General features: G+C 36.3%; 5 protein-coding genes, 2 long non-coding RNA genes, 7 other non-coding genes and 2 pseudogenes across 20 annotated transcripts; 6 read left to right on the forward strand and 10 right to left on the reverse strand.

Annotated features, from left to right (window-relative positions):
- The first annotated feature begins 8,042 nt into the window (after nt 1–8,042).
- LOC147514571 (uncharacterized) lies at nt 8,043–9,785 on the forward strand. Its single transcript, XR_015213238.1, has 3 exons — nt 8,043–8,181; nt 8,629–8,674; nt 9,126–9,785. It is a non-coding gene; the product is annotated as an uncharacterized LOC147514571 (long non-coding RNA).
- Nucleotides 9,786–14,697: 4,912 nt separating this feature from the next.
- LOC147514572 (anthocyanidin 3-O-glucosyltransferase 5-like) lies at nt 14,698–16,352 on the forward strand. The gene is made up of 2 exons (XM_086594384.1): nt 14,698–15,663; nt 15,733–16,352. The coding sequence occupies exons 1-2, from the start codon at nt 14,703–14,705 to the stop codon at nt 16,164–16,166; spliced, it is 1,395 nt and encodes a 464-aa protein (XP_086450510.1). The 5' UTR covers nt 14,698–14,702; the 3' UTR covers nt 16,167–16,352.
- Nucleotides 16,353–25,175: 8,823 nt separating this feature from the next.
- LOC147514573 (hydroquinone glucosyltransferase pseudogene) lies at nt 25,176–26,877 on the forward strand (annotated as a pseudogene).
- An 807-nt stretch (nt 26,878–27,684) lies between these two features.
- On the reverse strand, nt 27,685–27,879 carry LOC147514574 (U2 spliceosomal RNA). Its single transcript, XR_015214491.1, has one exon. It is a non-coding gene; the product is annotated as a U2 spliceosomal RNA (small nuclear RNA).
- A 3,719-nt stretch (nt 27,880–31,598) lies between these two features.
- On the reverse strand, nt 31,599–31,798 carry LOC147514575 (U2 spliceosomal RNA). Its single transcript, XR_015214501.1, has one exon. It is a non-coding gene; the product is annotated as a U2 spliceosomal RNA (small nuclear RNA).
- A 3,708-nt stretch (nt 31,799–35,506) lies between these two features.
- LOC147514576 (U2 spliceosomal RNA) lies at nt 35,507–35,700 on the reverse strand. Its single transcript, XR_015214509.1, has one exon. It is a non-coding gene; the product is annotated as a U2 spliceosomal RNA (small nuclear RNA).
- Nucleotides 35,701–39,435: 3,735 nt separating this feature from the next.
- On the reverse strand, nt 39,436–39,635 carry LOC147514577 (U2 spliceosomal RNA). Its single transcript, XR_015214502.1, has one exon. It is a non-coding gene; the product is annotated as a U2 spliceosomal RNA (small nuclear RNA).
- A 3,692-nt stretch (nt 39,636–43,327) lies between these two features.
- On the reverse strand, nt 43,328–43,522 carry LOC147514578 (U2 spliceosomal RNA). The gene has a single exon (XR_015214492.1). It is a non-coding gene; the product is annotated as a U2 spliceosomal RNA (small nuclear RNA).
- Nucleotides 43,523–47,224: 3,702 nt separating this feature from the next.
- LOC147514579 (U2 spliceosomal RNA) lies at nt 47,225–47,417 on the reverse strand. The gene has a single exon (XR_015214524.1). It is a non-coding gene; the product is annotated as a U2 spliceosomal RNA (small nuclear RNA).
- A 3,698-nt stretch (nt 47,418–51,115) lies between these two features.
- On the reverse strand, nt 51,116–51,310 carry LOC147514580 (U2 spliceosomal RNA). Its single transcript, XR_015214493.1, has one exon. It is a non-coding gene; the product is annotated as a U2 spliceosomal RNA (small nuclear RNA).
- Nucleotides 51,311–51,362: 52 nt separating this feature from the next.
- On the forward strand, nt 51,363–53,578 carry LOC147514581 (putative pentatricopeptide repeat-containing protein At3g49142 pseudogene; annotated as a pseudogene). Its single transcript, XR_015208738.1, has one exon. The product of XR_015208738.1 is annotated as a putative pentatricopeptide repeat-containing protein At3g49142 pseudogene (transcript).
- A 4,863-nt stretch (nt 53,579–58,441) lies between these two features.
- On the reverse strand, nt 58,442–60,588 carry LOC147514582 (Tmem18). 2 transcript variants are annotated; one of them, XM_086584096.1, is made up of 6 exons: nt 60,393–60,588; nt 60,236–60,263; nt 59,837–59,992; nt 59,667–59,772; nt 58,935–59,083; nt 58,442–58,839 (listed from the first exon to the last, which is right to left on the reverse strand). In XM_086584096.1, exons 3-6 carry the CDS (start codon nt 59,975–59,977, stop codon nt 58,744–58,746), a joined length of 492 nt encoding a protein of 163 aa, XP_086440222.1. In that variant the 5' UTR covers nt 59,978–59,992; nt 60,236–60,263; nt 60,393–60,588; the 3' UTR covers nt 58,442–58,743. The 2 variants fall into 2 exon arrangements, with proteins under 2 accessions (XP_086440222.1, XP_086440215.1); XM_086584089.1 differs by lacking the exon at nt 60,236–60,263 and having other exon boundaries at nt 60,316–60,588.
- Nucleotides 60,589–61,168: 580 nt separating this feature from the next.
- LOC147514583 (aminopeptidase P1-like) lies at nt 61,169–79,219 on the reverse strand. Its single transcript, XM_086584076.1, has 16 exons — nt 78,830–79,219; nt 78,657–78,720; nt 76,696–76,835; nt 75,615–75,899; nt 75,374–75,496; nt 73,639–73,929; nt 73,210–73,296; nt 70,962–71,029; nt 69,842–69,908; nt 69,564–69,698; nt 69,383–69,463; nt 68,560–68,614; nt 67,781–67,885; nt 66,846–66,917; nt 62,838–62,962; nt 61,169–61,817 (listed from the first exon to the last, which is right to left on the reverse strand). The coding sequence occupies exons 1-16, from the start codon at nt 78,920–78,922 to the stop codon at nt 61,653–61,655; spliced, it is 1,956 nt and encodes a 651-aa protein (XP_086440202.1). The 5' UTR covers nt 78,923–79,219; the 3' UTR covers nt 61,169–61,652.
- Nucleotides 79,220–81,737: 2,518 nt separating this feature from the next.
- PEX11A (peroxin 11A) lies at nt 81,738–87,643 on the forward strand. Of its 3 annotated transcripts, XR_015208755.1 has the most exons (3): nt 81,738–82,901; nt 85,981–86,170; nt 87,124–87,643. XR_015208755.1 is itself a non-coding variant. In XM_086584143.1 (2 exons), the coding sequence occupies exon 1, from the start codon at nt 82,137–82,139 to the stop codon at nt 82,869–82,871; it is 735 nt and encodes a 244-aa protein (XP_086440269.1). In that variant the 5' UTR covers nt 81,738–82,136; the 3' UTR covers nt 82,872–82,901; nt 87,124–87,643. The 3 variants fall into 3 exon arrangements, 2 of the variants coding, with proteins under 2 accessions (XP_086440269.1, XP_086440277.1); XM_086584143.1 differs by lacking the exon at nt 85,981–86,170; XM_086584151.1 differs by lacking the exon at nt 85,981–86,170 and having other exon boundaries at nt 87,157–87,643.
- LOC147514585 (protein LEAD-SENSITIVE 1-like) lies at nt 87,157–92,227 on the forward strand. Of its 3 annotated transcripts, none has more exons than XM_086584123.1 (4): nt 87,157–87,285; nt 87,978–88,086; nt 88,190–88,263; nt 91,227–92,227. In XM_086584123.1, the coding sequence occupies exons 2-4, from the start codon at nt 88,067–88,069 to the stop codon at nt 91,910–91,912; spliced, it is 780 nt and encodes a 259-aa protein (XP_086440249.1). In that variant the 5' UTR covers nt 87,157–87,285; nt 87,978–88,066; the 3' UTR covers nt 91,913–92,227. The 3 variants fall into 3 exon arrangements, with proteins under 3 accessions (XP_086440249.1, XP_086440238.1, XP_086440259.1); XM_086584112.1 differs by lacking the exon at nt 87,157–87,285 and adding an exon at nt 89,526–89,641 and having other exon boundaries at nt 87,821–88,086; XM_086584133.1 differs by lacking the exon at nt 87,157–87,285 and having other exon boundaries at nt 87,829–88,086.
- Nucleotides 91,384–92,840, reverse strand: LOC147514586 (uncharacterized). The gene is made up of 2 exons (XR_015208776.1): nt 92,643–92,840; nt 91,384–92,485 (listed from the first exon to the last, which is right to left on the reverse strand). It is a non-coding gene; the product is annotated as an uncharacterized LOC147514586 (long non-coding RNA).
- Nucleotides 92,841–120,214: the final 27,374 nt, after the last annotated feature.

A 120,214-nucleotide genomic window follows, 5' to 3' on the forward strand; every position in this document is an offset into this window, starting at 1 on the left:
ATTGCAACATTATGACATGTATGACTCGTCACGAAAATATTATGATTTTATGACGGCCACCATAATAAACCGTCAACACCTTTCACGCTCTTGGACCATATTCAACCGTCAATAACTAGACAAAAGAAAAAGAAGAAAACCGAACATCATTAGAAAAGGTGAACCTTCACGATTAAACAAACCTAGCACTGCCCCGAAAACTAAAGCGTCAAAAAGAGCCAATTCGTTTTTTTCTGATTCAAAATGTCGTGAAACAAAAGAAAAGGTTGAAATTTCAAACACCCAACCTCTCCCCTTATCAGTTTATACTCTTCTAACCTAATTCACCTCCTTCCTGTCCTGATAAGCTTTACAGTTTCGTCTCTTCCTTTTGCTCCTCTCTCAAAACTAAAGACTGACCACGTACTCTGAAATAAGTTAGCAAATTGACCAAGGAATCGAGAGATTCAGTCCACCAAACACAGCCGCTCTATTGCTCAAACCCAATTCCATTTTTTTTCCCGATTAGTACCCACCCATTTTCATTTTCCTCACGAGTTTAGAAAATTTCATTATTCATACTAAGTGCATCCATCCGGTCGTTCATTTCCTTCATTTGCTCATTTACTTCTGGGAATTTTGAACTTGAATTGAAGACATCATAATATACCACTTGGGAACGAGGTGAAGGAGCGCAGAGAATGATCAAAGAGTGGGCACTTGAAAATGTTAAGGCCATCTTTGCCCTTCACACAGCTTATAGATGGCCTACAGGTGTTGTTGCATCGAGACCGGTGAATTCTTAGCGGGATGTGGAGCCTTCAAAGCAAAAATTAGTGGTAAAGGAGGTCATGCAGCAATTCCTCATGACACTATTGATCCTGTCTTGGCGGTGGCGGTATCGATGAATTAGTTTCTGAGAACATTGTTTCAAGGGAGACCCTTTGGATTCTCAGGTAATGTTAGTACTACATTCAAAGTATTTACTGGTTTACTGTTATGAAGCTAGACATCTATCTTGAAAGGATTTTATATAAGTCAAGAAAAACATAACAGTTCTATTATTGTCTCATACTAATCTGTTGTGGGACGGTCCAGAGTGATTCCAGAATCATTGCAATGAACTTATTTGGTTATATTCCAACATTATAAATTCATGAATTATGATGTGCTATTAGAGTACAGCTGATTTCCTTAAAACATGCATCTACTTGGTAATAAAAATTAGGCCAAAACGTACAGGCCAAAAATTAGTTGGACTGCACAAAAAATGTGCACAGTAAATCCACTATCTGGTGAGAGAAAGTATTATTAAACTTGGTCTCATTGCTCGTGTATTCGTGTCTTGTACTCTTATGTCTCTTGTAAATTGAGAATGCGCACATTGGTGCTGCATGGTTTAAGAACTTGGGGTGCATTTCACACTTCAGGTTTCTAAAACAATTACAGAACCTGCCACAGAGTCAATGTTGTTACCTTGGTGTGGGGAGGGGTTGGACTTGTGCATGACTAAGATTATAAAATAGGAAATGGGGAGAAACCTCTTTATATTGAGGAGATTTCTGGCATACCATATATTGCCTACATAGGAAGAGTTGTAATTTGATTTGTAGTTTCAATAGGTAGTAAAACTGGCGAAAGTATAATGTTTATTCCCTCAAGTTAACAGATTCTCTCCTTGATGTATAACCAATTAATGTTTACATACTTAGAGCCTACGTAGTAATGCATTAACGCCTGTGTTATTTTTAGAGCTCCTTCCAAAATGGTTTTGAATGCAATCAACTACAAATTTCGTTGTTAACAATATTCCTCAACTATTTTTGACTTGCTTGTTCTTCATAATTTTCCCGTCTTCGGATGATGAAGGAATAACTTTAGGTACCTCTTGCAGGATCCAAAATTTCTTGAGAACTCGCAGACAAAGAAATTTGTTCTTGTTCATGGAGAAGGGTTTGGAGCATGGTGTTGGTATAAGATGTTGCTTTCTGCTTGAGGAGCAGGAGTCGATTCCCACTGCCATAGATCTCTTGGGATCCGAGATCGATCGAACAGATCTGGACATTATATCAACCTTGGCTGATTACGCTAAACCCTTAATTGATTATTTGAGAACTTACGAAGAAGAAAAAGGTGCGAGTGTGCTAGTGATGGTGTGATCCAGATTATTCTTTCATATATTTTGTCCGTAATCTTTTTGGACAAGATTGTGATATCTGCAGTTCTTCCTCGGGTTATTTTAGTTGGTCACAGTTGTGGAGGTGCAATCATCTCATATGCTTTGGAGTGTTGCCCAAAAAAAGATTTCGAAGCAGTTTTTGTGCGTGCTACAATGGTTTCGGATGGGCGAGAAGCCTTTTGATGTGTTTTTGAAGAGGTATGTTACCTTTAATTTCTTATGTCATCATAATTAAAACCAAAATATGTCGTGAAGATGATACACACATCTTTCTCTTAGCTCATGCGTTTCTGTGGCGACTCTACTTGTGCTTTAAGTTAGTAACTTAGTACAGTCAAATGTTAATCATATATCTTTAAACTAAGAAATAAAATTTGCAAACCCCTACCGGCTTTTGATCAATCAAGTAGGACGGGCACTGTGGGACTCATACAATGATACAAATGGCGGGTGGCCCAGCCTAACGATGTATCGGCTAGTATGTCTGTATGTGTAGTATCTATTGTCTTCCAAAACTTTCAATCAACTTGGATGACGATTAACCGGTAATAACATATTGCTCTAGGAGTTAAATGTAATTCCAAGCCATAACAAGTTTACTGCGGATGAGATCAAGGGATTGAAATACTTAAAACTCGTCATATTGTTGGGGGTCGGATCATACACATAAAACCAAACTCCTTAGTGCAGAAACAACTCACTCAAAAAGAAGGTATTGGATCGAAGGCAGTTTAAAGTTTTAAATATCATAACGATATTTAATATATACTTCTAAAAAATTTGCAGCTGGGATTATACTTTAAATTTTATCTTCTAGTGGGATTAAATTTACTTTGACACACATCCTCCCCAAATTGTCAAAAATTTTATCGATTGTCTGTGCATGCATGGTTTGTTCTAGTTACCAATGCTAATCAGTTCATTCATATTAGCCTGAAGTTTTTCCACTAGACATTTCAAATTATGGAGAACACAGATTCAACACCATCAATGCATCTCTCCATAGGTCTAATTTCTTATGTTTTTTTTTGGCTTGGTAATTTCTTACGTTCTTTCGTTTGCATATTAGGTAAAGGGTTATTTATGTATACAGATCAGATATCCTATAGTGGTGTACATTTGGGGCTTAACCAACATGATTCTCTGTCATAGTAGCGTTGATTGTATCTCTTTCATTTAGTAGTTATATGATTATATTTTTAGTTTACTTAATTAAACAAACTAACACATTCTTCTTCATATTGTTTTTTAGGTTACAAGTGAGATAGCATGGTAGCTTGATTAAGTTTGTTTGAGATGGATCGGTTGATTAGCAATTTGTTGGATGGGTTATATAAATTGCATTATTGTTGGATTATGACTTGATTTTGAATCAAGTGTTTGAGTTATTTAATTTTTTTCTTCGTGAATAAATTATGTAATATGAACAAGTTCTTGGAATGATTTATGTTGGTAATAAAAGTATGATTCTTGTTTTCGTAATGGACTTGAGTTGTCAAGGTGTATGAAGGCATTGGGTTTATAGGAATTTCCAGATTTATAGGAAAAAAAAAACGAAGAAGTTATGACGGCTTCCAAAGAATTGTCGTGTTACATACCAATTCTTGACAGTTTTTAATGTTAATTTATTGACGCTTTTGTTTCTCATGGTGACGCTTAAATAAAAACAATCATAAAGAAAGTTTATTTCTTGACGCTTTTTTTAGTAAAACTATAACGGTTAAGTAAAACATGTCACGCAAAATGATCTAATTATGACGTTTATAAATGAATTTTTGGCATATTAAGTTCGAGCATTAATGTCAACTTCTTCAGAACCGTCATCAAAATTATGACGCTTTTGGTTAACTTTTATGACGGGCTCTATAATGACGGTAGTTTTTTTAATGAAAAAATGTCATTAAACCTGTTTCATGACGGCTAAAAGCCGTCATCACAAGTCATTTTTTTAGTAGTGAAGGGGTATTTTTCTTGTCTAGTTTGCAGTGAAGAAACAGATTCCATTAGATTGAAACATTCGAATAAAAACATATATCAAGCACATCGAAAGTGGCTTCCAAAAAACCATCAGTTTAGGACGCAAAGAAAGGGGTTTAATGGCAGCAAGAATGTCGATCAAGTCTAGAGCTGTTAACTGGGAAGAAGATTTTGGGAAAGGTCAAGGGGATCCAAGTCAAATGGGGAATTTTTTTTTTGGTGATTCTGAAGCCAAAAGCATCAAAAAGGAAGTCGAAGGGATCCAATGAAAAGTCAGATACACGAAAGAGGAAGTGACTTGCCCCGACTAATGAAAGCGAAAGTAGAACTTGTTAGAAGAAGAAGTCCATATTTTTTGAGCTCGAATATTGGGAATTTCTGCTTGTACGGTACAACTTGGATGTTATGCATATTGAGAAGAATGTTTGTGATAGTATTATTGGCACACTCCTCAACATGAAATATAAAACTAAGGATGACCTTAAAAGTCGTCTTGATCATTAATTTCCAGAAGGGCTTTTCCGAACAACTTCAATAAAAGGCTAAAACTCTTGTCTGACACCCGCTTCTTGCTTTCAAATTGAACATTCGACAAGGAATGACAACTTTGTAAATGTTGTGCAACCTTTGTACAGAGGCTTCTCCGCATCTTCAAGCAACTTACAAAGCTTTTCAGGATCCCCAGTGAAATGCTCATATGCATCCTTAACCATTCTAGTTGTGTCTGCAAAATCATAAGGGGTCTCAAAATCTTGAGAAAGAGGTTGACATGTACTACCACTTCGCGGCTGATCACTAGGAGAATCTTCCCCATGCAATATCCATGTTGTATAGGTTTCTTCAAAACCGTTTTCATATAAATGATTTTTTATCTCCGCCAAAGTTTGGTGCTGATTATTCCCACAAACAGAGCATGGGCATATTATCCAATGAAGCATCTTCAGGCCTACACTCTTTTCAGCACATTTAAGAAAGTACAAGACCCCTACTTCGAATTCGTTCGTTACTCTATCCATAGTCATCCAGGACCTATCCATTCTTATTCCTATTGCAAGTAAACAAAAACCTAAAACCCCATAAAGATAAGTCGTTTTAAACACCGTAACCACAAAATGAAAACAAGCATGTAACATACTACATGGAGCTACAGAAAAGTACAAAGAAAAGTTTAGAGAACTGAATGCAGAAAACAATACCTAGCAAGAATATTGGTTTCCACTCAAGTCCTGACACGTATTCTTAAGAACTCCAAGAGCTTTCCCAAGAATCTGCAAGACAAAGGAAGAATGTTTACAATAACTCTCAAGTTACTTACTGTAATTACTACTTTGGCAATCTCAAATCAAGCTTATGACTTAAAGTGGTCTAACAGTAGAGTTCAAAAATTTTGTCTCATACAAATTAAATGTCTCTTTTTGGTATCAAATTAAATTCTACTATCAAATTAAAAAAAACAAAAGCCATTAGCATTACTTTGCAGATTCACCTAATTGAGACAGCAAAAGAAAAAAGGAAGAAAAAAAAAGTATCATAGAAGAGGACTTTTTTACCACCGAACAATACTTTGCAAATTCACAAATTAAATTGCAAGAAATTGAACAAGAAAGAATATAGAGAAAACCCATGTAAACCTCTTTCTCAAGATTTTGAAGAAAACGGTTTTGAAGAAAGAATATAGAACCGAGAAATCAAAATTTATATGAAAATGTTAGATTTTGATTAACTTTGATTATCATGTTGTATAGATTTTGAAGAATGAATATAGACAGACATTATAATCAAAATCAAAACAAACCAGACATGAATTTCGAACCAGAACGAGAAACCCTTACCAGATAATCAGATGAAGCGAATTAATACACAAACCGAGAAGCAAATTAAAACACAAACAAGCTAAAAAGAGTGCCCTAGGTTAGAGTGGTAGAGTGGTAGAAGTTGGAAAGGTTAAGAGTCGTAGAACTGTAGAAGTTGTGGGGAGAGAATAGCGGGAATCCAATTTGAGTGAGTTTCGTACGTGTATTTCTTTTTTCTTTTTTTTTCGTGTATTTGACTATTTGGCATAAACAACGGTAGAAAGTGGAAAATTTATATACCACTGTTTCTGTTTAAGGTAGTGGGGATGTGGAGTACTCTCATGCTGAAAAAAAAAACTAACCATGGTATATGGCCCAACTTACACTACTAAAAAAAAGGGTTTTTATCTCGGTTCTAAAATTAGCCTTATCTCGGTTCTGCTGATAAGAGAGATAATATGTCCTGTAAATAAGATAATATGTCCTGTAATTTAGGTACTAACTCTGAGTATAAATCTGTTATCTCGCCTCTTACTTAACCGAGATAAAATATATGGATTTTACCACTGGTGGATAGGAACTGGTATAATAGGAAATTTCATTTATCTCACCATTGTGGAACAGATATGATAGGAAATTTCATTTATCTCACCATTCTAAAACTGATATAATAGGAAATTTAATTTATCTCACATTGAAATGATATAATTGATATTAAACCAAATATCTCGGCACTCAAATGATATAATAGCTATTATACCAAATATCTCGGCACTAAAATGATATAATAGCTATTATACCAAATATCTCGGAATAAATTAAAGAAAACAGAAATCCCAAAAAAAAATAGAAGTCCAAAAAATATTGAACTCCCGCTCTACAGTACTCGATCTCTATCTCAGGAATATCATTCACGAACTCACGATAATGGCAACTGCCATTCTAATCCCAACTATCTCGCCTCCCACTATCTCTTCGTGTATATTGCCCTCTCTTCACCTCGCACCAACTCAGAAACGATTTCCACTACCCATTTCGTAAATTAATTTGTTCATTGTCTAATTACCATCGTTGTTTGTCTCGACTGATACTACAATTTAGGTTAGGTTGCGTACTGCAGTTCATATGGTTTGGCTCTCCGTTTTCAGGTGGTTTAATATTCCAGTTTTATGCTTACCTTTTCTGCAGTTCAGATGGTTTTGCTCTCTGTAAATTAATTGTTTGTTTTCTTTTGTTTTAAGATGAAGATGTGAATACCCTTATGTTGCTTACAAGGTTGTACTGTTAGGTTGAGGCAAGGCCCATTTACTAGGTTATATCATCCTATAGATGTAAATGATCGTCTTTTATCTTGGATGGTTGTTGCAATAGAGAATTTAATGGGTGAATGGATCAAGGAAGAGCCTGTCATTAATAATTTGTTGCATCAATTGATTGATACTTCTACTACTGTGTGTGGTTCAGTGTGCACTAATCGCAAGGCCTTGGAGTCCTTATGTTTAAGCTGGGATGATATATATGCATCATTTTCATTGATTCCGTGAGCATCAGTGTATACCTAGTTTCTGTATATCTTGAAAAACAGAAGTTTACATGAATCTAAAGTCGATTCTTATCTCTGACATCTTGCTGTTAAGCATTATTTCTTTAGATATTTGACGACTGTCTTATATTGAAATGCTTATTTTGTAGCTAGTTGGGGGTGTGGTTATAGTAATAATGCTACCCGTGGTGTTGTTGACTACACAATCTGCATCCTATGTGTTCACTCATTTTGAGACAGCTCCAGGGTCCATTGGGATCACAAGCAAAACACATGCAGTCATTCTATATGTTCTTGTTAGTCAGTACTCATTGTATGGATATGATGATGCAACACATTTAACGGAGGAAACAAAAGGAGCTGACAAGAATGGTACAATAGCAATTCTTTCTAGTATACGGATGATCTCGTTATTTGGATGGGCATATATCTTAGCCCTTACTTTTAGCATGCAGGTATTGTTTATAAACTGTTTTTACAGTTATAGTTACCTACTGAACTCATTTTGTTTAACATAGATTTGTAATTCTTAGAGCTACTTGTATGATGTTAACAGTGAGACAGCTGGAGCATTTGTACCCATTTCGATTCTCTATGATGCATTCCACAGAAGATATAATAATTCCACTGGAGCAATCAGTTTGCTCTTTGTTATTTGGGCTTCCTTCTTCTTTGGCGGGATTTCAATCACTACGAGTGCAGCTAGAGTGGTATGTAAATACTACTTTTCTCCACTAATAGTCGTGGAACCTTTTGAGTAATTTGTTGTTATTATTGTTTTTTTCTGGATTGAAGAAACCATGGCAGAGGGATGTTTTGAGTCTATCAGGTCATTAAGTACTAGGCAAAAGAAAATATTTGTAAAGTACGCTTCCTTTTCCTCTAGAATGTAACACATTGAGTTTCTTCATATCAACTGTTTTCTGTTGCCATGGTCAAGCCTGATTTAGTCTCTTAGAAATCACTAATAACCCACAGGTGAGAGACCTTTGAGTTAAAGGTTCAGTTGTTCATAGTTGTCACCTTTTGAAGCATTATTTAGTCACAGAACTAGCACAGATGGTTTATAGTCTCTTAGACATAACTAGTAACCCAAAAGCTCATTCGAAGCACCACAAAGACATTTTCCTTACACAGCGATACCTTGTCATTTTCAGGTGTACGCTCTGTCAAGGGACAACGGAGTCCCCTTGTCATTTGAGGGTATGTTTGTTTTATTACTTTTTTAGATTTATATTATTTTGTGTCATATATGATTATTATAATTGTATGATTGAAGCAATTGTTATTCTAAATTTTGGGTCTATGATAATTGACTGCTAGTTATTCATTGGTGATTGGTATGATTATTGGAGAGTTGAACAAGGTTAACTATGTGTTGATATTTTACGCATTTTGACTAGTTAATAGGATAATGAAAGGATATGGTGAACAAGTAAATAATAAAACAATAGAATCATTTGTGTGTGTGTGTGTGTGTGTGTGTGTGTGGGGGGGGATTTTGCAAGAAAGTAGTCGCCAAAGTGTGCAAGGACGTGAAAGCGTTTGAAGAAGCTTGTGGTGTTGGTAAGCATTGGGTGTTTGTGATATGTGGGTTTTTCGTGTAGTGTCTACTTACTTGCGGTTTGAACATTTGGGGTTTGAATGCATGCAGGAGTGGAGGTTACAAGAGAGGAAATTGAATAGATGGTGGGTAAAGTTGTTGAAGAGAAAAAGAGCACTATCCTAGAATCGAGGTATCGTACGGAGGGTGAGCTGTTTGCTTAAGTGCGAAAATAATTCCTTGGGATAATACAAAGACGGTTAAGGTGACACACTAAGAACCTGTTATTGCATAGTATTTGTGACTATTATTGTTTGCATAGTATTTCAGCAACCGCCTTGTGCTAAGGGTATGTAATACAAAGGAAATGCTTGATAAGCAATAGGAGGCAGAGTTTTTTTCTCGTTTCCCCCTAGAACCGAATGGATACCTACATATAGGTCATGGTAAGGTAATATCTTCTTTCAGTGAGTTTCTTGAGATTTTTATTTTCTTTGGGAATAATTGATCAATTACTAGTAGTTTTACAGGCTATGTTTGTTAGCTTTGGCATGGCAAAAGAGATGGATGTTGCTACTTGCAGTAAGGTCCCTCTTAGATTTCCTTTTTTGCTTATGGAATAATGCTTATGACTTGACAAAAAAACATTTAATCTAGATCATTGTAATCCCCTACCTACCTACCCATTCATTGGAGGTAATGTAGGGAGTCGTTTCTGCAATTTCTATCTCTATTATATTTATTTTAAATGCACAAAAGCATCTATTTATTAACAACGTTTTCCACTCTTAGGTCGAGTGGTTTAAGAAAGTTGGAGATTCTGTAAGTAAAGGGACACCATTTGGCAAAGTTTCTGGTAAGGTCACTGCTGGAACATTTTTATACTTGTCTTAACCCTTCCTTTTTTTGCCCTTCTCCTTTTGTTTATATTCTCTCTTATTGTGTGGTTCTATTGCTTAGAAGTAACTTCTAAGCATTGTGAGGACCCTGCATCTATCCTACCAGAGCTTCATTGGGGTGAGATAGCTTCTAATGACACACATAGTAATGATGTCCTTGAGCAATCAAATAATTTTGTTCAGGTAGGGTCTCCACTAAAGATGCACTTCAAGTTGAGTCCTTGGTTGCCAAGCGTTCCGCTCCAGAGCGTGGAGATATTCTTATTAACATCAATGACCGATTCCCTCGGTATTTCCTGTCAGATATATTTTCAAAGGAAAGATTGACTGAAGACTCCTCTAGCATAAGTACATTGTACAGTGACGGAACTAGATTGAGCATGAACATGGAAAACCATGATCCTAAACATTGGTCATTCTTTCAGAAGTTAGCACAAGATGAGTTTGTTAGAAATGATGTTTCTCTTATGGATCAGGACCATCTTGGATATTCGTCTCCACTTACTAAAGTTGATGAAGGGAGTCCTGGAGCCTATAATTTTTCACAGCTGACGACCGATGTGAATAGGTCTTTGGATTCTCAAAAAAAATTTGAGTAGGAAATTCAGCAGGAACCATCTGTAAGGAGGAAATTCAGTAGGAACCATCTGTCTCAGTTCTTGAATATATAGAGAAATGTTAAAAAAATGTCTTATTATAGTTCGAAGAATAGTAGTTGATACAATATTTGAGTTTCTATAAATAAATGATTGATCACTAGTACTCTTAAGATCATGTTCGACATTGTTCTTTCTTATCTTAATGAAATAAGTTCTTTAAAGAATTTACTTATGTTAGGTTGCTTTTGTTAATTGGTGTTGATGTTTATGAATATGAAAAGAAATATATGTAGTGGTTTGGGACATGTTTTTATTTGCTGGTTAATTGTCATGAGCAATACCAACAAAAAATGACAAAGGGTGAGATAAAAGGTTGTCCAATAATCTCCATTTCCAAAAGAATTTATCACGGTTATTTTTTAATATTATCTCGGTTTCAATAAAAAAAATATCTCAGTTTTCTTCTTTACTAATTGGTTTCAATCAACAATTTATCTCGGTTTTATTCTATATAATATCGGTTTTATTTAGAAAACCGAGATAATATATTTAGATAAGATGTCAGACTTCTGAGATAATTTAGTAGTTTATTACCTCGGTTTTATAGAACTCTATTATCTCAGTGGATTTTACCTCGGTTGTTTTTTCTTAGAAGACCGAGGTAAATACTCTAACATCTCACCTTTTAGCTGAGCTTATAAACGCTTTTTTTAGTAGTGTTATCCCACGGTTTTCATGTAACTGTGGCATATACTAGTAAACCAATGACCAAAGAAGTTTCCGCCGTGGTATATAAGTATTTCCCACGGTTTTTTGAAGAACCGTGGTATAAACGTTCTTATTGACTGTGGTATACGTGTCATTCTGTAGTAGTATATAGTACGATTCGCCAACACCCATCTAGGAGCACAATAATTACCAACAACCAATAAAGGCCTACGCCCCCAATCCTTCTTACTCACACCCACAATAACAATAGATTTACCTTTCATCACCTGGAAACTAAAGTTCAAAACAGCCGACCTCTTCACCAAAAAATGCTCAAGCACATCCGATAGACAGATGTTATAACCCCTATCATTCAACAAATCTAACACATGTAATACCCTCCAACTATTCTCCACGAACTGACAAGGGGCTTTCCCACAGAAGTTCAGAACCTCCAAAGTAAGATGTGAGAACGGTAGCCTCAACCCAGCCTTCATTTGACCATAACAAACCACAACACCCCTATCTCGAGGAACGTAGTCTACACCAAATACATTCATCTCTCCACTCAGGTCATATATTGTTAGGTCGGACGTCTCCACACCAAACTCCCCCCCCCCCCCCCTCAAATCAACAATATTTTCAACCAACCCAGCAATTGCATCCCCAGTCATCATCTCCACCGACGAAGAAAAGGAAGCCCCCTCTTCACTACACACCCTAACGCCACCACTTTCATCACTCATTTCCCTTTCCTTTGATTCACTCAACCTCACCTCACCACTTGTACTATTAGAAGTAATAGACATCACAAAGATTTACAAAAGAAAAAGCACAGATAAGAAAGGAAAAATAAAGATTTCAACAAAGCACGCACCTGTTTTGGAGAATAAAGTTTCTAGTTTGTGTTCTTTCTTCAGAACTTCTAGCAAATGAACAGCCTTGGCAAATGAACCGCCTTATAAATGCATAACACCCAAAAAACCAAAATCATTACATATACTTTCCCCGCCCACAAAATGACGTGACTTGGGCCCACGAATTAGTATCCACAATCTTTTTTCCCGCATAATCTCCAAAATTTTGATTTTCGAAAACCCACCAACGCTGTGCGACACGTGTTAACCATTTTAACTTTATTCTTTTCAACCGTTCGTCCTTACCAGACAACAATCTGTAAAGAATAAGGGGGGTTGTGTAAGTACCCTCTGTTCTCAAGCATTCATTACGGCACATGTGTCCATCCGCCAGGACATACTACGCCACAAGGTCGTAGTTACGACCCAGAGCCAGGACGTCCAAATATCATATACATGCACATATGGAAACAAAGGATTTGTTAGAAAAATTGATTTGATTTGCACAAATGCATTGAGATATGAATGAGTAATTTGTCTCCCAAGTTACCCCACTTGAGATGAAATGGGTTTATCTTGAAACAGTACGTAAAGTGAGAAAAACCTTTTCAAAAGGATGCACTAGTTCGAAACAGTGCATTATGCTGAAAAGGTGTGACCTTTCAAAATGTGCACTGGTTCGAAACAGTGCATCATGCCGAAAAGGTGTGACTTTTCAAAATAGGCAATGGTTCGAAATAGTGCTTTATGCCGAAATGGTGTGTCTTTTCGAAATATGTGACTTTTCAAAGAGTTACTTACTTTTTTCCAAGAGTCACTGTGTTGTTTCGAAGATGCACTACTCACCTATAAATAGTGGATGAATTTGGAGAGAAAGACACACCATATCACACAGAGTTCTGATCTTTCTCTTCTCTCTCTATTCTTAGTCAAATACTATGTTGTGTTCGCTGATTCTATAGAATTGAAGTGCTAGCTTTCTATAGAAGAAAATCTGTTCTATCTTGGGAGACAATTTCCCATCAACCTTCAAGCACCGTGAAGGGGGAAATCTGTCTTAAGGCCGGACATAGTGTATCTACACTATGCTCGGATTTAACTAAGAAATACAAGACACTTACAAGACAAAAGGTTTGTATAGTTTGGTAATTGGTAAAAAGTAAGTACAATTAAGTTGTAAATTCCTAACAGGATCTGCAACGGTCCTGAAGATCAGTCAAAGCACCACATAAGGAAACATTTACTTTGTAACGATGGAAGTAATGGTGAATCATCAAGAGAGCGCACAATATGGATCTACAATTGACAACGGTCTGGAGCAAATAAGGAAAGTCAGCTCAACACCTATAAATAGAGATAAATGAACTACATAAGACTTGATTTAGGTTAAGTGAAGGAACCTGATACGTAGGCAACGCTTCTCCAAAGGAAGGGCACAGCTATTTCCATCTAATCTCAATCTCAGTTTGTAGGTAAAGATCCGTACCAAAACCAAAACAAGGACTAAACTTCAATTCTAAAAGTAACTTCCCTGGTTTCTCCTGGTACAATCTCTATTGTACAAGCACAAAAGAAAAAACCTGGCCAGTGAAAACAAAGAGAAGGTAGTGGCTTGTAATGTCTCCAGAGTTTGGTACTAATTATCGATTTCAATCGCACCTGGTGAATCTGTATAACATGGGAAAGCAATCCTAAGAATGTCGGTGAATACGATTCTCTCACGAGGCTCCTCTAGATCGTTTCAAATAAGAAATCATTTGTTTGACTGTTTTTCTGAGCTCTATCAATAACACCCCGCGCCCCACCCCCCCCCCCCCCCCGAGAAATGTTTAGAAGTCGTAGGAAAAATCTTTGTGAGAACTGAGAAACATATAACTACTGAAAGGATAATTTCATTCACAAGACTTCAAAATTATAGGAATAAAAATTGAACAATGAACACAAGATCTTGAACTATAGTCCAGTTAAAACAAGTTATTTGTTTGGGAACATGCAATAATAGTGAACTAAATGTACATTCTGGAAAGAGGTCCTAAGCAATCTGAGTGTACAGCATGAGGCGTGTTTGGGCATTGCATAGAAATTTGTATTAATGGTAAAAACTATGAGTTTCTGGGTCAAAATTTAGTCGAATCTCATAGAGGTGAGGTTGGGAAATTATCGCGCAAGGGAAATTACATTTCTGTTTGACAACAGAATACTGCTTGAAATATACCTGTTATAAACTTTATTTCAGAACCTGCTTGGCCCAAAATTTCAAGTGAATCAAGACCTTATTCATAACCACGTACCTAGTAACCTAGGACTTTGATGGCATCATGGCAGCATAATTTATTCCAACTGACCATTAACCGACTATGCTAGGAAAGGACTTGTAAATTCATATTTGCTGGTTTCTCTTTCTCAACAATAATCATCAGAATAAAGAAAATTCGCCTCTTTCAAGCCACGCAATGTGCGAAGAACATCTTTAGAATGGGAATTTTTTCCTAATGGTCCATGATACTTATTCTGTACCAAAGTAACTAATCAAAACTTGTGTATCAAGCCAATTCTCCCTCATCTCTCACTATAAATAACCAGTAATGACTCAAATAAGATTCAATTCATTTCACAACATATTATATGACAATGAATCCCACTCACGTAACAATGCTTTCTATCCCAACGTTAGGCCATCTCATTCCCTTTCTTGAACTGGCTAAGCGCATTGTCGCCTTTGATGGTTTCAAAGTTAGCCTCCTTGTCCTTCATACTGATACTTCCCCAGCTATATTCCAGCTCCTTAACAACATAAGACTTCCTAAAGGTCTAGAAATTGTCAAAATCCCCCCAGTCGACATATCAAGCTTCGTTGATGCTTGTACCGATATTGTAACTCGTATTTCTATCATTATGAGAGAATCACTACCACAAATTGAGTCTGTTATCATAAATTTAGCTCGTGCCACAATACTCGTGGTCGACCTTTTTGCCAAGGGCGCTTTAGACCTCGCCGCAGATAATTTATGCGTCCAGAAGTACATTTTCTTGACTTCCCCAGCTGGACTTCTTGCATTCATGATGTATCTTCCAACTCTTGACCAAGAAGTGGATGGTGAGTTTGTTGACCTTAAAGAACCGATTCATATCCCGGGTTGCAACCCGATTCAAGTTGATGACCTGGTTGACCGGGTGCTGAATCGTAAAGTAGAAGAATATACATGGTTTCTATACCACGCAAGTAGATTCCCTATTGCCCATGGAGTCTTGGTAAACACATGTGAAGATCTTGAGCCCACGTCGCTTAAAGCCTTAAAAGAAAACCCAGTCCTGGGTAAAATACCCACTCCACCTGTTTACCCAGTAGGCCCATTAATTAAAGCCCATAATTCACCGGCCCAATTGGAAAACAAATGTATCACTTGGCTTGATATGCAACCTAAGGATTCAGTTCTTTTTGTCTCGTTTGGAAGTGGTGGGACCCTATCAGCTGAACAAATGATTGAGTTGGCATACGGGTTGGAACTTAGTCAGCAACGATTTATCTGGGTTGTGAAAAAACCTGTTGAAGCCAACAATTCAGCAGGAACCCTTTTTACCACAGGTAATATGGAACATACTAATCCATGTGACTATTTGCCAAATGGATTTCTGACTAGCATCAATGGTGTAGGATTGGTGGTACAATCATGGGCTCCTCAAGTTGAAATATTGTCACATAAATCTACAGGTGGATTTTTATCACATTGTGGATGGAACTCAACGCTAGAGAGTATTGTAAATGGCGTGCCTGTTATAACATGGCCTCTATTTGCAGAACAAAAAATGAATGCAACATTTTTGGTTGAGGAACTGGGTGTGGCAATTAGGCCTTCAGTTGGTAAAGACAAAGAACTGGTTGGAAGAGTGGAGATAGGTAGGGTGGTGAGAAAGGTTATGGAAAATACTGAAGAAGGGAATGGTTTGAGAAATAAGGTTATGGAAATCCAAAATAGTGTATTGAAAGCATTGGATGAAGGGGGGTCTTCCTATAATTCTCTCTCTCAAGTGCTTCAAGAATGGAAGACTAATTGCATTGTGGACAAGATTGACCGAAAAAAAGTATGAAGGATGTGTTTGTGACAATTTGAATAAGTTTAGACGGGAAAACTAATGAAATGCTTTGTGTTCCATAATATATCGGTTTAAAGCGTCTTCTAGGCTTCTAGGTTGTCATTTAGGCCTCAAAATTAGCCTACGGTATGATTTGTTCATTACATTTATTTTATTTATTATTATTATTTATTATTCTTATTCTTATTCTTATTTATTTTATTTTATTTTTCAAACAAGTGGAAATTTTATTGATAACGAGTTTTATAAATAATTAAGACAAGTGTGCCCCAAACTGCGCCGCAAATCCTTTATGAATAACAAATCATATACTCCTAAATACAAACTCATTAGAACCAGTTACCATTATGTTATTTTTCATAACTTTCTTCAATCTCTTAAGAAGCTCAACAGACTTGTGCCAAGAAACCAAAATGTCGAAACTGAATAGAATAAAACAATGCTGGTTAACCCTGCAAACTAGCCTCCTCGTGTTTCTCAATCTTCCATGCTGCTACTTTATTAATTGTTTCTTCCACCTCAAATACTCCATTCCCAAGCCCTACCAACGGAGAGGGTCTAGTTCCATCACCATATGTATATTTTCCCTCAAACCAACTGTAGATTAAGACATCTGCAGGCCGAAGTGTCGATCTTCAATTCCCTCATTATGATCAGTGAGAAAATTGACAGTAGCCTCTTTCTTCACTTGTACCTCAGTCCTCCAAAATGCATCACATAAAATGTTTCTGATATGATCATATCAGTATTTGAAACCTGTAAAATGTCTATAATGTGTCGTATGGTCCCCAAAAACATCAAGTCCACTCTTTTTGCATACAAGGCATAAACCACTATACAAAGGAATCATATGACGGAACCGGAGAATATAACGATACTCCACCGGCGACATATGCTACATGTGTTCTGACTGCAAGCATCCAATTATTGTCTTTTGACGAGCAGATAACTCAAACTCTCTCTCAAGACCAGCAACGATCTTACTGTAAAAAAACTTCCGCCAAAACTTTTTGTGGTTTTGAGGGGACAATAGCATTCACAACCAGATAATTAAGGTCAAGAACTCAAGATTGGGTAGACAGAGACACAATGTATCACACCCCGAATTTCGACAAAATCAAAAAAACTATATTTGTTCCCGATTCTTTGATTTTCGAGGTGTGATGCACTCTCCACTTTCAAAAACCCATCATCTATTTAATTATTCTAATAATTTGAAACCAATAAAAATTTTAAATAAACAAAAGTCTTCTTCATTACAAAAATCTACAAATATGATTAAGTTACAAATTTCCTTTTAACAACTCTTTAATTATAATTACAATTGAAAATACAAAAACATTGTCTCAACTGAAAATCTATTGCACCTCAAGGGAAAACAAAACATATCATGTAATGAGACGCTAACGCAAACCACAAATAACAACCAACCGTCTTCAACACTAATCCTGTCAAGACTTATCAACTGGGTTCATTTTATGAACACACCCGATAAGCAAACATGCAAATCTGGTCAGCATTATAAACAATACTAGTATGAGTAGTCCTAAAATGCAAATCATACTTATACATATACATACACCATCAATAAGGCAGTTAGTTCATCCACCGAGACGCCTAAACTTACAACAACTAATACAACGTTCTTAGATACAATAATTAAGGCAGGTAGTTCCTCCACCGAGGTGCCTTAGATTCCAATTCAATAATAACAAGGCATTTAGTTCCTCCACCGAAACGTCTTAGCTTCAAACCATACTAGATCAACTACATCTAATAATAAAAGAACAAAACTAAAATTTACTCTATACTTACACGGGTGTAAACCTAATGACAGAGTGGATCACACCTGCATCAATAATCAATTCAACCCACCCTTCTGCAAACCATTATGAACGCAACATAAATTACAATAAATCATTTATTATAGATTTAACGTACAATTTGATATATCATCACCATTATTGTTTAGAGTTTCTTCAAGTGTTCCTAGAATCACGTCGTCTCTATGTTTTACCTAGTTTCCCTGGCTACCACAATCGCTCCCCAACGCTGAACATGTACATCCACATGTCTCCCCTCACGTAATGAACCACTCCGTGCGTAATTACCCTAAGCGGGATATCGCATATCAAATAACCCCCACACGAACGTCATTACGCGGGTACTGCCACTATTCGGCATAAAATATCGCGCGTCTCATTCTAATTTTGCGAACTAGAATAATCAAGCCACTATTTGGCTATGCCAGAAGGGCCATTCAGATTCACTGATCGAAACGCCAGAAGGGCCAATCAAATCACATACGCCCATCACAAGGGCCAAATCATATGAGTTGTGGTAGCTAGTTTCTAGGATGTTCGTTACGTAATTTATTCAGGTGTCATACATTTATATCTCATAACCATTTCATTATATCACGTGCATGTCAAATACATTATTGCACTAAGCCACAATATTTAGAAATATCTCAATACATCTCATAACACCTTTCATTCTTTCACGTGCCAAATAAATTATTGCACTAAGCCACAATCCCTTGGAAAATATCCACAAATATTATACTATCTCCTAGTAGCATCTCACAGATATAAGGATGGAGCATTTACATTTATATCTCAAAAATATTGCATTTAATAGATATCCTAACATATGATATCATTTAACATAACAGAATTTCAACATACCACATAAAGTCATAATTGCTCCAAACGTACCGCATAATATTTTTATAGCATTTTAGGAATATTATATATCCTAAAATTTCAATCTCGTCACGTGTCAAAAATTGCACAATATCAACGTCAAATCTTTCTTAGATAATAACAACCAAATGTATACAAGCTTCCACATCATTCTACTATTGGATTAGTCCATAAAATTTAATATATAAAAAGGTAACACAATATACAATCAATAGTCAACGATCAACAGGTCAAACCCAACAATCAACAATCCCAAACCGGTGTTCATCTAAATGGGTCCTGACGCAAACTCATATGTAAAACACTTCAACCCATGGTCCTAATCTAACTAAACGAAGCAAAGCCCCAAAACCAAAGCCCAAAAGTCTAAACAACCTATTTATACAACCTGATCCAATTGGGGACGTAAGGACCAGCCCACATAAAATTAGAAACCGGCCCAAAGAAAACTAAATGGTTCGGCCCAAAACAAAAGAATAGAAACTGGCCCAACACCACTTAAAATGAAACTGGCCCAAAAACTTAAACTGAACTGGCCCATAACCAAATAAATCTAAAGCCCAAGCCCCAAGCGAATTAGAATTAGAACAGATGAGATTGGGAGCACCGGATCCAAATCTCGGTCATCCCCTCCACCACACCAGCTCAAATTTCCGACCACCACCCCTTACTTCCTCAACACATCGGTTTTGATCCTTGACAAAAACCATACCTCTTAAATTAACACACAACACACTTTTATCTACTGTCGAGATCACTCCTTAAACTTAGATCTCGACCGCCATTAGCATCCGCTCCAAGCTTCACCAGCACTCATCCGGAGTCCAACTAGAACAACAGCATAACTCACCAAAACAAACAACAAAATTAAAGCAGTACAAATTCGAGCTCGCGCCTCCATTAACGAACACCTGTTCAAAGCTATCAACAACACTCAAACCCACCACTACCTCCAATCATCAATCATCCAACCCAACCACAGTTTAACAGTTCAAAAGCATATACCAACACAACAACATAATAGTTCAGAATAAATATACAGGACAGGACGATGTTTGGGGCTCACGCCGCCATTACCGACCTCTTCCGAGTTCCAACAGTTCAATTAAGAGTTTCAATGTTTCAATGATTAAGCAACTAAAAATATTAACATCTAACCAGTTCAACAATTCACAAAATGAGAGAAAAATAAAGACAGAGAAAAAAAAAACATATCAAAAACTAAGCGGAAGAAAAAATATGTACATATAGCTTTTTCTTCCTACCCGTAGATTCGGTGAAAACAGAAAAAACTATAACTACTCACCTTCGTATCGCTGAAACAAAATATATAGAATATGAAAGAAAATTGATTCCGAGCCAGCTAGAAGGCACACGATCCGTGTCTCTGTTCTTTCTTTTAGTTAACTTGTCTAGTTCTAAGCAAAAACTTATTTTTCTGAAAAATCCTAAATTATGATAAACCATTCCATTCTTAAGAATTTATATTATGTTTAACATTTTAGAAACTTCCTATTTTACCAAATATTTCTATTCCTAATATAGAATATTATTTTCTATTAAAAAATATTCTATTTATTACATACCTTATATTAACATCTCTTTTGAAAACTTTCCAACTATTAAAAATCTCTACACAAAATTCAAAATTCAAAATACTTGTTTTTCCTCTTTTCTATTTTCTATCAAAAAGTCAAGCCCACATTTACTAGCTCGTTGACCAAGAAATAAATTTCAAATTCCGAAATATTAAATATTGTTACGAAATAATGTAAAAATAATTTAGGGGTCTTACACAATGCATTATTAGCATCATCAAAAATCTCACACATAGGCACTGGACCACAACTCCTAAGAATATGGTTATGAAGCTGAAAAGTCTAAGAACGGGAGGCCACAAAAGCAAATGCGGAGACATTAGTCACACAATAGATACCTAACCTACCAAGCCATAAAGGAAATGTCGCTAAACACCACTACAAATCATATCACCAAATCCAGGACCATCCGAAACTATAATATGCTGATGAATAACCATGTGAAAATGTCAATCAAAAGTTTTAGCTACCTCCCTAAAAAGGGATGGTGAACAAATATGAATTGAAAAGACCGACTTAGAAAGCCCAACATTGTGGATCCTCCAATTTAGCTAAATGATCCATCAAATTCATAGCATTTTCAACATGCTTGAGAGCAAGGATCATGACAAAAGAAGAATCAGTACTGACGATCCCTCCAAGCAACTTGACCCTCCACTGAGGACATGATAAATCTAAAAGAAAGAGACCGGGAGTGCAGTGATGGCCAAAATATCTCAGTTTATTGGGTATGAACACATCACAATTAAGCATCCAACAACCTGGTCACAAATCCCCAATTTCATCACAAGAAGGTGACAAAATCCTACCCAAAAAAAACTAAAAAACTGTAATGTCTCCCTACAAACCACCCCATGAGCCATATATCACCAGAAAGATCTTTGAATCTATTTTTCCAATGGTCCAAACAACGTCAAAAACCAATCACTATAGAGAAATATACAACTGCTTTGGTGAAAGGTGTCAAATCTGCTCCAAAACCGATTTTCCTATCATTTCTTCTTTTTGAGTGATAATATATCATATATATTAGAATCACACAGCCCTGAATTTAGGGTATTTCAGCTTCCCATTATCTTCTCCATGATCACTAATTTATAATTACTTTAACATGGCTGGATTTCTGTTTGTAGATTCATTCGAAGGGAGCAAGAAGGCTTATACTTCTCAATATGTGATGAAGAAAGAGTAAGTTTTTCCTGTACTAAACTTGATTGTCAATCTGATCTTCCCTGACCGCCTCACTTTTTTTTTTTTTTTTGTATGAAAAGAACGAGAGGAGTTGAGGGGTTTCTGGTTTATGTTTGTTTCCAGTTTCAAGTCTATCGAGTTGTAACAGTCGGTTCATGGGTTAAAAAATCCAACTCTAAGCTACCCAATCAAGTCTCCATTATTCTTAACTCTCAAAGCGCATGTGTTTTCTACCAAGCCCAAAATACGGGGTTTTACAAATGGTCGCCAATACAAAATGTGTTACTATCTAGCCGATGAGATTTATCCTAAATAAGCTACACTTGTACAAACAATCCCTCACCCAACAACTCAAAGCAATGGATTCTTTACTAAGATGCAAGAAATGTGTCGAAAAGATGTCGAGCGTGTATTTGGCGTATTACAAGCTAGGAGGGGGATAATCAAGAGGTTAGTGCAAATGTGGAGTAGGGATGACATTAATCGAATAGTGAAGACGTGTATTATTTTACATAATATGATTGTTGAGGATGAACGAGAAATTGATATCAAAGATTTGCAAATTAACGTTTCTTGGGAGCCCCCAGTCGCATTGCATATTGTAGGAAATCGACATGAGGAAATTGCAAGAATACTTAATACGCTTTGTTGCATTCATAGCAAAGAAACTAATGTTCGACTAAGAGTTGACCTCATCAATCACTTTTAGCAATATCATACGGATCAAAGAATGTATTATATATGAGAGTTATATATGTTATTAGTGAGTATTATCTATGTTTGTTCTATAGTTTAAGTATTATCTATCTACGTTTGACTTCATGTTGTTTCAAGACAATTCAAATTAAAATTACATTAAAACTTAAAATTGAAATTACAATATTGTAAATGAACTAACAACAACAATGGAAATAAAATAACTAACAACATTGAAATTCATCTAAGTATGTAGTAGAAACACCACCACCACTAGAAGCACTACCACCACTAGAAGCACCACTTATAGTTCCAAACGTTCCACTCTCTCTTCTTTGGCGAATTATCTCCAATTTCATTATCTTAAAGTATTCGACAACTTCGGGCTCAAGAGTCGAAATATCTTGTGTTAATATTTTGTTGTCTTCTTTCCACTTTTTGTGGTCCATCAACTTCACCTTATGGACGGCGGCATTTGTCATTTGTGCCAAATATTTCTCCATCAGCTTGTAATTCTCTCTTCCTTTCTTTCTTACCTCTTGTTCCCGGTAGTCGTTTTTTCTTGGTTCTACTTCCACTTCCACTTACACTTCCACCTACACCACCACTTTCATCCCCAACTTATGTAGAAAATGGATCAATTGGAATGCCACCAAGAGTTTCCAACGGCGTTGTGGTGTGCCGCTTTTGTCATCTACATCGAGAATTATATATGTTGGCTCGTCTCCTCATTGTATTGGTGGATTGGCTCTCCAATTCTTCATTCTATTTTAGACTTTCCTTAAGGAGGACCCAACAATGCTCAAATTGAAAGTATGAGTTATGAGCTAACGAATATGTTGATTTTGCATCGGCCAACCGAACTTGGATTGTTGTGCCACTTCTAACGGCTCTCTCCGGCCGAAGTGGAGATAATTTTCGCCCACCGGTTGCAAGCTCGTTGGATGTGTCCAAATCGAGTAGATACCGAATCCTTGGCTCTCTTGTTGTTTTCGTCAACTCTCTCTCGAAAATTCTCATATATTATTCTCTCATAATAGTGTGTGACATGTTGCCCCGCACCAACAATTGGATCTTCATTAACATATATAACAAAGAGTCTCGTCTTCTTTAATTGAGAAATTTGCAAACCTTGTAGTAGACTTCTTTCATTTTGATGTGGTTGTTTGTTCATTTAGATCCACTGTTGTAGTTGGAGTAGATAGAAATTTTGTGAGAATTTTGAACAAATGGTGAGAGAGTTGTGTGAAGTAGTTATGTATAAATATGCAATTTCATAAAAACTAGCCGTTGGAATAGTCTAGACGTACTATACAGACGACAAAGTTTCTGTCGTCCGCTACAATCTAACAGACATACAACATAGTTTCTGTCGTCCGTCTACCGAACTTAACAGCTGATAAAATATGTGATTGGAATGGTTTTTTTTGTTTTTGGACAGCCAAATTTAGCTGGGAAAGCTAAAAGGCATATGTAGTAATTTGAGCAGCCCAATTTAGAAGGTCCCATTGGACTTCTCTAAGCATTCAATTCTTTTTTGTCTCATTTGGAAGTGGTAGACCCTATCAGCTGAGCAAATTACTAAGTTGGCATATGGGTTGGAACAGAGTCAGCAACTATTTATCTTGGTTGTGAAAATACTTGTTGAGCCAACAATTTAGGAACACTTTTTAATTAGTTTTTACAGTGTAGGTAATAAGGAACATACTAATCCATGTGACTATTTGACAGATGGATTTCTGACTAGGATCAATGGTGTAGGATTGGTGGTACAGTCTTGGGCTCTTCAAGTTGAAATATTGTCACATGAATCTACCGTACAGGTGGATTTTTATCACATTGTGGCATGGATGGAACTCAACGCTAGAGGATATTGTAAATGGTGTGCATGTTATAACATGGCCTCTATTTGCAGAACAAGAAATGAATGCAACATTTTTGGTTGAGGAACTTGGTGTGGCAATTAGGCCTAGAGTTGATAAAGACAAAGAACTGGTGGGAAGAGTGGAGATAGATAGGGTGGTGAGAATGGTTATGGAAAGTACTAAAGAGTAAAGAAGGGAATGACGGATTGAGAAATAAGGTTCTGGAAGCATTGGGTGAAGGGGGGTCTTCCTATAATTCTCTATATCCCGTGATTCAAATAAGTAAATGTAGACGCGAAAACTAATGAAATGATTTGTGTAATTGTGTTCCATAAAATCGGTTTAAATCGCGTGCTTGTCATTCAGACATCCAAATTAGCCGATAGCATGATTTGTTCAGAACATCTTTTTTTTTTCATCATTTAAAAAATTTACGGATAATTATCGACTTATAGTCAATGTACGTAAATAAGTTTCGGAAATAGTTCCAGATCTTTTTATGGTAGTGTATGTGAAATCTTTTGTTTTTGGTGAAAATGTATGTGGAATCAAAGACAATATAATGCATACCGACTTGAAATGGCCGGATATATCAGTATACCATGTTTTTCTTCCAATAAGATAGACATATTCCACCAGACTAGCACATAAATATCAACTTTACCATAATAATTCATAGCAATTGTGATGAAAAATTGAAAACCAACAAGTAAATGTGATGTTACCATATAAACATGCATTTTTTGGTGTAAAGATTTTCACTTATCTCATTACAACGTAGGATAACTTCTTCTGATTCATCGCACTTTTAGATGATCAATCTCGTAACAATATGAAACACATCATTTTGCTACCAAAAATTCCATAAAAAGGAGAAGAATATCACCCTATTTATTTGCAATAATCAAATAGGAATCCAAGGACCTAAATATGGATAGAAAGGTGTACACAAAATATCAATGAATGAAATTAACAAATTTGCAATTTCAAATGTTCTCTATGTTCAGAAAGTGACTATAAATCACGATAGGTAGTTGTGCCGGTTGTGCCTCCATTAACAAGAAATTAAGCCCTATTCATTTGATTTGTTTTGGTGGTGATGCAATTGATTATGGAGAGTTCAAAGCCTCATGTTGCTATAATATCAAGTCCAGGCATGGGTCATGTAATCCCATGTTTAGAACTTGCTAAGTGTCTTGTATCTTATCATGATGTTGAAGTCAGCTTCTTTGTCCCTTCAACGGAAGCTTCAGTCCAACAAACACAACTCCTTGAATCACTTGTTGTTCCAGAAGACCTTCATATCATCAAACTTCCTCCTGTTGACATCTCCAATATTGTCCCCATTAACAATGAGATAGTTGCTCGTCTCACCCTCATTGTCCAAGAATCACTCCCAGACGTTCGCTCTGAAATCCTTAAATCGCCACGCCCACCTACAGTGCTCATATCTGATATGTTCAGCACCCATGCATTTGAAATTGCTGATGATTTTAAAATGGCTAAGTACTTGTTCTGTACTTTTAGTGCTACAGTGCTTGCGTACATGATGTACACCCCTAAACTCGCTCAAGAAACCAATATCGATTCACAGGAAATCCCTGAGTCGCTCAACGTACCTGGTTGCAAACCAGTCCTAGTCCAAGACCTGGGTGGTCGCGATCGTTTGTTTCATTTGAACGGTGGGAAAGTCCAGTCTGTGTTTGGGCATATATATAATTACGCGAAAGCATCCGCCATTTTAGTGAACACATTCGAAGATCTTGAGCCTCAAACACTTCAAGGACTGAGCGATGACAACGTCCGATGGACAATACCCATGCCACCTCTTTATCCAGTAGGACCTATAATTAAATCTGCGGAGTCACCATCTATCGGAAAGTCTGATTATTATCTGGCGTGGCTAGACAATCAGCCAAGTGGCTCAGTGTTATTTATCTCTTTTGGTAGTGGCGGGACATTGTCAGCTGATCAGACAAATGAGTTGGCTTTGGGTTTGGAGCTGAGTAAACAACGATTCTTGTGGGTGGTACGTCCCCCGCAGGACTTCACACCTGCTGCTTACATTTCAGCAGTTGGCGGAGTCAATGATCCGTCTGAGTACTTACCAGATGGTTTCCTGACTAGGACTAGTGGGATTGGGCTTGTGATCCCTAATTGGGTCTCACAAATAGATGTCTTAAACCATGGTTCTATTGGTGCATTCTTGTCACACTGTGGATGGAACTCAATATTGGAGAGTCTAGTGAATGGTGTACCATTGCTCACATGGCCATTATACGCCGAGCAGCATTGGAATGCTATGATGCTAACCCAAGATTTTGGGGTGGCTGTCCAATTGGCAAAAGCGTCAGAGGAAGGAGTTGTTGGACGTGAGAGGATAGAGAGGGCGGTAAGGTTGGTGATGGAGGAGGAAGAAGGAAAAGTGTTGCGAAATAGAGCCAAAGAACTGAAAAGTAGTGCCATAAAAACCATGGGAAAAGATGGGTCTTCTTATGGTTCACTCTCTAAGCTTGTTAAGAAATGGAACGAAATATCATGCCCCTGTAAGCCTTAAGCGGTAGAGATAAAATCAGTTGTTTACATGGTAAACTGGTAGTGATGGTTAATGTTTATTTTTCTAAAACAAAATATTTTGTTAAAATTTTAATTTTCCTTCTTTTGCTCACAACTTTCCGGACATTAAAGATTTCCATTGGATTATGAAAAATACGTATGTCCAATCATAAAACAATGAGCGCATTTTGGGTTACAAATTTATAATGTTTAAAGAAGAAAAGGAAAAATCTCTATCACCATAATTTATCACCTAAAGCTCGATTGACAATCAAGCTAATATATTCCTTACAAGTACATGACTTGGGGGAAAACTTGTGCGCCAAGAAAGAAGTAATTCTAGCTAATGGTGGGGAGCATAGAAATGCAATTAACTTTGAAAACAAACTACCCGGCTTCAACATGCGTGTGCATCAAAAAAGGACTTTGAGGTCAACACTGGCCAAAGGTAACACTTACGGATCGACACAAGAGATTGATGTTCTCAGGAAATGGATACTTCCTTTGAGGCCTAGTAGAGCACCAAAAGTTAGTCAAAACATACCATATGTCTCCTTCCAGCTGCAAATTACATAAAAATCAACACAGATGGAGGAAGAGGAAACCCAGGTCTGCTTCTGTGGTAAATGATGATATACCAACAAGTCTGTTCTGTGGTAAGATATACCCTCAAGTCTGTTCTGGGGTAAATGATGATATACCAACAAGCTATAAGATGCACAACAATCGTCTCAAACACGCAGGTGTAGATTTTGTCTTGAAAATTGGCGAGGCATCTTAGGAAAGGGGTACCACAATTTCTGCGGATAATAACCAAAACACAAACGTAACCTTAACTCAGAGTTTAAAGCTCTGCTTAGAACATCATCAAACATAGACTAAATTTTGGATTTTGAGTTGATAGGAGTGCGCCAGTCCAAACAGTAGTGCAACGCATGGACGACACTTGAGAACCCCAACAGCAAGCTGTTGTGATGGGAACTCCCCCAACAAAAATTAATTTAATATCGTGTGAGCCAATGGCTCACATATCAGATATTAAACTGATAAGAACAGATACTACACTTGATCTTAGCCAAAAGGCCGAGAAAGGTATGCTTTAAACCATTTCATAGACTTGTTTTTTATACTAGACTTGTCCCTCTTATCCCGTTCTTCCAGCAGTGTGGGACTAAAAATGCATCTCAAGTTTGATAGTTAGAACTGCCTGTGCTCATTTTCTGTGCACTGTGTTCAAGCCTAGTTTTCGAACATTTAGAATGAGATTGAGTATTTTTGTAAAACATAAGAAAGTAAGTTCTGTGTGTTAGCTTTTCAACACAAAAAGCCTCGATACATTTGGACACCTGTGGAAAGCGTTGTGTCATTCGGAAGATAGTCCGTCAGAAATCTAGTTTGCTGAAAATTAGGATTTTTACCGTTTTCGACCTAAGTTTTCTTCAAGATGGACTGAGATTGGGACTTTGAGTTCTACATGAAAAAGTATATCTACATATCTTAGTTTCTAAATATTTAAGTTACATGTCATTTGAATGAATGTAGAAAAAATTATAGCATTGACTATGTGGCTGATTTCCAATCTTGAAAGATTTGGATACGTAGGCAGTTTTGAGCAAAAGTACAGCCACTACACTACACTATATTATATATTAGTTATTAGTTATTAGTTATTAGTTATTGTGATAATTAACTATATATGTACAATGTTAGTACTTAAATGTATACGTGATTGTGGTAGTTTAAAATATATTCCCGAGACATTTAACTAATGCGTTATTCTTGATTGAACCTTTTAATATTTATGATTTATATAATGAATAATGAGGTGAGTTGATTGGTTATTGTGTTTAGAATCTTTATTAATGATTCTATTGCTTGAGACGATGTATATTTTATAATATAATGAAAATATTATAATAAATGATAACTTTTGATTGTTAAAATCTGGTATAAAAATATCCGGTGAAAATTTAATGTGTCGCCCACATCTTTAGATCTCTCCACGCCTCTGTGATGAAAAGAAATGTTTATGACTAATGATGTCATGTGAAAAGCCGCCTTAGAGAGGAACTAAGGTATTCGCCTTGCGGGTGAACTGTATTCCTTGAATGTACGGGAATGTAGGTGGGTATTCCTTGAATGTGGCGGGAATGATCCAAGGTATTCATTGAATGTGCCATGAATGACCTGTTAGTGTTATAATAAGTATTCCTTGAATGTGGCGGGAATGACCTAAAGTATTCATTGAATGTGTCATGAATGACCTGTTAGTATTATGATGGGTATTCCTTGAATGTGGTGGGAATGACCCAAGGTATTCATTGAATGTGTCATGGATGACTTAATATTTTGTTATGCCTAAAGGAGGCTTTGTGATTATGTGTATGGAAAGCCCAGAGATGGTTGTAACTCACAAGTTACGAGTTTACAAGATGAAAGTATGTTTCGGAGGGCGATATCCCGCTTAGGACATATATTTTGTAGTGATACTCGGTGTGAGTGTGACACACGGTATGTATATGATTTGGCAAATGTGTGTAGTGCAAATCGTGGAATAGGAACTAAAAATTGGGCTGTGTCTTTTAATAAATAAGTCAACGAGATATTTAATAAGTAAAGTAAAATATTGATTTTACGTATGATGGAGTTATTGCATATGATGTATATGATTTCTTATGAGAAATATATACGTGGTTTGTATAAGTTGATACTCACAAAGGATGAATGTACTCCTTGGGTGTGATATTTCCCTGTTCTCATAAGTAGACGAGTGGTTTTTAAGTAAAAGTATATGAATTGTGTGATGTTATAGATGTGAAGTGTGTGAATGAATATTATTAGTAAATGATTGTGATTTCTATGTGATCGCTTGAAATGACTATAACTTGATATGTTATTACGAAAATATTAATGACTTGTGATAGTCTGAGATCTATGGTTATGCACGCAAAAACTTTATGACGTAATGATATCATATGAATAACTACCCTTGATATAGGTATTATGATAAGTGGTATTCCCTGAATATGGACTAACCATATTATATCAATTAGACTTAAATGTCTTTAAATGAGGTTTGGTTATGAATGGAAATTTGACCGGGCCGAGATAAATCATTTTATTGTGATGTCTAACTCGTTTTTTGCAGGAGGATATGATCTATTAATCTTTTTCTCAGAGGGGACGTAAATATCCTAGCCTAAGACGGTGTGTTGGCTTAAAGGTAAGGTATACCAAACTCATATTTAGTTAGATTATCATATGTGCATTTAATCAATGGAATGTAAGTGGTATTTATGTTGTGAGTTATTTTGAAAAGTGGGAATGATGAGTACTATTATATGAGATTCTTTGAATTTGTATATTGGTGGTGAAATCTTATTTGGGAAGAAACTATTCGCCATTTTGGAAAACGGAACTATATTGTCTTTCAAGTTGAAATGGTTGGTAATGTTATATTTGAAAGATTATTATATATATTTTGTTGTTAGTCTACTCATACCAGTAAATTCAATTTGCTAACCCATGTTTGTTTTGTTTTGCAACGTAGGTGTGTTCTTGGGAACATAAATGGTGGAGTGCAGTGAATAAGGACACGTGATTTGGAGTTGCTCTTGGAGTCTTCTGGTTTAAGATTTTCTGAAAGGTACAGTTTTGTTTTGAGACAGATGTAATAGAGTTGGTTTGTTTCTTTGTAGTTTAATAATGTGATTTAAGGATTATTCTTTTTAGTTTTCTTTTGATTTCAGTTTTGTATATATCGTGTTTGATAACAGGATTATGGGTTTTGTTTCACCCTAGATTTCACGATAATTGAATATAATTGTTTTAAATATTGTCTGAAAATTTGGGATGTGACAGGTATGCTGACAAAATGAGAACCGAGAGGTCTTTTGAAGTGGGAGACTTGGTTTATCTCAGATTACAACCTTACAGGCAAACTTATGTGGTTGTTCAAAAGAACCTTAAGCTTGGTGCTAAATTCTATGGACCCTTTGAGGTGATTGTCAAGGTAGGACAGGTAGCATATAAATTGCGATTACCACATGGATAAAAAATTCATCCTATTTTTCATGTGTCACAATTGAAAAAGAAATTGGGCAATGTAGTAACACCAATGCCTCACTTACCTATGGTTGATTCTGAAGGACATATGCTAGTGGAACTGATCGCCGTATTGGCTAGGAGGATGATACCGAAACACAGTAAAGCAGTTGCACAAGTGCTTATCCATTGGTCTAACACATTTCCTGAGGGCGCCACCTGGGAAGATTGGACTCATATTGCAACCAACTTCCCAAATTTTAATCGTTAAGGACAAGAATGTTTAAAAGGGAAGGTATTGTCATGACAATAATTAACCAATTGTCATTTCATTACTTCAATACATATCATCAAATAATTAAGAAACAACAATTGGTTATTCGGTCATTCCCTAACAAGACTGGCCAAAGGTAACACGGATCGACACAAGACATTGATGTTCTCAGGAAATGGATATACTTCCTTTGAGGCCCAGTAGAGCACCAAAAGTAAGTCAAAACATACCATATGTTTCCCTCCGGCTGCAAATTACATAAAAATCAACACAGATGGAGGAAGAGGAAACCCAGAACTGTTCTGCGGTAAATGATGATACAAAGCTTGAAGATGCACTAGATGTCGTTGTTAATGCATCGTAGGGAAAGGAGTACCCTAAAGTAGACACTACTGTAAGCACAAAATTTGTCTTGGTTAAACCTTAATTCAAAGTTTCAAACTGCGGACATTAAAACTCTTATATAGAACGAGAATAAATTTTGGATTTTGTGTTGATAGAGGTGCGCCAGCCCAAGCAGTAGTGCAACGCATGGCATGAGCGACACATGAGAACCCCAACAGCAAGCTGTTGTGATGGGAACTCCCCCAACAAAAATTAATTTAATATCGTGTGAGCCAATGGCTCACATATCAGATATTAAACTGATAAGAACAGATACTACACTTGATCTTAGCCAAAAGGCCGAGAAAGGTATGCTTTAAACCATTTCATAGACTTGTTTTTTATACTAGACTTGTCCCTCTTATCCCGTTCTTCCAGCAGTGTGGGACTAAAAATGCATCTCAAGTTTGATAGTTAGAACTGCGTGCTCATTTTTCGTGCACTGTGTTCAAGCCTAGTTTTCGAACATTTAGAATGAGATTGAGTATTTTTGTAAAACATAAGAAAGTAAGTTCTGTGTGTTAGCTTTTCAACACAAAAAGCCTCGATACATTTGGACACCTGTGGAAAGCGTTGTGTCATTAGGAAGATAGTCCAGTCAGAAATCTAGTTTGCTGAAAATTAGGATTTTTACCGTTTTCGACCTAAGTTTTCTTCTAGATGAACTGAGATTGGGACTTTGAGTTCAACATGAAAAAGTATATCTACATATCTTAGTTTCTAAATATTTAAGTTACATATCATTTGAATGAATGTAGAAAAAATTATAGCATTGACTATGTGGTGATTTCCAATCTTGAAAGATTTGGATCACGTGAGGCGATTTTTGAGCAAAAGTGCACCACTACACTACACTATATTATATATTAGTTATTAGTTATTAGTTATTAGTTATTGTGATAATTAACTATATATGTACAATGTTAGTACTTAATTGTATACGTGATTGTGGTAGTTTAAAATATATTCCCGAGACATTTAACTAATGCGTTATTCTTGATTGAACCTTTTAATATTTATGATTTATATAATGAATAATGAGGTGAGTTGATTGGTTATTGTGTTTAGAATCTTTATTAATGATTCTATTGCTTGAGACGATGTATATTTTATAATATAATGAAAATATTATAATAAATGATAACTTTTGATTGTTAAAATCTGGTATAAAAATATCCGGTGAAAATTTAATGTGTCGCCCACATCTTTAGATCTCTCCCTGCGTGATGAAAAGAAATGTTTATGACTAATGATGTCATGTGAAAAGCGCTTTAGAGAGGAACTAAGGTATTAAGCCCATGGGTGGATCTGTATTCCTTGAATGTGCGGGAATGTAGGTGGGTATTCCTTGAATGTGGTGGGGAATGATCCAAGGTATTCATTGAATGTGCCATGAATGACTGTTAGTGTTATAATAAGTATTCCTTGAATGTGGGCGGAATGACCTAAAGTATTCATTGAATGTGTCATGAATGACCTGTTAGTATTATGATGGGTATTCCTTGAATGTGGTGGGAATGACCCAAGGTATTCATTGAATGTGTCATGGATGACTTAATATTTTGTTATGCCTAAAGGAGGCTTTGTGATTATGTGTATGGAAAGCCCAGAGATGGTTGTGACTCACAAGTTACGAGTTTACAAGATGAAAGTATGTTTCCTGGAGGCGATATCCCGCTTAGGACATATATTTTGTAGTGATACTCGGTGTGAGTGAGACACACGGTATGTATGATTTGGCAAATGTGTGTAGTGCAAATCGTGGAATAGGAACTAAAAATGGGCGTGTCTTTTAATAAATAAGTCAACGAGATATTTAATAAGTAAAAAGTAAAATATTGATTTTACGTGATGATGGAGTTATTGCATATGATGTATATGATTTATTATGAGAAATATATACGTGGTTTGTATAAGTTGATACTCACAAAGGATGAATCTACTCCTTGGGTGTGATATTTTCCCTGTTCTCATAAGTAGACGAAAGTGGTTTTAAGTAAAAAAGTATATGAATTGTGTGATGTTATAGATGTGAAGTGTATTTGTGAATAATATTAGTAAATGATTGTGATTTCTATGTGATCGCTGAAATGACTATAACTTGATATGTTATTACGAAAATATTAATGACTTGTGATAGTCCGAGATCTATGGTTATGCATAAAAACTTTATGACGAATGATATCATATGAATAACTACCCTTGATATAGGTATTATGATAAGTGGTATTCCCCTGAATATCTTGGACGAACCATATTATATCAATTAGACTTAAATGTCTTAAATGAGGTTTGGTTATGAATGGAAATTTGATCAATTTGAGATAAATCATTTTATTGTGATGTCTAACTCTGTTTTTTTGAGGAGGATATGATCTATTAATCTTTTCTCAGGGACGTAAATATCCTAGCCTAAGGCGGTGTGTTGGCTTAAAGGTAAGGTATACCAAACTCATATTTAGTTAGATTATCATATGTGCATTTAATCAATGGAATGTAAGTGGTATTTATGTTGTGAGTTATTTTGAAAAGTGGGAATGATGAGTACTATTATATGAGATTCTTTGAATTTGTATATTGGTGGTGAAATCTTATTTGGGAAGAAACTATTAGCCATTTTGGAAAAACGGAACTATATTGTCTTTCAAGTTGAAATGGTTGGTAATGTTATATTTGAAAGATTATTATATATATTTTGTTGTTAGTCTACTCATACCAAGTAAATTCAATTTGCTAACCCATGTTTGTTTTGTTTTGCAACGTAGGTGTGTTCTTGGGAACATAAATGGTGGAGTGCAAATGAATAAGGACACGTGATTTGGAGTTGCTCTTGGAGTCTTCCTCGGTTTAAGATTTTTCGAAAGGTACAGTTTTGTTTTGAGAGACGGATGTAATAGAGTTGGTTTGTTTCTTTGTAGTTTAATAATGTGATTTAAGGATTATTCTTTTAGTTTTCTTTTGATTTCAGTTTTTATATATATCGTGGTTTGATAACAGGATTATGGGTTTTGTTTCACCCTAGATTTCCACGATAATTGAATATAATTGTTTTAAATATTGTCCGAAAATTTGGGATGTGATGTATCTCCGACAAAATGAGAACCGAGAGGTCTTTTGAAGTGGGAGACTTGGTTTATCTCAGATTACAACTTTACAGGCAAACTTATGTGGTTGTTCAAAAGAACCTTAAGCTTGGTGCTAAATTCTATGGACCCTTTGAGGTGATTGTCAAGGTAGGACAGTAGCATATAAATTGCGATTACCACATGGATCAAAAATTCATCCTATTTTTCATGTGTCACAATTGAAAAAGAAATTGGGCAATGTAGTAACACCAATGCCTCACTTACCTATGGTTGATTCCGGAAGGACATATGCTAGTGGAACCGACGCCCGTGATTGGCTAGGAGGATGATACGAAAACACAAGAAAGCAGTTGCACAAGTGCTTATCCATTGGTCTAACACATTTCTCGAGGGAGGCCACCGGGAAGATTGGACTCATATTGAAACCAACTTCCCAAATTTTAATCGTTAAGGACAAGAATGTTTAAAAGGGAAAGTATTGTCATGACAATAATTAACCAATTGTCATTTCATTACTTCAATACATATCATCAAATAATTAAGAAACAACAATTGGTTATTCGGTCATTCCCTAACAAGACTGGCCAAAGGTAACACGGATCGACACAAGACATTGATGTTCTCGGAAATGGATATATACTTCCCGAGGCCTAGTAGAGCACCAAAAGTAAGTCAAAACATACCATATGTTTGATGGAGGAAGAGGAAAACCAGAACTGAACTGTTCTGCAGTAAATGATGATAATGATATATACTAGCAAAGCTTGAAGATGCACTAGATGTCGTTGTTAATGCAACGTAGGAAAGGAGTACCCTAAAGTAGACACTCTTGTAAGCACAAAATTTGTCTTGGTTAAACCTTAATTCAAAGTTTCAAACTGCGAACATTAAAACTCTTATATAGAACGAGAATAAATTTTGGATTTTGTGTTGATAGAGGTGCCGCCAGCCCAAGCAGTAGTGCAACGCATGAGCGACACATGAGAACCCCAACAGCAAGCTGTTGTGATGGGAACTCCCCCAACAAAAATTAATTTAATATCGTGTGAGCCAATGGCTCACATATCGATATTAAACCGATAAGAACAGATACTACACTTGATCTTAGCCAAAAGGCCGAGAAAGGTATGCTTTAAACCATTTCATAGACTTGTTTTTATACTAGACTTGTCCCTCTTATCCCGTTCTTCCAGCAGTGTGGGACTAAAAATGCATCTCAAGTTTGATAGTTAGAACTGCCACGTGCTCATTTTCGTGCAACTGTGTTCAAGCCTAGTTTTCGAACATTTAGAATGAGATTGAGTATTTTTGTAAAACATAAGAAAGTAAGTTCTGTGTGTTAGCTTTTCAACACAAAAAGCCTCGATACATTTGGACACCTGTGGAAAGCGTTGTGTCATTCGGAAGATAGTCCGTCAGAAATCTAGTTTGCTGAAAATTAGGATTTTTACCGTTTTTCGACCTAAGTTTTCTTCTAGATGAACTGAGATTGGGACTTTGAGTTCAACATGAAAAAGTATATCTACATATCTTAGTTTCTAAATATTTAAGTTACATATCATTTGAATGAATGTAGAAAAAAAATTATAGCATTGACTATGTGGTGATTTCCAATCTTGAAAGATTTGGATAATGAGGCGCTTTTTGAGCAAAAGTCACCACTACACTACACTATATTATATATTAGTTATTAGTTATTAGTTATTAGTTATTGTGATAATTAACTATATATGTACAATGTTAGTACTTAATTAATTATATAATGATTGTGGTAGTTTAAAATATATTCGAGACATTTAACTAATGCGTTATTCTTGATTGAACCTTTTAATATTTATGATTTATATAATGAATAATGAGGTGAGTTGATTGGTTATTGTGTTTAGAATCTTTATTAATGATTCTATTGCTTGAGACGATGTATATTTTATAATATAATGAAAATATTATAATAAATGATAACTTTTGATTGTTAAAATCTGGTATAAAAATATCCGGTGAAAATTTAATGTGTCGCCCACATCTTTAGATCTCTCCACGCCTCTGTGATGAAAAGAAATGTTTATGACTAATGATGTCATGTGAAAAGCCGCCTTAGAGAGGAACTAAGGTATTCGCCTTGCGGGTGGACTGTATTCCTTGAATGTACGGGAATGTAGGTGGGTATTCCTTGAATGTGGCGGGAATGATCCAAGGTATTCATTGAATGTGCCATGAATGACCTGTTAGTGTTATAATAAGTATTCCTTGAATGTGGCGGGAATGACCTAAAGTATTCATTGAATGTGTCATGAATGACCTGTTAGTATTATGATGGGTATTCCTTGAATGTGGTGGGAATGACCCAAGGTATTCATTGAATGTGTCATGGATGACTTAATATTTTGTTATGCCTAAAGGAGGCTTTGTGATTATGTGTATGGAAAGCCCAGAGATGGTTGTGACTCACAAGTTACGAGTTTACAAGATGAAAGTATGTTTCCTGGAGGCGATATCCCGCTTAGGACATATATTTTGTAGTGATACTCGGTGTGAGTGAGACACACGGTATGTATGATTTGGCAAATGTGTGTAGTGCAAATCGTGGAATAGGAACTAAAAAATTGGGCTGTGTCTTTTTAATAAATAAGTCAACGAGATATTTAATAAGTAAAGTAAAATATTGATTTTAACATTATGATGGAGTTATTGCATATGATGTATATGATTTATTATGAGAAATATATACGTGGTTTGTATAAGTTGATACTCACAAAGGATGAATCTACTCCTTGGGTGTGATATTTTCCTGTTCTCATAAGTAGGCGAAAGTGGTTTTAAGTAAAAGTATATGAATTGTGTGATGTTATAGATGTGAAGTGTGGTGTGAATAATATTAGTAAATGATTGTGATTTCTATGTATGATCGCTGAAATGACTATAACTTGATATGTTATTACGAAAATATTAATGACTTGTGATAGTCTGAGATCTATGGTTATGCACGCAAAAACTTTATGACGTAATGATATCATATGAATAACTACCCTTGATATAGGTATTATGATAAGTGGTATTCCCTGAATATGCGGGACGAACCATATTATATCAATTAGACTTAAATGTCTTAAATGAGGTTTGGTTATGAATGGAAATTTGACTGGCTGAGATAAATCATTTTATTGTGATGTCTAACTCTGTTTTGCAGGAGGATATGATCTATTAATCTTTTTCTAGCAGGACGTAAATATCCTAGCCTAAGACGGTGTGTTGGCTTAAAGGTAAGGTATACCAAACTCATATTTAGTTAGATTATCATATGTGCATTTAATCAATGGAATGTAAGTGGTATTTATGTTGTGAGTTATTTTGAAAAGTGGGAATGATGAGTACTATTATATGAGATTCTTTGAATTTGTATATTGGTGGTGAAATCTTATTTGGGAAGAAACTATTCGCCATTTTGGAAAACGGAACTATATTGTCTTTCAAGTTGAAATGGTTGGTAATGTTATATTTGAAAGATTATTATATATATTTTGTTGTTAGTCTACTCATACCAGTAAATTCAATTTGCTAACCCATGTTTGTTTTGTTTTGCAACGTAGGTGTGTTCTTGGGAACATAAATGGTGGAGTGCAGTGAATAAGGACACGTGATTTGGAGTTGCTCTTGGAGTCTTCTGGTTTAAGATTTTCTGAAAGGTACAGTTTTGTTTTGAGACAGATGTAATAGAGTTGGTTTGTTTCTTTGTAGTTTAATAATGTGATTTAAGGATTATTCTTTTTAGTTTTCTTTTGATTTCAGTTTTGTATATATCGTGTTTGATAACAGGATTATGGGTTTTGTTTCACCCTAGATTTCACGATAATTGAATATAATTGTTTTAAATATTGTCTGAAAATTTGGGATGTGACAGGTATGCTGACAAAATGAGAACCGAGAGGTCTTTTGAAGTGGGAGACTTGGTTTATCTCAGATTACAACCTTACAGGCAAACTTATGTGGTTGTTCAAAAGAACCTTAAGCTTGGTGCTAAATTCTATGGACCCTTTGAGGTGATTGTCAAGGTAGGATTGGGTAGCATATAAATTGCGATTACCACATGGATCAAAAATTCATCCTATTTTTCATGTGTCACAATTGAAAAGAAATTGGGCAATGTAGTAACACCAATGCCTCACTTACCTATGGTTGATTCGAAGGACATATGCTAGTGGAACCGATCGCCCGTATTGGCTAGGAGGATGATACGAAACACAAGAAAGCAGTTGCACAAGTGCTTATCCATTGGTCTAACACATTTCCTGAGGGCGCCACCTGGGAAGATTGGACTCATATTGCAACCAACTTCCCAAATTTTAATCGTTAAGGACAAGAATGTTTAAAAGGGAAGGTATTGTCATGACAATAATTAACCAATTGTCATTTCATTACTTCAATACATATCATCAAATAATTAAGAAACAACAATTGGTTATTCGGTCATTCCCTAACAAGACTGGCCAAAGGTAACACGGATCGACACAAGACATTGATGTTCTCAGGAAATGGATATACTTCCTTTGAGGCCCAGTAGAGCACCAAAAGTAAGTCAAAACATACCATATGTTTCCCTCCGGCTGCAAATTACATAAAAATCAACACAGATGGAGGAAGAGGAAACCCAGAACTGTTCTGCGGTAAATGATGATAATGATATATACTAGCAAAGCTTGAAGATGCACTAGATGTCGTTGTTAATGCATCGTAGGAAAGGAGTACCCTAAAGTAGACACTACTGTAAGCACAAAATTTGTACTGGTTAAACCTTAATTCAAAGTTTCAAACTGCGGACATTAAAACTCTTATATAGAACGAGAATAAATTTTGGATTTTGTGTTGATAGAGGTGCGCCAGCCCAAGCAGTAGTGCAACGCATGGCATGAGCGACACATGAGAACCCCAACAGCAAGCTGTTGTGATGGGAACTCCCCCAACAAAAATTAATTTAATATCGTGTGAGCCAATGGCTCACATATCAGATATTAAACTGATAAGAACAGATACTACACTTGATCTTAGCCAAAAGGCCGAGAAAGGTATGCTTTAAACCATTTCATAGACTTGTTTTTTATACTAGACTTGTCCCTCTTATCCCGTTCTTCCAGCAGTGTGGGACTAAAAATGCATCTCAAGTTTGATAGTTAGAACTGCCTGTGCTCATTTTCTGTGCACTGTGTTCAAGCCTAGTTTTCGAACATTTAGAATGAGATTGAGTATTTTTGTAAAACATAAGAAAGTAAGTTCTGTGTGTTAGCTTTTCAACACAAAAAGCCTCGATACATTTGGACACCTGTGGAAAGCGTTGTGTCATTCGGAAGATAGTCCGTCAGAAATCTAGTTTGCTGAAAATTAGGATTTTTACCGTTTTCGACCTAAGTTTTCTTCTAGATGAACTGAGATTGGGACTTTGAGTTCAACATGAAAAAGTATATCTACATATCTTAGTTTCTAAATATTTAAGTTACATATCATTTGAATGAATGTAGAAAAATTATAGCATTGACTATGTGGTGATTTCCAATCTTGAAAGATTTGGATCACGAGGCGAGTTTGAGCAAAAGTGCAGCCACTACACTACACTATATTATATATTAGTTATTAGTTATTAGTTATTAGTTATTGTGATAATTAACTATATATGTACAATGTTAGTACTTAATTGTATACGTGATTGTGGTAGTTTAAAATATATTCCCGAGACATTTAACTAATCGTTATTCTTGATTGAACCTTTTAATATTTATGATTTATATAATGAATAATGAGGTGAGTTGATTGGTTATTGTGTTTAGAATCTTTATTAATGATTCTATTGCTTGAGACGATGTATATTTTATAATATAATGAAAATATTATAATAAATGATAACTTTTGATTGTTAAAATCTGGTATAAAAATATCCGTGAAAATTTAATGTGTCGCCCACATCTTTAGATCTCTCCACGCCCTCTGATGATGAAAAGAAATGTTTATGACTAATGATGTCATGTGAAAAGTCGCTTTAGAGAGGAACTAAGGTATTCGGCTTCTGGTGGATGAATTTGTATTCCTTGAATGTACGGGAATGTAGGTGGGTATTCCTTGAATGTATGGAATGATCCAAGGTATTCATTGAATGTGCCATGAATGACCTGTTAGTGTTATAATAAGTATTCCTTGAATGTGGCGGGAATGACCTAAAGTATTCATTGAATGTGTCATGAATGACCTGTTAGTATTATGATGGGTATTCCTTGAATGTGGTGGGAATGACCCAAGGTATTCATTGAATGTGTCATGGATGACTTAATATTTTGTTATGCCTAAAGGAGGCTTTGTGATTATGTGTATGGAAAGCCCAGAGATGGTTGTGACTCACAAGTTACGAGTTTACAAGATGAAAGTATGTTTCCTGGAGGCGATATCCCGCTTAGGACATATATTTTGTAGTGATACTCGGTGTGAGTGAGACACACGGGTATGTATGATTTGGCAAATGTGTGTAGTGCAAATCGTGGAATAGGAACTAAAAATTGGGCTGTGTCTTTTAATAAATAAGTCAACGAGATATTTAATAAGTAAAGTAAAATATTGATTTTACGTATGATGGAGTTATTGCATATGATGTATATGATTTCTTATGAGAAATATATACGTGGTTTGTATAAGTTGATACTCACAAAGGATGAATCTACTCCTTGGGTGTGATATTTTCCTGTTCTCATAAGTAGACGAGTGGTTTTTAAGTAAAAGTATATGAATTGTGTGATGTTATAGATGTGAAGTGTGACTGTGAATAATATTAGTAAATGATTGTGATTTCTATGTGACTGCGAAATGACTATAACTTGATATGTTATTACGAAAATATTAATGACTTGTGATAGTCTGAGATCTATGGTTATGCACGCAAAAACTTTATGACGTAATGATATCATATGAATAACTACCCTTGATATAGGTATTATGATAAGTGGTATTCCCTGAATATGCGGGACGAACCATATTATATCAATTAGACTTAAATGTCTTAAATGAGGTTTGGTTATGAATGGAAATTTGACTGGCTGAGATAAATCATTTTATTGTGATGTCTAACTCGTTTTGGGGAGGATATGATCTATTAATCTTTTCTCAGGGGGCGTAAATATCCTAGCCTAAGGCGGTGTGTTGGCTTAAAGGTAAGGTATACCAAACTCATATTTAGTTAGATTATCATATGTGCATTTAATCAATGGAATGTAAGTGGTATTTATGTTGTGAGTTATTTTGAAAAGTGGGAATGATGAGTACTATTATATGAGATTCTTTGAATTTGTATATTGGTGGTGAAATCTTATTTGGGAAGAAACTATTAGCCATTTTGGAAAACGGAACTATATTGTCTTTCAAGTTGAAATGGTTGGTAATGTTATATTTGAAAGATTATTATATATATTTTGTTGTTAGTCTACTCATACCAAGTAAATTCAATTTGCTAACCCATGTTTGTTTTGTTTTGCAACGTAGGTGTGTTCTTGGGAACATAAATGGTGGAGTGCAATGAATAAGGACACGTGATTTGGAGTTGCTCTTGGAGTCTTCGGTTTAAGATTTTTCGAAAGGTACAGCTTTTGTTTTGGAGACGGATGTAATAGAGTTGGTTTGTTTCTTTGTAGTTTAATAATGTGATTTAAGGATTATTCTTTTAGTTTTCTTTTGATTTCAGTTTTGTATATATCGGTGTTTGATAACAGGATTATGGGTTTTGTTTCACCCTAGATTTCCACGATAATTGAATATAATTGTTTTAAATATTGTCGAAAATTTGGGATGTGATGTATATTCGACAAAATGAGAACCGAGAGGTCTTTTGAAGTGGGAGACTTGGTTTATCTCAGATTACAACCTTACAGGCAAACTTATGTGGTTGTTCAAAAGAACCTTAAGCTTGGTGCTAAATTCTATGGACCCTTTGAGGTGATTGTCAAGGTAGGGACGGGTAGCATATAAATTTGCGATTACCACATGGATCAAAAATTCATCCTATTTTTCATGTGTCACAATTGAAAAGAAATTGGGCAATGTAGTAACACCAATGCCTCACTTACCTATGGTTGATTCTGAAGGACATATGCTAGTGGAACTGATCGCCGTATTGGCTAGGAGGATGATACCGAAACACAGTAAAGCAGTTGCACAAGTGCTTATCCATTGGTCTAACACATTTCCTGAGGGCGCCACCTGGGAAGATTGGACTCATATTGAAACCAACTTCCCAAATTTTAATCGTTAAGGACAAGAATGTTTAAAAGGGAAAGTATTGTCATGACAATAATTAACCAATTGTCATTTCATTACTTCAATACATATCATCAAATAATTAAGAAACAACAATTGGTTATTCGGTCATTCCCTAACAAGACTGGCCAAAGGTAACACGGATCGACACAAGACATTGATGTTCTCGGAAATGGATATATACTTCACGAGGCCTAGTAGAGCACCAAAAGTAAGTCAAAACATACCATATGTTTGATGGAGGAAGAGGAAACCCAGAACTGTTCTGCAGTAAATGATGATAATGATATATACTAGCAAAGCTTGAAGATGCACTAGATGTCGTTGTTAATGCATCGTAGGAAAGGAGTACCCTAAAGTAGACACTACTGTAAGCACAAAATTTGTACTGGTTAAACCTTAATTCAAAGTTTCAAACTGCGAACATTAAAACTCTTATATAGAACGAGAATAAATTTTGGATTTTGTGTTGATAGAGGTGCGCCAGCCCAAGCAGTAGTGCAACGCATGAGCGACACATGAGAACCCCAACAGCAAGCTGTTGTGATGGGAACTCCCCCAACAAAAATTAATTTAATATCGTGTGAGCCAATGGCTCACATATCAGATATTAAACTGATAAGAACAGATACTACACTTGATCTTAGCCAAAAGGCCGAGAAAGGTATGCTTTAAACCATTTCATAGACTTGTTTTTTATACTAGACTTGTCCCTCTTATCCCGTTCTTCCAGCAGTGTGGGACTAAAAATGCATCTCAAGTTTGATAGTTAGAACTGCCTGTGCTCATTTTCTGTGCACTGTGTTCAAGCCTAGTTTTCGAACATTTAGAATGAGATTGAGTATTTTTGTAAAACATAAGAAAGTAAGTTCTGTGTGTTAGCTTTTCAACACAAAAAGCCTCGATACATTTGGACACCTGTGGAAAGCGTTGTGTCATTCGGAAGATAGTCCGTCAGAAATCTAGTTTGCTGAAAATTAGGATTTTTACCGTTTTCGACCTAAGTTTTCTTCTAGATGAACTGAGATTGGGACTTTGAGTTCAACATGAAAAAGTATATCTACATATCTTAGTTTCTAAATATTTAAGTTACATATCATTTGAATGAATGTAGAAAAAATTATAGCATTGACTATGTGGCTGATTTCCAATCTTGAAAGATTTGGATACGTAGGCAGTTTTGAGCAAAAGTGCAGCCACTACACTACACTATATTATATATTAGTTATTAGTTATTAGTTATTAGTTATTGTGATAATTAACTATATATGTACAATGTTAGTACTTAATTGTATACGTGATTGTGGTAGTTTAAAATATATTCCCGAGACATTTAACTAATGCGTTATTCTTGATTGAACCTTTTAATATTTATGATTTATATAATGAATAATGAGGTGAGTTGATTGGTTATTGTGTTTAGAATCTTTATTAATGATTCTATTGCTTGAGACGATGTATATTTTATAATATAATGAAAATATTATAATAAATGATAACTTTTGATTGTTAAAATCTGGTATAAAAATATCCGTGAAAATTTAATGTGTAAGCCCACATCTTTAGATCTCTCCACGCCTCTGTGATGAAAAAGAAATGTTTATGACTAATGATGTCATGTGAAAAGCCGCCTTTTAGAGAGGAACTAAGGTATTCGCCTTGCGGGTGGACTGTATTCCTTGAATGTACGGGAATGTAGGTGGGTATTCCTTGAATGTGGCGGGAATGATCCAAGGTATTCATTGAATGTGCCATGAATGACCTGTTAGTGTTATAATAAGTATTCCTTGAATGTATGGGAATGACCTAAAGTATTCATTGAATGTGTCATGAATGACCTGTTAGTATTATGATGGGTATTCCTTGAATGTGGTGGGAATGACCCAAGGTATTCATTGAATGTGTCATGGATGACTTAATATTTTGTTATGCCTAAAGGAGGCTTTGTGATTATGTGTATGGAAAGCCGGAGATGGTTGTGACTCACAAGTTACGAGTTTACAAGATGAAAGTATGTTTCCGGAGGCGATATCCCGCTTTAGGACATATATTTTGTAGTGATACTCGGTGTGAGTGAGACATGCGGTATGTATGATTTGGCAAATGTGTGTAGTGCAAATCGTGGAATAGGAACTAAAAATTGGGAACGTGTCTTTTAATAAATAAGTCAACGAGATATTTAATAAGTAAAGTAAAATATTGATTTTACATGATGATGGAGTTATTGCATATGATGTATATGATTTCTTATGAGAAATATATACGTGGTTTGTATAAGTTGATACTCACAAAGGATGAATCTACTCCTTGGGTGTGATATTTTCCTGTTCTCATAAGTAGACGAGTGGTTTTTAAGTAAAAGTATATGAATTGTGTGATGTTATAGATGTGAAGTGTGACTGTGAATAATATTAGTAAATGATTGTGATTTCTATGTGACTGCGAAATGACTATAACTTGATATGTTATTACGAAAATATTAATGACTTGTGATAGTCTGAGATCTATGGTTATGCACGCAAAAACTTTATGACGTAATGATATCATATGAATAACTACCCTTGATATAGGTATTATGATAAGTGGTATTCCCCGAATATCTTGGATCTAACCATATTATATCAATTAGACTTAAATGTCTTAAATGAGGTTTGGTTATGAATGGAAATTTGACTGGCTGAGATAAATCATTTTATTGTGATGTCTAACTCGTTTTGCCGGAGGATATGATCTATTAATCTTTTTCGCAGGGACGTAAATATCCTAGCCTTAAGACGGTGTGTTGGCTTAAAGGTAAGGTATACCAAACTCATATTTAGTTAGATTATCATATGTGCATTTAATCAATGGAATGTAAGTGGTATTTATGTTGTGAGTTATTTTGAAAAGTGGGAATGATGAGTACTATTATATGAGATTCTTTGAATTTGTATATTGGTGGTGAAATCTTATTTGGGAAGAAACTATTCGCCATTTTGGAAAACGGAACTATATTGTCTTTCAAGTTGAAATGGTTGGTAATGTTATATTTGAAAGATTATTATATATATTTTGTTGTTAGTCTACTCATACCAAGAATTCAATTTGCTAACCCATGTTTGTTTTGTTTTGCAACGTAGGTGTGTTCTTGGGAACATAAATGGTGGAGTGCAGTGAATAAGGACACGTGATTTGGAGTTGCTCTTGGAGTCTTCTGGTTTAAGATTTTCTGAAAGGTACAGTTTTGTTTTGAGACAGATGTAATAGAGTTGGTTTGTTTCTTTGTAGTTTAATAATGTGATTTAAGGATTATTCTTTTTAGTTTTCTTTTGATTTCAGTTTTGTATATATCGCGGTTTGATAACAGGATTATGGGTTTTGTTTCACCCTAGATTTCACGATAATTGAATATAATTGTTTTAAATATTGTCTGAAAATTTGGGATGTGACAGGTATGCTGACAAAATGAGAACCGAGAGGTCTTTTGAAGTGGGAGACTTGGTTTATCTCAGATTACAACCTTACAGCAAACTTATGTGGTTGTTCAAAAGAACCTTAAGCTTGGTGCTAAATTCTATGGACCCTTTGAGGTGATTGTCAAGGTAGGGACGGGTAGCATATAAATTGCGATTACCACATGGATCAAAAATTCATCCTATTTTTCATGTGTCACAATTGAAAAGAAATTGGGCAATGTAGTAACACCAATGCCTCACTTACCTATGGTTGATTCTCAAGGACATATGCTAGTGGAACCGATCGCCCGTATTGGCTAGGAGGATGATATACCAAAAACACAAGAAAGCAGTTGCACAAGTGCTTATCCATTGGTCTAACACATTTCCTGAGGGCGCCACCTGGGAAGATTGGACTCATATTGAAACCAACTTCCCAAATTTTAATCGTTAAGGACAAGAATGTTTAAAAGGGAAAGTATTGTCATGACAATAATTAACCAATTGTCATTTCATTACTTCAATACATATCATCAAATAATTAAGAAACAACAATTGGTTATTCGGTCATTCCCTAACAAGACTGGCCAAAAGGTAACACGGATCGACACAAGACATTGATGTTCTCAGGAAATGGATATATATTCTTCCGAGGCCTAGTAGAGCACCAAAAGTAAGTCAAAACATACCATATGTTTGATGGAGGAAGAGGAAACCCAGAACTGTTCTGCAGTAAATGATGATAATGATATATACTAGCAAAGCTTGAAGATGCACTAGATGTCGTTGTTAATGCATCGTAGGAAAGGAGTACCCTAAAGTAGACACTACTGTAAGCACAAAATTTGTAATGGTTAAACCTTAATTCAAAGTTTCAAACTGCGAACATTAAAACTCTTATATAGAACGAGAATAAATTTTGGATTTTTGTGTTGATAGAGGTGCGCCAGCCCAAGCAGTAGTGCAACATGAGCGACACATGAGAACCCCAATAGCAAGCTGTTGTGATGGGAACTCCCCAACAAAAATTAATTTAATATCGTGTGAGCCAATGGCTCACATATCGAGATATTAAACCGATAAGAACAGATACTACACTTGATCTTAGCCAAAAGGCCGAGAAAGGTATGCTTTTAAACCATTTCATAGACTTGTTTTTATACTAGACTTGTCCCTCTTATCCCGTTCTTCCAGCAGTGTGGGACTAAAAATGCATCTCAAGTTTGATAGTTAGAACTGCCTGTGCTCATTTTCTGTGCACTGTGTTCAAGCCTAGTTTTCGAACATTTAGAATGAGATTGAGTATTTTTGTAAAACATAAGAAAGTAAGTTCTGTGTGTTAGCTTTTCAACACAAAAAGCCTCGATACATTTGGACACCTGTGGAAAGCGTTGTGTCATTCGGAAGATAGTCCGTCAGAAATCTAGTTTGCTGAAAATTAGGATTTTTACCGTTTTCGACCTAAGTTTTCTTCTAGATGAACTGAGATTGGGACTTTGAGTTCAACATGAAAAAGTATATCTACATATCTTAGTTTCTAAATATTTAAGTTACATATCATTTGAATGAATGTAGAAAAAATTATAGCATTGACTATGTGGCTGATTTCCAATCTTGAAAGATTTGGATACGTAGGCAGTTTTGAGCAAAAGTGCAGCCACTACACTACACTATATTATATATTAGTTATTAGTTATTAGTTATTAGTTATTGTGATAATTAACTATATATGTACAATGTTAGTACTTCATTGTATACGTGATTGTGGTAGTTTAAAATATATTCCCGAGACATTTAACTAATGCGTTATTCTTGATTGAACCTTTTAATATTTATGATTTATTTAATGAATAATGAGGTGAGTTGATTGGTTATTGTGTTTAGAATCTTTATTAATGATTCTATTGCTTGAGACGATGTATATTTTATAATATAATGAAAATATTATAATAAATGATAACTTTTGATTGTTAAAATCTGGTATAAAAATATCCGGTGAAAATTTAATGTGTCGCCCACATCTTTAGATCTCCACGCCTCTGTGATGAAAAGAAATGTTTATGACTAATGATGTCATCATGAAAAGCCGCCTTTTAGAGAGGAACTAAGGTATTAAGCCTTCTTGGGTGGATCAGTATTCCTTGAATGTACGGGAATGTAGGTGGGTATTCCTTGAATGTGGCGGGGAATGATCCAAGGTATTCATTGAATGTGCCATGAATGACTGTTAGTGTTATAATAAGTATTCCTTGAATGTAGGCGGGAATGACCTAAAGTATTCATTGAATGTGTCATGAATGACCGTTAGTATTATGATGGGTATTCCTTGAATGTGGTGGGAATGACCCAAGGTATTCATTGAATGTGTCATGGATGACTTAATATTTTGTTATGCCTAAAGGAGGCTTTGTGATTATGTGTATGGAAAGCCCAGAGATGGTTGTGACTCACAAGTTACGAAGTTTACAAGATGAAAGTATGTTTTCGGAGGCGATATCCCGCTTAGGACATATATTTTGTAGTGATACTCGGTGTGAGTGAGACACACGGGTATGTATGATTTGGCAAATGTGTGTAGTGCAAATCGTGGAATAGGAACTAAAAATCGGTCGCGGTCTTTTAATAAATAAGTCAACGAGATATTTAATAAGTAAAAGTAAAAATATTGATTTTACGTATGATGGAGTTATTGCATATGATGTATATGATTTCTTATGAGAAATATATACGTGGTTTGTATAAGTTGATACTCACAAAGGATGAATGTACTCCTTGGGTGTGATATTTCCCTGTTCTCATAAGTAGACGAGTGGTTTTTAAGTAAAAGTATATGAATTGTGTGATGTTATGGATGTGAAGTGTGACTGTGAATAATATTAGTAAATGATTGTGATTTCTATGTGACTGCGAAATGACTATAACTTGATATGTTATTACGAAAATATTAATGACTTGTGATAGTCTGAGATCTATGGTTATGCACGCAAAAACTTTATGACGTAATGATATCATATGAATAACTACCCTTGATATAGGTATTATGATAAGTGGTATTCCCGAATATGGGATCTAACCATATTATATCAATTAGACTTAAATGTCTTAAATGAGGTTTGGTTATGAATGGAAATTTGACTTGCTGAGATAAATCATTTTATTGTGATGTCTAACTCTGTTTTGCAGGAGGATATGATCTATTAATCTTTTCTGCAGGGACGTAAATATCCTAGCCTAAGACGGTGTGTTGGCTTAAAGGTAAGGTATACCAAACTCATATTTAGTTAGATTATCATATGTGCATTTAATCAATGGAATGTAAGTGGTATTTATGTTGTGAGTTATTTTGAAAAGTGGGAATGATGAGTACTATTATATGAGATTCTTTGAATTTGTATATTGGTGGTGAAATCTTATTTGGGAAGAAACTATTCGCCATTTTGGAAAACGGAACTATATTGTCTTTCAAGTTGAAATGGTTGGTAATGTTATATTTGAAAGATTATTATATATATTTTGTTGTTAGTCTACTCATACCAGTAAATTCAATTTGCTAACCCATGTTTGTTTTGTTTTGCAACGTAGGTGTGTTCTTGGGAACATAAATGGTGGAGTCAAATGAATAAGGACACGTGATTTGGAGTTGCTCTTGGAGTCTTCTGGTTTAAGATTTTCTGAAAGGTACAGTTTTGTTTTGAGACAGATGTAATAGAGTTAGTTTGTTTCTTTGTAGTTTAATAATGTGATTTAAGGATTATTCTTTTTAGTTTTCTTTTTGATTTCAGTTTGTATATATATCGTGTTTGATAACAGATTATGGGTTTTGTTTCACCCTAGATTTCACGATAATTGAATATAATTGTTTTAAATATTGTCTGAAAATTTGGGATGTGACAGGTATGCTGACAAAATGAGAACCGAGAGGTCTTTTGAAGTGGGAGACTTGGTTTATCTCAGATTACAACCTTACAGGCAAACTTATGTGGTTGTTCAAAAGAACCTTAAGCTTGGTGCTAAATTCTATGGACCCTTTGAGGTGATTGTCAAGGTAGGACAGGTAGCATATAAATTGCGATTACCACATGGATCAAAAATTCATCCTATTTTTCATGTGTCACAATTGAAAAAGAAATTGGGCAATGTAGTAACACCAATGCCTCACTTACCTATGGTTGATTCTGAAGGACATATGCTAGTGGAACTGATCGCCGTATTGGCTAGGAGGATGATACCGAAACACAGTAAAGCAGTTGCACAAGTGCTTATCCATTGGTCTAACACATTTCCTGAGGGCGCCACCTGGGAAGATTGGACTCATATTGCAACCAACTTCCCAAATTTTAATCGTTAAGGACAAGAATGTTTAAAAGGGAAAGTATTGTCATGACAATAATTAACCAATTGTCATTTCATTACTTCAATACATATCATCAAATAATTAAGAAACAACAATTGGTTATTCGGTCATTCCCTAACAAGACTGGCCAAAGGTAACACGGATCGACACAAGACATTGATGTTCTCAGGAAATGGATATATACTTCCTGAGGCCTAGTAGAGCACCAAAAGTAAGTCAAAACATACCATATGTTTGATGGAGGAAGAGGAAACCCAGAACTGTTCTGCGGTAAATGATGATAATGATATATACTAGCAAAGCTTGAAGATGCACTAGATGTCGTTGTTAATGCATCGTAGGAAAGGAGTACCCTAAAGTAGACACTACTGTAAGCACAAAATTTGTACTGGTTAAACCTTAATTCAAAGTTTCAAACTGCGGACATTAAAACTCTTATATAGAACGAGAATAAATTTTGGATTTTGTGTTGATAGAGGTGCGCCAGCCCAAGCAGTAGTGCAACGCATGAGCGACACATGAGAACCCCAACAGCAAGCTGTTGTGATGGGAACTCCCCCAACAAAAATTAATTTAATATCGTGTGAGCCAATGGCTCACATATCAGATATTAAACTGATAAGAACAGATACTACACTTGATCTTAGCCAAAAGGCCGAGAAAGGTATGCTTTAAACCATATCATAGACTTGTTTTTTATACTAGACTTGTCCCTCTTATCCCGTTCTTCCAGCAGTGTGGGACTAAAAATGCATCTCAAGTTTGATAGTTAGAACTGCCTGTGAGGAATAAGCAGCTAGACTTGTTAATATTAAAATGAAAATGATTTGAAGCTGTGGTTGGTTTAGTGATGAAACCTACTAGTTCAAGTTTCTCAACTAATTTTGCAACTACTACTAGTAAACGACTACAAACCTCACTTTCCAATCTTAGAATCTGGGAAGAGTTTGAAGCAAAGACATGTTTGTGTAACAAGATATTGGATGGATGCCCAGATGTTTTAACATTAAAGAAACTTCACGCCCAAGTTTTGGTTATCGATCATCTGCATTCGAACCCATCTATAGGTATAAAGCTAATGAGGGCCTATTCAAGTTTTGGGGAACCGAAAACTAGTCGGAAAGTGTTTGATGAGATTCCCGCTGCAGACAAGAATATTGTGTTTTTCAATGTAATGATTAGAAGCTATGTTAATAATTGTATGTATGGAGAGGCTTTACTTGTTTACATGAACATGTGGAGATATGGAGTCGTCCCTGATAACTATACCTTCCCTTGTGTTCTCAAAGCTTGCTCGGTGTCAGATAATTTAAAGGTTGGGTTGCAAATCCATGCTGCTATTGTAAGAGCTGGGCTCGATTTCAATCTCTTTGTTGGGAATGGGTTGATTGCAATGTATGGGAAATGTGATCGGTTAGGCGATGCTCGTCGAGTTCTTGATGGAATGCGTCAAAGAGATGTTGTGTCTTGGAATTCTATGGTTGCTGGGTTTGCGCAGAAAGGGCGGTTTGACGATGCATTGGAGGTTTGTAAAGAAATGGAGACGCAGTTGGTGAAACCTAATGCTGGTACTATGGCTAGCCTTTTTCCAGCTGTAACAAATACATCATCCGCTAATGTTCAATTTGTTAGAGAGATGTTTAATAAGATGGCAATGAAGGAGTTGGTTTCTTACAATGTGATGATTGCTATCTGTGTGAATAATTCCTTGCCTACTGAGGCTGTGGAGATTTTCTCACAGATTGAAAGCAAAGGGCTAGAACCAGATCCAGTCACTATTGCTAGTGTTCTTCCTGCTTGTGGGGATTTGTCTGCTCTGGAACTGGGGAAACGAATCCATGAATATGTTGTTAGGAAGGGACTGAGTCAGAATATGTTCTTGACTAATGCTTTAGTCGACATGTATGCTAAGTGTGGGTGCTTGCAGGCTGCAAGGGAAGTATTTGATGGGATGGGGCTTCGGGATGTTGTCTCATGGACTTCAATGATATCAGCCTATGGAATGAATGGACAAGGCCGAGATGCCGTTGGTCTGTTCTCTGAAATGCTAGAGTCAGGAGTGGTTCCTGATCAGATTGTGTTTGTCTCGATTCTCTCCGCTTGCAGCCATTCAGGTTTGTTGGATGAAGGGAGGCACTATTTTAGATTGATGACCAGGGAATATAAAATGGTTCCGAGGTTAGAACATTATGCTTGCATGGTTGACCTTTTAGGACGAGCTGGCCTTGTTGATGAGGCATACAAGTTCATCAGCCAAATGACAGTGAAGCCGAGTGAGCAACTGTGGGGAGCATTGTTAAGTGCTTGCCAAGTTTATTCTAACATGAGTCTGGGGCTTGTTGCTGCTGATCATCTCTTTCAACTTGTTCCCGAACAGGCTGGATATTATGTTCTGTTGTCCAACATTTATGCAAAGGCAGGTAGGTGGAACGAGGTTACGGCTGTCCGATCCGTCATGAAAAGCAGAGGAATTAGTAAAATGCCTGGATGTAGCAATGTAGAAATGGGTAAGAGAGTGCACACCTTTCTTGTTGGTGATCAATCGCATCCGCAGACCAAAGAAATCTATGAGGAGTTAGATGTGTTAGTTAGTAAGATGAAGGAAGCAGGGTATGTCCCTGAGACAAATTCTGCACTCCATGATGTGGAGGAGGAAGACAAGGAATGCCATCTAGCAGTCCACAGTGAGAAGCTTGCAATTGTTTTTGTCATAATAAATACAGAGCCAGGGACACCTATCAGGATAACCAAGAACCTCCGTGTGTGTGGGGATTGTCATGTAGCTGCCAAGCACATCTCTAAGATCACAGAACGCGAAATCATTGTACGGGATACAAATCGGTTTCATCATTTTCGTAATGGCACATGCTCATGTGGAGATTATTGGTGACCACATAATGATATTTATGGTGATAATAGAGTGTCCTCTTTATTCTGTGAATGTCTCAAACCGCTACGGACCCTGATGATCGTAGAGTGCATATGACAAGCACCTGTTCAGCGCTGAAGATTTGAAGCAGCTAAAGGCTAGTTATAATCTAATAGGTGAAGAATCTGACCTTGCTTCCTACTCCAGTCTCATGCCGTCCTCAAATATTCATTTAGACTTGGGTGTTCGGCAGCCTCCTTGGACACCTCCTGTTAGGATGCTCAGTGAAAGAAATACTTTAGTTCCTGCCGCTCGCAATTTTGAGAAGCAGCAGAATGCAAACCCAGAACTAACATGTTTTCGCATTGATGAAAATACGAGCACTAGTGAAGAAACTGAAAAGCTAGCTGTGGGACTTTATGTACTTTCTGAGGTAATCAGTCCAACAGATAGTAAAATCTCATCCAATAGAAGACTCTCTTGTTGACATGACTAATAGCAAAACTTTGGCATCAATTTCTTTGACCAAGAGTTATAATGACAGGGATAGTATAGAATCTGTGCACACGGGGCTGAATATGAGTGGGATGCAAATCGATGTGAAGCAGAACTCAGGGATGCTTATTGTGAAAACAAAAGAGCTAAGAAAGATAAGGATAACCAGAGTTTCTCAATAGGTGGATAGGGTGTAGGGAAGGCCCCTGTCTCTCTTTACAATGAAACCAAAATTGTCGAGAAAAGCAAGTGTAGGAAAAAAAATCTAAGAGTTTCTTGGATAAGGGGTGTAGACGAGCTAAAATAGTTTCCAACATGTCATCCTTTATTCGCTTGTTCAACAGAAGCGACAGCCAGTTGCACTTGTTACAGGTACATATTTAATTGATTGAGAGTTGAGGTCATATTTTTCTTTTCTTTTTTCTGTTTCTGTTGTACTTTGTTAATCTTTTCAAGACAATGGTTATTCTCAGTTTTGCTATTAATCAACGGAATAGTGCTCTCCTACGCCCTAAAATCAGTTATATAGATTACTTCACTTGCTTAGTACCTTCCACTTTCTTATGGTGGTACTTGGTAGATTAGTTGGTGCATTCAGTCATGTATATATCACTTACTTCTAGTACTTATATTTAAATTTAGACTTTTAGTAATCCAACATTCATTCTGACTGTGCTTATTTAGAAGAATAGGTCTTATTATATTCATTCGAAAATGTGAAATTTAAACGAGTTTGATGCTTCATATAAACATACGTTGTTGATTATGAATTAAACCAGCATGTTTTAACTTTTCACACATAGCATCCATCTTCTTATAAACTTTAAATTATAAGAATTGGGTCTCTCGTGGAAGCAGTGTGTGGTATTGGTCATCATAATTGTTGATACTTTCCAAATATTGTCGCTGTGCCTACACTCATCTTCACTGAAATTTTATATCTCGCATACTGGCATGTGTTTGTAGATCTCTTGGCAGTTTTTGAGGATTCTTTCAGCCTGGTTGGAGGCCCAACATTCTACTTCCATTTAGTGGTCTTTGGCTATACCATGTCAATTTACTTGACTACCGAGGTTATTGGTCTTACCACATATCCCTTTCTCCTCCTTATCACAGCAATGCTCATTCCATAAATACTGGTTACTGGTCTACTCATGTCTAGCTTCCTCTAACACGTCTCTAACATTACTCCCAACACACTCCTTTGTAGCAACTGGCACTACTATTATGAAAGTCCATTTATGAATACCTGGAGAAGATGAATGAACTCTTATCATTCATCAGTTTTAGAGCAGTATGCACTACATACATTATGAATGTCGTAGTCCTTTTTTCCTCGTTTTTTTTCCCCGAAACGGTTAAGCTGGACCCCCACCTGTTTCATTAAAATAAAGCCATGAATCCATGATAATGTGGTACTTCTAGAATTGTTCACATAAGTACGTGAACAAGTGAACAACTGAGCCAACTCCATGCCATTTTTAGGTTTTATTACAGGAAACACTCAAAAATTTGATAGAATTTCTATTGCTCTAATAGAACTCAAATTTCGCTAGTTCTGGACATCATCATCTAAAATATTAAAAGATGTGGCTTTGTTTTCTCCGATACTAAAAATATGAAAGTCGTCCAAGACCCCATATTATAATAAATACTGAATTTGTTGCCATCTCTAGATCTGCATTTAGCGATGCTGCAAATTAAGTTGGCAGTAGCAGATGCTGTGAGTCTGTTACCAATGCATGATTTTGTCACTTTCTACTTTATTGGATATCTTCCTTTGCTAGTAAATTTGTAATTTGAACTTCGACAAAAAAAATTAGTTGGAAGGATCTCAAGGCTCGCTTTCTCATCAGAATTAATATTTATATATGCAGATATGAACTATATATATAGATGATTACGCTGGAAATCCTGATGTAAATGTAGTAATCCTATCTAACTTGGACGAAGTAACACTGCTTCAGGTTCTATTTCAACGATTTATTGCTAGGATTCTCTAATTGTGGACTAATCTACTGGTATATACATGTAGTGTCTCGGTGTCTCCTATATTAAGCATCTCTGCAGTTCCAGGCTTACAGCTAGCATAGTCCTGTTGTCACTCAAATAATAAGTTTTGTAAGAAGCGTGTGTTAGCGACAGTGAATGCCAATATTTATATGAAAATAACATAATAAGTAGATATAGGCCTTCCAAATGTTAGAGGCAAGTCTAGTAGCAAACCTTGTTGTACTGTTGGTTATATTCCCAGCTCTATGCGAAGGACCAGGCATAATCATGTTTTCCCAACTCCGGACAACTTGCCTTTTGCAGTTTGCTCCAATTATTATCCCAGAGTCTTGTTCTTATACTTTAAATGAACATCAGTTCAACCAAAACCTGACAAGATTTTCAAGATTGAAGTGGACAAAATACCTGACTGAAATTGCTCCCCGCTGTCATTTTGAAGGTGTTGGATATCATCATTCCGAACACTCTAGTTTCGCAAGAATCAGTAAACTAACATGAACATCATCATTTTGCTAGCTAAGTGAATATCCGTTTGTTATGATTCACAAACATTATGTTTTTTACGTATTGCAGAGACACATTACTTGAGAATTACTTACAGCCGACTCCATATCAGTTGCGTCTTTTGGCATTTTTGAGGTTTTCTTTCCCTTAATTCCTCGTGTCTAAGGACACTAGAATGAACAAGTGGCTATTATATATATTTTTTTTCCAACTTTGTTGCAGGTAATGTGGAACTGTGAAAACAGACGCCAAATAAATATGCTCATTTTCAGTTTGTTTTATAAACATGCAAGTTTATGAATTCTAAATCATTTTTGGTAGTTATATTGCTCAATTCAGCACAGAAACAAGATAGTATTCAATAAAGTTTTTTTTTTTTTTTTAATAGAGTACAGGGTTATGGCTGAGCCCAACCTGCATTAGTTAAAATCCTAAGTACATCCTCCCATTCTTATCCTCCTCAGTTATAGTCATGAGAGTTAAGCTCAAAGGAGGGACAAAGTAGTTGGTTACATAGTCATTTTCTTGTCCTGCAAGGGAATCTGCAGCTCTATTCGTTTCCCTGAACACATGCACAAAGCTTACTGCTGTAAAATAACCTAGTGTAGCTTTAATAGCAGCAACTAAGTTTGCACATTGCCATGGCACCCTCTCCTTGTCCTGGAGTATTCTTACTGATCTCAAAGAATCGGAAGCCGCTATAATCCTTAACTTTTGAAGCATCTGGCATCCTTTCAATCCTTCATAAATAGCTCTCAGTTCTTGGAAAATAACTGTCCTCAGTCCACCACCACCAGAGTATGCGAGTAGGAAGTATTCAAGAAAGTTATTTGTTTGATACGTTCAGTTTTGCTATTTTCTCATATTCCGTATTTTGGTTTATAAGCAGTGCACAAACTTTATCTATTAAACCTTTTATCCGTTGTTTGATGGGGTATTTCCATCATAGCTGGTCACTTGTTAGGAATATGTAAATTGCAGTTTTACATGGGTACCATACGAACGATACAATCTCAGAGATCACAAATACGTTTGTCACACACTCAAACCATGTAACACCTATATATACGTTTGAGCTCTCTTATGAGGACTAACAGAAAAAATGATACTACGTCCCCATTGGTTTTCATTTAGAGCTTCCCACGCATACCAGTTACATGGTATACCTACGCATTTGGTTTTCATTTAGAGCTTCCCACGCATACCAGTTACATGGTATACCTACGCATATCAGTTTGCTGCTCCATTAGCTTCATGGTATACCTTTATCCATATGATTCTCGATAAGTTAGCTGATCACCAAATATAACACCCATGTTATTTGTTATTGGCCCATAACTTAACTGACTACAACCGTCCAGTTCCTATATTTTCATGGTTTTCTTTAACATCACCGACGCACCTTCTCTATTAGGTGGCAATCGATCTATTGAGATGTCTCGACCCTTGAGTCTTACGACTCTTACCTAAAGGAGGGCGTCCAAGATTATCAAATAAATCACTCATTTCTTTAGAAATCATAAATGCAGGAGGAAGTCTTGTGGCCGATAGTTTTGTTAGATTTAGTGTCGCGCAGACAGGTTCCTACCATAGCATTTTCCAGCTCCGTATTTTATAATTATCTGTTTTATTACCTGAGATGATGGGAATGAGCTTGTTGGCGCGGACCTTCATTTTCCCTTTTGTTTTCTCGTAAGCCTTGCAAAATTATTAGATGACAGCAATTTGTTAAGTGTACTGGCCATCCCCATTTTCCAGATTCAATAATTGTGGTTCCATGATCCAGATCTATCCACCTCTTAATTATCTGAGAGGGATTGTTCTGCAATTGTTTCCAAAAGTCAGATCCTACATAAGAACCTTCTTCTCCCATAGTACTACACACCCAAAGCAATGCAAAAATTCAAAAACGTTGCAATTAGTAACCAACAATGGAAAAATGAATATAGAACTAAATTTCGGTGCAGCTCAATACATAATTCGCAGAGATAATCTTCCTTACAGATCAAAGGACTTGGTTCGTATGAGAAAAAACTATGGCAGGATACAAAGAACCAGTCTGAGACCTCGAGCCTAAGATCTAACACCTTCTACATAAGTACCTCATAATCCAAAGCAAAATATGAACCTCTGAACACAAAAAACACACAAGGTCACAAAAAACTTAAGTAAAACAATTCTACAAATGCCTCTGGTTAGTGAAACAGTGACAAAGAGCAGTCAATCCTGCTTGTTGCGTGAAGTCCTTGCCCGATGTCTGAGCTCAGCTTTTTTCCACTTAACAATTAATTGGCATAAAGAAAAGAGGGTGTTCATCTGCAAAAAACAATAAAGGGGGATTTAAGCTTGGGGAGAAGACAAAACCCTGTCATAAAAGAGGAATGAACAAAAAAATGTGTTCTTATACTCACCAGAATTAAGATTGAGATGCACAGAAGAGGACCAGACCAGAGTACTGAGACAAAAACACCATGTGGATCAAAATAATTCTGTCCAGCAAAGCTTTTCCAGTTGTTGCGCAAAGCAGTATTGATCTTTTCAGCAAAATATACACCTGTCACTGCATAAACACCGCGAGAGTATATTAACATCTCTCTAAGCTTTTATATTGGCACTGTTGACCAATACATTCCTCAACTGCGACCAAACCCACGATTAACAAGTATTGGAACCTGAACTTGACATTACTTAACAGATCACTGTCAATACTGTTAAGTAACGATAAAAAGTTAATCCCTTAAAGATTTATGACGATGATAATGAACATGTCTAAGAACATGACGCACCTCTATATTGTTTAAAATACATGATCTTTTAACCTTAAATAGGTAACATATGGTGACTTCTACAGTATCTAGCAAGGTTTCATACTAATCTTATTACCAAATCTGTACGTTTTTACTATGCTATGATTTGTTCTTCTTCTTTTGCTTGAAAATATGCTATAATGTTTACTCTTCCTCCTCAGATGGAGTATCCTGCATTGGTTAAGTAGAAAATGTTATATAGATACGTCATCCAGGCTCATTTCACTGAAATTAACAGGCACCTGGTACTCTGGTAGGCTTATTAGATTGCAAATTCGAGAAATGTAAAAATCCTTTATATAAATAGTAATAACAAATTGGAGTCCGTATACTTACATGACATAAGGAACAAGAGCATTTGAAAGTTGACATTCTTTCTTGAAATGAAGATTAACAACAGCAATGACACGTGGAATGATATTAATCCTATCAACCAAGGTTCCTATAGAGAAAACAAGACCCAATTAGAATTTGACAATAAAAAAAAAATGGGAAAGAAGTACCACCTTCCAATCGATGGCGTGGAAGAAGCCAAGGAAATTATCAACGGCAGGTTGGAACCCAGAGCGAAGTTCGGCGGTGAACTTTTCGACGAGGTCTGACATTTGATCCATGTGCTCATTCATTACTGTTTTCAACTCTTCCATCGTCACAGCTTTTTTCTGAGATCAAGAATCAAGTTTTGATTCATTAATAAACGGATTAATAGAGGAGAATTGCTATCCTATCTCTAATTAAGACAAGAAAAGGTGACCAGAAAATGTTTAGACCGGGTGGTTTTAAAATCATATTTTAAGTGGAGTTGACTTCATATAATTAAACAAGAAGCAGGAAAAATATAAATGGATTAACACCAACGAGATTCTCTTTAATTCATAGTTCTTCCAAAAATATAATATTCTTACAACAATAACAATCTGCCCACCAAAGCATCTGAAAATTGAACAAACAAGAAGTCAAATAAATGAAATAGGTAAATGTAAACCTTGAAAAGGAATAAAGGAAGTGATTGCTCTTTTATGCCTTGGACCAGATCCAGTAGGAAAAACAAAAGAACCTTACTCAGATGGAATTCAAGCGATAACTGGCGGACGGTGCAAAAGGGGAGATCATCACCTTACCAGTTATGGTGGCCCGTATTTGAGATTTGGGAGAGGGGCACTGTACTTTTGTTTGGAGGAGATGACAGTGAGTCAACTCACTTGTTGATATTTGGTCTTTATGGAGAATCTTTCGGTGGATGAAAAGAGAAACTCTATAAGTTCTTTTGTCACATATAGAGGTAGAATGGTCCTACCCCTGAAAGGGGTGAGGACGCTAGCAATTCTCTTAATAGAGGCCCGTACCCGATCCAATATTTATGGGCTTATTTGGCCCGATTGGTTAACATAAAGCCCTCGAGGTGCAGTAACTTTAACCCCCCGTGAAGATTCTAAGAGCAAATCTCATTAACCAATTGTGAATACAACACCACTCTGCTTCTCTTTGGCATAATAGATCATACCTATGAGTCTATCTACCTAAAGATTCTTCACTGCAAGGAATACATGCAATCACTCGGGGAAAAATAAATTACTTTGAGAAGGAACGCGAAGATTGGCAGGGCCACCACTCAAACAACTTAAACGTTTTAGACATGAGAAAGAAGCCATCCCTATACATGATTACTGATTAGGTTCCCCATGCACATTTCCTCGGCACAATTTATCTATAAAAAAAGGGAGAGAGAGGAGTTGAGATCAAACATCGGATGGTACACATGCAAACTTCGAATGTAATGTAGATTGAAGTGGCGGAAGCAACACTTAATCAAGATCTACCCTTTAATTGAAACACAATTAAAAAACAACCTAAAAATCACTCTTTTATTGAATCTCTCAATTACAAACCACACACATAAACACAACTAAAACATCTCCCTCAAATCCTAACTATAAGCCCTTATTTATACTAACCCTAGAAAGCATAAACCAACCAATAGAAACACGACATGTGTCACAACTAACGAATGGACTCAAACCATGAGCTTGGACTCAACTAAGGGCGCATGCCCATGACACTGACAATATCAAACTAATGATCTACATCAGAATGAGTTATCTATAAACTCGGTATATGAACAGAGAAAATGCTCCAAGTTCTCATGAAGTGTAGAATTGCCAGAATACTTTCAATTGAAGCGGTAAATCACCATTAATTTATATATAAGAAATACGCATTATTTTTGAAATCCCAGCACTATCCTTTTTCACAATTTGACCCCTGTGCACTGTCATACTGGCGTGACAGATGACGGTCCAATGGAAACTGAAACCCTGTATGCTACACAGCAGTTACGGGTTCAGTGGCTCTCTTCAACCATGCCATCTCAGATTCATCCAGATATGGCGCCAGAATTTCTTTGCATCTAGAATGATATGTATTCACCCATTCAATCTCATCCGGCGCCAACAAGCTCACGTCCATCAATTTCTTTTGGTAAGGTGCCTGCAGATAAGGGACAACATTCCAATACTCAACTGAACTTACAGAAATGTGTGAAGTACAAAATATTGAAAAGAATGCTCGCATTATTTTTTATCAAAGTATTTCTCTAGTCCACCTCTCTCCTTTCACAAGCCATGAGTGGCACTTCTATAACCCATATTAGACATCCAATGCCTCTCACCAGCCAGTGAAGATCCCGCAGAGGAATGAAACTTATTGACCCAGGTATTGAGTATTAAGGACATAATTGGAATTGAGCAATAAGAATTCCACGCGGGATTACGAAGAAAGGCATAGCTTCCACCTAGTGGTTTAATACAAGGTATGTTTCTACACAGACATGAGCGTTAGGTTGTAGAATTGCATTAGGTTAACTTAGCATTCTTAGGTAATTGGTTGTTGTGGGTCATAATAAACTAAGAGCATCCTACAGAAAGTGACTACTTCTAGCTCTACGTTTGAAGTGGGTCAGTTACGGTGGGTAAGGGACCAGTGACCTTATCCTATGGCAGTAGATCCGGGAAGGCATTTACAAATCCGGATCATTAGCAACAACTGAGGAGTTGACATCCAAGAGAGGTTGGACTAACATATCTCTAGTCCGCACTCCTTGGCTTCAGATGGGTGCTTGGAAAAGAGAAAAGCAGTGAACAAGAAGATTAGGCCAACCACTAGGTTGGACATGTTAAACAAACGGCTGATCTCCAAGTATAATTCCTAATTTATGAGGAAACGAGATTAATAATAGTAACCAGGATGTAAAGAACTCAGCCAGTTCGTAAAGAAATAATTGAATTTTCAAACATCCATAATTTCTACAACTGATTCATTCCTTGCTTTTGACTGAAGCAATGTATTAACAGATTCTTGGGCCCATAGCCAATCAAGGGTCCAATCCTCAAGATGCTGCTTTGCAAACTAATTAAATATCAGATATTCACTTAGAATTGGTTTAATGTGAATATTATCCTTGAAGACGTGATAACAGTATAGAGTAATTGAGTATACAAAAGAACTTACCCATGTTATATGCTCAAAAGACAAGTAACCTTTCTCCCCAAAATTGAACTTTGTGTTAGCCTCATTGACTATAAGCACATTCTCCAATCTTATGCCAAAATTCCCATCCTCATAGTAACCAGGTTCTGGATACACAGTTTAAATAAACACAAATGTCAACCACCTAGAAGAGAAATCGTATGTTCTTACTAGACAAACATGCAGAGAGAAATAAAATAAACCTATTTCAGATACATTGGATGTGAATTAATTCAAATTGGAAAATTTAATTAGATTAGGTGCTCATTCTAAAAAGGGAAAAAGCAGATACAAGATTACTTCTTATTTTAACAATTTTCAACAGTTAATAGCATTTTGGTCTAAAAAGTACACTTATGCAATTCCACAGTATCATGCATTTCCTTGATTACAAGACCTTTTCAAATTTCAACCCTCTTCTTAACTGGCTAGAGATATATAGAATGATTTATAGATTGGGTAACTTCTTGAATAACCCGTGGACCAAATGATTGGGACATTACTGCCCGTGGACCACTTTAATCCCAACCAGGACCGTGTACTTTGGGATTGTTTTTTTATATAAGTGGTTTTGATTTTGTGATTCAATAAACAATGAATAAAGTAATTGGTGCAATATCTTTGATGACCTTTGTAAAGAAAACCAAATTATTAGCTAAGTTTAGATGTGTAATGGCCATGGTATTCTCATGTCAAATCCATGCAATTAATACATGAAATTTCTCTTTCCCAAACCTTGCCAACTAATAGGTCCCCAAACCTTAATTTTTTTAAATATTTCTTGCATCCCAAAAAACCTCTCTATCCAAATTGTGTTTCCAAAATTCTTCTTCTTCCTTCTTAAAACAATCAAATTTTTCAAGTAGTCACTACCCAATTATCAAAAAAGATATGTAGTTGCTTAAAGAATTTGCTTGGAGGTTTTAAGGAAGAAGAAGAAAAAGAATTTTTGAAACAACAATTTGGATAGAGATGTTTCTTGGGATGAAAAATATTTCAAAAAATATTCAGGTTTAGGTTAAAGATTTTTTATTGGTCCTTACCCTATTAGTTGGCAAGGTTTGGGAAAGAGAAATTTCATACATTAATTGCATGGATTGGACATAAGAATACCATGGTCATTAGATCTAAACTTAACTAATATATTGGTTTTCTTTACAAAGGTTATTAAAGACATTGCACTGATTACTACTTTGTTCATTGTCTATTGTATCCACTTTTATAAAAAAAACAACAACAACAAACCAAAAGTACACGTCCTTGTTGGGATTAAAGTGGTCCACGGGCAGTAATGTCCCAATCACTTGGTCCACTGGTGATTCAAGAAGTTACCCTTATAGATTCAATAGCGTATCAGCCAGGCGCCAGCAAGTTAACTCTCTAGCACATACAGTAAGCCAAATGTCGTGTCGGATCGTGCTCATGCCAGGTTGAAATCAGGTCACGAATTGAAGGAGTAAACCCAATCCATTTGATGAACTGGTCAAGATTGTCCAACCAAACCCAACCCACCAAATCAACAGGTTACTTGACCTATGACCCGGTAAGCTAGCAAGTCAAAATTGGGTCGGTTTACAGATAACCTGTAAGTAAATTTTCACTTTTGCTACTTTTGCTAACGTAAACAAGTATAGAATCCCAATAAGTAAAGTAAAATAAAATCAATATCCATAGGTAACAAATTGTATACTAGACTAAAAATAACAGCAATAAGATAACTAATAAAATACTAGATTTTATTGATATGTCACCATAGATCAATGTTGAATTTTATTTATAAGTTTGAATTTAAGGTTCAATGTAAATGATTATTCTCTTTTATTTTAGGTAATTGGGGTCTAAAAAGTTTAAAAAACATATCTTAAGTTCTTAACATATCATACAGTCACAAATTGACAGATCGATAACACGACGCATTCAACCTGAGAACTAATCGGGTCTACTCAAAGGTTAACCGGGTTAACATTTGTAACCCTAACCCAACCCATTTATTTGACGGGTTGGGCGGCAACCCTTAAATGTCCCAAAAGCCTTTTTCCAAACCCGAACCGCTAATTTCGTGTCGGGTTCGCGGGTCATGTTCAAAACTGCCACCCCTAAGCAGAATACCCCACTATTCAAGAACCTACTACGATTAAGAAGACTCAACTAAGACAGAGACCTTTAGTTGCACATAGACTCTTGGTTGTTGACAACTCTTGCAACAAAATGCAGAATGTTCAATAGCATGTAGTTTAGAATGATGGAAACTAGTCTTGGGATATATTTTTTGCATACTAGATCAGGTGGTTGATTTTGTAGGTTATGCATCCCCTTCCCCTTTTGTTCAAATATCCTCAAATTTCTTTCTTTACATCGTGTTTGGAAGGTGATCTGCTAATCATTTTCCTTTGTTAGAAAGTGGGCCGCCAATAATACTCTTCCCAAGGCCTCATTAATATCAGATGGTGGCGCCCAAGTAACATCGAAAGATGCAAAGAATAGTGCCAAATCCCTAAAGCAAAGGAACAATTAAGAAGAAGGCGGTCGACATTGTCCTCCACTACCTTTCAATACACTCATACATTGTCAATATTCATACCCCCTCCAATTCAAATTGTCAATGGTATGAATACTATCCAAGAAAGCACCCCAACAAAAAATAATGCAATTCTCTGAGGGATGGAGTTCTTCCAAATCCGCATGAATGGAAAATCGAAGATCATTTTATTCATTTCACTATCAAAAAAAAAAATCATTTACTCCTTAGCCAAAACATCGTAAAATGTTTTAACGGTAAAGAGTTAAAATTTCCTTAGCCACACCCATAATCTCTTATCCACTTCTCCAAAATTTCCACCCACATCACGAAGTGCAAGCAAGAGTAATTCATATCTCTTGATTTCTCAATCTCTTGATTTGATGGAAAAATGAGAAGATATTACCTTGCCATGTTGATTTTTGTATGTACTTACAAACTGAGAAAGCTCTATCTGATCTTTTGCACAAGAGTGCAGTGTAAACATTTCACACCATAACTACTTCTAACAATCTATGTAGTGTTTCACGGAGCAGCAAAAGAAAAAATGACACTGCAAAACGTGAATAGTTGTGGACCAGGGTGTTCCTAAAAGTTGACTGCATGATATTTGCTAACAAAATACCTGCTCAAAACTCAGCACATGTTTATAGATGCGACTGCAATATTTTATTTCCATTAAGTTGCCTAGCCAAACCAACCACCACATGTGCCAAAGTCAAATGGTTGTTTTTCCTATCCCGCTCCCTCTTTTTCCAAATATAGAGTGCGGGCCGACCGCTCTAGTAGGTCGAATCTCGGTTTGACAACCTTCTTTCATAGATTCCCTTCACCAAGTCATCGCCAGCAATCTGCTACTATCCCTTTGACAGGGCGAGTCTCTTTCTTGTCTCGCCCAAAAACTTATTATTATTATGGTAATAATAGTAATAATATAATAACAATTACAAAAATAACTATAATAAGCCAAATCCAAATCATTCTCCTGATCTTTAAAGGATCAATTGTTTTTGGTTACACCAACAGAGATGGCATCACCTGATAAGTTTAAGGCAAATGATCGGAAAGAAAAGAACACGTAATCCCAACTTTTATAAGAAAGTGAATTCTTTCTTTTTATCAACAAAAAACAAGGGATGCAACATGAGGACTTCCCAGGAGGTCACCCATCCTAGTACTACCTCTAATATGAACTCTAAAACCATAAGTTGTCTGGTATAAATCAATGGAAAAAAAATTCTACTGTCGCATCTCGAAATGCTTGAATAAATAAAAAGGATTTCTAAGCAACTGAAGCAAAATGAAGAGATAATAAATCAAATAAAAAAGTTCAAATAAAACATCAGGCATGCCAGACATCAATTTTAACAGTAAACAAACCACCAAGTAGTGGAACCATAATAGACAAAGGGGATTACTGTGCAGCAATTGGATACATGTTAGAAACTACTAAGGTACTACTAATTACTAACCATCTGTTACAGCCATTGAAGCCTGTAAAGGCACATTTCGAGCTTGTGGTTTAAAACTGATCATATGTGGTCCTATAAAACAGCAGTAAGGAAACAATTATTTCAGCAGATGATAAAAAAATGTATTATCATAAAGTTCTCAGAAGCATAGAGAAAACACAAATGAATGAAGGAGGCAGATGGTGAGTACAAGGAAACGCTCAAAAAGTTTATAGTATAGGCTGTATAGCAATTGAAGTCCAGTGGTACAACCACAAAGTTTCTCTAGAGAAGATCTAACGTCATTTCTGCTGAAAAGCCGACATTTTTAGGTGTACCAAACCAAGAGAAAACATAAAGAATAACCCACGCTTACAGTTGATGAGTTCAATTTGAGTGCTTAATGTGGGAGTCCCCTTAAAAAGTGCTGAGTACTGAGTGCTAAGTGCTGAATGACTCCATCTCGTATTCAGCACTCAGCATTAAGAAAAAAAAATTGCTTAATGGTGCTGAATGGCTTTAAAATTTAAATACATTTGGAACACCCATTCAGGACACAGTTCAGCAACTTAACCAAATACCTTTCACTCAGCAACCAGAACCAGCAATCAGCATTTGAAACAAACGGGTCCCAACACATGTACTACGTTTCTACTAAGCGCCAAACTGGTAAATTTTCCACGCACAATATCTAGCATGCATTTCTCCAAAAAAAAAATTTGTTTTTTGTTCTATTAAGTAGATCTAACCTTGAAAGCCTTATCAGAAGATCTTAATTCCTAATTCCATGACCTAGGTTTACATTGTAAGACACAATTTGCAATGAATATAGTTATTATTTAGATTGTTCCAAGGTTCCAAGGTTTGGTAAACATTGTTAAGCTAGAGTAATACCATGCCTTCATTTTTTACCTACAAATAAAAGGACATTAATTTTAGAGTCAGATTCCGCCGACCTTCATGAACATTCAAGTAAGACCCGATCCCATGACCAGTACCATGTCGATAATCAAGTCCATACTTCCACAATGGAACTCGAGCAAGAATGTCAAGAACATGTCCTGTGGAAAATAATATTTCAGTTAGTGGTTTCAACCCCTATTTTCAGTCTTATCGACAAACATACATACCATGTACATGCACACACACATCTTGGGCAGGCTCTGGACATCCTTACCAAAATTGAACATACGTAATGAATTAAAGGCTAATCTTTTGTGGAGATGATCTCCTTTGCGTATGGAATAGGAATTTCAGTTATGAATGTTCAGCAAACCATCAAGAGAGAAAGAAAAAAGCAGGTTCCTTAAAAAACACATTTACAATGCACTCCAACCGCACCCTACAAGATGAATCAAGATCTTTCTTTCTTTTTTTTCTGGATAAGACCTTTCTGCCTTGGAGATCATCTCCACAGACCCCAAAAAACATAAATAAAAAAATAATCAATCAATCTAACACAAATTACCTTACCAAAAGAAGGTTGCAAAACATACTTTCTGGACTCTCAGAAGAATTCAAAATCTGAGAAGACTTTTGAGTTTTGACAAGGTTAGGAATTTTGAAAAAGAGCTGATTTTTAGTGGAGACCTTAATTCTTCTTGTAGGGGTGCATTGTAAAAATGTGGTATAAAGAGTGTTACACATGGAACCCACTATATATTGTTCAAGCATATACAAAGGCAACCATCAAATCAAGGTTAACAGAAAACGAATCTTGAAGAAATAATTTTACCATTCGTCCCGTTAGGAAATCTGGCAGCGCCTAACGCGATATGGCCTTTAAGAACCTATATCAATCAACAAAAAAAAAGCACTCAGGAAACAAAAGAAAATGTAAGTACACCAAAACACTTCAGAAAACCAATGAAAATAGTATAGGATATAAACTAATAGCTAAGGCCTTAGAAATATTTGTTATTGAACATTTGTAGCTAGATGGGAAGATATTATTTATAGAGATTAGAGAGTCTTGAATAGGGTGGTTGGTTTACTTTTGGTTTGTTTTGCATATATATACTTTGTAATGGTAGGTTATCTTGACCTACGTTTTCTTTGATCGAATACAATTTAACTTTTACCAAGCAAAAAAAAAAGCTAAGGCCTTGAGAAATGTTAAAATGGGTCGGGCTGCTTGGATGGTTGGTTTATTGGGAGATCTTGGCAATAACATCGCATGGCAATGATAAGTTTATAATGGCATATACTTTTCGCCTTAAAAAATCTCACTGCTTCAGATATGGAGTTTATATTTTATGGAAACTCTATTAATAGGGTTCAGGTCTTATGTATTTCTGGAATTTTCAATTTATAAGGATTTTAAAATCCCGGGTTTTATTATGTAAACATCTCATTTAAATTTTAGAGTTATCAAAAATTATCAACAGTAAGCAACAAACTAAGAATCGACTCAATAAAAAATAGGTGAAACAGAAATACCAATCAACACCAATGGGTACCTAAACAAAAGTATTAAGTAAGGGGCATTAATTCTACCAGAGTTTAACTGTAGGCTGATGAAATTGAATACCAAATATAACAAAAGAGAGTTCACCTACCGCAGTATAGCATGCCTTCTCATGTGCTGAAGGTTTCCCAAAGTGAACAGTGCGTGTTATATCAGTTGTTCCATCTACATACTTCAAACATACAATTACCAATTTCAGTGAAGGTAAACAATTTTACCAATTTCACATCTTCAACAATTACCACAAATTATATATTATAGTTGTTACAAACCTGGGCACCAGAATCACAAAGATAAATTTTATCTGCATCAAGCTCTAAACATGTATTTGACTCGGGTTGGTAATGAATAACTGCTGCATTTGGCCCAACAGATGAAATGGTAGGAAAGCTTAACCCTCTAAAATGCTGCAGAAGGATCGATAAGGTAGAAAGAGGTCAGATAATAATCACTATACGTATCCGCGTGTAAAATTTACAACAAAGAATCTCCCTCCCTAATGAAACTTTTTGCTACTGTAGAATGAACGTCAAATAATAACAAAATATACCTCTTTTGATGCACGGAAGCTCTCCAATTTATCGCTAGCAGATACCTCTGTTAGCTTTCCGGTTTCCCTGACATAATTTGCAAAAATAGCACACATTAGATCATCGAAATCAGTAACAGCCTAACAGGTCTGAGAAGAAAAACTCAAATGGTGTTTGTCAGCAAAACTTGTTTTCAGAACTCTTCATAAATATTGGTAAGGGCGTAGTAGGTCTAATAAAAGGGATGACCAAAGAAGTGATATGCAGTATGGAAGGTCAAAATGCTGGAGAACAAGGATGGAGACTGAAGGAAAAGAAATCCAAATTAAAAATTGTGAGTAAGCAACAACTATTTCCAGCAGGTGCTATGAGGTGTTATGTGCCAAGCATGTGAGTGGAAAGTCGCATCTGAAACAGCTGGCCAATCTGTTGCGACCTAAATTTAACCATGAGCTAAGCGAGTTTTCTCCCCATAGGCTAAAAATATACCCCACTTTCTTCTTCCTTCCCCTATCTTCGTCCTCCACTCCTCCCTCAAATTTCTTCCTCATCTTACCTCCCAGTATAACACCAACATCTCCCCCCCCCCGGTTCCAAATGTTAAGTTTTCTCATAAATATCAAGTATCAATCTCCCATAACTATGCCCTAATATTATCAGTTCCAAGCAGATAGTATATGGATACCCTTTGACACCCATACAGGAATGAAGTTAACTATTAATATCTTTTCTAGGCAGCTTGACCTACAAAGTTGAACCATTTTGTCAAAAAAAAATGGGATTCTTTAAAAATTTGAGTAAACAAGACTCTCGAGCGGAAAGCAGATATAGTTATATCATTTTTAAATATTTTTGTAGATAAAATCATACAGATTAAATTGACATAAGAGCACAAAATAGTAATTTATAGCCTGCGAATTCATTACTATGTGAATCTGCAAAACCAACCATAAAATGAAAAAAATCATGCCCAGAAGTTTACTCGGAAAAGCACAGACAAACACAGGAATACATTTTAATTACAAAGAAAAATATGAGCATTATAAACAATTTTTGACATTGAAACATGTGCAAGGACCTGGATAGTTTAAGTTTTTACCAAATTCATTAACAATAACTTCAAGATTGAAAAACACTTACACATGTTTTCTCTTATGTGTCCCTTCTGGCTCCAAGAAATAACCTGCTGCCCCATAATTCTCTTGCATCTGCATATGTAAGAGATCATATCCTGTATTCAGTTATAGAAAGACTAACTACCCTATAACAGTAGATGAATATCAAGAATGTCACATATAGAATGCTAGCATACAAATGGATATGTAAGTACCATTAGGACAGAAACTATAATGTTTCCAAAGACGGGGCATACAAATTTATACATTTGAAAGAGAGGGTGTGTGTGGACCATGTTACACGTGTTCCAAATTGTTTTGCTTAAACAATTGTGTTTCAACATATACATAAGCAGCCCTTAATAATTCGCCTGTAGGCTGCTGCTCACATTTTTTTTTCTCAGTTTCATGTACATTTAATGTCTCTTTCAAGCCTTAGTATGACAGATATCAACACTAACGGTGACCGAGATTTTATACCGGTAAACCACAACAGAGTGTAAAGTGTTAATATAACCATCATCTTCTCGAAATGGGTATTCAAAACACTGCTAACGAAAAATAGATTTCATTGCACAGAACTTGTTGTCAAAAGCAATAGATCTAGTAGATAACCATCATCCGCTCGAAATGGGTATTCAAAACACTGCTAACGAAAAATAGATTTCATTGCACAGAACTTGTTGTCAAATGCAATAGATCTAGTAGATACGCTTTTTACAACACTTAAATTCTATTTATACAATGTACTATCATCTTTTTAACATACTATTCAATAGTTTATCACTTTACTACCTTGGACAATTAAAAAAATTCAGGTGAGTACTATGGCCCAATTTCTGTTTAACTAGTGCTAACGTAGCCACCGGAACCCCACACAAATCGTGTCCTTTGTTTACGTGGCATAGAGACGTTTTTGGATCACTACACAAGCTCAAAGCAAAGCACGCAAGAAACATGTGACCCCCATTTCCCTCCCATTTCTCAACTTCCATCCCAAGCCCAACCATCATCAAAGTAGCAAAAATTGAAGATCTAGCACAAAACCCTATTCTCTATCTCCAACCCAAAAATTCCATCTCTTTCTCCAAAATATATACCTCTGAAATTTCAAAAAACCTAATTCTTGAAAACCCTAGCTAATTGATCGTATTACACCTTTTGTCGATATTAGGATCTGCAACTCAATTCAAGTAAGTTTTGAAACCCTAATTGACGACATTTGAGGTTGTAACTGAGAAGAATAGAAACCCTGGAAAAGGGAGGAAATTTGGGGGTTTTTATTTGGTGTTCAATTTGGGTGTCAATTTTGGAATTGAATAATTAAAGTTTACGAGGGGAACTAACATTTATAGAGAAGAAGACATTGAAGATTGTTACAGAAAGAGAGGGAATTGGTGTCACGTGCATGGATTTCAGCTTGAGTGGCAAAATCACCAACGTCTTTATGCCACGTAATGAAATTAACAGAAACGTGTAGGACTCAAGTGGCCCATTAGCACTTGGTTGACTGGAATTGGGCCATTGTACAAAAGTGAAACTATTTAGAATGTACAAGGTACTCAAGTGACAAAATTTTAGTATAGTATCTAAAATGCAAAAAAGGTGATGATACATTGCATTTTTTTTATCAGCAAAACAATATTCTATTAATAATAATAATAGTGATGTAGTGTGAGAGATTAACACTACAAAATTACAAGCATACAAAAGCTAAACCTCCACCATGGAATCCCATCTAAATACAAGATCTTCCAATTTTAATCCCCTACAAATTGGTAAATACGACACCCAATCCCACATAAGTAAATTGCATTTAACTATGATCCGGTGGACATCCCTAAACTGGTACATTGCATATTATAATAATTAAGTGTTTTTACAACAATCTGGACATCAAATCTATTCTAATTGGATAATTAAATATTGCATTTAACACATCAATAACCGAACCCCCAAAAACAATCACCCTATTGAAGAAGGCCTATAATGAAGGTTCAGTGACCAACAAAGACAATGATCCTTGGCACCTTCAAAGTGGACACTTGAAGGTTGACAATAAAATATCTGAGTATTTTAAAACCCCATTTAGGGAGGAAAAATCTTATAAGAGTAGGATAAAAAAAATAAAAAAATCCTCATAAACAAAAGAGAGCATGCACAAAATTGTGTTTCCAAACAGCAAAATCAGAAAATTGATGAAGAGGTAAGAACAATGTAAAAGTAGCTTTAACATGATATACATAGTTTTAAAGAATCACTTATGGACATACCTGCTTATCCAGCCATGCAAGATACTGTACAACAGCTGCCCCATCCCGGATATGAGCTTTTCTTAAACCATCCAATTCAACAGGGTTCTGGAGTCATAAGATATTTGGTCAAGATACGCAGATTTCAACTTATGCTATGTATAAACCACGTACACCTCAAATCCAGAATTGTGGTACAAAAAAGGAAACATTTTTTGAATGAGATAACAAGCAAATTGTTTCAAGCCAAAAGAAGAACACTTGGCCACTGAAACCCCGAAATTATCATGGATACCTCAAAGAACAAATGGTACCGATCAATATTATTTTTTAAGAGAAACATATTCAACTCTGCTAATCAGTACCACATAAGTAAAGAAATTGCATTAATCACTTTCTTAAGAAACAAGGAAATAGTAAAACTTAATATTGCAGTCCGATATATTTTACCTTGATAGCTTTTGCAAGGGCCAAAGGTGACTGCTGGAGGAAAACCTGGTCGGGTTTCAAATTTGAATACAAGGCATAACAGCATGTACCAGGGTCAACCCATATCCGGCTGTTATCATTTTCCCTCACCTCACTTTTACCATTTGCAGTCAACTCACTTTTACCACTTGCAGTCAACTCACTTTTACCACTTGCAGAGTTTAGTTGACCAGAGGCAAGCAAGCCCACATCAGAGCTCACTGCACCATAATCACGAACTTCGATTCCATTCTCTTCCATATAAGAGTTGACCTGTGAACAGAAAACTTTGACAATATTAACAATGACACCAATTAACATGTCTGTTCTCTAGTTAAAATGTATATACTAATAATGACTGTGAATAGATAGTAAATTTAAAAGAAAAAAAGAAGAATCAAACGAACATGGTGGTTTCTTAACGTAGGTTCGTTCAGGTGGCATTGGCATCCACGTAAGAGTAAACTCCAATTAACATGATATTACGTTTTCACTTCTAAGCAATCTTATCTACAGACAAATTTTTACTCTTAGCAACAGAAGGGGGGGAAGTGGGTTGCATTACTTATTATCAACATAGTCCCCTTTCCTACTTCTCATAATTTCATTTATAATGATCAAAAGAGAGATGGAAACTGTTAATTCTAGATAAATGGATAGAAAGCATAAACGTGAGTACACCAGTCGAAGCTCTAATAGACAACAATCACTCAGCAAAGAATGAGGCAACAGTGCAGTTGATTTTTTATTTTATTTTATTTTTTGTTAGTTATAATTCTATTCCCTATCCCCCTAAAATCCCTTTTTCCCTGTTTAGGGTTGGAATCAAACCCAAGACCTTGGGCCCAACCTCCCAAGGCTTCATGACATTCAATAATGAATACTGACTAAGCAGAATGCGCAATCAACCTGAACATCTTGGTTTCATGTTTTATTGTTTATAAAAAATGCTGGAAATGTTAATCAAGCATAAGAACGCTTGATCCTGTGCAACCTAAAAAATAAACTTTTATTAACAACCCAAAATAGCAGCATCCTCTTTTTCCCCATAGATTGCAAGCTTTCTCCAAGATTTTGTAAGTGTATTTAACAGAAAGTAAACCATTTAGATGTCAAAAGCTTACAAAACCTGCGCCCTCCATTTTGTAAAGAAAAACAACATTGAGTTGCAAAATCTGGGGTCATCCTAGGTATCATGCCACAAAACTATAATTTTAGTTGTCTCCCCAACCATCCACTCACAAGAAAAATTGTTTTCAATGCCCTTAAGAATACTTAGTACACCACCTAGAACAAGCTTAAAAAATGAAATACATACAGTGTATTGGCACCTTAAAATTATGCCCACATCTTTAAAAATTTAGAAATAGATCAGGAAAAGTCTGGATCATGTTCTTAACACGAATTTACTTTCAAAGTTACCCAAAGTAAGACATATCCATCAGCACACATTGACTAGATAGACTTCCAAGTTTTATGTCCAAGATGTTTGAAAGAGATTATAATAATACTTAATTATACTAAATAGCTGAATGGATATAAAGATTGCAGTAGCCACTTTATCAGGCAATCTTCATTAAAAAATGGCATGCTCTATGGATGAAATGTAAACATCTAAAGAGCAAATTACAACTTCATAAAGGAATATCATCACATGATCTTTCTTTTTATCACTCACATCATCAAATGATCTCTGGTGATATATAAGTAAACTAACCTCAGTAGACACCTTTCTCTTGTCCACATAATAATAAGCTGAGCCAGTTGTTACTATAGCAAATGCATGAACGACAGGACAGTAGTCTACATCACTTCCACGAACATTAAACAGCCAAGCAACCTACATAGACGACATTAACAACGTAATTATCACCAAGAAAAGGTACCAAATTATTGGAAGATTCAGACGATGGCTTCCAAACAAGATCACATGAAAAATCAGGATAAGTTGCACTTACTTCATCCAGTGCTGTAAATATGATGCCACAAGCTTTTTCCTTGGTAAGTTTTTCTCTCAACTCAGTCAACTTTTCTGCAACTGTACGCCCAGCGTATTCAATTGGATGTACAATAACAGGGTTCGTTTCTGCCGGAGGCCGGCTTTTCCAAACTTCATCAACCAAGTTTACAGACAATTGAACTAGTCTTTGCTGTTTTTTAGCAAAAATGTTCTCCCATCTTTGTGCGGTATCCACCGATACACACCAAGGATCGACCCCCACAGTGGCTTCATTGGGAAGATTCTAATAGAAATGGCCACAATTAATACAGATAAACTAACAACGTTTAGTGCTTTAGATATTAATTTGGAAAAGAACGCCCCACGTCATGAACTTCTACACGGGCAAAGTTCTTATTTGAGAGAAACCTTAGATATGCAAAGTTTGAACATCTTTCTTTTTGTTTCTGTTTCAGACTTAGGGCGAAAAATAATCTAACAGGTCTTTCTTTCTTCTTGTGTGCAGGGGTGTGTGTGCATTGGAAGAAACTATTAGCTGAAAGAACTTCTGGATCTTAGCAATTGCGGTATTTCAAATATATGCCTTCATACAATATAATACACAGGAAAAACCAAACCAAAATGTTTTAACAAATAGCTATTTGATTAGAAAGATGAAGACAAAATCATATAAGACTCCCAAATTATTTTCAAACATACAAAAAGTATAGAAACTACCAATCTACCAATATATCTTCATATTCCAATTTTTAGTGGATATTTTGTATCTAGGATAAACATCAAAGAGAAGTTTCTGAAACAATAGAGATATTCCGGATGGATATTTCCCGTCTGGAAATGCAAATGATAGAAGATGACAACTGTCACGAAATATGCACATGTAGACCACAATAATGGTGTATAAAAAAGAAGAAATGAATACACGCAAGTATAAACATGTATAGGTTTTACCTTCATCAAACAAAAGCATGATATACTGGAAACTGATATTGCAACAACCCACCCAAAGGCATATCATTTTCAAATGACACAATCACCTTAAAAGAAGAAATCGTAACTACTACACTTCAATGACTTACATCAGATATCCAATTCTCCAGAGTTGAATCTTCTCCAATACGCATGAGCTTCCAGCGATCACTCAGCTCTTGGTTTGCCTGCAAAAAGTACCGCCCATCGGTCCATAATCTTGCATCACTCATGGTTATAAGTGCCAAACCTGAATAAAAAGTTTAAGGATGTCATATTTTATTAGTGTCAAAAGTTAAAAAATAAATAAAATAAGGTAATAATATAAGTATTTCGTGTGAAGACCAATATCATGCAGTCCAATAAACAACACAAAATGATGGACAGAACTGTGCAGGCTGCCTAACCAAAGGCATTTAATTCGTAATTGACTAAACAATTAAGGTCGTGGTGATTGATGTTGAGATAAATGAGCAGTGTTTCAACTACAAGATAAAAAAATTTAAGTGAAGCACAGCGCCTTCAAACCTATTATGCTTATAAGTGTTCTAACACATATTTCTCACACTTACTTTCGCACCCAAGAAAATTTTATTAAAAAGAATAATAGTGTCAGAGACAGTACAAGTTATGTTTAATCTCATTTAAAGTCTATGGTAAGAAATAGAAATGAAATCATTGTTTTGTTCAATTTCTATTTTGGTATCAGAGCAGTTTTCACCAAACGGTGTCGATCCACCATTAACGAATTCAAGCTCAATCCTATTTTCTTCCATTTAAACAATGGCAAGAACAAATCAGAATCAATTACCTTCTTCTTCAACAAATTTTTCTTCAAGAATAAACATGAACTCAAACCCTAACTTACCAATTGATGATGGAAACATCAATATGAGTTCTTCAATTCAGTTAAACAATGGAGATATCAATCCATCTACAGTTGTTGCTCCATCTCAAGATCAAAATCAAAATACTTCTACTGCCAACGCTTCAAATCTAGCTTTTCAATCTCAAAGTCAAAATATTAATGTTCTTGTAGCTTCCGGTTCAATTCAATCGGATCAAAATCAAGTTCCTTCTGGTTTTAATGGTTTCAATCAAGTTCCTTCTGGGTTTAATGGATTCAATCAAGTTCCATCTGGGTTTAATGGATTCACATCTGGTTTTAATGGATTCAATCAAGTTCCATCTGGTTTTAATGGGTTCAATCAAGTTCCACCAGGTTTTTCGTTACAATCAACTCAAAGGATCAATCCACTCAATCAAGGTGTTCATTTTGGTATTCAATCTCCAGCTGTTAACGTATCAAATCAGCATCAAGATCCCTTTATGCAGAATCAAGGATTCACGACCCAGAATCATGTGTTTAATTCTTCTGCTTTACCAATGGCAACACCACCACAGTCTCAATCTTATTCTTTTCAGAATATTTCTAATATGGTGTCAATTAAGCTCAAGAAGGACAATTATCTAATGTGGAGGTCGTTATTCTTACCTATTCTACAAACTTATGATCTGTTTGGCTAGTTGAAGGTACGGATCCTTGTCCATCTCAAGTTATTACAACTGGTAATGGAAATGTTATTAATCCTGCATATATATCATGGATCAAGCGTGATCAAATGCTTCTTATCTGGTTAAACGCAACATTAAGTGAAGATATGCTTCCTTATGTTGTGGGAATTCCAACTTCTAGACAGTTTCTCGAGCTCATGTAAGCCAACTTAAAACTAGGCTTCAAAATCTTAAGAAAGGATCGTTATCAATGAGTGAATACCTACAACAGATCAAACAGTTACACTCACAGAATTTGTTGCAGATTCTAGAGTTAGTTAGTTGGCTGATGTTGACTGAACTTGACTGCAGATTTCTGAATCCTTAATTGTAAGTCCTAATACGACTTTCAGTACTTCTAACAAAATCTCATTTAAAGTCTATTGTTTTACACATTGTTCACACCTATAACTAAATCCACTACACAACTTCGAAACATCCTAATAAAAATTTCATTAGAATAAAAAAATCACACTCTCCAATTATTTTAAGAAAGAAGTCAAACAACATAACTTACCAGCACTTCCAGTGAATCCAGAAACGAATTCACGTCTTTTATCTCTTGCAGACACATATTCACTCTGCATTAAAAAAAAACACACACACACACAATCAGTTCACTTGGACTAAAAAACAACGTTAAAAATCTAAACTTTTTAACTATTAAAACGAAAAATTACAATCCTTTACCTGATGGTAATCTTCAGATGGAACAATTACAGCATCAAGTGGTGGATTATGTGCAGCCATCAATGGCCTCAATGCATCAAGTGGGTCCCCCATTTTTCTTTCTCTCCTCTGTTTTTCTGGTTTTAGAGAGATGGAAAATTGCCCTTTATATATAATAAAAGAGAAGAGGTTTTAGTAATTGCAATTAGATCCTTTTGTTTAAGAAACTGTTACTGTAAAGGACAAAAAGTCGTACTTGGAAATAATAATTTTGTAGATATTTTGTTTTTGGATCCTGCTTATACGACAAAAAGAATGGTGGTGGGTCTAACGTAAGATGTTTTCGGGCACACCTTCCAAAACACAGTCAGACTTGTTTGCCATAGCAGGTCTTAAACTGTACGGAATTTGAGTATCGGTATTGATACCTTTATAAATGAGACTAGCACCCCTCTATTAAATACACAAAAAATAAATACTAACAGCAAGCAGCTGCTGTTAGGGATGGGAATTTGGCCCTAACGACCCTAATTGCCCACCCCTAGCTGTCCCGGGATCGTACAATCTATAGTATTGAGTTGCCGCGAGATCTCATATCCCACGAATGGTGGTTGGCGTGAGTCCTCATTATTATTATTTTATTTTTTTTAATAGTCATCATAAAAAAATGTTAGTTGTCATGAGATGATTTTGTTTACTAAAATGGAGTCTTTGTTTGTGTTAATTATCAAAGCTCTTATTCATTAATTTGATCACAACATTTTCTTATATCATATGAAAATATTTGCCGCGAAATAACAAAATTATAGTTTATTATATATTTTTTATGTCATGGTTTTTGTGTTATTCTTATAATGTATAAAGAAACTTTAAATAATAAAATGAGGTATCCATATGGCATGTGTGTTCAATATGCAAAATTTGAAGTGAAAAAAAAACAAAAAACATAAAAAATTTATGCCGCGGCAACTGCCTACCGTGGGATATGGGATCTCGCGGCAACCCAATGTCGTGGATTGTGCGATCTCACGACAGATGACTGCCGTAGGATATGAGATTCCGCAACAACTGCTTACCGTAGAACTATAGGCATGTGGGGTGTAAAATAACATATAAGAAATAACCATTATTGTTTTACTTTTATCAAAGGTGTGCTAGTCCCATTTATGGGGGTGTCAATACCGCGCCCCCTGAATTTTATGGCATTTTTAAGGGGTGTATAAGTTGCATCTCTAAATGGGCGTGTAATGAACCGGTATAAAATGTTAGGCAAAGTTTACACCCCTATTCTAAAAAATATCTTTAAAATATCTTTCTAATGGAGACGGAGATGGAGATGACATGGTATCATTAATGAGGAGTTTTCCATCATATCATGGCTCATGTGGGCACTTAGAGTGACGTGCGGATTTAAAATTAGTCTAGACAAAATTAGTCCTAGGCGTCACTCCTAGTGATGCCCCTCTTAGTTTTAAAGCAGCAAGTAGTGATATTGACACTGAGCGTTGACGCCTAAGTTCTAAAATCCAACATTTTTACATTTTCACTGGGAACAATCCAGTTGGAATATTTCCACTATATCCATTACTATATCCATTAGTGTGTAGTGTGAGTTGTCAAATCCTAACAATACCCATATAGAACCCTATGTGGAAGTGCAATTTTACGCCCCACCCCTCACTCGAGATGCTCCTCAATAGAGTGCAAACCTTAAATAATAGCTAATAAATAATAGACTGATTGGATACAAATTGGTAAACGACTCTGGTGTCACCTTGGAATAACGCACCAACCTTAAAATAAGCTCCTACCAGACTTAGAGTGATGCGCTAATTTAAAATAAGTATTTTGCACACTTGACACTTCGGAGTCATTTCATTTTGGAATCTCAACTAAAAAAGCACATAACTTATTGTTTTTATCAATTTTAATTTTGAGACCGAACTATTTTTTTTTAGAAAAAAACAAATTATAAAAATAAAACTCTCATAGGTTTTGCAATGTAATGAATTGTAACTTTGTTGTCCAAATTTATTAAAATTTTAACTCAAGCTACACGATAGAGCATTTTTTTTTGTTTTTTTCGCTAACAACATATCTTATATTAGAACATCAAAGGTACAATATTCCTGTCCAGTAGGTATTTCGGCAGTAGACTTGCATCCTGACCATGGTAAGCCCATTGTGCTGGTTCATGCACTTCGCAATTATACCTCCTGTTGATCCAACCATATTTACAAAACTTAGGTTGAGTCTAATAGCTCCCTATCCCCTTAAAAGTATAGCTAAAGTCAACAGATTTTACTCTTTATCATTAATTTTCTCTGTATATATACAAAGGATTTTACTTTATATATTTATTTTACTCTGTATATAGAGAGAGTAAAATAATAATAGAGAGTAAAATCATTTGTATATATACAGAGGAAATTAATGATAGAGAGTAAAATCTGTTGACTTTACTATACTTTTAAAGAGATAGGGAGTCATTAGACTCAGCCTTAAGAGGTCTACGCAAATCCTCTATTAACAACTCAACAAGTTATAATTTCCAACTGTGAGAGTTATTCTCCAAGGGAGATACTACATTATGAATAGCTAATAGACTATCCCCCTCAAACAAAATGGAGTTCTCTCCTGTGTTGCGAACCAGCTTCGCTGCCACCTCCAAGGCCACCATCTCTGCCTCCTCCGCATCTACTACTTTGAACCTTCTTGTTGCTGCTCCGATAAGAGTGCCTTTGTTATCCCAAGCAAGAGCTCCAGCTGCCCCATCTCCTGTCCCCTTATCAAAAGCAGCATCAAACCTTATTAATATAGTATCAAGTTCAATTACAGGAAATGAATATTTATAATGGCAACTGTTATGGATCCTAGTATGTATGTCCTATATGGGAACTATTGTTCCCTACTCCCTGAGAGTCTCCAAAGGCTTCAAGGCATCTTCTCCATTGAGCTGATGTTCTTCTGAGCAAACCTTCTCTACTTGTAACTAGGCCTTCAAACTTAGCATTATTTCTAGCCTCCATATGCCTTGAAGCATAATGAGAGCCAGACTTCCTTTTTCAGCAATATCCGGATCAGTTCCCTTAGTCCAGACGATAGAGCATTCAAACCTCAGTTTTAAGATCGGTCTTTGTTTAGTTGGCGTGATAGGATCTCTATGTGGCAACAGTCGTGAGTTGCACAATATGGTTCGCCATTTAAATTTAAGCGACGAGTCAGCAAACTAAAAAGGACTAGGGGCTATTATCGGAAAACAAATAGACTGGGGACGGATAAATATTTTTCATTACTCTCCTTGGTTCTCTCTCTGACTAAAAACTCCATGGAAGCTAAGAAGCCTTGTTCAAAAGAAAGAGATTTCTTGAACCATCTAGAATCCTATCTAGCAAAAAGAGATGGTGTAGACAAACTTCTCAAAATATCAAGGTATGCATCAAAGATCATTCTATCTTCATCTCTTTTACAAGAACCCCATCCTTTATCTCATCGTTTAAAAAGCTTTGAATCAAGTGTGGGCATTAGTAGGAAAGCTTTTCGTCTAGGTAAGTTTGTCCAAGACATTAATGCATTGAGAACTGCAAGTTTTGAGTCCAAACAAGATGTTTTACTTAATCTTATTGCATATGGTGGTGAGGGTGTTTATTATTTTGTTGAACAGTTTGTTTGGTTAGGAAAATCTGGGTTGATAGATAAGAAAAATTTGTATACTTTGCAAAAGATAAGTGCTTGGGCTGAGTTTATTGGATACTTTGGTAGTATTGCTTTGAAAGTGAGAGATTTGAAGAGTATATGTGAAGCGGAAAGGCGTTGTGAATCGAGTGTTGAGATTGCTATGTTAAGAGGGAATGGTTATGAGATGGAAGTAAAAGAAATTGATAAGTTGAAGGAGAAGAAGTTGATGAAGAAACTTTCTGTTGTGCAAGATTGCGCGGACGGGTTGATGGCGTTTGCGGATATAAGAGATGGGAAAGGATTGGGTTCTAGTCCATTTTTTATTGCTTCTGCTGGGATGCTATCTGCACTTATTAGTACACACAAGAACTGGTTATCTTGTTGATTTGAGTTGTTGCAAATTCTACTGTTGAAGGTATGATCAGCATTACCAATAGAATAAAATTTGTGTTACAATATTTAGGGACTATGTTGGAAAAGAAGCTTTGGTCTTGAGGTGATTGAATAAATTGTTCTGACAAAATAATACTAAGAGAGGACTCTCTTACTGCGATGTGTTGTAATTCATAAAGGTTGTAGTTTAGGTTGGATTAGTTTTGTTGTTTTTTTCTGTCATATTCAACATAATAAAATACAATCGCCACCCCTGCTTGGTTTATACTTCATCTTGCTGTTATTTATGCATTGAGCTCTAGTTTACATCCAGCAGCAGCCGTCAGTACTTAGCACATAGTGTCGACAGTGAAATACTCGTAAGAAGTGAACTGATGTTATCACTATTCAATATTTAAACAGGGTTGAACTATTTTTAGGCTATGGAATGCTATAATTCAGCAACTTGAATACAAGGACAGATGTCTTAATGATATGGTTTTTCTGGAGTAGCAGATTCGTAGCCACATCTTATTGTAATGATTTACCATTCCCATCACTATTTGAACTAAAATTCATACCTACCTGTAATCCTGAATGCTTGATAATGCTATATATATATATTTGCTTTATGTATATTAAAACAACCTGGAAAAGAGGGGAGAAAGTAAGGTCAGGAGGCTTTACAATCTGCAGAGTACCTTAGTATGAACTTAGTCGATCCTTAGACATATATGTTGCTCTTAAATAATTATGTCAAATGGTGGTTATGTGCTTATGAGAAATTTCACAGATGTACTATCACGAGGAAGTAAAAGGTCCCCGAATTAGCAAGTGCCAAGTAGGTGTCTATTGCTGTCTTTGTTTATCTAGTAATCCTTTTGCTCAACTGCTAATAGATTTATATCCTTATATGACACCAATCTTCTCACTGGCTTGTTCCAATCATTGAAATGTCTGTGATTCTTACAAGAAGGATGACGACTTAAATGTCGATGATTGTAGACTTTCACTGTAGTTGTTTTGCACAGATTTCTTCCTGATCAGTGAAGTCTATTTCATAGTGTATTCACGTGTTGCATTTGATTTAATTTTATAAATGATCTTGTTGGTTGGTTGGCCTTTAGGCTTGCCAAATTAAGAGATGAGATCACACCTTGCTCATGCATTGGTTACAGTATGGGGTCTAAAGATCATAGATGTTGATACTCAAGTTTATTTTGTTAACTCAAGATTTTGTCAGATTTTTTTGTTTTAATGGGAAACACATTCTGGTGTGAGCCAAAAGGCAGAGCCTCTTTTTCCCTTCTAGGTATACGAGTGACTGTGAATCTTGGAATCCAGGTTGGAGTTGGAACTTGCAGTTAGTTAAGTTGGTAAAACCGTTGGGTGATGATACCCAAGGTCTGGGGCTCGAACCCCACCAACATCAAAGAGTTACTTATCTCATTTAAAACAGGCTTGCAATTAAAAAAAAATGGTCTGACCACTTAACAGGTCATAAGCCTCCTGCTTTTATCTTTTCTTCTTTTGTCTACAGATTATTTTAGTATCCCAAAGACCTCTTGAACATGCTATGCTTAAGAAAACTCTGAAACCTGCTACTCCTAAAAGAAGGGAGTTAAGTGTTGAGACAACCTTCGTCATCTTAAATTGTCAAATTGTTTATGAGACATTCCAAAGCCTAAAGCCCATTCAACCCTGCTGGAATACTGATGAGTGATGGTTTCACAGTCGAAAAACTGACTTCTTTTAAGGGTGTGCATACTTTCACTCCCTGTACTTTGTGTCACTGATGGTTGTTGCTAGATGGAGCCAATGCAACTAGAGACTAGAGCTCAATGCATAAATAACAAATTAGGAAATGGAAAGGAAGATCTTATTATTATATTGTCTCAAACAGGAAGAAATGAAGAATTACAAAGCTAACCCAATCTAAATTGCGAACTTCATGAGTTACACCACAACAAGCTTTACTAAATCGGTAAAAGAATCCTCTCTTAACATTATTTGGCTTTAATAATTTATTCAGTCATAATCTTTCCAAATATGACCACTTAATTTGGTAACATAACTGAGAAAATTTGCTTTAGTATAGTATAGTACATGGAGTCGAGTTTCTCTATGCATTAGAAATTGTTTTGAATGATTGCTGTGTTTTCAAGAAGATTATTATTGTGTACACTCGGTTGGGTTACGGGAGATTACTTAATTTACAGCGCGCGCTAGGAATTCAAGCAATATAATTGCTATCAACATTTCAGCTGGGACTCCGTCCAAGCATATATATATAAAGAAATCTAACGGTCCAGAAATGTCGAGTTTTTGCAATAATTTTTTGCCAATGTTGAAGGTTTCCAAATTAGCTGAAATTTTATGGGAGATATTAGTTATAGTGAGTATATCATATCCACAAAACATTGGGGTTGAATTCATTTTCTAAGTTTCTAAGTGAAGTTTTATCTACGTACTTATTTTAAGTTAACTTAAGTAGCTACTTTTTAGAGAAGGACTATATATATATACACACGCCATTTTGCCCAGCTTTGGCCGGGCTTGCTACATTTATAGTAGAATTGTTTGTGGCTACTTTGTGGTGGAATTGTTTTAAAAAAGTCTAATTGTGGTGGAAATATTTTTCAATTGCATGTTGTAGCTTTGGATTCCAAACCACCTGCATTTCTAATTGTTTATATATATATACACACACACACACACACTAGCCATTTTGCCTAGCTTTGGCCGGACTTGCTACATTTATAGTAGAATTGTATATGGCTACTTTGTGGTGGAATTGTTTTAAAAAAGTCTAATTGTGGTGGAAATATTTTTCAATTGCATATTGTAGCTTTGGATTCCAAACCATCTGCATTTCTAATTGTTTTTGCTTTGTTCCATGGAAATGATGCTGAACCTCAGTTTTTATATCATCATGTTTGCTTTGCTCTCATGTATCTAATCAGGTTTCTAGAAGTAATTCAGTTTCTAAAATCTTATTCGGCGTTAGTTGTGTTGAAGAAGCGTGCAAGCATCCATGCATCCACGTGAATATGTAAATGTACCTAGGTCATCCTTTATTGCACATGTTCACATATCAACTATTAATCACATTCAGAAAACAGTACTTACAGGGCGAACATTTTCGGGAGAACAAATAAGACGTTAAAGCTACTGATGAGCATAAAGGTATGGTAACCTGATTTGAGTTTCTCATCAACAGCGTAATCAAGTGCGCTTTAAGCAGATTCCGTCAATGGTGGGTGCTAGGACTGCATGCAGATTTTCCAAGCAAATTGATTTTTTTTCCATCAGGTAAAACCTCCATACAAATTAGTCTTATCTGCTGTAGAGTATGTGCACTTGAGGTTGCTCACAGAGTACGTATTAAATTTCTATATTTTCTTAATGCTTGCATCGTATCTGATTGCTAATTTACATTTACATGTATATGTATATACATGTAATCTGTGATGAGAACCGCCTTCTCAATATGCAGCTGCATCGCTCTTTCTAAACCCCATGAAAGAGCTAGATATTCTGCTGCCTCGGCTCCAGAGACTGCACATCCCTTACTTCCTGCAAACAGTATATCATGTGACCATTTACCAATGGTATAACTAATTCCTCCTGTATTTGTTATGCCTCCAAAACCACCATCAGTTGTGATTAAATAGAGGTTTTGAAGAAGGTGTTCAGGAATATAGTATTTAGGTTCAGGATGAGGTGTTGGGGGTAGGATAGAGTTCTGAGCTTGTGTTAGCACTTGGCTAGTCAAGCAGGGTTGGTTTGTGGTGTGAGTGGAGATTTGGTTTCTGTTGTACCAAATAAAATATGCTATGTTTCCAAATATTGTTAAATTATGGAGAGTGGTTTCCTTATCATGAGGTTCAGTCATGATTCTGATGAAGATATCTCGAAAGGATGTTGTGTGATGAGATCTTAGGGACAAGGAGCCTGAACCATATGTTGGCCAACAGTGGACAAGTGAGTAAGGCGTGATCAACAGATTCAGGAGCATTTTTGCATCTTGGGCAAGTGTCATCATCCATTATGTGTCTGTGAAACAAGAAAAGCTTAGTAGGTAAAATAGATCGTAAAAACTTGCCAAACAAAGGTTTTGATCCTTAAAGGGGATTTTATTTTTCATATGCAGTTCCAAATTTTAGGATTTAAAGTACTGGAGTTGATGTTGTTATTGTGTTTAGTGTTTTTCATAAACCAATTATAGGTAGATTTTACTGTGAATTTACCATTTCGTTCTGCAGTCCATATCCATTATTGTGTGCTGTTGTCATCAGACTGGGGAAGCTTAATTTGAGAAAGGACCTTAGCCACCTCATCAGTGAATATAGAGATGATAAGATTCAAGTTCCAATTGTTATAACAGCAAGTCGCGCAGGATAGGCTGGTGTAAAGTTTTCAATCAGGTCTGCCTTTGATTAACCTGCATTATATTTATTCCCAACTTCTTTCAGTTGTTGTTGTTTCACATTAGTTCTCTGTGCCAATGGGTTTTCTTTTTGACAAAAATTTTCTTAGCTAAAGTATATATCGGTATCACACTATGGTACTTGCACATAGAGCTGCAAAATCTTGATGCAACTTCTGTTCAGGTTGTAATGGTCTACAAAATTTTCTTATGTTACTACTTAGGGCGTGCTTGATAACCCATTTTCCCGCTGGCAAATCGATATTTTCCCTCTTAAACCAATATTTACCGTTGCTTGATGCGATATAAGGGTCTGACAAATATAAAACCAGTTTGCCGGCAAAACCCTCACGTGATCCTATTTTCCCACTCCAAGCGGGAAAAATAAATCCAAGTCGGGGTTGGATATATTTTGCCAGAGGAAATCGACCAAAATTTTCTCTCTCAACCCTTCTTACTGGAAAATCACAATCACTATTTCTCACACACACTCTCTCTCTCAAGCGCCGACGGTGAGTTCTCACTCTCTCTCTCTCTTGAATTTTGTTTTCATTTTAATCTGCCACTCCATGGTTTTAATCGACATCATGTTCCGTCCTTTTTCCTTTTGAGTGTAAACAATTGGTTTCTTCAGTAATTAAAATCAAACCGTCCAAACTAAATCTCCCGGTACTTGTTTTCTCGTTGTAGGTGGGTAGACTTGTAAAGTAACAAAACATTTCCAAACTCCCACTTTTGTATTGAACGTTGAAATACAGAAGAGAAGTTTGAAGAAAGAGATGGGGTTGCTTTCCAACAGGTACTTTTACTTTCATTTATTGCATTTAATATAAATATGAATTTGGATTTTCCATTTTTGTTTCATTTGCTTTTGATTAATGTATTATTATTTTATTAATCAGAATAAATAAAGAAAGGTTGAAACCAAGAGATCATATATATTCATGGAGAACTGCTTATGTTTACGCCCATCACGGTACATCCTTTTTCCCCATTTTCAGTGTATTTTCATGATCATTTGGTGAGGTTAACATTAAAGTTGTTTTTTATTGAACATAGACATTAGTTTTGTGATCATATGGTTGGGTTTGGGGTTAAAAACATTATTGAAAGATTGTGATCACCTTGTTTTTCTGTGATGACATTTTTGTCCCTTGGATTTTTTTATTATTTTTCTTTCCTTGTTAAGTTTTGAATTTATGCAATTTTTTTTAACTATATGTAGTAACTTGTTCTCCATTTCTAGTGTGGTATACTAATTTGACCCATTGTTGTGTTGGGAATTGGGATTGTGGAAAAGTTGATTTATAGCTGATTATATTCCCTTATTAGTTAACTAGTATACTACATTGCAGTGGGGGCGTGAGCGGAGCAGTGCATTTCTTCAAGAAAAAGTTGAAAGTACCATTTCGGCATAGTTAAGCCCCGCTATACATAATGAAAAGTTGACTTTATTTAGCACTCTATATATAGTTAGCACTCAAAAAGAAAAGGGATATTGTCAGTTCACTCTATTTCTTCTTTGAACCTTGTTAGCGCTTTTGGGTGAAACTCATAGAGTCACCGAAACCATTTCATAATAGGTGCCCTAGAGGCATGTGTAGCCATGGGACGTTGGCAGTCTAGAAGCCTCGTTTCAATAGAAAACTCAAGTATTCTCCTCCAAGTTTGACTACACATCCGAGCCCAACCCATCATACTTCACCCATTATCACCATTAATTTCTCACAAATAAACACTCGCCCAACCGAAACTCAGCCTATGATCCTTTGGATCTTCCTAGTTCTTTTTAAACCAGTACACTGTCATGTTTTTTAGTTATATGTTAAAACCAGACAATTTCAAACACTTTCTAAAGGCGCTAAGGCAGAGATCTGTCACATTCACATTTTGATAGATTATGTTAGGCAGGTTATGGGTGGCAAGCAATTAACCTCTACCTTCAGATGATTTTTCTGCCAGTGCAAGTATCCCTCTCGGAAAGAGAAAACATACTGCTACTTACAGAGTTACAGTTGACATTTTTATAGGAAGTATCTACCTAGGACCTACTAAATAGAGGTAAACTATATTACGGCCTTTATGGCCACCACCACTATAAGTTTCAGTCAAGCAAGACAAAGGGATTGAAAAATGAGCAGTTAGGTAATTTCATTTTGTATCCTTACGGCACACAAGACTATGGCCAAACAGTGGACGGAAAGACTCACCCCTTGAAGTTGTTGTTCTTAATGACAGTGGTGGTGTTACAAATATAAGAGAGGAGACCATGGGGGATGAATTCCAGAGCTTTATCAGGGTATGGAGGAGTACAGTAGTAGCATCTCTAGCCAACTTCAAAGTTTTTCAAATAGGCAAGTTCAGACTTCTCTCTCTCCTTGCTATTATCTCTATCTTCACTATATTTCCTTTGACCTTCTCTTCCATACATACACCTAGAAGGTTTAACAACTTCCTTTATCGCTTGGCTTGTAAATTTTAAGCTTCTCCTTTTTGCCTTGGTCAAGGGCCTTTAATTTCCAATATGCTACTCCTTAGTTTTATTTCCTTGGCTTGACTTCTTATTGAAATAAATCACCACAAGAAGACACCAAATCTCTAATTATTTCCTTGGCTTGGGATTGTCTTCTTATTGAAATAAATCACCCAAAACAAAAAATAACACTTTATAGTTTCTAACTTGTGCAGTTCCGAAGAAAAAAATAATATAAAGTTTAGCTAAATTGCTCATAAAAGGATCTCATTACGAATAACTAAACAAGTCCATTTATTCAGGTAATTAAATCATTGCAACATCAAATTCAGTATGTTCCTTAGAAAGGGTACACGTGAAAAATAACTGGATTCTCCGTTACTACATTATAATATTTAGATGTCGCCAAAGTGGAAATCACACCAAATCAGCTTACACACTAAGAAAATGATTAATGATATCAATAAATTGCAAAGCAAGATGGGTTTGCAGTATTATTCATGTTACATGTGCACGGCCTTTTGGTGACCATTGTGCGAGATCGATACTGAAAAATTTGAAAAAATAAACGAAGTTGTTACCTGAGAAATATAAAAGACCGCGAGTAATTGAGAGATGGTGTGTTTGGCGTTGTCTTCGATGTGATATTGAGAGCAGAGATGAGAGTTTGGAGAGAATGATGAATTCGTAGATGAGACGATCGAGGGAGAGATGAAGGGGGGCGAGAGAAATTTTGAGTAGAGAGAGAGTGGATAGAAAAATGAGGACAGACAGATAGAAATGAGCCAAATCACATTTTGGGCCACGTAACCACCCCCCCCCCCCCCCCCTCGCTCGGCCCAGAACGTTTGCTTCGCTCACTTGATTAATTAAACCCCCAATCTATGCCTTCTAGTTAGAAGTTAAAACTGCCAGGGTAGGTGACATGTTGCAATGGTGTTACTAAAAGTTTGAATTGTTGGTGTGGTAGGAAGAATGTATTTGTAGTCCCAGATAGGAAAGTGGTAGAAGTTGCAAACTGGGACATTTTTGCTTGCCCATGAATTTCCATTCATATAAAGGAGACGGATTGCTAGGACTTTTTATGACATTCGGAATTTACCTGATATGGTAGGTTATAAATTGGATGTCGATATTTAGTCTAAGGCACACACACTAATCCTATATCTGGAGGAGCCACGCTGGTATAGCAGGTTGGTTGCTGTGTATATTTCTTGTGGATATTCTTCTTGATTATAAGAGAGAGAAGAGAATTGTAAGGTCTTCAATTATTATTTGATAAAAAGAATATTTAAAAGGGCCACACTGCTTCAATTCTACCCTTTTTGTATAGAAAAGTGGACATACTAAATTTCTAATATTTAAAAAGTTTTTTTTTTTGCAATTTAAGCATGTTTTTTTCTTGTATTTATTGTACATTCATTTATTCACCGTACCCACAAGTATCCAATACTCCCTTGCTGCAGGAATTTATGTTGGTGATGATAAAGTTGTCCATTTCACCAGAGGAAGAGGCCAAGAAGTGGGCACTGGTACAGTGTTGGATGTTCTTCTTGTCAGCTCAGGACCTGCTAGATCTCTAGTTCCTTGCACTGTCTGCACACAGCTAGAAGAAGGTAATGGCGTTGTGTCATCTTGCCTTAATTGCTTCCTTTCTGGTGGAATTCTGTACCGTTTTGAGTATGAAGTCGGCCCTGCTCTCTTTCTAGCAAAAGCACGAGGTGGAACCTGCACTCTAGCAGTGTCAGACCCAGATAACATTGTGGTTCACCGAGCCACCTATTTACTTACAAATGGATTTGGGTGCTACAATTTATTCACAAAAAATTGTGAGGACTTTGCTATCTACTGCAAGACGGGTCTGCTTGTTGTTGAACAAGGAATATTAGGCCAGAGCGGGCTGGCGGTGTCGATTGTAGGTGGACCTCTTGCAGCTGTTTTATCGATGCCATTATGCCTTGTTACCGCTAATGTGTATGGGATGGTGGCAATGGGTGTAGGGGTCTACTGTGCTAGTCGATATGCTGCTGACATTGGCAAGAGGAACGATGTGGTTAAAGTTGAGGCAGAGGATCTGGTAACAAGGCTGGCAACAGGTAGGCTCCAAGTTGCTGAGACAATGGCCATTGTGCCTGCAGTTCAAGGACGGTAGTGATCCAGAACATGTGTATACTTGATGTGAGATGGTTAATAATCTGTTGGAAGTTGCATGTTGGTGATTTGGTTTGTGAACTGTGTCATCATTATTTGGTGCAGTTGATGTTCTTTGGGTATGTCGTTTGGGCTTTCTGTCCTTGGTGTAGTTGTTTTTCTTTTATTTGGTAGGTAATCATGTATTATGGTGTCTGTCTCAGACGATTCTGTGTCGAAAGCCCTTGGTGTAGTTGGTTATCTTTTATATGCTTGCCTGTAATATCCAGACTACTATCTTGGGCCTTATATTACTGGTTCTGCAATTTCTCTTCTACATTATCTTCTAATATAAGTAAAAATTCTTTAAAGAGTTGGGCCAGTTATTGTTACAGATCCAGAATAATCTATACAACAGAAATAATAGTAGCAAAAGAATCCTGATGTTCTGACATGTATCCCAAGAAAAATACAATCCTGTTTTTTTTCCCTCCTTTTTCCCTTTTCTTTTCAACATAACAGAAAAATACAACCCTGAACTCAGTTGGAATTTCACCATAATCTTGCTCAACTTGCTCGGTCTCATTTGCTTTTCCTGTAAAAGAGCACAATATTTTACAAGATGCATATGCCTTTTTAAGTATATAATTGGTTCCGACTTAATTAAACTCTTTCAACGATAACTTACAATCAGAAATAGAAGAATGTATTTAACTATTTATAATCTGATTAAGCAAAAATATTCAACATGCCTGATCACCGCTTTCTCTCTGTTCGCCATTTATATACAGGTCCAGTGGTTGGACAAACAATCTCGTCTTCCCGAAGCTTTCTTTTCTTACCCTTTTTCTGTTTCACGATACAGATTTTTCAAAATAACTCAAAATGGTGCATATATCGATATACTGGAAAAGAAAAATGTCTTATATGTTCATACCTGAAGTTCTTGTTGTAAGCGGATAAAGAAAACAGTAAAGAGACAAGGACAGAATAACAGGTAATAACCAAGGCGCGGATTAGGCTGTCATTAAGGAAAATTTTTGTCCATTCCAATTGTGCAGAAAGGCAACAGTGACGTCTTCCTCACATGATTCTAGAACAATAATTTAACTCTCTCTAGCGGCTGACAGGAAGAAGAATATGGCAGGTAATGGTTTCTGTTTCTCTGAGATGGGTTTCTTATGAATTGTATGAAGTATGGACACACAGCCCCTGTATTTATAGAGGTAGGTCGGTTAGAGCAATCCACAGTCCAACTCGCACAAGGACATGGTCGGTCAAGAGACCAACTCATACTAGGACTTTGAAAACCGATCTCACAGCAAAATAAAAACAGTTTAGGCTTTTGGTAAGCCACTACCCACTAGACAGCAAGCCCAAACCCGACCCGACGCGACTCGGTGCGGGGCGGGTGGGCGCGCGCGCGTGTGGCTTTGGGTGAGTCCTCCCTCCTAACACAAAAACATTTGTACCCTAAGGGCACGCCCTTATGGTAGAGGAATTCCCCATATACCTCACTTGCTAGTAGTGATTCACCAATGTGGGACTAAACACAATGCACTAAAGTGGAGAGAACACACATAGTTCATCTCTTCCACTTTGCACACACACACACAAGTATTTTGAAATACTCTTGGAGATTCCAACAATCCCCCATTATTTCAAAATACTAATAGTCTCCCACTATTTTGGAATAGGATATTACAAAAAAAAAATGGTGATCGAAATGCCAGAGAGAATCGAAAAAACAATGCATAAGATACTGGTGCTTTTTGGGCTTGAACCAGTCATAGGGTAACATGTTTTATAATACGTGAAAGTGGTGGATTAAAAAATCTTTGAACCAACATTCCCTTGTAGTAAAATAGAGCACATGCACCCACATTGTTCTTTCATTATATGCCTGTTCTGCGGTGTTGCGCTTTTTGACTCTTGCGCTGCCTGTGTTCCATGAATGCTCTAGAGTACTTGCCTGAATACTCATAAGAACCGACCCAGTTCTACATTCACGTAGGTGGATATCCATCAAGTGTACAGAGCAGTTAGAATACACTATCTCATAAAAATAATGGACTATGGATTCCATTAAGAGTAAAATAACTCATATTTTCTCATTGCAATTCAAGTTATACAAAGTATACAAAAATGCTATCTAGTCATAGGGTGGGATGTCTCAAAGAAAGACAATAGCATACCAGAGCGACGAGGTGACTTGTTTTTCCCTTTGAACCTACTTCATGGGATCTCCAATCACATAGATGGGGTTGCCGTCAGTGTCGCCCTCTATCTAAGGCAAAAGTCTCATCCCCCTCGACGTTTCAACCACTTGTCTCCTGTTAAGCGGTTTTGTCAGAGGATCAGTCAAATTTAACTCTGACCTCACATAATCTAGAGCCACAACTCCAGATTCCAAAGAAATGCTTTATAGATTTGTAGTCTCGCATTTAATATGTCTGCTTTTCCCATTATACAATTTGCTCTTTGCATTTGCTATTGCGGCCTGACAGTCACAATGCATAGGTACAGCTGGAGGCAGTTTTGTACCAATAGGAAGATCTGCCAAGAGGTTTCTAAGCCACTCAGCCTCAGCACTTGCTTTATCTAAAGTAATAAGCTCGGACTCCATGGTTGAACGAGCTATCAAGGAGAAGATTTCCAAGCGACTGCACCTCCACTTAGAGTGAAAATATAACCACTAATGGACTTGATATCATAAGAATCAGATATCCAGTTTGCATCACAATAACCCTCTATCACAGGTGGAGCTTGTCTAAACCGTATGCCGTAATTCATTGTTCCTCTCAAGTACTTGGCTAGTCTCTCTAACGCACTCTAATGTTCTGGCTAGACAATGAGCGATCCGCTTAACCGCGCTAACTGCATAAGCAATGTCAGGTCTAGTGCAATTCATCAAGTACATGAGACTACCAATAATTTGAACATATCTAGACTGAAGGACACCATGTTGAACATTTTTCTGAAGTTCATTATTTGCCTCATAAGGTGTCGACACAGGCTTACTATCATAAAAGTTAAACTTCTTCAAAAACTTCTCAACATAATGCTCTTGTGAAAACGTATAGCCATCACTGTTTCTGATGATTTTGATTCCAAGAATCATATCAGCTTCTCCCAAATCCTTCATTTCAAATTGGGAGGATAAGAACATCTTGGTGTTTCTCACAACATCAAGGCTAGGACTCATGATTAACATGTCATCCACATATAGACAGATAATCACATATGTATTCACATCAAAAGATTTAAAGTAAATACATTTATCAGCATCATTTATGTGATATCCATTAGACATCATGACACTGTCAAACTTTTCATGCCATTGTTTTGGCGCTTGTTTCAACCCATATAAAGACTTAACTAACTTGCATACCTTATGCTCATTCCCTAGTACTATCGTACCCTCAGGCTGTATCATATATATTTTTTCATCAAGATCACCATTCAAAAATGCAGTTTTTACATCCATTTGATGAATAAATAAATTATGAATAGCAGCTAGAGCCATTATAACTCTTATAGAAGAAATCCTAGTTACAGGAGCATAAGTATCAAAATAGTCAATGCCTTTTTTCTGGGAGAATCCCTTGACTACAAGTCTAGCCTTGTATTTCTCAATGGAACCATCTAGTTTCAGTTTCTTTTTAAAGATCCACTTGTAACGTATAGGTTTCGCTCCAGGAGGTAGATCAACTATCTCCCATGTGTGATTAGCTATAATCGAATCTAATTCTGAGTTTATAGCATCCTTCCAGAAAGGTGCATCTCGAGAATTGATTGCCTCATTATACGTCACAGGTTCATCATCAAGAAGAAACGTGTAAAATTCATCACCAAAATTGGTGGATTTTCTGTCTCTTTTACTCTTACGAATTTCTTGTTCAGAAATTTCAGGATATGTTGATTGGTGTTCACTAGGAGCAACCAACCTCTCAATGCCAATTTGCAAAGGAAACAAATTCTCAAAGAAATCAGCATTTTTACTCTCTATAATAGTGTTAGCATCGACAAGGTTATTATCAGATTTTACTACTAAAAATCTATATGCAGCACTATTATGAGCATAACTAGGGATGTCCAAACGGGTACCCGACCCGGCCCGAACCCGATTTTTCGGGTTTTGAACGGGTATCGGGTTACCGGGTCTCGCCCTACTTCTATTCTTTCTTGGTCGGGTTTGGGTTCGGGTATTTGTTGGATACATGTGACCAAACCCTACCCTAACCCTATATTTCGGGTACCCGTCGGGTTCGGGTTCGGGTTTCGGGTATGGTAAAACCCGAAATATATGAAATAAAAGAATATTAAATCTCTTCATCAGGAACGTCATTTTCAGTTATTAGATCTCAAGTTCTCAAGAAAAACCTTTTTCATCTAATTAATCAAAAGCCATCTTTTTATTGGATTTGATCGTTTAACTTTAACATCGTAAAAGCCACCCAACAATCATCAAAGATTCAAAACACACAGGATTGCATTTTTGAAAAGCAAAAAAAAGAAAAAACTCCAAAGCAAAGCAAAGCAATTCCAAGACAATAACTCAATAAGATTGATGGTTTTTGGGAGTTTCGACTTCTTGTGGTGGTGTGAATCGACTGTTGATTTGACAATAAGATTGATGGCTTTTTGGGAGTTTCAATTTCTTGTGGTGATGTGAATCCGACTGTTGATTTGCTTTCGGCCTTGGTGACCACATTTAGAAAAAGAGATATTTGAGGAGGTCGCGCAAAATTTTCGAAAGTGAATGCAAACTTAGCAGCACCATCAAACCCACCAATCTCTTCATCATGAACGTGTGATTGGGTTGTCTTGTTCTTGGGGAGTTGTTGGAGGGAAGAGAGAGAAGAGTGGTAAGGGTACGGTCAAAGGTAATTTGTCTTGAAGACCAAAAGTAAATAGTAATGAACAAAAGATTAAAAGTTTGTTGAAGATAAATAGATAATAAATGAAAATATAGTTGTTGGGAATTATATGGTCCTGGTTCGGGTTCGGGTTTTGGTCGGGCATTTTACCCTATATAACCGGGTTTTTTGGGTTGGGTTCTACTGGATATGGTTTCGGGCTTTTAACCCTTTTAACGGGTTTAGGGCCAAATTATCGGTCGGGTTCGGTCGGTCCGGGTTTAGATAGTGTGACCAAACCCGACCCTATGTATTTCGGTCCGGGTTCGGGTTCGGGTTTTGTCGGGCTCGAGTGGGGGTTTTTTTCGGGGTTTTGGGCGGGTTTTGGGGTTTGAGGCGAGAATGGACATCCCTAAGCATAACCAATGAACATACAATCAACAGTTCTAGGTCCCAATTTTCTCTTTTTAGGTTCGTTTACAATAACCTTTGCAAGACACCCCCACATTTTGAAGTATTTCAGGTTAGGTACATGACATTTCCATAACTCATATGGTGTCTTATTCCCTGTTTTCTTGTTGGGTATCCTATTCTGTATATGGCAAGCAGATATGATTGCTTCCCCCCACAAGTTCAGGGAAGCTCCAGAACTTACAAGCATATATAGCATTCATCATCTCTGTTAGTGTTATGTTTTTTCGTTCGGCTACTCCATTAGACTCAGGAGAGTATGGTGGAGTAGTCTCATGAATAATGCCATTCTTGTCACAAAAGTCCTAGAAGGGGTTAGACTCATATTCTCCACCCCTATCAGACCGAAGTCTTTTAATCTTACAGTTTAATTTGGTTTTCAACCCGACTTTGTACTTGAGAAACATCTCACCTGCCTCATGCTTGTTTCTAAGTAAATATACCATGGTGTACCTAGAGAAGTCATCTATGAATGTAATATAATAAAACTTCCCCCCTCTAGATATGGTACTTCTGAATTCACCCAAAGCCGTATGAATAAGAGTTAGTAATCTAGTTTTATCTCTAGAAACAGTTCTGCAGGGTTTCTTTGTGGCTTTAGTCTCAGCACATATCTCACATTTATCATTAGAAAAATCCTAAATATCAGACAATAAATCACATGCTTTCATCCTTTTCATATACTGAACATTCACATGTCATAGTCTACCATGTCATATATTAAAAAAGTCAAGCAAGTAAGCAGAAGGAGATTCATTCTTATTAATAATAATGTTGTCAAGTACATTCAACATGAAAAGACCAATGTTATTACAATAACCTTTACCAACAAAACCCTCATTCTTTGTCGAAGCTAACTTGTCACTCTCAAAAGTCACCCTTGCCTTGACTTTTCCCAAGAATGGGACGTAAATCAGATTCTCGACGAATCTCGTAAAACATGAAGAACATTACTAAGTGAAAGGGTTTTCCCCGAAGTTAACTTCGAAGAATCTTGCATGTTCCCTCAATAGGAATAGACCTAGAGTCACCCATATAGACCTTTTCATCTTTCACTAGTATGTAGTCCGAGAAGGCTTCAACATCACCACAGGGCGTGGCGTATGGTGGCACCGAATCTAGTACCGGTTCTTCTTCCGGTGGCCATGAACACTTGTGACACCACAACAGCAATAATATCATCTCCCTCAACTATATTAGCATTGGGAGGATCATCAGTGTCTTTCTTGTGCTTGCACTAAAAAGCCCTATGTCCAGGTTTACCACAAACATAACAATTTTCATTGCCAGTACCACTCCTTTTAAAAGAAGTGCCTCGACATTGAAATTCTTATTTTGTTGTATACCGCTTTTAGAGGTTTTGTTAGATTTCTTTGGGATTACCTTCAATGATATTGGCTTTAGAATGGAATTCCTTAGACAACACCTCATCCCGAGTCTTGTTCTTTTCCTCTATGTGAATGTGAATGATCACATCCTCAAGAGTCATATGCTTTCGGTTATGCTTCATACTATTTTTATAGTGTTTCCAAGACTCGGAGAGTTTCTCAATCAAACATCCAGCAACAAAGGTTTCGGGTAAAATAATACCCTCAGTTTTCAAATCATTAATCAGCACATGAAAATCATGGATTTGAGACGTTACATCTCTATCCTCTCTCATATGGAACTTTAGAAAATTCCCAATAGCTTATTTCTGAGTACCAGTATCCTCTATTATGTATTTTTTGTTCAAACTCTCCCATATATCATGTGTATTCTTATTTGAACAATAAATATCAAAAATTTCATTAGACAAGGTACTTAAAATAGCATGACGACATACCTTATTCTCATTGAGCCAAGCAGCTTGATTTCTTTCGAAATCATTAGAACCCTCCACGGGTGCTGTATCAGTGAGATACTTTGCATAGTTGAGTACATCTAGGGCTATGAATACCCTTTCTCTCCATCGCTTGAAGTGTGAACCGTTGAAGGATTCATCTAGTGAGTGGAGACCTTGGTGTTTGTCTACTGCCTTTGACAATCCAGTTATGCAACATGTTTGTGTTTTGTCACATCACAGAGTTGTTTTTGTCGCATGTGACTATAAGGTTTGGTACTGTGGCGACAGATGTTGGAGACATTTGACTGGACATTATGGAGTTCCATGTGCTCCCATACCAGATGTTAGTGATGCTAAGTCGTGGAGTAGAACTCAAGTTCATGAAGTTCATGTCAGTGGTGGTCCTTGGCTAGATGTGTCTTCTTTTGTTGTTGAGCAGACTGCTGATCAGTATTATAGATGGTGGAACCGTGTCTCTATATGTCCGTTGTTGCCCCCTGTTGGTCGGGGTAGCAACTTTGAGTTTGTGGGCCTATAATGGATGAGACGTGAGCTACTAATCCGATGATGTTTGTCGTGTGTGGATTTGATGGGGAGGCTACTTACATTTCCATTCTTGAGGTGCCTGATGCTCGTTTCCATGAGTTAGAGCCGTAGATTGATCAGTATACCCTGGTGAGTTCAGTTGTTTTATTTATCTTATTCATTATATATATAATATGTACTCACACTGTATTTTCTTAGATTTTCAGGATGTTTATCGGGAAAGATATGAAAACAATGTTCGTATGTTTGATGGGATGAGGACTGCCCTGTATCATTACAGCCAACAAAGAAATGAAGCATATTCTCAAACATATCAGCAATCCCAACGTGCGTATGAGGAGACTCAAAAAACGTATGAGGATATTCATCAGGTGTACACGTAACAACATCAGGTATATGAGGAACTTCAGGCTGAGGTAGTTATCTTTCGAGCAGACAGAGAAGATCTTGGCTTTCAGGTTAGGAACTTAGAGAAGCAGTTTCGGAACATCCAAATGGAAAAAGGAGAGTCATCGAGTGGTAAGAGGCGTAAGAAGAGAGCTAAATAAATTTTATGTAATATGAGATGTATAAAAATATGTAACATGAGCTCATTTTAGGTTGTGATATGGTATTATTTTTTATTTTCAAAATGTATGACAGGATTTGGGTTGTATGATAGGATTTGGGTATATGAAAATTTCAAAAATACAAAAGAGACTGACAAAAATACAAAAGAGACTCAGTTGGATCCTAATACACGAGCGGAGTATAATTCATTCCTAGTATCATTTCCGTTCTCAAACAATTGCACAATTCATTCTTATTAGATACATAATCAGATATTTCGACATTATAATTCAAGTCTAGTTCCTAATTCCGGCCAGTACGTATCATTTTTATTCATATCACGCACACGGTTTTGGATAAACTGCACGGTTTTCGAAACACCGCCATAGAAGCCCACTGTCTAGCCCAAGCCCATACGGTGTTCAAAACACCACACGGTTTAGCCAAAACCGCGAGAGAGAGATTTGATATAGCATCAAAGCAAATACCAAATTTTGGCCGATTTGGTGTTTGCTTTGGTGTTTTTATCAAAAGGTGTTTCTCCTAAAGATGAAAAAACACCAAATTATTGAAAAGTTGGTGTTTGGTGCTAGGATAGTGTCTCTACTAAAGATGCAGATTATAATCATTAACCTGCAATATTTGTTTCACCAAAGACACGAGCAAGTGAGCAACGTCGTGCCCTGTTTCAATATATCTACCAAAATATATCAATAAGTTGGACTTGGACCATTCCAAAACTAAGGACCAAAATATCGTTGATATATTGGCGATATATATCGGTTTTTTAGGTACCCGATATGGATATAATACGATAGATCAGATGGATATATTGACACACTTTGTATTCGATATTTTCCAATATATACGATATATCCGATATATATCATTGACTTTGTTGATTTTGACCGATTTTTATTAATATATCAACAATATTTTCGATATTTTTTGATATATCAACATACAAAACAAAATTTTGACCAGTCAACAAAAAAAATACCGATATATTAATAAAAATACCGATATATTAATATATATATATATATATATATATATATATATATATATATCGGTTTTTGGGGGTTCTGATATATCGCCCGATATCGAAATATTTGGTCTTGTCCTAAACCAGCGGGACTAGGAGTTTGAATTGCGGGGCGCAACGAGGTTTTCACTTGAGTTTAACAAACTTGAAGGAAAAAAAAAAAAAAAAAACTCTCTCTCTCTCTCCTATTCTTGAACTTGAACACCAAGAAAAAAAAATATCTCTCCTCTCCTCTCCTCTTCTTGAAAACATGAACAACATTAGAGCGAAACAAAACCTTTTCTTGAACAAGTTACCCCCAATTTCTCTTCATTTTAAACTGAATAACAACAACATAGATATCGTTGAGAAGATCAATCCTACTTTTTAGAAGAAGAAGAAGAAGTAATATAGTAGTAGAAGAAGATCAAATTAAATAAAGATATTATCTTTACAAAACAAAATTTTGACTGGTCAACAAAAAAAATATTTACCGATATATCTGATATATCCAATATATATCAGCTTTTAGGGGTTCTGATATATCGCCCGACATCGAAATATTTGGCATTGTCCTAAACCAACGAGACTAGGAGTTTGAATTGCGGGGCAACGAGGTTTTCATGTACTTGAGTTTAACAGACTTAAAAAATAAAAAAACTCTCGCTCCTATTCTTGAACTTGAACACCAAGAAAAAAAAAATCTCTCTCCTCTCATATTTTTGAAAACGTGAACAACATTATATCTATGTTGTTGTTATTCAGTTTAAAATGAAGAGAAATTGGAGGTAACTTGTTCAAGAAATTAAAAGTTTTGTTTTGTTCTCAGAGAGGAGATCAATCCTACTTTTTTTTTTGTTTTTTTTTTGTGGATGATCAAGTATCGATTTTCAGAACTAGCTGGTTCAATTTTCTTCAAGGAGAAGAAGTACAAGTAGAATAAAAAGAAGATAAAGTAGTAGTAGAAGAAGTAGTAGAAGAAGATCAGGATAAAATAAAAGTATTATTTTTACAAAACAAAATTTTGACCGGTTAACAATTTTTTTTTTACCCATATATCTGATATATATCGGTTTTTAGGGGTTCCGATATATCGCCCCACATCAAAATATTTCCCCTTGTCCTAAACCAGTGGGACTAGGAGTTTGAATTGCGGGGCAACACGGTTTTCACTTGAGTTTAACAAAAAAATTAAAAACTCTCTCTCCTATTCTTGAACTTGAACACCAAGAAAAAAAAATTTCTCTCCTCTCCTCTTCTTGAAAACGTGAACAATATTAGAGCGGAACAAAACCTTTTCTTGAACAAGTTACCCCCAATTTCTCTTTATTTTAAACTGAATAACAACATGAGGAGATCAATCCTACTTTTTATTTCGTTTCTTTTGTGGATGATCAAGTATCAGTTTTCAGAACTAACGGGTTCAATTTTCTTAAAGGAGCAAAAGTACGAGTACAAGAAGAAGAAGAAAAAGTAAAAGAACATCACAATAAAATAAATGTATTATCTTTACATCCAATGCAGAATCAACCCCCAAAACGGTATGTGGATCTTAATGACATACGATTCACATTGTAGGAGTATATCCAACTCGTGGTTCCCCCTTCCGCCCCCTCTTGTCCATAGGGATTGGCCGTTACTAGTTAATGTAATTGATCCCCAAACTCCTTACAGTGTCGTTATCACGTTACCCTATCTTTTTGACGCTGACAAAGACGAGGAGTTCAGTGAAACCATGCTATCCGTTAAAACAACCATTTTATGTCTCTATCAAGAAACCCAAAAATGTCTCTATATTTGAGATAACTTTAAGTGCAGCTTCTGCTAAATCTTTGTATTGTGCACTAGAATACAACCAAGACGAAATCCATTGTTATTCATTTGTTACTCGTTTTTGGAACACAATTTGTGTTCACGCACCTTGGTCAGGTTGGGGTAGAGGCCCAGCCTCTATCTACCATGATGGGAAGCTCTGGACGTTTTCGGATGGAAATTTCTACTTCTTTTGTTTAGAAGAAAATCAGAGACATTATGGGGAAGTTCAATTCGTCCTCGAAACGTTGTGTACAGCTGGGGAGATAATTGTTACTGATCCTTCAATTTTCCGTGTTGGTACTTTCTTCTACGTGGTTTGGCCATCGGAAGAATCGTCATACCAACTTCTCGTCACCGTGTGGTAGTTTAAGATAGAAATTAAGCAGTATTAAAAATAAAGTCCTCAATGTGAAAATGGTTCAGAATAGCAATCGCTTTTACAAATTTTCTCTAACGGTGCTTCAACAAGCTTCAAAGTGGCATGGTAAGTATTTTGCGATTTCACTTTTATGTTTATGCAAATTATATGATATTTAATTGCATTTGCTTGTCTTGCATGCTCATTTACAGTCTTCAAATTTCCAAGAAATAACATACCCCAAAACCCTACATTAAAGCATACATCAACACTCTTTCGTGTACCCCAAATTCAGCTGATTATGTGTAGCTTTTGAAGCACACGGGTTCCAGCCCATCTGACAAGGTAAGATTGACACATGGGTTTCCTAATTTATCACTACATTTTCATTATGTACTATTAAGGGGTAGACAATGGGACCCTATGTACAATACTCTTTTTTGTATTTGAATATGCAGACTATTAACTGATTGGAATACAAACAGGAAGGGTAGCAGGGGCGGAACAAGGATTTTACACTTGGGAGGTTGGCTAGCTATAGCCTCTTAGCCATGTCTGCCCCCTGTTTTAGGTAGGGTGGTGGTGATTGGAAGCAGGATGGTATCGATCTGAGTTGAGTGAGTGCAAGGTGATAAGTGTCTCAAATTGTATATTTTATATATAGTTTTATAAGCACTTTATAATATCATTTATATTTAATTGCGTATTTTTAACATAAAACCATACATTTGTTTTATTCCATGGTATTATGCACATTTTTTGGTCATAAATGTTTATTTGTATATATGTGCATGTCTTTGGAAAAGTCTTATGCAAAATATGTTTTATTAATTTGGTTATTTAATATATTTTTTGTATGAAATAAAGATGTTGGTCAAAGCCCAATCAAAGCCCGATCCCATGAGCCAAAAATGATCATTTAAAGAATCAATAAGTGAGAGCTCATGGAATAAATTGTGCTATCAATAATTGAAGAAAATATTATAGAATTGATAATTATGGAAGGAAATCAAGAAAGGATAATTACAACTATCACCAGATATTCTTACTATTGTCACCACATTAAATATCCTCATTTCCATTAATTATTTATTCCATTGATTTTATTATATCAAATCATTCCTTAATACCTTATATTTTTTCCACCATATATATTCCCCCATATCCTCTATATTTTTGCCAATCACTCCATTCCTAATTCAAAACCATATCATATCATTTTATCTTTTATTTGATTACCAATTTGTATTTCATTCCTTCCTCATCATGCTTTGATAATATCTAGCTCTTTCATATTCCATTTCCTAAATTCTTTTATCTTATATTTTCTTCCCATATCCTAAAGATTATTTCCATTTTGTGTGAAGATATTATATTGCAACAAGATCTTGTTTGTGGAAGCTATAAATAGATAAGAGAATTGGCATTGAAGAGACACCTATTATATCTCCATTCTAGTATTCAATTACTAGAAATTTTGTTTTGTAGTTTTAGTTCATTTAATTAGTGAGGAAGAGTTTGGAGTGTATACAATTTGCTCTTGACGTACAATTCAATAAAGGAATCGGTTCAAGCTTTAATGGTTACTTTATTTTATTCCTTTATGCATATTTTAAGCATGTCGGGCTAAAATCTCCACCTTAATTGTGGAAGATGAATACCACAACATGAAGATTTAGATTAATTTTTATATTTTTATATGTTTCAATTCTCCAATATTTCTTTTGTGCTTAACGCGTTCCAATGATGTTCTTCTTATTTAATATATTGAGACATAACTTTTCATGAGTTCTATCACTACTTTGGGGTATTTCTCATAGTTCATATATATATATATATATATATATATATATATATATATATATATATATATATATATATATATATATATATATATATATGTTATTTATTTATTTTATTGGCAAGCCTATTTTAAATGAGACCAGTAACTCTTTTATGCTGGCGGGGTTCGAGTCCCAGACCTCTGGTATCATCACCCAAAGGTTTTGCCGACTTTGCTAGTCGGCACCTGCATTTATTTCTTTATATTAATTAAAGCATGATTCATTATTGTTTAATTCACTATCCTTATTGGTTAATGCGTTCTTTTATGAAGTGATTTTCCATGCTTAGATAGTGAAAATATCAATGCTAGAAGGATTGAAGGACATATATATTTTAGAAATTAAAATGAGACTAGCATCTATAAATATATATATATATATATATATATATATATATATATATATATATATATATATATATATATATATATATATATTATTTATTTATTTTATTGGCAAGCCTGTTTTAAATGAGACCAGTAACTCTTTTATGCTGGCGGGGTTTGAGTCCCAGACCTCTGGTATCATCACCCAAAGGTTTTGCCGACTTTGCTAGTTGGCACCTGCATTTATTTCTTTATATTAATTAACGCATGATTCATTATTGTTTAATTCACTATCCTTATTGGTTAATGCGTTCTTTTATGAAGTGATTTTCCATGCTTAGATAGCGAAAATATCAATGCTAGAAGGATTGAAGGACATATATATTTTAGAAATTAAAATGAGACTAGCATCTATAAATGTTGTTTTAATTGAAAATCATTATTAATTGAAAATTATTGGGGAATTTTGACTTAACCCCCAAAAATTATGTAGCGTTTTGATTAAACCCCTCATTTTAAAAATCATTTGAGTTTACCCCCCACTCCGTCAAATTTGTGTGTAACAGACGTTGGTATTTTACATATTGACCATTTTGCCATTTCTGAAAAAAGAACAAAACAAATTAAGGGTTTTTTTTTTTTTTTTTTTTTTTTTTTTGTTAAAACAAATCAAGTTTGAGGTTTACTATTAGTTAGTGTAAACCCCCCAAACGTCAATATGCTATTTGCATAAACCCCCTAATTTTTTTTTCTCCGCGACCCTTGCAGCACCACTTGTGCTGCACCAACACCCACCGTCTATCACTCTCTCCCCGACCCTTACAGCACTTGCACCACCACCCATCGCCACCACCGTCATCCTAGCAGAAACCCGACTGTTGGAGCAGCACCGTTGCCGGCCACCCAGATCTATTATAGACCTTGCAACACCACTCGTGCTGCACCCCCACCATCCACCACCCACCGCCACCACCACCATCATCATACAAAAAAACCTGACCTATCGCCCTCGTAGCAGCACCGCCACCACCACCATTGCTTCCCTTAAAATAGATCTACATACCACCTACCTCTCCTCGCCGAGACAGTAATCTGGAACATATCGCCCACATCCTCCGCACCACCATGATCCCCACGACCAGTACCCGGCCTTTTCGATCACCATTGTCTCACAACCCACCATTTCTGATCATTGCTTCACCAGCAACTTTCCTTTTTAGCTAGTTTGTATCAATTGACGACCACTGTTGCTACCATCTTCCAGCCACCTTCTCCATAATTTTCCCCACCTTTCTCAAACCAGTCAACTCCTCCACCAATTTCTAACCCGGACCTTTCCTATTCGTTTAATGTTCACTAAAAAATTGGAGGGTTTATGCAAATAGCATATTGACGTTTAGGGGGTTTACACTAAGGGGGTATTTGTTTTTTTGGGTTAAGTTATAAGAGGGTCTTATAAGACCATGTGTTATAAGAGGGTCTTAAAAGATGGTCTTATAAAATGGTTTGTTTTTCATTTTAAGTTTCTTTTATAAGCACTTGTAAAAATAGAAAAAACAAATACATGACATCTTATAGATGATTATTTGATAAATATAACCCTACTTTACATCACATTTAACTTGAATAGATTAATTTGAAACAAGCGTATAGTTTGATTTTCGGTTTCAAATCAATTTTGATAATTAGAATATCGATTTTAGGAAACTACTTTAATTGGCGGCGGCGGTGGTAGTGGAGGTGATGATATTGGTCTTAATAGCATGGTGGTGGTGGTGGTAGTAGAAGTGGTGGATGTTTTAATAGCACGGTGGTGGTGGTGGTGGTGATAGTCTTAATAGTACGGTGGTGGTGGTAGTGGAGGTGATGATATTGGTCTTAATAGCACGGTGGTGGTGGTGGTGGTGGTGGTAGTGGAAGTGGTGGTGGTTTTAATAGCACGGTGGTGGTGGTGGTGATAGTTTTAATAGTACGGTGGTAGTGGTGGTGGTGGTGATGATGGTGGTGGTAGTGGTGGTGGTGATGATGGTGGTGGTGGTGGGGGTGGTTTTAATAGTTTGGTGGTGGTGGTAGCCGGTGGTGGCTAGGGTAATGAAGTTATTTGGAGAAGAAAATAATGAAAAGATAAGAAGAGAGAAATGAGACTAGGGGTATATGGACGGGGGTGTTTGAGTCATTTTTCAAGTTATAAGACTTACAGAATTGAAGTAGATTCAATTTTGGTACTTATAGAATTGGAGCCTCTTATAAGACATTTCTAGTAGAATGCCTTTTATAATAGGCAAAAAACAAACCAAAAAAATGTCCAAAATCACTGGGCCACATCTTATAAGAGGTTATAAGACCTCAAGGTCTTATAAGAGGCAAAAACAAATGGCCCCTAACTAATAGTAAACCTCAAACTTGATTTGTTTTAACGGGGAAAAAAAAATATACTTATCCGCTTGTTGTTCCTTCTTCTTTTAATGAGAAATTACTACCCTGATCCGCTTGTTGTTTTTTCTTCTCTTGATGAGAAATTACTGGATAATGCATTTCGTATACCTTTCCGAACCCTGAAAAGTATACCACGTGCTTGTCGATTGGTATTTTCTGGTCCACTAAAATCGGCTATCTGGGATATTACAACTGATCCTAGTTCAATTATGCCTTGGGTTCGTCTCCTCCTTTTGCCGCTTTGCACTCTGCAAGTTTTCCGACCACATAATCGTCAGGAACGTTGTTCTGGCACTAGGAAAAACTTTCAGCAAAAATAGATTCTCCATGCTTTGACGACATGGAATGAGCCTGACAGTATGTTTTGTCTCTTAGTGTCTGTAATAGAGCATTGATAAGTACGTAAATGTTACATATTTACGCCCAATTTTATATTAGTTAGTCCATTTATTTTATTTGTTTGATTAAATTAGTGCATTTTCGGTGATTTTGCAGGAAATCGAAATAATGTATGAAAGTGTGGTAAAAGCGTAAATTGTTCACTGAATACATGTGTTGCAGCAGTAGAAGGATGGGCCACCCTTAGTTGGGCCTTAGTAATAGTACAAGCTTGTGAGCTATGGGCCAATATCTAAAGTCTAAAATCGCATGACTAAAGGAGGTGCTGAAGACCGGACCATGTGCAACTCAAGAGACCAGCCCATAACCAAATAACAAAGGCCATATACTCAAAAGCCCATACCCACTAACTAAGGGCCACACCATTTCCCATCCGGCTTGATGTACCGTAGCAGCCTTAGTTCCTTCTTCAAAATTCATTCCATACGAACAAACTCAAAATCCCGCAAATCCCGCCGGATTACAAATCTCGACCAAAAATAGAACCTTTCCAAAGACAACCAAAACTGCCGAAAAGGAAACCTCCAAATAAGGCAGAGAGACTGAAAGGAAGCTGGAGGTCGCTGGTTCTGGAACAAAAGGGCTGAAAAAAAAGGCAGAACACAGCAGTGGAGGGCGGCTCTTGGCTGAAAAGTAGGAGAACAGAAAAGCAGTAAAGAGGAGGCTGTAGCTGGAGGTCGCTGGAGAACAGTAAAGAAAAGGCTCTCTTGGCTGGAAAAGAAGGCAGAGAGACCGAAAGGAAGCTGGAGGTCGCTGGAGAGCAGTAAAGAAAAGGCTCTCTTGGCTGGAAAAGAAGGCAGAACCAAACCAGCACAGAGCGTGGAGGCGCGACCTGACCAGAGAGAAGGAGAAGACCTCACGTGGGCTGAACCAGGAGATATCTTGCGAGGCCGTGACTTTGAGCTACGAGCACAACTGTTGGAATAGGCGAGCAAGAGGAGAAGACTTCACAGCAGGCCATGGTCTTGTTAAGGGAGTTTTATTTCTTCGGTTTTATGGTTCCAGTTATTATGTGTGGCTAAACTATAAGCTAAGGCTTAGAGGAAGCCCTAGACTTGCGTAGGTTTATACTGTTTAATTGATTCACTGTTTTCGGAAGTTAAAGATTCATTGATTGTTTTCATATTGATATTAGTGGTTTACCTTCATTGATTATATCTTGCATGTTATGCCATGACTTGACTAGTTAATAGTTGGATTAATATTCTGTTTTTATCAAAGCATCATTTTTATCGTTTACGTAAACTTGTGAGAAGTAAATCTTTGTAAGAAGGCGATTTTTCTTTAGGAGTTTATATTCTCGTTTGTTGAAACTCAATCAAACCCATATATAGATTTATATAGGAGCTCAACGTTCACATCTTCAAGAAAGCTAGGATTACCTTTTCCTCGTGCTACTCGTAATTAAAAGAGAACTTTGAATTAATTAAATTAGGAAAACTTACAACGGTCTAGGGTGAATTCGAATGCCTTAGTATCCTCTCCACTGATAATTTAATATAAATTTTATAGTTTTCATAATTAAGTTAAATAGGACTAGTTACTAGTTAATCAAAATTTCATAAACCAATATAGTTCGGATTAGGTTAAATACTATTTTAGTATTCAATTGTACCCAACACGCAATCTCTGTGGGATCGACCTCGTTCTTGCGCACCTATTACGATAGACCTCGTGCGCTTGCGAGTATTAGTATAAGTAAAATCGGATTTAATTAGCCTGTTTATTTAGGCTGGTTAATTTCCTACCAAGCATCCTTCAATCCAGCCAACTAGGAAATCTGCCTCCACTCAGAATGTGCGTCGATGCGTACAGAAAGTTGATGATGGATATTTTGCTGTAGTGGTTAAAGTGTTATCATCATCAGAAGTTGCCTCAAATACTGCAGAGACTATATGTGCATTAGAGGAGAATCACCCAATGCGACAACCACCTATGAGATCGACTGTTCCTTTTACTTAGCCCCCTTTAGTGGTAGAGAGATGCCATATTGTCATGTATTAGGTCATTTTCGAAAGGCACTTCTTGTGGTCGTGATGGTCTTCGAGCTCAGCATTTGTTGGATGCCATGAGTGGTACTACAGCAGCTATATCGTCTGATTTGCTAGATGCATTGACCCCTGTGGTGAATCTTTAGTCATAGGGACGATGTCCACAGTCGTTAGCGGAATTCATTGTGAGTGCTCTGCTTACTCCACTTCTCAAGCCGGATAATAGTATTCGTCCTATAGCTGTGGGGATGGTTTGGCGTTGTCTGGTCTCCAAGATTGCAATGAAAGGAGTTTCCCAAGATGTGGTAGGATACTTATAGGATTTTCAGTATGGGGTTGGTGTTTCTGGTGGAGCAGAAGCGATTTTTACGTTGGTCAACCGCGATAGTATATGCTAACGATGTGATACCTCTCTTTTCGATCTTTGCTTGTAGATTTTCAGAATGTTTTTAACATGGTTGATCGAACTACCATGTTGAGAGAGGTTCGTATCCATTGCCCAGCTATTGCCCATTGGGTTGAGTACTTGCATTGTCAACCTACAAGGGTATATATGGGGGATGGCTACATATGGTATGCTACTGGGGTCCAGCAAGGCGACCCTTTGGGTCCCCTCCTATTTGCACTGGTGTTGCATCCCCTGATTTTGTGGATCCAGTCCAGTTGTCAGTTGTTACTACAGGCTTGGTATCTAGATAATGGGACTCTGATCGGAGATATAGAACAGGTGGCGACAACTTTGGGTATGATTCAAGAAGAAGGACCTTCTTACGGGCTGGTTCTTAATGTGGCTAAAACTGAGATATTTTGGCCATCACTGGATCCACGTCGCTCCACTCCTAGTCTCTTTCCTTCAGATGTGTTCCGTCCTCAGCAGGGAGTCAGGTTGCTTGGAGGTGCTGTCACCACCGATTCATCCTTTGTCATGGGTCTTGCTTGCAAGCGTGTTGAAAAGGTTGTGACTTTGATGGACCGTTTAGCTATATTGGAAGATCCACAGTGTGAGTTAGCTCTCTTACGGTGTAACGCCCGTATTTAAAATACGTATTTATCTATTTATTAATTAATTAATTTATTTATTTAAAATTTGATTGGATTGGATTTGGGATATGTGGGCCTTGTTTCTGAGCCCAAGTATGTGTTGGGCTTGGGTTTCAAACCCAAGTATATATTCGTATTGTTCTGGAGAATAGGGTTCTTAGATAATAAAATAATGAAAATGGAGGTAGAGATAAAAGCTCGTTGGCTAGAGCATTGGAGCGCGAGGATTCGGACGATGAGAGATTCGTCGAGTTTTAATACAAGTGAGTAGTTATATTTTAAATCTATTTTATCGAATCTATAGAAAAAGCTTTATTGTCGAATTTTTCTTCCGCTCAGTTTTTCTTTTACTATGTCGTTATTTTTTTTCACTCATCCTGTTGAATGGATACCTCGTTCGTTAAATGCTAGTTTTGCTTAATTACTAAAACTCTGGAAGTGGAGTTGTTAAACTGTTGGAACTGAGGTCAGTAATGGTAATGGCGGGGTCTCGAGTCCAACATATTGTCGCGAGTCCAACAGCAAGAAATCGCCCAGTATTTTTATTTGAACATCTATTATTATATTTACTGTGTTGTGGTGTTGGATTATGATTGAATGCTAGATTGGGTGGGCTGTTGAACCTCTGTCGAAGCTTTGAAGAAGTCATTAATGGAGGCGCGAGCTCGAGTCTGTATTGTTTGAATTTTGTTGGTTGTTTTGGGTGGGTTATGCTGTTGGGAGCTTTTGAAGGGGGTTAATGGGTGCTGTTGGAACCTTGAAGCTTGGACAAACGTTAATGGCGGACGGTCCAGATCTAGTTTGGAGGAAGGGGATGGTTTTAACTAATCGAGTTTTTGTTTTTGTTAAAGTCGTTGGGGTTTTTCCCCTAACAATTTCGGATAGATTAGGAGTGTCGGTGGGTGGAACCTGTGGTGGTCGATCCGGTGGTGGAGGGATCTGCTGGAGGAAGAAGAAAGATAGTGTGATCTGGTGCTCCCGGTTGTATTTTAATTCCATTAAATCTGTTTAGTTCGTGGGCCTTGGGCCGGAATCTAATTTTCTATTTTGGGCCGATATTAATCTTTTGAGTTGGGCCGGTTCTATTTTTGGTTTGGGCCTATTCTAATTTTTGTGTACATGAACCGGCTCTCTTTTATTTTTGTGGGCTGGGCCATTATTGTTTTAAGTGGATATGTTCTCTCTAGATATTTCTAGTTGGGCTAAATCTATTGTTGTGCCGGTTTTTAGTTTGGTTTTTATGTTGGATCCGGCTAACATTATTTGAACCTTTGGTTGAGTCATAGGCTTGGCTAGTTGGGTCCGAACCTTTACCTTAGCCATGAACTATGACTATGACCCTGAACTTGTTGAACATAAAAACGACAGTTTGACTTTGACAATGACGTGTTGGCTTTGATTTTGACCGTTGACTATGAAATGTTGACTTTTTCCAAATTTTCACATATTTAGGAATATGGACAAATGTAGTAATAAAATATTGTCGGAAATTGTATAACCTTGTTTGTCATTATCTAATTAAGATTTGGCGTGAGTAGTGTGTAAAGCATATAAATATTGACACGTAATTAGAAGTGAATTCTTATAAGACTTAGATTCATGGACTTTAGTATTGAGCTTTGAGGGTGACTTGAGTTCACATAAATATATTGAACGAATAGATTTCATGATTGATTATTATTATGAGTTGCTACTTAAATGAATTGTAGTATTTATGAAGGCTCGAGATATTCCATAAAGTGTAGTGCAATATATGATTGACACGTGAAATAATAGGTTTTGAGATTTGACATATAGATACTTGGATATCGTGCAATGAATAGTATTGACACGTGATCATGTGGATTGTATTATAACGAGAAACATTGAGCTTCAGTACAATTAAGTATACTGGCATGAGATAGAATAAGAATTATTATGAGATATAAATGTATGACACTTGAATAAATTACATAACGAAAATTCTATAACCTAGCTACCACAACTCATATGATTTGGCCTTTGTGATGGGCGTATGTGATATAATTGGCCCTTCGGGCGTTTCAGTGAATCTGAATGGCCCTTCTGGCGTAAGTAATGTGATTGGCCTTTTCCGGCGTTTGATTGATGATTTGAATGGCCCTTCCGCATAGCCGAATGGTGGCTTGATTATTCCGTTCGCAAAATTAGAAGAGACGAGACGTAGCGATATTTTATGCCGAATAGTGGCAGTACTTACATAATGGCTTTCGTGTGAGGGTTATCTGGTGTGCGGCATCCCGCTCAGGGTAGTTACGCACGGAGTGGTTTATTATGTAAGGGGAGGCATGTGGATGTACATGTTTGGCGTTGGAAAGCGATTGTGGTAGCCAGGGAAACTAGGTAAGACATAGATACGACGTGATTTTAGGGACACGCAAAGAAAACCTTAATTAATATAATTATGGTAATGTGTTGATTAATGATATATCTTTAGATAGATAATCGTATATGGTTTTACAGAAGTGTGGGTCAAACTAATTACTTGGGCAGAGACGACCCACTTTGTAATTGAGCATGAAATGCGGTAAGTATAGAATATGCTTGACTGGTTATTAGTTTAGTTAGAACCTAAGGCGCCTCGTGGAGAAACTAAATGTCTTTTTATTATGCGTATGGTTTGTTGTGTGGTTAGTGGGAAGTTAAGGCGCCTCAGTGGAGGAACTACCTGCCTTACTTATTGTAGTTAAGAATGTTGTATTAGTTGTTGGAAGTTAAAGCGCCTCGGTGGAGGAACTAACTGCCTTATGGATTGTGCATGTATATGTATAAATATATGTTGTATTTTAGAGCTACTCACACCAGCATTTTTATAATGCTGACCCGATTTGCATGTTTACTTATCGGGTGTGTCATTAAATGAACATAGTTGATAAGTCTTGACAGGTGTAGTGTTGAAGAAGGTTGGTTGCTGCTTGTGGTTTGCGTTAGCGTTGCATTTCAGGATATGTTTTGTTTTCCCTTAAGGTGATATAGATTTTCAGTTGAGACAGGGTTATTTGTATTTTCATTTGTAAATTTTAAATAAAGAGTTATTGAAAAGAGATTTGTAACCTAATCTTATTTGTAAATTTTTATAATGAAGAGGACTTTTGTTTAAGTTAAAAATTTTATTGGTTTTTAATTATCCGCATATTTAAACTGTTTATGGGTTTTTGGGAGTTGAGAGTGCGTCACACCTCGAAGATCGAAGAGTCGGGAACAAATATTGTTTTTCCGAATTTTGTCGAAAAATCGGGGTGTGACATACGGGCTTGTGCTGTGCTCTCTAAGTTGGTATTTGTGATTCGTACATGTCTACCATCCCTTTTTAGAGAAGCAGCTAAGACTTTTGATCGACATCTCGGCAGTGTTTTTCAGGGTATTGTGGTTTCTGATGGTCCTAACTTCGGTGATTTGCAGTGGCGTTTATCGACACTCCCATTACATCTTAGTGGGTTGGTGGGTTAGGTATTTATTATGCCACTGATGTCTCTACTTTTGCTTTTGTGGCCTCCCGTTGTCAGACTTCTGAGCTTCATAACCACATTCTTAGGAGTTGTGGGCCAGTGCCTTTGGATGAGATTCTTGATGTTGCTAGCAGTGCATTGAGTCTTTTTCTACCTGATTTTGACCTCAGTTCTATGGCTTTGAATGCTACTGTCCCCTCAAAACCACAAAAAGTTTTAGCGGAAACATTCTATGGTAAGATTGTTGCTCGTCTTGAGAGGGAGTTTGTGTTATCTGTTCGTCAGAAAGCAGTCATTGGATGCTTGCAGTGAGAACATGCAAATGATTTTCTACTTGCTATTCCGATGGAGGGACTTGGACAGCGTATGTCGCCGGTGGAGTATCGTTCTATTCTCCGGTACCGTCTCATGATTCCTTTGTATTATGATTGTGGTCTATGCCCTGTTTGCAAAAAAAGTAGACTAGATGCTTTTGGGGACCGTGCAGCACATTGTAGACATTTTCCAGATTTCAAATACCGACATGATCATGTCAGAGATATTTTATGTGATGCATTTTGGAAGGCTGGGGTACAAGTGAAGAAGGAGGCTCCTGTGAATTTTCTCACTGATCCGAATGAGGGAAGATCTACACTTCGCCCTGCGGATGTATTGATCTACAGTTGGTCTGAGGGGAGATATGCATGTGTTGATGTAACTGGAACCTTTCCGTTGGTAGGGATTGGGAATGGAGTCTTTGAGGTGGGAGAAGCAGCTAAGAGAGCAGCGACAGGGAAGATGGAGAAGCATGAGGAAGCTTGCACGGCTAACCAACATTGTTTCATTCCATTTAATTTCGACACTTTCAATTTCTTGGAACAACAGTCTGTTGAGCTTCTAAAGAGACTTCAGAAAGTTATGGACAGTAACGTTATGACAGCTGGTTCTAACGAGTTGTTTTCAGAAAAATAGGATTTGCTATTCAAAAAAGACTTGCGGCGCAGCTTGTTGCATATTTGTCCTAATTATTTGTAAAATTCCTTATTATAATCAATAAAATTTCCACTTCAAAAAAAAAACTTAATTTGTTTTGTTCTTTTTTCAGAAAGGGCAAAATGGTCAATATGTAAAATACCAACGTCTATTACACACACATTTGACGGAGTGAGGGGTAAACTCAAATGATTTTTAAAATGGGGGGGTTTAGCCAAAACGCTACATAGTTTTGGGGGGTTAAGTCAAAATTTCCCAAAATTATTTATCGAATTTTTGGCTAGTGTCGTAGTTTGATGTAGTTTTAATATTGGAGAATGAACATTTGGAAATATAAAAGTTATCTTTTCTTTAATTAGGGTTGAAGTCTTTCACCATTAGGATTTCTTCATTCATTAATTTCTTGAAAAACAATTATTTAGTTCAATTAGTTAAAATATTTAGAATTAAATTTTCATTCTTAGTTTAAATTAGTTAGCAAAAATCCAACAAACTGTTTTTAAATCATTCCAGTTAGTAATTGGTTCATCAAATATCTTATCTCTAATTTCTCTCTTTCAAGATGTGGTTCGACTCTAATTTGCCACTGTTCTTTTAATTGTTGCAGGTTTAAAACAAAAATATTATTTATTGATTTGCAGGTTATATACGACACGAATTTGTGTAAATCATAATGGTGGTGGCAGTTCTTGGGTTTCTTATTCTTATTGTATATGGGTGTATTGGGTTAGGGAATGTGGTTCTAGGAAAAGCTATTCAATTCTCAAAGCAAGATGAAAAGTTTTTCCATCAACTACCAAAGAAAAAGGAGCGTCCTTATTACTCCCCTCACAACACACTTGATAAGCAGTTTCAATTTGGAGAAATATGTCTTCTACCAAATCCTGCAATAGGCACATTAGCACAACCAACTCATATAATATTACTGCAGAGTACTATGCATGTAATGCAACCAACTCAAATATGTTTGCATTCTACATATTGTTACAAAGTCACAATGAGATTTCAAAAGCAAATAGGTACTTAACAAAAGCGTACTTCCAATTTTCAAATAGATATTTAATTAAATGCAATACACAACAACAATGATAACATCCGATATACATACGACAGTAGTAAAGAATTATAACATACATATATAAATGCAATGCAATACTTGCTAAATTTTCCATTTTGAACTATATCACTGAAAAACATTTACAAAATAGAGAATATAAAAAACAAGTAAAAGGAGTTACCTGAATTCAAGAGTGATAGCAATGAACTATATACTTTTTTCGAAAACCCTAAAGTTCAATTCACTGAAAAGACACAAACCTGTTTAGAGCAATGTGAGGGAGTAATATACGCATCAACCACACCAGGATGATTGCATGTAGCCACACGTCCTGGTCGCTGATAATCAGTTCGTACAGGTCAAATGACCTCATCAGCACCCCGAACGCTTTTCTCCAGAACGCCCACGTCAAAAACGTCAAGCGTCCAGAACTATAAATCTAGCCAGCATCCCAACGGCTAGTAATGTGTGTTGCAGCTGGCATCATCAAGACCGGAGCTTCAGCTGCGCACACCATTACTCCACCATAGGAAGCCTTCATGGTTTATTAAATGCCATAAAACCGTCCATAACTTGACTTGACGCGAGAGAGGAGGAGGCACGATCACCTTTGCCTATATAAAGAAGAGGAGGAACTACGTCTGACCTGATTCAAGTCTCCCCTCAGCAGAGAGAACTTGATACGTAGGCAGTTCGTCCAAATGAACTCGGTCAAACCCAATCAATCAACTCATCTCCCCCAAATTGTCTACTCCAGTAAGGTTAAACGAAATATAACCTTTACAAGTGAAATCACAACACAATGGAAGACAAGGGAAAAGAAGAGGCCATATATAACCACCCAAGTGGCAAAACCCAAATAAAACACGAACCCATTTTTAATTTATTATAAAAAAGACAATACATGTTAATTTTCAAGATAGCAGACAATGGCCTCATGTTAGAGGCACAATATGCAATACACTGAAGTTCATGAAATACTACTCTTAGTAACTAAAAAGGTGCCACATGCGCAGTTATACTTGGGGCAGAAGCACGCCGGGGGAGTAAGTTTTCCTGAAAAAGCAATATGTAAAACCGTAGATATTAGAACCCAGCTAAAACTATCTGGTACGTAATAAAAAAAAAACATGAAACAACCTATCACCACTTCACACAATGACAACAAACAAAAATGAAACAACAAATCCATGTTCTAGGTAACTAATGAAGTTCTAAAATTGAGCTATACAAACAAAGAGATCAGATTTTATTGAAATGCTCAAACCCTATTGGATCACGAAGAACAACCATTTATGGATCACTAAACGTAGGAACCTATACAATACTTGCTACCAAAATAAAATAAAAATAGCAACTAACACGCACACTCAATGAACCCAAGCAGATCGAGATCCTTGAGAATAAATGAATTGGGATAGGAAGGGCCTCATTTTAAAAGAAAGTACAGTAAGAACTAAAGTAGCACCATTAATTCCTTCAATTCACGCCAATAAAACCTGAAAAATTATGATAATGTCACTTATCGGGCAACACTATAAACACAACATATAACAACTGAAAAGAAGCCAATTAACTTTGAGTTGAGCCGAGTTGAGCTCTTGATATAGATATGGCTTGCGGGCATCCTCAAGAAACGGGGTCCTCCATGACATCGAAAGAATGTAACTCTCAAAAGACAGAAGGTCGATTTTCAAAATGTTTGAGAGACACATAAATAACACTTTTGCGTAGAATTATGTCACGTAAATGTCACATATACAATCGCTCGTCCTACCTGAAAACATGGTGGCATTGTGCTATCTACAACATATAATTAAGGATTCAATTAATCTTTTCTCAGTTATATAGATTGTCTTAGAGCCTATCCCTAGATCTTCTTGATGTCCTCGTTTCATTCGACAATGCAGATAGGGATTATCTCCAAGCCAGCAAGTGTGTAGTAATTCATCGACTACAATTTCTTCACTTGACCAAACAATAGTTATAAGGAAGTATCATTCCCAAAACTATAGATTTATTATGAATAAAACAATAATCATAACTATGTGCCTGGAAAGTACTATTGAATGTAACCCTTTGTTGCTCTATTGCACTCTATCACTTACAATATATAAATCATACCCTAGTCAACCCCCACACACGCAGAGAAGAAGATATGAAAAGTACTTTTATAAATATTCTATATTACCTTAGATCATGTAAGATATAACACTTACACATCGATATGTAACAATCAAAGCAACACATAAATAATGTACTTTCTTTCTATCGATTTTAGAAATTCAAAAACGAACATACAATTAAAAGTTGCTTAACTGCAATTGGCTATTGGATAGAGGATAGAAAAAGTACAGAATCACTTAATAGGGAATTAGACGGTGGTGGCTGTAGAATGTGGATTATGCACTCATAGCCTCAAAAACTTATTAAAAATGTTTCCAAAAGAATCCATGATATTGAGCTTAATTGTCTTCTTAAAGTGTCATGGAACGCTTAGATTTTTATGGTCATCAAATGTAATAAAACCTACCGACGCCTTTTTGTTACATGGGAAAACATGCAACACACACTCCAATCTAAAAAAAGATTTTAAATTTTATGTGAAGTCACATACCAAAAAAGATATAGAATAATATAGAACAGAAAATGCACTCTGAAACATTCCTATGAATCATAAACATAATTAGACTAAGAACACAGGATAACTCAAGTAAGGATTAAGTCATAACGTTGGGTTATATGAAATCAATCAATATTTGATGATGCAGCACCTACACATACTTAAGGAGCATAACTCCACCATTCTAAGATGCATATATAGCTCTCCACAAAGTTTGGGAAACTGGAGTTACAATTTAGTTTTAAATGGGCAGCCCTTCTTTTGCTTCAATTGCCTGGTGGAGAGATTAGAGAGTCGGAAGAGTGGGAGAGATGTTGGGTTTCTTCCCTTCGTACTCTCTCTCTCTCTAGCCTTGTCATTTTTTTTTTAAAACGTCTAATTAATTGCTATTTATGGTGGTGTACAATTAAAAATGATGTCATGGATTTGGATTTTTAATTTACCATCGCATGAAATGACTGATTACTCCTATTCAAAGGTGTTCTGTAAAAATTTAGGTTAAGGACAATATAGGTACCACAAATTTTACCAAGATTAAAAAGACCAAGTAGTCCTTCCAAACAGTAGGTAGGTATTTAATTTAATTTTTCATTTTGGGGTATTACACACAAGAAAAATGGTGATCTTTGACATACCTAACAAAACACTCCTGTACCCCAATTTTAAAATAAATAAATAAAATGATTTTAGACACATTTAGCTTCCTAAATTATCCTTCTTT

This window comes from Coptis chinensis, chromosome 2 (genome assembly GCF_015680905.1).
Source record: "Coptis chinensis isolate HL-2020 chromosome 2, ASM1568090v1, whole genome shotgun sequence".
Lineage (NCBI taxonomy): Eukaryota > Viridiplantae > Streptophyta > Magnoliopsida > Ranunculales > Ranunculaceae > Coptis > Coptis chinensis.

Coding starts and splice junctions, on each gene's coding strand:
- LOC147514572 (XM_086594384.1), top strand. CDS start 14,703: ATGACAATGAATCCCACTCACGTAACAATGCTTTCTATCCCAACGTTA. Junction 15,664..15,732: donor AGGAACCCTTTTTACCACAG/GTAATATGGAAC, acceptor TCAATGGTGTAG/GATTGGTGGTACAATCATGG.
- LOC147514582 (XM_086584096.1), bottom strand. CDS start 59,977: ATGGAAGAGTTGAAAACAGTAATGAATGAGCACATGGATCAAATGTCA. Junction 59,773..59,836: donor TCCACGCCATCGATTGGAAG/GTGGTACTTCTT, acceptor TTTTCTCTATAG/GAACCTTGGTTGATAGGATT. Junction 59,084..59,666: donor GCTCTTGTTCCTTATGTCAT/GTAAGTATACGG, acceptor GTGTTTATGCAG/TGACAGGTGTATATTTTGCT.
- LOC147514583 (XM_086584076.1), bottom strand. CDS start 78,922: ATGGGGGACCCACTTGATGCATTGAGGCCATTGATGGCTGCACATAAT. Junction 78,721..78,829: donor CATCTGAAGATTACCATCAG/GTAAAGGATTGT, acceptor TTTTTAATGCAG/AGTGAATATGTGTCTGCAAG. Junction 68,615..69,382: donor AGAAGGCATGCTATACTGCG/GTAGGTGAACTC, acceptor TGATTGATATAG/GTTCTTAAAGGCCATATCGC.
- PEX11A (XM_086584143.1), top strand. CDS start 82,137: ATGGAAGCTAAGAAGCCTTGTTCAAAAGAAAGAGATTTCTTGAACCAT.
- LOC147514585 (XM_086584112.1), top strand. CDS start 88,232: ATGGAGAACTGCTTATGTTTACGCCCATCACG. Junction 88,264..89,525: donor TTATGTTTACGCCCATCACG/GTACATCCTTTT, acceptor TCTTAATGACAG/TGGTGGTGTTACAAATATAA. Junction 89,642..91,226: donor CTTCAAAGTTTTTCAAATAG/GCAAGTTCAGAC, acceptor CCCTTGCTGCAG/GAATTTATGTTGGTGATGAT.